Source organism: Vigna unguiculata, chromosome 6, assembly GCF_004118075.2.
Source record: "Vigna unguiculata cultivar IT97K-499-35 chromosome 6, ASM411807v1, whole genome shotgun sequence".
NCBI classification, from domain to species: domain Eukaryota; kingdom Viridiplantae; phylum Streptophyta; class Magnoliopsida; order Fabales; family Fabaceae; genus Vigna; species Vigna unguiculata.
The window spans coordinates 3,344,932-3,489,110 of NC_040284.1; the positions used below are offsets into that span (position 1 = coordinate 3,344,932).

General features: G+C 35.6%; 5 protein-coding genes, 1 long non-coding RNA gene and 2 pseudogenes across 9 annotated transcripts; 1 reads left to right on the plus strand and 7 right to left on the minus strand.

The window, feature by feature from the left end:
• Positions 1-9,477: 9,477 nt before the first annotated feature.
• Positions 9,478-20,835, minus strand: LOC114188740 (long chain acyl-CoA synthetase 8-like). Of its 4 annotated transcripts, none has more exons than XM_028077374.1 (12): positions 20,747-20,835; positions 19,616-20,417; positions 19,442-19,522; positions 18,465-18,734; positions 18,053-18,184; positions 17,795-17,968; positions 16,789-17,018; positions 16,289-16,406; positions 15,940-16,071; positions 15,692-15,826; positions 15,392-15,598; positions 9,478-9,833 (listed from the first exon to the last, which is right to left on the minus strand). In XM_028077374.1, the coding sequence occupies exons 2-12, from the start codon at positions 20,060-20,062 to the stop codon at positions 9,660-9,662; spliced, it is 2,100 nt and encodes a 699-aa protein (XP_027933175.1). In that variant the 5' UTR covers positions 20,063-20,417; positions 20,747-20,835; the 3' UTR covers positions 9,478-9,659. The 4 variants fall into 4 exon arrangements, with proteins under 4 accessions (XP_027933175.1, XP_027933176.1, XP_027933174.1 ...); XM_028077375.1 differs by lacking the exon at positions 20,747-20,835 and adding an exon at positions 20,669-20,683; XM_028077373.1 differs by lacking the exon at positions 20,747-20,835 and adding an exon at positions 20,517-20,648.
• A 10,632-nt stretch (positions 20,836-31,467) lies between these two features.
• LOC114187271 lies at positions 31,468-32,694 on the minus strand. Its single transcript, XM_028075472.1, has 2 exons — positions 32,059-32,694; positions 31,468-31,960 (listed from the first exon to the last, which is right to left on the minus strand). The coding sequence occupies exons 1-2, from the start codon at positions 32,248-32,250 to the stop codon at positions 31,550-31,552; spliced, it is 603 nt and encodes a 200-aa protein (XP_027931273.1). The 5' UTR covers positions 32,251-32,694; the 3' UTR covers positions 31,468-31,549.
• A 398-nt stretch (positions 32,695-33,092) lies between these two features.
• LOC114187270 (heterogeneous nuclear ribonucleoprotein A3) lies at positions 33,093-37,001 on the minus strand. Its single transcript, XM_028075471.1, has 6 exons — positions 36,793-37,001; positions 36,676-36,716; positions 36,381-36,544; positions 36,197-36,296; positions 35,322-35,491; positions 33,093-35,056 (listed from the first exon to the last, which is right to left on the minus strand). The coding sequence occupies exons 1-6, from the start codon at positions 36,843-36,845 to the stop codon at positions 34,520-34,522; spliced, it is 1,065 nt and encodes a 354-aa protein (XP_027931272.1). The 5' UTR covers positions 36,846-37,001; the 3' UTR covers positions 33,093-34,519.
• Positions 37,002-46,932: 9,931 nt separating this feature from the next.
• On the minus strand, positions 46,933-50,947 carry LOC114188664 (eukaryotic translation initiation factor 2 subunit 3-like). The gene is made up of 9 exons (XM_028077243.1): positions 50,701-50,947; positions 50,341-50,509; positions 50,007-50,068; positions 48,984-49,096; positions 48,801-48,903; positions 48,465-48,692; positions 48,155-48,373; positions 47,664-47,924; positions 46,933-47,526 (listed from the first exon to the last, which is right to left on the minus strand). Exons 2-9 carry the CDS (start codon positions 50,444-50,446, stop codon positions 47,218-47,220), a joined length of 1,401 nt encoding a protein of 466 aa, XP_027933044.1. The 5' UTR covers positions 50,447-50,509; positions 50,701-50,947; the 3' UTR covers positions 46,933-47,217.
• A 1,816-nt stretch (positions 50,948-52,763) lies between these two features.
• On the plus strand, positions 52,764-53,512 carry LOC114186973. The gene is made up of 2 exons (XM_028075062.1): positions 52,764-53,138; positions 53,217-53,512. The coding sequence occupies exons 1-2, from the start codon at positions 52,803-52,805 to the stop codon at positions 53,457-53,459; spliced, it is 579 nt and encodes a 192-aa protein (XP_027930863.1). The 5' UTR covers positions 52,764-52,802; the 3' UTR covers positions 53,460-53,512.
• Positions 53,513-55,081: 1,569 nt separating this feature from the next.
• LOC114188300 lies at positions 55,082-61,742 on the minus strand (annotated as a pseudogene).
• Positions 61,743-61,747: 5 nt separating this feature from the next.
• Positions 61,748-62,211, minus strand: LOC114187294. Its single transcript, XR_003605221.1, has 4 exons — positions 62,178-62,211; positions 62,023-62,091; positions 61,872-61,940; positions 61,748-61,790 (listed from the first exon to the last, which is right to left on the minus strand). It is a non-coding gene; the product is annotated as an uncharacterized LOC114187294 (long non-coding RNA).
• Positions 62,212-105,093: 42,882 nt separating this feature from the next.
• Positions 105,094-107,831, minus strand: LOC114186769 (annotated as a pseudogene).
• Between the last annotated feature and the right edge of the window lie 36,348 nt (positions 107,832-144,179).

Below are 144,179 nucleotides of genomic sequence, written 5' to 3' on the forward strand. Positions count from 1 at the left end.
TGTCTTCACAAGTCCTCACGTATTTTATTAACTCCCAATTGATTCTTTTATTAAATGGCATAGTAACAAAAATAGTAATCTGCGCAAGAACTATCCGCTTCGAACAACCAAGGTACGTATGAATTTGTATAAACTACTCCATAGTAATTTCTTTGTTTTTTTTTTCTTTCAAAGTTTTAATCAAATTATACATTGTGTTGTGAATCAAAATGATATAATATGTTTGGATCCTTATTAATCTGTGCATTGATGACTAAGATATCAATACCTTTTATGTTCAACGATTTATTAGTGACTAAATGTCATGATAAAGTGAGGCTTTCGATAATTTGTAAGATGGCTTTACATTAGTTGGCTCTAATTTTGATAATAAGTCCCTATGTTCATGAAATTGGGGGCTTTAGATTAGTTGACTCTAGTTTTGATAATAAACCCCTATGTCCATAAAATTGGCATTATTGTGAATTACGAAGTGAGTTTAAGTGTAATTATTCCTTACAAAATTAGTATGTAAGGTGAAAATTACCTCTATTTATATTTTGTAAGATGAAAATTGCCTCTATTTATATTTTTAATAGAAGTTTTGTAAAAGTTGTATTTTAAATTGAAATTTCTGAAGCAATATCTAAATACATGTGGCAACATGTCTTTACCTGCTTTTAATTGGATCTGTAAAGTTTAGTGGCTTGCTTCTTCTAAATTACTAATGAAAGAGTAGTTTCCTTTTATGATAATTTAGGTTTGTATTGCCTGCTTGGTTGTAGATTCCTAAAAATTTGGATTGTTAGTTTTGTGGACTTGATGTTGTATATGAAGCTTTGCTTGTAGGTTTCTAAGTAATGAATTTAACAATAATAAGAGTTTCTAAATACTCTTATAAACCTCGTATAATGTAGTCCCTCTTTGGATTAAGAAGTCAATTAAGTTCAAATTTTATACTTAACCATATCTCTGCAAGGATTTTACATTTTCTTTATCAGTAATCTCAGATTTAATACTCAACCATATCTCTAATATCCATGCTAACATATTTGTTAGAAAATGGATTAATGAGCATTATCTCTAAACTTCAAGTGAATGAGGATTGTTCTTCTCCCCACCAGATTCTTAAATTACTTTGAATTCTATTGTTGTGCAACCCTCGGATTGAAATGGTAACTGAAAAGGAATAGAGTGAGTTTACATGTTTGACAAAATTTTTTTTGCTTATCTAGAATTTTCGTGTGTTTTTTTCTTTCCAAATTGAATTGGTTACCTTGTCATGCTTTGTTATAAATTATGAGTAATTTTCTTCACTTGTTTGTTCTCTTATTCTGAAAATGGAATTAAGCCAAACTTATTAAATCAGGAAAAATAGTTCCAGGTTAGGAAAAACAGTTCCAAGTTATTATCGTTTGCATAGCAAGCCCATTCCTTGCATCCCAGTGGCCTGGCTAGGTCTGTTTTTCTACTTCAAACACTACAAAAGCCATGTAACTTATATGATTTGATGGATGCACAGGAAGAGTTGTATCATGAGCATTAATATGACCTGCTTAACTGAAATGGTTTAATTGTACAGTTAGATTACGGTGAAGATCTTCACTTATCATCTACTCCCACTAAAATCATTGAACTTGGAATTCAAAAGTCTCCTTTGGTGTTAGCAATTTCAACAAAGTTGATTTTTACTATTTTATCACCTAATGAAATATATTCTACCCCTGGTTAGACTTCAAAGCAGAGGATTTTGTTTCACTTAGATATTCTTTCTCAATCATTTAATTTTTTTCTTGTATTGTTGTCTTGTTGTAGGTAGCATTCATTAGAAATTACAGTAAGTACTTTGGTATGACAATTGATGTTGATGTTGTGGTCTGACTAATGATCTCATTCATGGACACTCCCCAACTCTTTCATGGCCTTCCCAAATTGCATCATCATGATTAAAAATGAAAAAGCATGATTATCATGATTGATCAACATCAAGCACCACATTAGAGGGATGCTATTTAATTTTTCTTTATGTTTATTTTTCTGATTTAAAACAAATAACATCGTAATGACTTGTTAATTTTAACTTTTACGCTTTATCATTTTCATTGTTTGATATTAAAACTGTAAACTTCGTTCTTTGTTCCTTTTATAAAAGTTATATGCACAAATTATAAATACCAAAAATCTAAAATCGTTGTCTTTTATAATTTTTCTTTTATTTCAGGATTTATGTATTATTGAAAAATACGAAACAAACAAATAGGAAATATTGGAGTTTTTGTTGAAAACCCCATACAGTAGCGGGGCTTTTGGAAAACCATAGGCAGTAGCGGGGGTTTTGGAAACCCCAAGCAAATTGCGCTTTTCCAAGGGTTGTTAAAAATTCTCGATAATATGTTAGCCACGCTAGTTCTTCCAAGAAAATTGTAAACCCAGGTAAACCCATTAGTGGGGGTTAAAACCCCTGAAAATGACAAATATAATCCCTACTAAAAACAATTATTTTTGTAATAACATACATAATTAGATACATTTTTTTTCAATGATAAATATTAAGATTATAAAATAACATTTAGATACAAATTTGTTTATGCTAATTAATTCAACAATTAAATTTCATGCTATTGTTAATAATATTAAGTATTCAAAATATCACCTACATAGTTGATTTTAACTTATATAATATAATATCTAAAAATATGTAAATATTTGTTATTATTATATATATATATATATATATATATATATATATATATATATATATATATGATAAGTAAAATAAAATATTGAATTTATTAAATACATATTCTATAAAATACTAAAAATACGTGTAGTTAAGTTAATTGAGTTCAATACCAACTAAAATGTTTAAATGCCTTTTGTTTAAAGAAAAAAAAAAGACAAATGGAAATGGACATTGATAGAATTAAGTTAATTATAGTTACGAGGAATGATCCAAACAATACCCATGCAGAATTACTAAATTCATAGGTATGTTGAATGGCTGAATATGAACAAAATTATCTGGTATACATGAAAATTTGTCATTGATGTTTAAGTACGAAAGCTTAAATTTATTATAGATTCCTTAGATGATCTCATGGTGTAATGACAACACTTTCCATTTCCGGATTTTCATATTCAAATTCAAATTGTGTTTACATGCAAAATGATTCTTAATCATCTCATATTTCTTTGTATATTGGATGGTATACCCAGAAGTGAAGAAATCTGATATCTTGCCACGTTCTTCTACATATGTCAAGCACACACATGTTATTATCTCATATGAAATCTCACATACTAAACAAAGCATGAAATCATATTAATAATAATAGGGATATTAATAGGAATGATGATAAAAAAATAATAAAAACCCATAAATTTTTTCTTGTCAATCAATTTATTATAACTATCTTTATTTTTTCAAGAAAAGGGTAAGCACATGCTTGGCTTTTACATGATAATCATGCACAATTTATGTAACAAATGGATGGAAGAGAGGTTGACTCAATAAATACATAAATATAGGTTGAGGACTTGCAAAATGAAGTTAAATATATGCTGAAACATGATCCTTTGTTGTTAGCAATTCAAATATTATTTAGCAAAAACATGACAGTTGACATAAGAGAACTATTTCTGAAGATGATTTGTTAATTCAGATGTATTCTAGTACAAAATGTGCCTGCAGGATATTATAAGTGATATATCTAAGTCACAAAATCTATCTTTTGTTCCAAAGTTGGTTTCTTGGACATTTTGTTCCACCCGATATCAGGTCGCTGACGAACCACCCATTAATTTCTAGTCCCACGCACGAGATGAATATACCTTGGTGTGAGGGGGTGTGTTGGAAGTCCCACATAGACTAGGGGTGTGTTGGAAGTCTCATATAGACTAGAGATAAGGCCAATTCACAATAAATAAGTGGGTGCAATCCTCACCTTACAAGCCAGTTTTGTAGGGTTGAGTTAGGCTTCAAACCCACTTCTAACAATGACCAAAAAGACTAACTTTTTTACACGTGTCAGTATAATAAGCAGGGTAATATTGTAACTGAAAGTGTATAAAATCACCAAAAACCCAAATATTTGCACACATGTCAATAATAGAAGTATAGGCAATAGTGTATTTTACCTAATGGTAATTTTTCTTAGTAATATAGTAAATTTTAAACTAATTGTAACTCTAAATTAAAAATATTTAATAAAAATGTGAATTTTAATAAGAATATTGGTATAACATTTATATCAAAATTAGATTTGGTCTCAAATTGGAGAGGAATAAAATTGCTCAATTTAAAAAAAATTGGGACCAAATTGAACAAAGATAATGAATATCAAGACCAAATTGAATATAAAAATTGACTCTAACACGTGGACATTTTTTAAATAGAATTTAAAAAAAACCATAAAATGAAATGTGTTAGTTATTGTTTACAATCTGTTAATTATTTCAACGGTGTTAGCAAAAATGACTAAATTAAAAAAAAATGCTGAATATTATGATCAAATTGAACACAAAAAGAATATTATGACCAAATTGAAAGAAAAAAAATGAATAAATATTAAGACCAAATAAAAAAATTAGCACTTATTCTTTATAATTTTGATTTGGATTTTATATTGATTTGGCAAATAAAGCCGATGAAGGGCATGAGAGATTGAATGTCAAAAGGAAATGGACAAACAAGAGATTGAAAGTCATGGCATTTGGTGTGTAAACTCACCTATTAGCAGTTTTTGGTGTGTTAAATGGCCCACTTTATATTATTGGTTATTTGAAAACTCATGAGAATAAATTTAAATTATGCAGTAAAATGTATAACGTAATTTCATAACCATATTATAACAAAAAAATGATGTTATAAAAAATGGGATAAAGGTAAAATCATAGCATTGACGATTAAAAGAGAAAGAGTTGTTTAAGTTTGGGATTGTTCTGCTTGAAAAGAGAAAATCGTTCCCAAAGATATCACTTGAGTTCACATCAAAGATATAAATTAGGTTTAAATACTAATTTGGTCCTAATATTCATTTAGTTTTTTTTCAGTTTGGTCCTAATTTTTTTTTATCAATTGGGTTCTAATATTCATCAATTTTGTTCAATTTGTTTATAATATTTGTCATTTTTTTTCAATTTGGTCCTTTTTCTAACACTGTTAAAATAATTAACAGATTGTGAACTGTAACTGACATGTGTCATTTCGTGATTTTTTATTTTTTTAATTCTTTTAATTTTATTTTGTTTTAAAAATTGTTCATGTGTCAAGCCAATATCATGCCTCCTCTATACGAACATGACTCTAAATGGTACTCATATATGATGGGAATGCAAGCTTAAAAGTAAGTGTAGAGTTGTATTTGGTAGATAGCTTAGATCTAGGAAAGGTTAAGGGGGAAATTGTGTTATGTAAACATGGAAATATTTCAAGGTGGAGATTAGTCCTTAACTTTTAAATTAGGGGTAAATATGTTTTTATCACTTAACTTTCAATGAAAATTGGAATTAGAAATGCAAGAATTTGGTCATTATGAAGATTATTTGACATTTCAAATGCATTTCTAAGCCAACATTGAAGCATAAATATGCCAAATGGTGTAAACAACTCAAATGCTACCATGAAACACGTTTGAAACATCAAATAAACTTAACAAAAGTTAGTTAAAATGACTAAATTCATGTGTTTTTAAAGCTAGAGACTAAATTGGGCCAAAGTTTCGAAGAGACTAATTCTAATTTCACTCAAAGGTATGTGATAAAAGACATATTTAACCCTTTAAATTATTAAACATATCAATAATTAAGTCAAAACTAAAATTTCCAGTTATATTTTTTTTTCAATGTAAATAATTATATTGTGTACCAAAAATTTATCTTCCATTTTATTTCGGAATCTTGTTTGACAAAAAAATATATTTCTGTTCAAGTAAAAGAACTTCCTATTCTTGTTAAATTTTTATGGTTTATTAAGTACTCAATAAATTTATATTTTTCAATTGAGTCTATGTTGTTAAATGTTTTTGTTAACTATTAATTGAATGATGATATGGTTGTTAAGTGATTGTCGTAGTTCTTATCTTTTCATATCACATTCCTGAGTCACTAGTCCAGAAGCATGATATAACAACAGGATATAACATCCTTTACACAAAAATCGATGTAGTTGATTGCATGGTAAAGTTATCAAATCAGGTAACCCGACCCGACCTAACCCGGCCCACCACAAGTTGGTCACTTAGTGAACCAACCCAACCCGACTCACTTATTAGTGGGCCAAAAAAAATCAAACCCGACTTTTTTATTTTAAATTTAACTCGATTACATCGGTTATTCAAGGGAACCGATGTAGTATCACTTTTAATCCCCAAGGTGTGATAGGTTTCCCCATTTTCTTCTTCATTTTCGCACTTCATTCCTCTTCTTCGCTTTCTTCTTCCTTCATTTGCACCTTAAACATTCAAAGTCGTTGTGGGTCCTTCATTTGAAACCGTTGGTGGTCCTCCATTCGAAGCCCTCACAAAGCTCACTTACCTCGTCATTGTTAAGGACTGGGTGTTTCTCATTTCACCACGCTGCCACACCACTACAACAACGCCAAGGAGGTGGTTTCACATTGTGCATTGCTCCAAGGGGGTGATTTCAAAAAAGGGATCCATCTCGTTGTCGTCATTTGCAATTCCATCCCATTTTTGTTGTTGTTGTCCTCCTCTAAGTTAATGGGTGGTCCATTTAGGGTTCCTCTACCTGTATTGGTGGTCTCCTCAATTGTTTCGCAAAAACCCTCTTTTCCGCTACTGCCACTTGTCGTTGCTTGGGCCCCATCCATTGGCTGTTATCGCCCTCGCTTGGGTTGTTGGAGGCTCCATTAAGTGTTGTTCTACCTCTATTGTGCATTACCCATTATATGTTGAACATGTTGGTGGAGTCTGAGGGATTTCGACCCTCAACTATGTTTTTAGAAGTTGTTATTTTAAGTATCATTGTTATAGTTGGGCCTTAACTTCATGTTTAAGATTCAATGTAAAGATTGAATTGTACTTTTATCTTTAATTATTTTAAAATTAAAGAAAGCATATAGAAAATCATTATGCTAAACTTGAACTGTCCATTTGGGACAGTTTTGGGAGATTGAATGCATCCATAAATGAGTTCTTATATTGTGTAATAATGGATCGAAGTTGGGTGACATGTATGAAAATCATGTTGAAGAGTTTCTACAATTTGCTCAATGAAATGCAAGAATTGTGAATGGAAAATATTAATGTTCCTTTGTTAATTGTTTGAATGGGAGACGACAACCAATTTAGTTAAGAGAATATCTTCTTTGTGATGATTTCTTAAAGAGTTATTCAACGTGGACCTAGTATGGTGAAGTTGTAAACCTCTCAACCATATCTCAATCTCAAGAGTTGAATGTATATTGTGAATAAAAGAATTTACATCGCCCCTTATTTCCATGCATAAGTTGAACTCACTCACTTTAGTTATTATCTATCTAGATCCAAATCACTAACTAAAATCCTTATTTAATAGGTCTCATTGGCAATTGATTCTTGTTTGTCCCATAGACCATATTGTCGTGTGGTTTTGTTCATTGCATAAGGAGCCAAGCAAAGAATTGAAAACTTTAATACAAAGTTATGTGTTAACTACAAAAGTAATGGGTTTTATCATGATTATGTTGTAAATGACTAGTTTTATCGTGATTATGTTGTAAATTACTAATAACTTCTATTTTTAGTGCTATTAATGTCAATGATGTCTTAGATGGTAAATCCACGACATATTCATCCCATTTTGATTGGATTTATCCTATGGTACGTAGTTTGCATTGAATCCATATATTAGCAACTAATTTATCTTAGTTTTTCATATATTAATTTGATAAATTTCATATATTAGTGCAATAAGCAATGTAGAAGCTTTGAGTGTGGATACTACATTATGTATTGAATGTGGACCATAGTTTGTGCTAACATTATTGATTCACGGATCGATGTAAGAGTTTCTTTAACTATCGATGTTTAACTTTGCTTCCTATGCTATATTATAACATAATTAATATGTATTTTCCATATTACAGGTTTTTTAGGGTGTCAAACCATTGGGAACAAACAAACTTGAAGAAATTCACATGGTATGGATAAGATATTTTTTAGGCGTAAAAAATAGTTTTAATAACCATTAGGAATGTTTTATTTGGGTGTTTAAGTATTTTGGCCATAACCTTTAGCATAATAGTTTTGATATGCTTTAGTAATTTATTGTACCTTAGGACAATTATTGATGTTTAAGTATTATTAGAAAACATAAAGTAATTGAATTGTCTACAACCTTTAGCATAATAGTCTTGTGCAGGTTATGGTCACAATTGATTTAATATACACTACTTTGTTTTTTAAACAACAATAAATATTACATCGACTAAGGTCACACATAAGGTAATATCTCCTTTCTCTATTTGATGATTCTCTTTATTAAAGTGGTTTTCAGTAAACTGGGGTTATATATGTGATATTACATCGGTTCTAGCTACAGATGTAATAGGTCTCACACTTATTACATCGCCTCATACAACATCGGTGTAAAAATCGATGTAATATGCCCAAAAAAGTTGATGTAATATTCATTTTCTATACTAGTAAGTTTTCATTATATGTTATTTTATTATTTTAAAATTTTATAAAACTATAAATATAAAATTACAAGTTATTATAAAATCATAAAATTATAAAATTATAAATTATAAAATAATAAAAATAACATGTAAAAACAAATCTAAGAAAATTATCTAACGAGATATAATCGTTCGACTACTTAAGAGTCACGTCATATACTTAACACAAAAATTTAACGGTAGAAAGTCAATTAAAATGAAAATTTATTAAATGTTCAATAAATCATAAAATTTATCAAGGACTCATCGAAAATTCTCATATTAAGTGCCACTTAATACATAAGCCATTAGACTATATACATGTTTTAAACTTTTAATATGATGTAAAATACCTTTCTCAAAAAAAGTATTTCACATATGACAACTGAAATTCTGTATACGACTTCAATATAACGTTCAATCGTTTTCCATTTGTCGCTTCTCCTTCAGCTGTTCCATCTCCATTTCGTTTGCTACATTGCCACCACAAGAGACATCGTTTGTGGCTGGTGTTGCTCATAGCCATTGCTGGAACAATTTTTTTTATTTTTCGAATGGGTATTCTGAAATATACCCAGACTGGGAATTTCAGATTAGGAGGGACATGTTAAGGTTGGAAGTCTTTCGGGAATAAAATATTTACGAAATGTGTTCGTATTATTAACAAAAAAGAAGTTCGAGAACTAGCTCACCTTTATGTGTTATGATATCATAACTACTTGGTTGGTAAAAAACAAAAATATCTATCACTATTTAAGGTTAATGTAAACATAATAAGAAATATTTCGTGGAAACAAAAACATTAGGTATCAGTATAACTTATTTATAGAGTGAAATTATTGCTCATATAATTACTTTCCATTACTGCACTTTGGATGACTGTATCATGCATGTCTTTGCTGTGCCATATGAAATATATATTACAATTTACAAACAATACACACACTAACACACTACTTTCAGATTTAGAAAGAAAAAACAAATTACATAACTTACACTGCACAATATGTTGACAAAAAAATTAAAGACTTGATGCATACAACTTCTGAAGATCATCTTTGAATTTGGCTTTCAGCTGTTCTCTCTTTATCTTGAGAGCATTAGTGACTAATCCAGATTCAGGTGTCCATGGATCCGGAAGCAACTTGATCTTTGCAGGAATTTCAGATTTCACCAGCTTTTTAGCTTTTGCAACCTGACATGAATAAAGGTTTAGCCATTAATCATCAATACACAATGCTTATTAACTTATAATTTCCTACTTATTGTTGCATCATAAATAAAACTATATTGTTTGGAAGATCGAAATATAATTTCTGCAGAGTTTATCCGTCAAGCTTCAGATCAACGGAAATAATGTCCAGTCAAAACAATGATAGGTGTTAAAGCTTTAGCAATGTAGGAGACTAAATCAAAGTAAACGTAGAAAAGTTTGTAATGGAACAGAGAAAATGAAGAAGAAAAGTTTTTCATATTACCGTAAGAGAATCCTAAATAAAAAGTGCTTACATAGACACATAAGACGCAACCTATTTTCATTAAATGAGCAACAGATGATGAAGAACTAGATGATAAATGGAAGCTTCATCATACTTCTCAAGTTAGAAGAAAATAATTTCTTTTTTTTCTTATTATATCTCAATATATATATATATATATATATTTGTTGGATAATTTTGGAAAAATGAATAGCCTATTCTGGGAACAAATCATTGAGATTGCAGGATTATTATGCTAGTAATAAAAACCAGATATAACAAATATATTAGAACTACTAGGAATAATATCTAAAACTTCCTAGTAATAAAAACCGTATATAACAAATATACATAATTAAAACTAATAGGAATAATATCTAAAACTTCCTAAAATATATTTTGACACTCACTCTCAAGTTTGTGTTATCCGTTCCTAGTTTGGATATAATTCTCTCAAAGCTATTGTTGTTCAATCCATTATTGAGTATGTCTACAAGTTATCCTTTTGTAGACACACATGGAGTGCAAATCATGTCATTGTCAAGTTTTTCTTGGATAAAATGTCTATCCTTTTCGATATGTTTAGTTCTATCATGTGCTGGGTTGTGAGCTATGTTGATTGTTGATTTATTTTCATAATATAACCTCATAGGTTCATCCTACTTCCAACTGTCATAACAGTTCACATATTCATCGAGTCATTGCTCAAATTTGCTTCAACACTAGACGTAGCTACCACACTTTGTTATTTACTAATCCAAGTTACTATGTTTCAATCTAGGAAGGTGGAATATCCGGTACTTGGCCTCTATCCACAACTGAACCTTCATAATAAGCACCAATATATGCCTCAAGCCTATCATTCTTGTTTCTTTTGAACAAAATTTCTCTTTTTGGTGTCCCTTTCAAATACTGGACAATTATGAGAGAACCTTATAAACGTGCTCCCTTTGGTTGGTGCATAAATTGATTGACGAGGCTCACAACAAAGCAATATCTAGCCTAGTGTGAGATAGAGAAATAAGTCTTCCCACAAGTCTACGGCACATTTCTATATCTATAACAACATCATCCTCTGCACTTCTCAACGTTGTATTTCGATCAACATGAGTGCTTGTTGGTTTGCATGTTATTTTACATGTTTCTTGTAGCAAGTCATTAATATATTTTTGTTGAGATATGAAAATCCCTTTCTTGGAATGAGCTACTTCAATCCCCAGAAAAAGTTTTAGTTTTCGTAAAGTCTTGATTTCAAATTCTTTGACAAGGCATTGACTCAACCTTTGTTATTTTTTTCTTTTTGTCATTTCCAATAACAACGATATCATCCTTATAGACCAACAATACTTTACTCCTCCTGAATTAGAATGTTTGATAAATAAAGTGTGGTCCCCTTGACTCTGTTTGTATTTAAGGCTCATCATGACTTTGGTAAATCTACCAAACCATGTTCCAGGTGACTATTTCAACCTGTATACTGTCTTTTTTAGCTTGCAAACTATGTTCTAGGAGACATTAAATCCAACAAAAAATGGTAACTATATGGGTTTACAAGATGAAGAAACACAAATTTTATCGAGATGTTATCACTGGCTAAACTTTCCAGCCTTTAAGAATAGTAATGGTTTAAGCTCCATCCCTTACACTACCAAATTTTTCCAACCCTTTCATACTTGAAATTGATGCCTTGAGAATTGAAATAGGAGTTGTTCTAAGTCAAAGTCATCATCACATTGTCTTTTTCTCCAAAAAGTTAAATTCCATATTACAAAAACAATCTGCATACTTTTGGGAATTTTACACAATAACAAAAGCAGTAGCAAAATTCAAACATTAATTGTTTGGTCATAGGTTTGTGATAGAAACAATCAACATCGTGACAAAAAAATTGCAATTAGCATATAGCTCACAACTCGGTATAACATGATAGAGCTAAACATATTGAAGTGGGCAAACATTTTATCAAAGAAAAGTTTGATAGTAGCATGATTTGCATTCCATGTGTATACTCAAGGACAACTTGCAAACATACTCGCCAAGGGGTTGAACAAGATTAACTTTGAGATAATTATATCTAAGCTCATAATGGGAAGCACTTATTCACCAGCTTGAGGGAGAGTGTCAAGATGTTTTAGATTTTATTCCTATTGGTTTTAAGGGGAGTCTCCATATTGGCTATATCTTGGTTTTATTACTAGCATATTAATCCCGCAATCTCTGGGTTTTGTTTGCTAGAATAGGTTGTGTTTGTTTCCAGAATTATCCAATCAATATATATTTCGGATGTATTTAATGAGACAGAATAGCAGAGTAATTGTTTTCTTCTAAACTGGAGAGAAAGTAATTTTTGGAGATATCACATCGATTAGAAATATGATTAAATTATATTGTATATAAACGGATACAAATCTTACTAATAAATCGGTTTTATAGAAGACTTTGTTGAAACCAAACAAACCCTTTTTGCGTAAAGTGTTTTGATGATAACAAAACATCATCAAACCAGAAAAGACACTGGTTAGTTGAGATCAAGGCATCCCTAGACTATGTCAAATATTAGACGAAACATTGGTTAGACATTGTCTAATGATACACCATATATAAACCGTAATTATACATTTGATTGTCCAATGTGTATTCACGAGTATCAAGCAAGTTTTCTCAAAAGCATAATCAGCAGAGATAAGATGAAATATAAAGATTGAATGACACAAGTCTAGAAGAAAAGAGTTGACGTCTCAAGTCAAAGGACTTGACCAGACAAGTCAAAACAAAGTGAACTTCACTGGACAAGTCAAAGTTGATGATACAAGTCACGTTGACCAGACCAGACGAGTGAAGTCATCACACAAGTAACCTGACGACTTACCCTCATTAGATGCACCTAATACAATTTGATCATTATGCCTAAGTTATTTCTTTCGTATAATTATTAGTTGAATATTTAGTTTAAATTGAAAGAAATATTTTATTTGATTACTGAAAAATCAAATTATTTAAAAGAACTACAACGTTTAAAAATTATCTCTTGATAATTATATTTTGAAGATAGAATATTTTTAAATCAAACTTTCATTATATATATATATATAAACATTTTGAGACTTATGATTGAATTGATCTTAATTGCAATTAGTAGTTATTATAATCCTAATGAGATATTCCATAATTATGCTACACAAAGTTTCCATAAGTATGCAGATATTGAACGTTAGAAAAGATCAAATTAAAAAGACTCCAAATCAAGCTGGTGCTGAAGGAAAAAGGAGAAGAAAACAATAAAAGAATTTCATCCAAAGATATTTGAAGACTTGAAGAATTACATTGAATAATATACCAAGTCATTCCATATAAAGAACAATCAAGGAGAAGACTGATGAAGCTATTCAAATTCAAATCCTTAACGACTATCACTTCAACATCTATATAAAGGATGCAAAGTTGAATGAAGAAAGAGTGTGAACAACATACACAACTGATAAACCTATGAGAGTCATATCTATGAAATAGTGAATTGTGAGAATTGGGTTGAGAGCTTAAACATTACAATATTCTTCAAAAAGTGAAATTTTATCCTGTGCGCTTTGACTGTACTCTCTTATTTTGAGAGTTTTTCTTGTTATTTTGATTGAGAATTCTTAATCTCAAGGCGAAATTAAGAAGGTAATACTTGAAGAGGTTGAAACTAGTTGTAATCTGGAGAGGTTGGAACTCATTGTAACTTAAAGAGGCTGATACTTGTGTACCTAGAAAGGTTGATACTCATCATAACTTGGAGAGAGTGATACTTGTTCTAATCAAGGGTTTTGATCAATGCAATAACTTAAGTGATTTGTTTAAGAGATTGGACATAGCCCTTGTGTTGCGAGTCAACCAGTATAAAATTTGTGTGCTTTTCTATCCTTTATATCTATATTTTATTAATTTATATCTACGCATAAATATTTAAATTGTCTACATACTCTATTCATCCCCCTTTCTAGAGTCACCCTACACCAACAAACTTAAAGTCCACTTCTTAAGATAGTATCAAGCCTATCCTAGTGAAGTTTGTTGGCCCTATTGGACCATTATCACAAATATCTATCATGCTCGAAATGTCTAGTCCTTAGAATGGGAGTGTTGGAGATCTCATATCAATTAGAGATATTACGGTCGAATTATGTTTAAAGTTCACTTTTTAAGAATAATGAACTTGGAGATCATTTTGTTTTGGAGTTTTTTTTTTTTGTGTGTGCTTTTTCTTTCTAACTCTTTGTCTTCTCTCAACTCTTATTTTTCTCTCACAGACAGATTTCATGTATTATTGGAAGATAATACTCTAGAATCACAAAAATGAACTCACAAAAAAATGAACACCAAGAGTTGTTTATATAGGCACATAAGGCCACACCCTCATCATACTTTTTCAGAAAAAAGATAATCATTAGAAAAAATTATTTTCTCTCAACAGGTAGTGTGTTGGTGAAAGAAAAACACAGAACAAAGCGTAAACTTTGTCTTTTCAGACGTTGTCAGAGGCAACCTATGTTCATTAAATGACCAACAGGTGACAAAGAAGTAGATGCAGTGCCTAATGAGGAAAAAGCCTTCAGAAAAAAAGCTCCACATATGAAAGCTTCATCCGACTGAAGAAATATTATCAAATTTTAGCAATAGGTATGATGTAGGTAGAACTAGGAATAAAACTATTCGAAGAACTACAAAACTATAGGAATTCCTATGAATGAATAGAATCCGTAGGATGTATTGAATTGAGGAAGAATTACAATATCATTATTCAAAATTGACGTGCCTGCACTCTATTTAGAGTTAGCTTATTTATAGAAATATAGAAATACAATGCCATAAATAAAAATGCTAATGGAATAATAAAAATTAATTTTGATTATCAATCAGAGTTAAATTGATTGGCTGTGATGCAGCTTCCTTATTAATATGCAATTTTCTTATTAATCTTTCTGTATCAAGGTAAAAGAACAGAAACCCCAAGGGGAATTTCCTAACATAAATGTGAGGCGATATAGATACTATAGGAAACAAGGATCAACCTCCAGACCATTTAATTGAGGCTTTCATACCATGTCAAAGACCAACTTTATGCATATCTTTTGTTTTCAGGTGGAGGTCGATGAATGATTTACTATCTTAACACTGCAACCCGTGGAAGTATATACTATGATAAAATCTCCAATTTTCATTCTGGTAATTGCAATCTATCAGTTATATCTTGGTTATGCGCTAGCAAGCAAGGAAACATGCACAATTAGCTAACCTTAGAAATAGATTGTAGGACCTCGGTGACAGTTTCATGTTTGTTACACATATCAGGAAAATCTTTGTACTCAATACCAGCTTGTTGGGCCCACTTCTCCAGGGAATGATTACAAGCAACAACTAGAGCCACACAGTAGCTGTAAAAGGGGTCTGCATCAACCATTATATTATCCACATAATCACATGATGATAGTGCTGCCTCAACCTGCAATTAAGAAAAATAATGAAAGAGCAGTTAATGTACAAGTTGAAAAATTTACTTAGAATTTTGTGAACGGCATGGAATAACTTGAGTAACCTTTCCAAGAGAGACATATTCTCCATGCTGAAGTTTGACAATATCCTTCTTCCTATCTATGATCTCAAGACACCCATCAGGATGGCATTGTCCAATATCACCAGTATAAAACCAACGCATACCATGCTCATCAACCTGTGCTAAGTTAAAAAAATTATCCATGTGGCATACATCAGAAAAGGTAGGTTTTGGAACATTTGAATGAAAATTAAAAAGGAAATAATTATAACTGAATGTTTGAAAATTACCTTGAACACTTCATCAGTTTTTTCTTGATTCTTAAAATAACCAGCGGTTACACTGAATCCCCCAACTACAATCTCTCCACGCGGCATTGGTTTGTCTGATGTCAAATACCCTCCCTCTTCCCAAGAAACAAGCTATACAACAACATTAAAGAAGTCAAGTTTCTCCCGTTTTAAGCCTCATAAGTGATACTTACTAACTGCAACTTACATTGTGCGCAAAGTTTAATTATGCACAAATATGAGATTGTAATAATTAACGACTGTTAAATAAATCAATGCAATTTCTGTGATTATGCAGGGTTTAGAAAAAACACCACGCTGATTCTTCGTTGATGGAATATCAGCGTACCTTAATGTAGGAACAAGGAAGAGGTGGTCCAACACGCCCCACCTTGTGGTCGTACCATTCTGAGAATGTAGCTCCTGCAAATGTTTCAGTCAGGCCATATGCTTGCCCAATAGTAGCCCTGTTGACAAGAAAATATGAAAGGACAGAATGTCGTTAGAATTTAATAGAGAAAAGGAGAACAAAATTTCTGAGAAAAGTATGATTTTATTAATTGTTTTTGAATGTTACATTACGCCAGAAAACTTATATCTATTCTTAGATAAAAAATATTCCTAAGTGTTGAGTCTTGAACCAAGCTCAATAATGCTCCGCAATCTATATAGCCTATCTTATCAGTTAGATAGGGCTTTTGCTATTGTTTTTGTATCTTACACTTACTATCAGATAGAAAATCACATTAAAATCAACCAATGCAAAGAAGATAGCTTTCCCCACCACCTAAATCCATGAAAAGTTAGTTCTAATAATATGCAGTATAAAGATAGGACAGTAATTATTACCCCATGCAGATATTGATAAAGTTTTGTGAGTCTTTAGATAAAGGGGCTCCCCCACAAAGCATGTAACGGAGTTGTCCTCCAAGTGCAGCACGGATTTTCTTAAAGACAATGGTTTCCCATACCAACTTCTCCAATCCCCAAGCTCCAAGCCAGCTTCCTTTTACAGCTGTCACTCGGCGCTGATATGCAAAATGAAAAAGATTCTTCACAAGCCCCCCTCTATCCTCAACCTAAGTAAATTATAGGGAAGAGCACGGAAGAGAATAACTATTTAGTTGCCAGTATAAAACATTCAACAGCAAGGGAAAGTGATAGAAAAACAGTTTGTTTTTACAATTTGTAAAGAAAAAAGTATTCATCCAAGTAATCCCCCACTAGCTAAATTGTCTCCCTTTAATTCTTTCAAGAAATAACCCTTTCATCCTATAACATTATTGAACTAAAAGAGTCAATGTTTAGGAGAAACCATTATAAAATTGTTCACTATAAATTAATGTATTGAGAACTTTGTTCTATAGAGTCAATAGCATCATATGATCCATGTAGCAGGGCTTATCAAGTGGGATAAAGCTGTATGTTATTCCCTCTACCTTGTTCAGATCTCTTACAAAAACAACCAAAATTGTCCTAAAGTCATATCAAAACGACAATGAAATCCAAGATATTGTCAAACCTAATACATGATACATCCGTTAATTTAGCCTCAGTTCTCATGTGTTTGTTGTCAAATTTCATTTGTTGTTAAACCATCTATTCATATGGTTGGCTACCAAAATCAATACGCAGCCTACAATAGATGTCTGTGCTCTTCTTCTTTGCTGATGTAAAAGGATAAACTAGAGTAGCTAAGGCATCAGACCATAAACCATTCATGAGCTGAGATTGAGTTTAGTAGTTAACGAATTGGTGAAGTACTATATCACTTTTAGAGTTGGCTACCAAGCATACCTGTTTCTTTCCAATTTACTATATATATAAAAAGTTAATTTGGTAGTTTGATTCACACCTTCTTTACAACTCCATCACGAATACGATCAATAATATCAGGTACAGCTGCCAAAAGGGTGGGCTTCAACACATTGGCATCTCCCCTGGTTCCTTTCTTGATTTTACTGGATGAGTCGGTCAAAGTCAGAATAGAGCTGTAACCGATGGCACAACCTGCAGTTAGCATAACAGACTGGACAACCATAGCAAGTTAGAGTCTTAAGAGATAATATCATCAACTACTTTTACAGTTGGAAGAAGACTAAGAGGAAATTACCTCTGCTGCCATCTCAAAAACATGAGCAAGGGGCAAGTATGCCATGTACACATCCTTACTTCCTAAATTTGGAATCACTGTCATAACAGCTGTTGTTGTGGCTACCATATTCCCATGAGTAATCATAACATCCTGTCAAATCAGAGGAAACCACGGAACGGATGATTTTCCTTATATTTATTCACTATCTTAATATGGTTCCTGTGGATATTTTATAACCCAAAGTCATTGATGACAGTAAAGTCATACCAATAACAAAGTGTACTCATGTTTCTGAACTACAATTGTTGGGACTGTAAAGAGTATGAATCTGAACAAAGCACTATGCAAACATGCATCAATCAAGAACATGAATAAGGGTCTGTACACACAGAAAGGGACACCTGTTACAAAACTTGAATAAGAAACAAACCTTTGGCAGACCTGTACTGCCACTTGTGTACATGATAACCGCTATGGCATTCTTGGAAGGCAAGTTTGGTTCAACAGGATTTTCTTTACCAAGTTTCTCAACTTCACTAAAAGAAGCAATTGTCCAGTTGCTCAAACTTCCTGAGAAAGAATCTTCATCACTGTTATCATCTTCAAAGTAAATGACATTTTGGATAGAGACTAGTCTTGATCTGATTGCATCCAACTTCTTCAACAACTTGGACTCGCATATCAGAGTTGACACTTCAGTCTGTCCACATTCCAAAGCAAAAAGTGAGAAAATGTCTACAACTTTCAGTATCATAATCATTCACCATTTTGGATTTGCCTCCTCATCAAATCCAACTATTTTCATCTCATTATACAGTCTCTAAGATGCTCATTATACAGTCTCTAAGATGCTCCTTATACCAGCTACAGTAATGACTTAACAGTAAGTGTGCTCCTTCTTTAATCTCCCACCAATGATATGTTAATTCTTCTATATTTTTTTTCGTGATTTTAGTCTTCATATTTTGGTCAAATCCTCAATTTTCTATAGATATTTTTTTATTTCAATTATTTTTAACGTTACGAATATGTTAGATCTAGAGTTCAATTAGGCCATAATAAAAGAAATAAAATGTATGCAAAATTAAAGATTAGATCAAAATCGCATGTTTTCTAAAAGAAGGAGATTAAAACCATAGAAAATAAAATCGCGAATTAGAAATAAACAGAAGATCAAAACTGTATTAATTTCAAGTGGTTAGCCTGAATTTAGGTTTATTTGACTTTTCTCATGAGTTTGGTTTAGTCCCCTTTGATTGACGTATGTTTTTTTTTTGGCACAAGACATATGATTGATGAACTATATAAGATGTCAACTTTGTTGGAATCTCTTTGTTTCAGTGATACCTTTGATACTAATCTTTGATTAAAAAAGTTTGTAATTTTTAGAATATAATAACTTCTTACCTCGTTTAGCGAATGGACCAAGGCATCTTCACCAAGTGTAGCATAAATAGTAACAACTGTTACATTCTGCCTGAAGCAACCCTGAAGTTTAGCAAGATTTTCATTAAAATGTGTGAATGCGGAACAGTTAAACCAAAAGAAAATGGAATGATTGAAAGAAATGAAGGAATTTACCTGAAGGGCAATCAGCCACTCAGCCCTTGTGTCAGAGAAAATGGCAACACGGCTATCTACACTGTGCCCTAACTTCATAATTCCAGAAGCAAAATTGCACACACAAGCAAACACCTCTCCATAGGTTTTCCATTCATAGTCTCCCAAGTGAACCTTCTCAAACCTTCTGCCATCACTGGATGGAACAAACTCCTTTTGCAGTAATTTTCTTGTCCCAAGAAATGGATTGTTGTGGTGTTTTCCACAGGATTGCTCAAACAGATGAGCCATGGTTGGTGCCCCTTTCCAAGGAACTTCAACCAACTCTTTTTTTCGAGCATTGCGCACTGCATAACCTTCCTCACCACCAACTTCCACAGCCACACCTCCATGGTCGTTCCTCATAACCATGCCACTCATATTGTTCAGGCATTTTAACCATGAGGAACTACTATTTTGATCAACCATTTTCCTGTGATGGCAAGATATTCCTGAAAGTTTGTTCAAATGGAGAAATGGAGCACAGCACAACTTGATTTTCTGGTTCAAATGGTGAAAGAAAGCACTGAACACAACTTTTCTTCAATGATATCACAATTAAACAACACAATACACGATCAGTCGGATAATGTAATCAAGATAAAATACAAGAATCTCAATAAACCAAGCAATTGAATGTGATTATGCAATGTATTTCAACTAAAAACAAAAGGGGTTGATTTCAATTGGGAATTGGAAAGTACTCCCTTTCAAAAGTTGATAATACCAACCGCCACGATCAATGAATTTATAAATGTTATTGAGACCGAGTAAACCCTTTGACCTGAACATTCAAAGCATGAACTTGAGGTGAGAAATAAAAAACATTCATCAAAACCCGCAAGAAAAGAAAAACTCAAGAAAATAAACTAGTCAACCATACAGAAAATCAACTATTCAACCATTCGAAATTCCAGAAGTCAACTTTTCAATCATACAAAACTTCATAGAAATTAACTATTCAACCATTCAAAATTCCAGAAAATAAACTATTCAATCACACAAAACTCAGATAAATGAAGTACTCCACCGTACAAAACAAATAAAGAATCCTGTATTAGTCAAATTTGGAATCAAAATTCATGATTTTGGAAGAATTGGTTAGTTGCGTACCCAAAAAGTCAAGGTGTCTTTTAATTCTATTTGTAACATCGAAATCAACTTTTAGTTTTAATTCAACACATACTAAGAAAACTTAAAAGTTAAGTTACAATATTTTTTCTTAACTCGAGTTCAACTCAAAGTAAATTCTTACCTGGAATTTAAACAACATTTAAGACAAACGATTTTATTTTAAAAATTAATTTAGATTTATTTAGGAATTTCAAACTATATTTGTTGGAGAGAATGGTTGCACCGATAAATTAACTAATTTGAGAATTGAGAATAAGATTAACTTCAATTGTTATAATGTAATTTTACCTGTGAGTAGTTCAAAGTTTTTCATAATAGATTTAATTCCTCGTGTTTAATTTTGTTTAGACGAGAGTATGTTTTATACTTTCTTTTTACATGTTTGTGTAGTTTCATAATTTTGTATCATGTTTTTTTCTTTTATATTTTTATTGATGTAATGACATATGATAAGAGAATTTTAACTTAAATGTCAAACTCATAATAATATATAAAAATGAATTTTATATAAAAAATTGTTCTTGCAGATCGAGATACACCAAGGAGATAGGTGTTCACCTTCTAGAATCAACTTGTCTTTCTAATTCTTTTGGTTGAGATGTCTTCACTGCTCTTTCTTCAACAAGTTGAGATCTTCTAGGTCTGGATGGTTGGGGTGTCTCTGATGACACTTTAACTATCAAGTCAGTCAGAGATATGCACAAGGTAATAAATAATTAATGAATGATTAATCATACATCCATACATCATGAATAAGGATGTCAACATGTCAAGTAAGGTATGGTAGTAGTTCCTTTGTATTATACTTAAATATTTGTTTTTTATCCGTATTCATATTTGCCTAGATATTCGTTATGTAGGTATCTGTATATTTTTTTAATATCTACATATATCCACATATATCCAGGGTATCCACGGGTATTTACAAAAGAAAAAATTATTATTTAATAACTTATTTTAACCATAAATTCAAATAAAAATATAATGAATAATATTTATAGATTTCAAACAAAGTGCAAATAAACCATTTAAATAGTGTTGAATGACAGTTTACAAAAAAATGAAATTTCTTTTAAACCAATTGATAAAAAATAACACATTCAAAATCGGTGTTAATGTTTTAATCATGTTTTTTCTTTTTTATTTAAATTAGAGTGTAGCGGGTACGGGTATCAACGGGTACATATATTATGATACATGTACTCGTCCCATTAACATGCAAGTATAAAAAATACTCGTACTCGTTATCCGCAAATATTCATTTACAATATTCATTTCCTACCCGTTACAGGTTTTATCTGCGGACCCTTACTTGAATTGGTCTTCTATACTATTTCCATGGACCCTTACATGAATTACGTAGGCTGCCTAAGTCATACCTAATATAGGTTAGGTTAGGGTATTATGATCTCTAGTATTTACCTTAATCCTTGATTAAGCAACTATGATCTTGTGTACCATGTTCATCTATTCCATGCAAATCGGACCTAGATGATGTTGTTACATGCTGACGACATCAATTAGGTTCCTTTTGTTACACTAGCCTCAAAGTTTGAGGTCTGGTAATCTGGAAAGTCTACTTAGAAAGAAAATTTTGGTTTTTTTGCTTCCTAGGTATTCTCTTGATGGTGTATCGGTATAGTATCCCCCTAGGCTTGAGGTCTCTTAATCTAAAAGTCTATTTTTTGGAAAGAAAATTTCAGTTTCTTTGCTTGTTAGGTATTATCTAGGTGCTTGGAGGACAAGGCTTTAGAGAGCCTCTTGTCCACTTGGTGTATGCAAAGAGAGTGTGACTTTGCCACATGGCATTAGATCCCTTCCTCCTTTGTATCACACGGCCCACCTTTGTGCTTCTTCTCCAAGCTACATCTCCATTTCATTTCATGATACATTTTCATTTCATTTGGCCAGCCATGATTCCTATAAATGAGGCCATTCTATTATTGTATTTGGTTACTTTGGATTGGTAATAGACTAAGTGTTGAGAGTACTCCACCTATTGCTTCTAGAGTCACTTTGCTAGACTATTTTCTACCAAGAACTCCTTCCCTAGATCAGGTAGGTTGGGAATGTCGTTAGTGGAGTCATCCGGTAGTGGTGATGTTAATGGTTAGGGTACTTCATCTATAGAGAGGGTCAAGGACAACTTAACTCTTCATTAGGGGTACAATTCGGTAAATCCTTTGGTTAGATAGTATTTCTCCAAGTATAGGTGGTTGTCCATAGTTTGTACCTTTGGAGAGAGTGTTGCTTTTCTCGAAGGTGACGTCAACGACAAATTCATAGCAATTGATAGGGTTAGCACCATAGATAATGTTTGTCATGACCGAGAAGGTTATCATTCTAATTTTTTTTTGCATATATTTTACCCTCGTGACTGATTTGCATGTCCGACTTCCTTTCGATGAGTTAACAATTGGAGTGTTGAGGGTTTTGAATGTAACCTAAACACAACTTCATCCCAACACTTGAACACCCCATCCAAGCATTTCGAGTTATACATCGTATGCTTCAGCTAAAGTCATCACCCAATGTGTTCTTGCATTTCTACAATATAAGCGATCTCGTCTACCGGTTGTCATTGGTGGACGATACAATTACTTATAAAATAAATAAAAAATTATTACAATAAAACTATAATATATATATATATATATATGTGTGTGTGTGTGTGTGTGTGTGTGTGTGTGACACCCCAATTAAATAATTACTTTAATTAAATGACATGTCACACAGATAATATAAGAGATGGGTCCTGGAGTATAACCACGACTTCTTACAATATCCAAAAAAAACTTAGAGGGATCCAAGGCACACCAAGATGCCAAGACTAAACAAAATACAAGAACTTGACAGTAGTTATTAGGGTACTAAAGGACAAAAAATAGTACATGGGCCATAACCCTATCAGAAAGACCAAAATAGTAAAATCCAGTCCAGGTGGGCTACGCAGCGGAATCATCACCTCCTTGTTGACCATGGGTGTTCCTCGCATCTGTTCACATCAATAAATTGATGATCATCGCAAAAAGATAAAACCACAGATAACGAACATACAACAAACAACAGAAGGGTAAGCTAGAGTAGAAATTGTTTATCATGCAATCACATGTTATTACACAATCCAAGCAGTATATATCAACCAATCATGTTATGACTTCTCAAACAACACACTAATCTTGGACTCGACTCATCCGGATTACATATAATCTAGTCGAATTCAACGGATGTTTGCACTTGTGGTGGATTATCCTGCTCACCCCCGAGGTGCTCACCCCCGAGCTAAGTGTTACAAGTGTTACAATGTTTCAATCCCCCACGCGCAAGGTTAGCCCTTAATGAGTTTCAGGCCTCTTGCTACTCTCACCACAATAGTCAGTCATGTGAGACTAACTGATTCCTTAGAGCGTCAGGATGCAACCTTACCTTGAATCCTTACCAAATTATATAGATGGGCACCACCATGAGCTTCCACTAACAGGGGTCATGGAATTATGTCTCAACCATTGAAGCACGACCCTGAAATCTCACCTAGAGATTTTGAGGATTTACGCACTGACCACAGACCAATCATAATCAAACAATAAAGGGATACTCATCATACATATAAATTTCATGCCAACCTCTGTAACCAATCCTCATTCATCTCACATGTGAAATTCATACCAACTCCTTCTTGCCAATTCACGAATATAGAATTTCACCTCATACCAATACCATGCCATTTTAATATCAACCATTTCATTGAAATCACATGCCGAGATTTATCCAAGTTCATCATTCACAACTCATACACCCTCTTATTTGTGCATATTCATTCATCTCATGCTTTAACATAGCAATCCAACTTAACATCACATTATGCAAACAATTTTGAGATTTTAGAAATAAAACTACAGCTTGTGTAAAGCTCAGAAAATTTTTGTATTTATATTCAAATTAAATATGATTGAATCAAGAATCAAATGAAACAAGAACCAACTTCATTGAATAACTATAAAGAAAGTTGTACACCAAACAAGCAACAAAGGTCAATGTTGTCAACAACCAAACTACAGTGATCTTGCGCAGCACAACTGGTGACATCTCTCTTGTTGAGAGGGTGTTAAAGGTCAGGTTTGGATACCCACTGACAACAACTTGCCTTGCAAAGTGGGGGGACACTTGGGGCGAGGGGTTGGGGTGTATTGGGCTGCAGACCTAACATGCTCTCAGTTGGAGGGATGTTATAAATGCTCTCACTACAGAGCTCTGCTTCAAGATCGACCCGTTCAAAGTCAAAAACTATGTGTTAAGGATCAGTTGTTAACATATCAGCTCGATCCAACGGTTAACGAAGTAGTAACTTTCATTTTACAAAAAGTGTGTAGTGTTGTCAACAACCAAACTACAGTGACCTTGCGATAAAAACTGCTCTCACTACAGAGCTCCGATTAAAGATCTGACTGGTCAAAGTCAAGAATTTTGTGTTAAGAATCAACTGTTAAAATTTCAGCTCGATCCAACGGTAAACGCAGTAGGAATCTTCATTTTACGAAAAGTGTGCAATGCAAAGAGTAGCGCCACATCAATCAAACAAACTCACACACCATACATTTCTATTCGACCAACAACCTCATTCAAGCATCACAGCCATACAAACAGACAAAAAATCGGCAAAATAACTTTAAATACATAAACCTTAGCTTCCCTTACCTGGAAAAAGCTAGCAGAAAATCCCGACACCCAAGCAAGTGAGTACTACCGACCATGGAGCAGATTCACGATCTATAAAACAGTGAATCCTAGTTAGAATCATGATGACAGAGCTGGGAATGAAAAAGGTACGGATGTAGAATCAACTTACATGGATTGAATAACGCAAAGAAAGGTAAGACTCAAACCCTAGCAGAGCTTTTGTGGCACTGATTTTGGCAAGTGAGTGCAGAATGAGGGACCTTGGCACCTATGGGCCAGCCTTTAGGCCCAACTGATTAGGGGCAGCCCTTAAAAATAAGAGCAGAAAATAATTGAACCTTACAATAAATAAATATATATATATATATTAGTTATTTTTATGATTTTTTAATTTAATAATATTTTTATGCTTTTTAAATTAAATTGACTTATTGTAATAAAAAAGTTTGCCTAAAATGAAATTATAAATTATTTATATTTATTTTTATAAAAAATTATGATTTAATTTTTTAATTACCCATAATCTATATTTATATTATAACTATTAATAAAGGTGATGACATGTAAGTAAATGATCTGTACTCTGTTTTCAGTGTATATATTGATTTTATCCTTATATATATTAATTATTTTATTTTGAATTTTATAACTATTTCTTATAATTATTTTTTAGGAATATATTTTCTAGTAAATTTAATATCATTTTTCATTTTAATAATAAATAGAAGAGCCATTTTTTATTATCTGTTAAAAGTGGATATACATGTATATACTTTCTTTTAGTAAACATTTATTAAACAATGAAATATATCTTTTAAAATGAATATAAAAATTAATAGTTTGTATAATTTTTTATTGTAAATTTTAAAAGTAGTTAGTAAAAGGATAATATGCCAAAATAATTATTTTAATTTATAAAATAATCAAAGTTAGAAATGTAATTATTTTAGTTTAAAATAATAATTACTTATAGATGAAATTGAAAAAAAATGTAAAAAAAAAATGAATATACAGGTATAGATAAATGAAATTTTCTCTTGTTTAATTAATTAAAAGGAGATATGTTATTGAGAGTGTGTATGGAGCGGAAAAGAGGGAATGGCGTTGGATGGGGAAGGAGGAAATGTATTTTTAAAGGTATTTACATTTAGTCAAACATCTAATAATTTCTAATAAAACCTTCAAAAAAATATTTTTAAAAATAACTACAAAATATTAAATATATGGTTAAATTGTTCCATTGGTCCCAAATTTCGTATGAAAATTTGAATTTGGTCCCTCATTTGAAAAAAGTGTTAAATAGGTCCCTAATTTTGGAAAGTTGTCTCAATGAAGCCCCTTCCGTTAAAAATGCAGAAACGGCGTTAAGAGCACAGTGACGTGGAAATGGTAGACGGAACTGAACAGTGAGGTGGCATATTGAATGTGGTACACGTGGAAATATGAAATGGTTTAATAATTACTGTTATTAATAAATAATTTATTAAATGATGTAAGAAAATATTTTTGGGATTAAGCTGTAATTAAGCTGTGTAATAAAACTGAAAGTGAAAGGGTTGTAATAAAAGAGAAAGGGCGAAATTGGGATTCAGGGTTCGTCTAGGGTTTTTTGAAATCGGAGGAGGAGGTGTTGGAAACTTGGCTTTCGAACAGAAGCATCGCGAGGGTGTGGGATGTTTGTGCTGGAAACTTGGCTTTCGAAGAGGTGAAATCATAGTGTTCGTATTGGAATTGCGATCTCGGTGGAAGCGGTGAAGTGTCAGGTGAGTTAAACATCTCAGCTCGAAGTTCCCATTCCTGTCGACATGCACCGTTTAATTGATTGTTTATTAGGAAAGCGAAGTATGATCTGATTGTTTGTGGTTTAAATATTGGAACTTTATTAAAGTTCGGTGTATGACCCACCACCATGTTCGAATTTGTGTTCCCCTGTGGTCCCCCCCTTTGATAATTGTTTTCCCTTTTCTGTTTGGATGTTTTTTACTTTATTGTATATGTGTATGTGCTTATATAGGTGTATGTGGTTATATAGGTGTTTGTGGTTATATATTTTTGTGCATGATGGGGGACGACAAGTTTGACGTCGTTTTTCACCATGGAGGGAAATTCGTTAATGATGGTAAACTGAAATACGAGGGTGAGGTTTCTAGACTTTCGTGTGACCCTGACCGCTGGAGCTATTTTGAGGTTGTGGGTATTTTGAGGGAGATGGGGTATATGGGAGAGAATGAACTTTGGTACTGTGTGGGAGGTGGTTCTGTATTGGAGGATAGGTTGGAGATTTTGTGTGATGATCGTGGGGCCATGAATATGGTTACCTTAGCTAGGCTAAATGGTGAGGTTCATCTGTTTGTCATACATAAGATATGTGAACCAGAAATTATAGAGATGTTGGAATACTTTTCCCATGATGGAGATGGTGTTGAAGGTGGTGGGAATGACATCAATATGGTGGACATTATGAGTGAGAAGGAGACTGTAGATGGTGTGCCAGAACCTGAGAGTGTGCATGAAGGTGAGGGAGATAAAGGAGTTCAGAGTGTGCATGAAGGTGAGGGAGATAAAAGAGGTCAGAGTGTGCATGAAGGTGAGGGAGAAAAAGGAGTTCAGAGTGTGCATGAAGGTGACTTGAATAAGGGAAATGACAGTGGGAACGAAGGTCAATTGAATAAGGGACATGATGGTGGTGTTGAGTTGCATGCAGAACATGATAAGGGGGAAGATGAAGTAGTTGAAGTTAATGAAGCCGAGGGACATGATAGTGGTCACTCAGGTAAAGAAGTTGATGTTGACAAGGAAGTTGAAGCAGACTTAGAGGAGGGCGTTGAAAGTTGGAATGATTCTGGTCCTAATGATAGCAGTGACGACAACCAGGTTGGTACTGCAGGTTTAGTTGATATCAATGTTGAAGGTGATGTGGAAGATGATCATGAAGAATTGGTGGGTAACATAGAAGTTGAAGTTGGAGGTATAGGAGAAGACTTTGCTGGCCCAAGTAGGAATTGAAGGGCAACTGATACAACAGACATGGATAGTAGTGAGGGAAGTGAATACAGTGAGCAGGGACCGCAAACGTTGGACAGGGGGTTGTCAGACGATGAATGGGTATCCGAAGAATTGGGAAGTGATATTGGTGAAGCTGAGGAAGATGAAGGTGACAGTGAAGAAAGGGAGGGATATGGAAGATTTCGAACCTTTGTAATGCCAAAACGCATGAGAGAATATCAATGAGAAGTAGGTACGTATTTTAGTGAGAAGGGGGATTTTGTTGAAGCCATAAGAAGCTACGCATTGGAAAATGGTAGAAGTCTTAAAATAGTTAAAAATGACAGGAGAGAGTGCGAGTGAAGTGTCTGGGTGCTAAGGAAAAATGCCCATGGCTTGCTTACTGTGGTTATATGCAAGCAGTTAACTCTTGGCAGTTGAGGAAAATAGTTGATACCCATACCTGCAGTAGAGAATTTAACCTTCGTTTGATCAATGCTAAATGGTTAAGTAAAAAAGTTGAGAAAACAGTTAGACAGAATCCAAGGACAAAGGGAGTTGAGATTCGAGATGAAGTGAGTAGAAAGTGGAACATTGGTATTTCCAGAGGTATGGCTTACAGGGCAAGGGCATTAGCAACAGAAAGTGTTGAGGGATCCTTTAAAGACCAATATAAGAGGTTGTACGACTACGCCCATGAGCTGCTCAAAACAAATCCTGGATCAACTGTTAAACTGAAGGTCAAGGAAAATGAAGGTGAACCCATTTTTGAGAGGTTTTATACATGTTTCAAGGCATGTAAGGACAGCTTCATGTCTTGCAGGCCTATTATAGGATTAGATGGTTGTTTTTTGAAGGGGAAATACAGAGGAGAGTTGTTAACAGCTATAGGTAGAGATGGGAATGACCAGATCCTACCCATTGCCTATGTTGTCGTTGAGGTGGAGAATAAGGAGGCATGGACTTGGTTTTTAGACCTATTGATTGAAGATCTAGGTGGTAAACAACTATGTGGAGGGTGCACATTCATATCAGACCAACAAAAGGTACAAACATTCATATCAGACCAACTCCTTTCAATTCAGTTTCGTATTAGAACATTAACTTTTGTGATTTCAGTTTCAATATAACCATCTTTTGTGAATGCAGGGTCTGTTACCTGCTATTCAAGATCTACTTCCTGGTGTAGATCAAAGATTTTGCGTGAGGCATTTGTATGCCAATTTCAGGAAGAGATTTCCTGGTAAGAACCTCAAACGACTAATGTGGAGCGCTGCATCTGCCACACATCCAGAGGCTTGGGAGCAGGAAATGAGGAAAATTAAAGAACTGAATGTTGAGGCATTCAAATACTTGATTGCAATTCCGCCAAGGTCTGAACTCACTTTTTAACACATCTTAATTCATTATTATGTAATCACACTAATGTATTGTGTATTGTTTAATAGATATTGGTCACGTTCTCGATTCACTCCTGGTGCCCAATGTGATACAATAGTGAACAATATGTCAGAGGCTTTTAATAGTGTCTTGGTCAGTACAAGGACTAAGTCAATAATCAAGATGCTTGAAGAAATCAGACTTTACCTGATGAATAGATGGGCAGCCAACAGAGAAAAGTGTCAAAGATATAGACGTGCAATCTGTCCTAAGATTTATAGCAGGTTTGAAAGTGAATCAAAGATGACAAAAAATTGGATCCCTAAGTAAGTTTGTGTTTGGTTGTCTGCTTGTAATACTTTACATGTACATGCATGTTTTCTAATGTATTTTTCTTCCACTTACACAGCTGGTCAGCAGAAAAAATCTTTGAGGTCAGGCATGTCTCACAAATTAGGGACAAGTTTGTGGTTAACATAGACGAGGCATCATGCACATGTCGAAAATGGAGCATAAGTGGGATTCCGTGCTGCCATTCTCTTTCTGCAATGAAGTTCTTGGGGATTAATGGAGAAGAATTCATCTCTACTTGGTTTAGGAAGAGCACCTACGAGGAAACCTATTCCTCAATCATATTCCCCATCAATGGTCAGAATCTATGGGATATAACACCATATCCTGATTTGTTGCCACCTGAGAAGAGAATTATGCCAGGAAGACCAAAGAAGAAGAGAAGATTACAAGATTGGGAGCTTAGGAAAGATGAAACGCAGATAACAAATGCTGGATTAAGAAAAAGATGTGGATTTTGTAGGCAACTTGGTCACAACAAAAGTAAGTGCTCCCAATATAAGGCACATTTGAAGACAATATCTGAAGCATCCAATCAACCAAACCCACCAACAACAGTGCCTTCTACTGAATCAGCTCAACAACACAACCCCCCACCACCAGTGGCTTCTGCTCAATCATCCCAACAACAGAACCCCCCACCACCAGTGGCTTCTGCTCAATCATCCCAACAACAAAACCCACCATCAGTGGTTGCTGCTCAATCATCTCAACAACCAAACCCACCATCAGTGGCTGCTACTCAATCATCTCAACAACCAAACCCACCATCAGTGGCTGCTACTCAATCATCTCAACAACCAAACCCACCATCAGTGGCTGCTACTCAATCATCTCAACAACCAAACCCACAACCACTGCCTTCTGCTCAATCATCTCAACAACACCCACCCTCATCTGCCCAACCAAACAGACCATCACAAGCACCACGTCATACAGCACCCATTAGGCCCAAGCTGAATGCAAGGAGGGGACGCATATGGAAACCATGACATGGATCAAGATTTGATGTAGTTTTTTTTTTTGAACTCCTATTTTGAACCATATTTGTAAACACTTAAAAGCAGCTGCTGTTTTTGTTGTGTGGATCATCAAATCCATTTATGGACCATTATTTTGGTGCTGTAACAGGTTTACATGGTGGACCATATTTATTTTGTGATGTTGAATGTTTGAGTGCTGGAGCACTACATGTTTATCAATATAACCAGGGGTCATTATTTGTTTATCAAGATTAAGTGCTCAAGCTTATTTCTCTTTTCCTTATTTTGTTACTTATAAATTTATAAAAGAGGTGCGAATAATGAAACTACAGGTTCGAAAACTTTTCATTCATAATAAAACATTACAATAACAACACAAACCACGTACATGAACTAAAAAAAAGACTCATGCTTTTGTAACCAACACATACACTACAATGATATTCAATACACACAAAACTCCAACTACCACTGTCAACACTGTTAGCCTATTTTCAATTGACTTCATACATTTCTCCATTTCTTCTGCCACCACAGACCTCACTGCAGCAGTGTTTTCAATTGACTTCATACATTTCTCCATTTCTTCTGCCACCACAGACCTCACTGCAGCAGCCTTTTCTGCATTCTTTTTCCCACCACAACCCATTTCTTCAACGTTCTTGATACTCAGCTTCCCATCACAACCCATTTCTTCAATTTTCAGCTTCCCACCACCCATTCCTTCAATTTTCTGACTGCTCCAACCCTTTTCCTCGATCTCATTATCAGTAAACCATTTGAAATAATTGCAGTCACCACATTGATCACTTCCACTCTGTTCCAAATTCACAAAATAATGTTACCTTCAATAAAAAAACGTTAAATCCTCAGCTTCTTCAAACCAAAGTTTCCATGTAACTCACCTAAACTCACCTTATACTTAGGGCAGCCCCAAAATTTTTTGCCCTTGTTCTTCAATGTTCTTGCAGTTCTCAATGCTGCTTTCTCTCCACAATAGCACATCACTGACACGCCCAAATCTGTAGACCCACTTCCACCACAAAACGACGCACTTAGGTTTTGATTTTCGCCACCATTGCAGGATGAACACTGTCCACACGACATTTTCCCCACACGCAGACGCAGCAAGATGAACACAGGGGTTTATGAATGATTAATTGCAGTTATATATAGCAATTCTGAACTGTTTTTCAATAAATTTAAATATAAATGACACGTTTCAGTCTACCATTTCCACGTCACTGTGCTCTTAACATTGTTTCTGCATTTTTAACGGAAGAAACTTCATTGAGACAACTTTCCAAAATTAGAGACCTATTTAACACTTTTTTCAAATGAGAGACCAAATTCAAATTTTCATACGAAATTTGGGACCAATGGAACAATTTAACCTAAATATATCTATTCTACTTCTATTTTTATTTTTTAGAATTATTTTAAAATTTCTCGTATATAATCAAAATCATGTACATAACAAATATAAAATATTTTTAACAAATTTGTTTAAAGAATAATCATTATATATTAACCGGTTTATAGTATAATAACGACTTTATATAAAATTAAAAAAAATTGTTTAATGTTTTCTTAACAATTATTTACCAAATTTATATTTGAAAAAACCTTTCAACTACAATAAATTCTTTAAATTAATAAACTATTATATCTCTTTTAATACTATTTTAAATATTTATTTTTCGCTTATTAATATTTAATAATACTACTGCGTTAAAGAGAGTACAATACATATTTTAAAAAACTAAAATCCTTAATATCATTGAAGTATTTATCTGTATTGCCGTAGTCTGAAGCATTACAAATTCACTAATTTTACCAACTTATTTACAAAAATAATATTTTGCTTTGAATTTTAAAGGGTTAGTATTTAAAAATATATTAGTTCTTGTTAGACTGCTTACCAACTTATTAAAATCTATGAAAAGATATAATAAGAACAGCAGAAACAGTTTGTCAATTTTGATTTACAAGAAATTTAATTACAAGAGAATTATTTAATAGGGGGGGAACGAGCTTCTAAACAAAAAACCAGGAAGGGTGGCAGCCACTCCAACAGCTTCTGAAAACACCATTTTCGGCCACAACACATTTTAATAATCAATGAATGAACAAATTTAGTGTATCAGTGATCTCTGACTACAAGAGGAAAGGGTGTATCAATGTTCGTACTGGCCCCGTATTCCAGGTTGAAACGGTGTATGTATGTATGTATGTTAAAGGGTTGAAGAGGGCTATGAAAAACCACCAAATCTGGAATAGTAGTTAGTACCATCATCCATAATATATCCAAACAAACAAGCTGTAAGCACCTAAAACTACTTCTCATCAAATCAGGCACCCCTAGACTATGTCCAACACAAACAAATGCAGACAATATTCCCTACGGACTCGAATATAAACAAAAATTAATTTCAACAACCTCAACCCTTATCTTTAACCCTAAGCACCACCATCAACATATACAATTGAGGATAATTTAGAATAAAATACTTGCGTATATTATGAAAACGACAATATTAAATGACTTGCTATTCTTGACAAGTTTGAAACTAGTTAATTAATTTTCCTCATATTTAAGTGCAGAGGTAGTAATAGAATCATAGGATATAAAATGTCTAATTGGCAACGTCATATAGTTTCTGAATTTAACTCCCCTCTGTACATGGAGAAAATACTACTACTTTCCGATGCTAAACGCTAAAAATATCTTAAGGGTCTTAGAGAAAGAGTTCATATTAGTAATCTGCCTCTCTATGATCCAATTTACGAATGCTAGCTAAGACGGAATGCTGTCAAAAGAGCCCCTTAAGAAGAGTGACATGAGAACCCTGTCAAGACTAATTAAGATCTATCTCGTGGATATGATCTAACTAGGCAAGTAACTAAATCACAACTGTAGCAACTAGTTTTACCTGAAAAGGTTGAGTCAGCATCTTTAACATTGGCTAGCCAAACACAACTTAAGGAAAGATGGAGAACAAGTACTCTTTTAAACAAATTTCTAGTAAGTATGACCTACAATAATACACAATCACACAACTCCACCACGATTCTAACTAAATATTATATCCAGAATTGTGACAGACTAACTTGCAAACATCAGAATATCACAAAAGCACAATGTGCCTATCTAAAATCGTATAGGCTGATAACTGATGGGGAATCTCTAGATCGATGATGCTCAGGAAGCTCTAGACTGATGTTGTTTCTACCTTCGGTTGTCTAAGCATTAGATAAAACAGACATGCTAGTGGCTCGTCTGACTTCTAGAAAGTGGTCACCTGCAGTAAGTGCTTTGTGTCTAGAAAATGCTTAAACCTGCATGCAAATTCTACTGCAAAGCTTAGTAATCAAACTATCTTGTGTATGGATGGTAACGACTACTGCCACCATAGCTTCCCCTACTGGGATACACTCCACCACCTCCAGCCCCACCATAACCAGCAGCCGGGCCTGATTCATAGCCCCCACCAGTTCCTGGACCACCGTAGCTTCCATAGCCCCCAACACCTCGTCCATATGCAGCTAACCCACTGCTGCCATAACCAGCACCAAGACCACCCATGTATGATCCATAGCGACTAGAGTAGCCAAAGGATGATTCTCCTCGAAAGCCAGCATAGCCACCAGCACCACTTCCACCATAGCCCCCAAAACTACCACCAAAGTCATCTCCAGCCCCATACCCACCATAATCACCAAGCCTACCCCCAAATCCTCCACCAAGTGACCTATAAGAACCAGGACCATACCCACTTCCACCAAAACTTCCATAAGAATCACCAAATCCACTGAATCCATCATTGTAAGAACGTGCCCTAGAGTCACTAGCAAACGGAGCAAGAGAAGCTGGGTTCGAGGATTTCTTTGGTTCAGCCTTCTTGATCTCAACCTACAACAAAGAAGTGAGTCAACCTAGGTTTATTTATAAGTATAATTTTATTTTGCCTGGGTTGCACGGACAAATAATAAACCTGAAGCAACCTCACTGTCTAAGACCAGCAATAGCAATAATTTAGTAACGAAAGCATGAATTCACATAATAAATCATCTAGAAGCAAAACCCGTTCAGAACAAATCTTTTGCCATTGAAACAGACCACCTACCTCATCTTTTTCAAACACGTGAAATATCCTAAAGAACCAAACACAGCTCACCTGAGTACCAGCCATATCAATCATGTTCCCATCTGCCAAAATATTATCCACAACCTTTTCACTATCAAATACTATAAAGCCAAACCCCCTTGATCGCTTTGTGGTGTGGTCCCGTATAATCTCATGCTCTACCACCTTCCCATACTTGGAGAAGAAGTTCTTGAACTCATCTGCAATGCACAAAACAAATATAAATCAAACCACACAATAAGTTCCACAGAATCAATAAGTATACACCGGTTTATCCAAGTTAAATTCTACACAAGACAGATCACCGATCCCAAGAACGCAAAATTCTCACCCTAGTCCCCTAAAAACACAAAACCTAATCAAATCATTCACGCTCATTGTTTTTTCAGACACCAGAGTGTCATGTGCTTAAATTCTAAACATATATAATATGGCCAACAATTGTTGCATTCAGTGCTTAATTTCTAGTGTTGCCAAAAAACATTAGTGATGCTAAGATTTTTGTCACGAGCTGAATTCCGTATGGTCAAAATTAAGGTTGATCTCTATTTTTATATTTTTTACAAAAAAGGAAATGGTAACAAATAATACAGTAAAATGACTATAATTATTATGTTACTAACATTTCCACAATACTATACAAGATTAAGCGCATGTGTGTTTTACCCCAATCCCTCTTTCCAAGGCACGTGCAAACTCTACTCTCACATATCACTGCCGTTAACAGAACGGAACGAGAACTCAAACCAAGCATAGCATGTGTAACCTTTCGTGAACAATTCTATGATGAGCATTTGTGATCAAAATTAGGGTTTCCCCGCACTGTTTTTATCTAAAACAACATAAACATGGATAATGGATAAACAAAGTCATAATTATTAGTATTATGTAAACGAGAATTGGACCTTCGGATACTGATGTTGGAATACCGCCGACGAAGATCTTCTTGGTTTTGAAGTCATTAGCCTGCGACGACCCCTTGGGAATGGTCCTCTTGATCTCGACCTGGGAGGAGCAAAACGCAAAGAAAGAATCAAAACGGTGGATTTCTGCCCATAACGCGGGAAAAGAGTGAAGAAAAAAGTGTACCTGCTTCCCGTTGATGATGTGGTTCTCCTGAATGACTTGGTCAACGACGGAGGGGTCAGCGTAGGTGATGAACCCGAAGCCCCTGGGTCGACCCGTTTGACGGTCCTTCATGATAACGGAGTCCGTTATCTCGCCATACTTTTCGAAGTAATTCACAAACGTTTCTGACAAATTTAGCAAATCGAATCAGTGAACATGACCGAAACGAATCAAAGAAAATTAACAAAAGTCGATGGAAATTAAGAAATCGAATATAAGAAAATCAACAAATCAAGAAAGTGTGTGGTTTTATGACCTAGGGTGGTGTCTCTGGCTAACCCTCCGATGAAGATTTTCCTGCAGAAAAAGGGGAAAGTGAGAATAGAGGCGTGAATGTGACGGATAACAAGAAAGAGCGGTTAAAGGAGCAAACCCGGGACTGGCGCCGTCGCCAGACTGAGGGTTGTCGGATTTTCTGGAAGCCATTGTTGCAGATCGAGATCTGCAAGGTGCGGAGAGCTATGGAGAGAGAATAGAGCCGAAGACAAAGACAGAAAGAGCACTAACTAGGTTTTCGGTGAACACCTTTGTGTGAGTTGTCGTCGTGTTTGGGCTGGGCTTCAGTTTCTTTCAAACATTCGGCCGGGAATTTCTTTTTCCACTCCCATGGTTTTCGTCTTCACCGCGATGAATATTATTTTTTTTTTAATGCAATTGAGGAAACTATACCAAAACTTAAGAATTAAAATATTCGGTCCTATTTTTGTTCGAAAATTTTAATTAGGTTTTTGTATTTTGATTGATTTCATTTCGATTTTCACTTTTTTAAAATAATGTAATGATTAGTTTTTTTCGTTAGTATTATACTAATCACGTTAAATGTATGTCACATGTAATATTGTGATTTTTATTTTTTAATTATTTAAAAAAAATATTCATCCATTATCACCAATCTCTTCACCTATTGCAACATACATATTTCTACCAAAATTATATAATAACTTTTTTTAATATTGGTTGAGATATATCGAACAATTTTAGGAGCATTGTCAAAAATAACGTTAGCAATTGTAATAATTTATAAGCTAAATAAGTTTCCTCTATTCAATGAGTGAAGACTTTTATCATCACATTTAAAAGTACATGCTTGAAATGTGAGTCGTAGAGCTACATCATTGGAAGCTTTTAGGCATAAGCGATTATTTGCAATAATTTCAACACTTTACCTATTGAATACCTTCTCAATATGTTGAGACTAAACCATTAAATCATCACAAAACTTTTTAATGTCTTTTATGTAGTGAATTAGGCCTAACTCCTTCATGACATAAAAATGCACAATTCTTTCCATTATTGATTTTTTTTCTTTCCAATTCCTAAATCCTCCTTTATCAAAAGAATTTATTCCATCATTTTGATCACCATGCTTATTATTGAACAAGTATCAAGGTAAACAAAATGTAGCATCCTTGTGGAGTGAATATTCTAACCAACTAGGAAACTTTTTAAACCAAAAAGGTTGAAAGTGTCGACCATGATTTCCAATATTAGAAGGTGGAAACATTATATTAGTAGGTTGATATGGTCCAACTTTTATATAAGTTCTACGAATTTGGTCAAATTGGTCAACATGATATTGCCAAATAGAAATATATTTTCCTAGATCTTTCTCTAGTGAAAAGATATCAATTTAATTTTCTTCTACTCTAGGAACTTTAGATTGAGGTTGTTTAGTGTTTACTATTTATATGGTTAATGGAAAAGTTGGGGAGTTACTAGCTTAAGGAGCTCCAATAGCTTTTCTTTTAAAATACGTATCAATTGTAGATGATTTTTCCCATAAAGATGAATATGTCTTCACCCTATATATCATTGAAAAAAATTGAAAGAATAAGCAAAGCATTCATCAATTGAAGGTTAAGGTAAGGTGGGAATATTAATAAGACAATAATGGAATATTTTACTTGTAGGTTGTAGTATATTAACTAAGAAAAGTTGTCAAAGTATTTGTGTTGTGTGTGAGCTCTTTTAGCTTTGTCTTTGTGAAAGTTGTTGTTGGAAAATTGAGAAAGATGAAAGGTTACAACTTGCAAATCACAAGGAAGTGTGAGTATTTGTGTTGTTTGCCTTTAGTTTTGTCTTTGCGAAAGTTGTTGGAGAATTGCAAAAGCTGAACAGGAAGATGAAAGGTTGCAACTTGCAAATCACATGGAAGTGTGAGAGACTCAATGACTTCTTGACAAAGGAATTCTATTTGGCTTCTCAAGACTTTTGTTCTAATATATATAATATAAATATATACATATATTCAATTTATATTTTTTTAAAGAAAGAGGGCAAGGCCCACGCCTCCCTGGTATATCTGTCTTTGCTCATCTCCATCATCATACTCAACAACTATGCAACTTTTGTCTCTTTTTCATCCCCATCGGACAATAGTTATACATATACTCGTACTTATACCTACTTTCTTACTATTTCAATATCAATTAATTATTTTTTATAAAAACCAAAAGATAAAAGATGATACTATCAAATATTCAATATCAAAGAAACATGTTCAATGTAAATTATTTAGAAATAAATTGAATAAAAGTGAAAGAACTATATAAAATATTACACAATTACACATAAATAAAATTTGATAGCAACCAAAACATCTATTAATTTTGAAATTTTTAATGAAATAAAGTTTATAAAATTAAAAGGTATTTTTTAAAATTATAAAAAAAACAAATATTTAAGTTTAAAAATATTTCAAATGTCTACTTACTTTCTTTCTCTAAATTATAATAAAATGTCTTTTTCTATATGTTAATAAAATGAAATCACACATAGATAAAAGATTAAACTAATAATAATTTAGATTTAGAAATAGATATTTCATTTTTTGAATTTCATAACAATGACATTAAATTATTATATTATAGTAAATAAAAGCTCTTCATATAATTGTGATGGTAAGTGATTAGTGTAGATCTATGTAGGGTATATTCAATCTTGTAAGAACATTTTAGTGCCACCATAAGGTTTATATATATTATTTTAAGAAAGAATGTATGGTGTCTTTAAAGAGCAAGATGATTGGAGCTAAGGAGACCAGCCAAGTTTCACAAGAGATGGTTATGTTACTAGAGATGTAGCGAGAGTTTGCTTAATACAAGAAAAGAATCGTCGAGGAGATGGATGTGTTGAGGCAAAAGAATGCCAAGTTAAAAAGAAAGGTGGAAGGAGGTGAGCAAGTAAAACTGAGAGAGGTTCTAGAAAACATTGCCTCAATGCAGAAAACTCCATCCCATCCTCATACTTCCCCTAACACAGAAAAGGAAAGTGGTTATGACACCACTCCAAAGACTAGAGGCGTAACCAATGCATCATTTGTGGTGGGGGGAAGTCACAAGCATCCCTTCATGGATGGCATTATGGAGACTCCACTTCCTACTAACTAGAAGTCCCTTATGCTGGACCGATATGATGGAAGTACATACATGGATGAGCACATTGATGTTTGTGTTACTCAAGTCATTTTGTACACCATTGAGGATGTAATCATGTGAATCATGCTTTGGAACATAGTTTGTGACAAGTCAATCTCACCACCTCACTTCCTTGGCGCTTGTCAACATAAGGCAAGAGAAGGGAGAGTCTTTACGTGCTTTTATGGAGCGGTTTGGGAAGGTCACACTTAATATCAAGAACTTTAATCATGAGGTAACTCTACACGACATGGTCACGACACTAAGCCCAAGACCTTTTCCAAATGATTTGTGTATGACTCCAGCTGCTAACTTGGACAAGTTGGCGCAACATGCTGCGAAGTTCATGTAGGTGGAGGAGCAGAGGGAGTTTAGAAAAAAGATGCAGGTTGAGACCATGTTAGCCGAAAAGAAGTTATTAGACATGTTGCACACAAAAAGTGGATTAAGAGAGAGGGAGCCAAAGCCTACCCATTTTGTGTGTTACACTCCTTTTAACGCTCTCAGATCTCGTGTTTTGAAATTGGTGTTGCAAGCAGATCTCTTGCCACCCCTAAGAAAGCCAGAAACTCCTCAAAATTCTGATATGAGGAAGCAATGTTGATATCATTGCAATTATGGGCATACTATTAATAGGTGTGCAATTCTTAAAGATAAGTATAGTCTCAATTAAATTAAAAAACCCTTAAACTCATATGATCAATGCAAAAATCATTACCTTCTACTTTATTCAGAATCAAAAGACAAAGAAAACAAAAACCACAACAATAATGAATAGATTAAATAAATTATTTTAATCTAACTTCAAAATCCATAATAAAATTACAGCAGAATCAACCTTAAAGGCTTTAACACTCCATGGAATGTAGAAATAACATAAAAATAGAGAATAATAGAAGGCAAGACATGATTAGGTCCCCAAAGGTTTCCTAAGCCCTCATTTTCTTTTTCCCCTCAGTCACTATATTTTCAAGGGTTATTGTTAATTTGGGTTATGTTAATAAAATCTACACAAATAATCTTTTCAAATATTTTAGTTTATAGAGATTTTAAAAACTACCAAAACTTTTTAAAAGATTTGGCAAATAATATTTTATGTTAATAATTTATGATATAAATAAATAAATTATTTTAAATATTAAGTAAATTATTAAGAAATAAATTTTTTCCTCTCTTATAACAAAATCACACACTCCAAATTTTCAAAGAAACCCAAAGATATCAATATTTTGCATTTTAGCGTTTCTTGTTTGGTCTCTTTTACCAAACTTTGAATTTTTCACCCTTTGACTGTCCAATGCGGAGTTGACATGTGACAATTTCCTTGTTCTTTCAAATCAGGCATATTCTTCCTCTATAAAGGTGCTGTGTTTGCATGGGTAATTTGCGGTGGTGGAATTCGTGGTAAGTGTTGCATAATTGCGTTGGCTATTGGTGGCTTCGCGATGTTGGCATATTTGTGGAGCTTGGATTAATGCCATGGTTCGCGTTCTGGTTCGTTGTTGGTGGTTTTGTTCTCTTTTCCAACAAACTGATGTGAATGGTGGTGGTGAAGTTTTAACGATAATTTTTCGTGATGCATGTGTGATTTTCATTGCTAGCATTGCTAGGCGTGGTGGTGGTTTCGATGAAGGTGTGCAATTGCCTTAATTTTGGCTGGTGAGAGAGGAAGAAAATGATAGACACGAGGCATCTTGTAGTTGGTGCAAATGTGTGTGTTAGGATTTTGCCAAGTAGTGTTATCCTCCTCTAAGTTAGCACTAGCTTAACCTATAAAACAAACAACGAGGTCAAATGTTAACAAGTCAACACAAAACTAAACCCCATTAAAGAGAAAGACGAATATGCTTCCCTTCTAAACATATTTATTATTTCTAAGCATGTGCCTCCATCCTTGGTAGGGGTTAGAGGCTCATCAATCTCCCTTTCTTTGAGAGAATTTGACCACAAATTCTTGAAGTTCTTCTTGGTTTAGTTTAACTTCATTTGAGGAAGTATTTTATCCTTCCTCCCATGGGTTTTTTCCCAACCTTTACTCTTGAAGTCTTTCCTAGCTTTGGAAAATTTATCATCATTTTCTTTGTGATTAGGCTTATGTTTCTCTTTCTTGGTTTGGAGAGAGAAGGGAGAATGAAAATGGCAATGGTCAACTTGCTTTGGGATTTTCTTTTTATGGATAATTAAGACTTTGTGGGAAGCTTGCAACTTTTTCTTTCTTTTCTTATTTTTCTTTTTCTCTTATCTTTTTCATTTTATTTTGATCCTCATTAACCATTTGAGATGACAGAGGTATTAAAGTGGCTTTTTTTTCCCATGAGAGTGAAAAATGTATTTGTTGGTATGACTATCCATCATGTAAGGTGTGTTTATCAAATTGTCGTGGCCTACCTAACAAAATATGTGTGGCATCCATGAGAACAACATCACATAAAACCTCGTCCTTGTAACTTTCTATGGAGAAGTTAATTATGACTTATTTATTGCCATTTATTTCTCCAGCCTTACTTATCCAAGTATGCTTATAAGGCTTTGCATGAGCAATGGTTTCTAAGCCAAACTTTTCCATCACCCTTTTGCTAGCCACATTTGCGCTACTTCCTCCATAAATAATTAAAGAGCAAACCATTTTGTTAATGAGACATCTAGTATGGAAAATGTTTCCTCTTTAGGTTGGCTCAAGTCCTTTTGAACTTGGCCTAGCATGTGTATCAACACTCAATTTCGTTTGGATGATTAAAATTGTTTCCAAAATAGCCCAAAAAATAATAATAAAGTGTTAAATAAAAAGGATAAAAATAAATTTTCTTTAAAAATAATAAAATTGATTAAAAAAATATTTCTTTAATTTATTTTTTTAAAAGTTAAGTAAAATAAGGATTTTGTATTTTAGATTAAAAAAATATTATTAATTATTTTTTCATTTTTCATAATTAAATTAAAAGGTAAAAAATAAAAAAAATTATTTTAAGAATGGGGGGAACGATTTTTCCCGGATCCAAATGTTATTTTAACTCCTTCATCTTACTCATAATTGGCATTCATATGACAAGATTCAGTCTTTCTCTCACAGCATTCAGAGAGAGCATCTTCACTAGTCCATCTTCTTCATCCTTTCCATCTACTTGTAAACGCTCACCTTCTCCATTATTAATCTCGTCGGCGAGCCATTAGAGGAACCCAAAGCCTACAACGTCAGTTGTCTATTTGCCACCAATCACTGTGAAACCAGTGTACTCCACGAAACCCTCCTGCGACATGAGTTGTCACATTTTCTTTGTTTCAGTCCCTAATCCTCCGTCACTAGCACTAACGAGGTTCCCCATTTCTTCATGCTTAGATTTATAACTTAATTCTTTCTTGTTTTGATTTTTGGGTTTTGTTGTATGAACATAAGATGATTTTGGGGCTTGCTCTATTCTTGTTATTTGTTGGTGCTATGTTTGGGGATTGAAATTTGATTAGAGATAATGATACTGAATTGTTGAGGGATAATTGTAATTACAATATTAAGTTCTGAATGTTGAAATTATTGGGATATTTGTTGGCTATTTGGGAGTGGAAATAACTGGACTCGTTGCTTGAATCGTGTTTGGATTTTAATTGATATTATCATGGTTGTTGAATTGAAGGGTGATGTTTATTACAATTTAGAGTTTTAAATTTTGATTGCTTGTGAAATGATGATGAGTCAGGTTTTTGTAATTAATTTCATGTTGATGTTTCATACCTGGTTTTGAGTTACGACTATGGTTTGAAATGTATTGGGGAGGCTTTACTTTTGTAGTGTATGTTGTCCATGGTTATCTTGGTTTCGAATGAAATTCATGCTTGCTTTGGGCTTCAAATGTATGTAGTGTTTGCAATAAGTTGAACTTGAGGGTGTTTCTAGTTTGGTTAAGATTTTCCACAGAGAATGGATGTTAATCTTGAAAAATTATTTGAATGTGGTTTCGTGAAATTTTTATCAATAAGGGTGTACATTTTGGCTGGGTCTTTTAGTTTAGTCTATGGGTTTGATTTTGATTGGAATGTGAACATGGTATTATGTTTGTGTCTTTTTTTTTATAATGTTGATTGAATCATTGATTAAAGTATTGAGTTATAGATTTCACATGTTCTTAAAAATATAATGCCACGTCCACCAATTCAAGCATAATGTAGGATAAGGGACCCACGTTTCTTTTAATCATTTTGAATGTGTCAGTAAGATATTCTTAAATGAATTTTGGAATCATGCATACGTGGTTGGTATTTATACTTTCTCTTTTGTTTATCCACATTCTTTTTATTATATTAGTGCATGTGATAGTATGGGTCGAAGTCTTGCTACTATTGAGGAATTACTTGGGCAATTTGAGGACATCTTTCAGGAACCTACCACACTATCGCCTAAGAGGAAAGGCCATGATCAAAATTCCTTTGGTTGTATGGGCCAATCCTATTAATGAGGGGGTATAGAAGGTTTGTGAGAGGTTGTGGTGGTATTGCACGATCTTTAACTAATATGTTGAAGAAGAATAATTTCCACCGAGGAAGCAAAAGTTACATTCCAAACCCTCAAAAGTAGTTTAATGCAATCACTAGTACTAACACTACCTGATTTCTCTAAAGTCTTTGTGGTTGAAATAGATGTTTCAGGTTCAGACATTGATGTAGTGTTGATGCAAGATCACTATCCTATTGCTTTTATTAGCAAGGCTCTCAATATACATCAAAAAGAGTTGTTAGCGGTAGTATTTGCAATCCAAAAATGGAGACATTATCTGTCGAACACTCACTTTATCATCATAATAGACCACAAAAGCCTATAATATACTCTCATTCAATGATTGACTACAACCTTCCAACAAAAATGGTTGGTCAAATTGATGGAGTTTGATTTTACAATTGAGTTCAAGCAAGGAAAGGAAAATTTACTAGTCAATGCTTTATCCAAGCACCAAGTAGTAGACTGTCAAGCAATCATAACTCCAACAATGAAAGCACCATGTTAAATAAAATCATTAATTCTTGACAGGCTGAAATGGACATAAAAAAGTTCATCCAAAACGTGCAAACAAATGTTTCATTGCATAAACATTATACTTGGCGAACTCAGGAGGAAGGGGCAACTGGTTGTGGGAAAAGATGTGACTTTCAGGGTTGATTTGTTGCAAAGGATACATATTGGTCATACTGGCGGGCAACTGGTTGTGGGAAAAAATGTGACTCTTAGGACTGATTTGTTGCAATGGATACATTTTGGTCATACTGGCGACCATTCGGGTCGGAAAGCTACACTAAAGAGGTTGAAATCAGTTGTCTATTAGAAAGGCATGACCAAGAACGTATAATTTTTGTAATGAAATGTGAGGTATGCCAAAAATGTAAATATGACATATCCGCCTATCTAGGGTTGCTATAGTCCTTACCAATTCCAGAAAGGATAGGGCAACATACCACCATGGATTTTATTAAGGGATTGCCAAATTCCAAGAGCAAAGAGGTTATCTATATGGTCGTCATTTATTGAGCGGTGGCTTAAGCTACAGTTGGCACAAAGGTCTAAAAGTCATGATGTCTTTCATGTACCACAAATTAAAAGACATATTGGTAAGGCAATAGTAGCAAGTTCTCTTCTTACCGATTCAAATAGTGCTGTGGAGGCAAAGAACCAAAGAGAATCTTAAGATAGAACAACTGTCAAGCGAGACAACAAAGTTGTCACCAAGGTGCTAGTCAAGTGGAAACATCAATTATTAGAAGATGTCACGTGGGAGTTCTCCTATGATTTGAAGAAAAAATATCCAAGTTTTAATCGTTGAGAATAAGAATTTTTTGAAAGTCAAGGAATTGATACAAAAAGATTAATAAGAAAACTACATATTACTAAGAAAGTTGCATCACAACCTATCAATTTAATTCTGATTGATAATCAAAAATAATTTTAATTATTCCATTAGCATTTTTATTTATGGCATTATATTTCTATATTTCTATAAATAAACCAACTCTAAAGAGTGTAGGAGCATGTCAATTTTAAATAATGATATTGTAATTTTTTCTCAATTTAATACATCTCACGAATTCTATTCATTCATATTGGAATTCCTATAGTTTTGTAGTTCTTTGAATAGTTTTATTCCTAATTCTACCTACATCATTGAGATGATCGCTGATGCAGAAGTAAATCAATGAGCCATGGTTTGGAATCTCAAGTTTGCTGAAGGAGTGGAAAAACTTTCACTGTGAGTATGATAGTTTCCTTCTTTTTGAACTCACTGTTGGTTTTCTTTGATATCAGGGCTGTCAGATGGAGTGACAACTGGACCTTTCCAGGAATTTAAAGAATCATTCTTGTTCTTAGTTTGTTTTCCAAGCATATGACATATTCAAAACTAAACACATAAAAAAGGGAATGACATATCCCATAGGACCCAACTAATATTTTATTTGCTTGTAAAAATAGGCACCATAATGATCACACCGCAATAAATAATGTGACAAGGGAGAGCGTATAGATAAAGAAATTAAGTCAAAAATTGGATTACCTAAACTCTCTGAAGGTACAACCAGTACATGTGTTCGGGCCAAACAAGAGCAGTCTTCGGAATTTCCTTTGATGCCTTAACGACAATAATGACCTTTTGAGCTCCATCAGAACATATTACTGCTTCCCTCGCCTCTGTTGTTCTCGACTCATCCGTTCCAGCAATCCCATAGAAATTGTTTAGGTCAACAGATGTCACTCAATAACCTTCAAACTCAGATGTACGTTCATTATAAACAAGGGGATGGAACACGAGCATGTTTAAGATCACAAGTTTTCTCTTAAGTGGTCGAGCTCTACTAGAATATCATAAACCACAATGCAACATGCCTCCAAGCAGTGACAGAACAATCTGTCAGGATTCTTTTAACCACAACTCAAACCTTCAGTGCTACAGTACGGCATCAAACCGTTTTCTCAACATTTTACCGACATAGAATCAAATCATTTGGGTTAACCCGTACCATATCATTTAGTTTACCCATATCAAATCATTTGCGTTTACGTTCCCACACTCATTGTGCAGGTTGTCTCAAACAAACTAGCTTTTAAAATAAGATTGGGAAACTCGTTGTGAACTCATTGACAAGTCTATAAAGGTTTTCTTTTTAACCCAACACGATGTCACTAATCGACAGGACCCACAACTCATTGAACTTCAATAATAGTTACATGGGCAAAATATAACAATAACGATGAGAAAGAGAAAACAAAAAATAGACAACAATCAAAACGTTTTTCTCGCCACCTCACAAAAATGGTTCGCAACAATTGTCTCCCTTCAGAATATCTAAATTGTTTTAGGGTTTTTATGGCTGCTGCAGGTGTTTCCTGTGGTGTGTCTTGCCTGCGTTCAACTGAGATGGGGGGCAGGAGGGACGTCAAGGGTGATTCCTGCTTGGATTTGGCCCCATCCAATAAGACGCCAATGCTTCTCAACACGTCGACTAAGTGCTATCTTCTCACCCTTGCTAGTACACACAGGGGATGTAAGTTGCAACTTTGCCAAGTCATTCTTCACAGCAATTACTCTAGCCCCCGTTGACATTGATCCTATGTTCAACATTAGCATCTCTCCTTTCGTCAGCTTCGATACCTTCCCCTGTCTCTCAGACCCTTTTGTTCGGACGCCAAGAAGCCGTCTAAGAAGGAAAAAGTTTACCTGCAAGACCAATACAGAATAAGGTTCAGCAAGAAATAAAGCTGCTAAAAAGATCTTTATCATAACTCATCTTATTAATTGTAAAACTCAACTCATTAATGGCAGCAAGCACAAATGAACAATTAAGAATAACTTACCTCAAGTTCAACAAAAACCTCAGGTAGGGATCCAACCTCTCCTAGAACTTGACCTACCAACCTATCAGCTCGTGTCAGTGTGGGATCCATCGTTGTCCCAACACCAATCAGGCCCCCAGGTACAGCAAATTGAAGCTCATTTTGTTCAGCATACAATGAAACTATTCTTGAATATATTGGTGTGCATCGGATATTTCCACTCTCATCTTTAACAACAATCCCAGGTCGAACTTCAATGAATTGATTCACCTTCAAAACACCCTGTAAAGAAAATTTGTCAGGCGAGTCTGTCCTTGGTCTTTTAAACCACGCCACACATACCAGACAGTGTTAATTTCATTTGTTGACTTCGCTTTAGAAATAAAAGTAGCATGTATTAAACATTATATAAGTTATGCATTCCAGACATCATCAGTGATTTTAATACCTTCAAGTCATGACAACAACGCAAAATCAAGCATGACTTATAGGAAATTGATCAAAAGACTTACCCTCAAAATGCTTCCACCAGCTACACCTCCTTTTATTTCATCAACCTCAAAACCAGGTTTATTGACATCAAATGACCGGATCACGATCATATTAGGTGGAGAAACAAAGTTCCTCTCAGGGATTGGGATCTTCTTCACAATATACTCACACACAACATCAATATTATACTTTAATTGTGCTGAAATGGGTACTACTGGTGCACCATCAGCAACAGTTCCCTGTAAGTCACAAAAGAAATAGAACAATTATCATGTAGGTTATTGAAAAGGAATCCACTTGTGTAAAAGAAATCTCTTTAAAGAAACTTACCTGTATAAACTTTGAAATTGCTTCATGCTGATTGATTGCCACATTTTCCTGAATCAAGTCAACCTTGTTCTGAAGGATTATTATATGCTGTAGACGCATAATTTCCACAGCAGCTAAGTGCTCAGAGGTTTGTGGTTGTGGGCAGCTTTCATTAGCAGCTATCAGTAGTAAAGCTCCATCCATGATTGCTGCTCCATTAAGCATAGTAGCCATGAGAATATCATGTCCCTACAAAAATTGGTAAAGTAAAAACAAATATCTCACTTGTGAAAACAAACCATGCATTATACATGATAAAAAGCGGCCCTAAATAATAATGCAAATCCAGGACTTTACCGGACAATCCACAAATGAAACATGTCTCAGCAATTTCATCTTGCTGTTTTCAAACCCTGGCACATCACACATAGGACTATCTTCTTTCCCACTTCCATAAGCCCTGTAAGAAAAAATTGATCAGCTCCAAAAAGTAAAAAATAACCTGATATGATAATGACAAATGTAAAAATAAACACCCACTTGTAGCACATAGGCCTTGAACACCGTTCATCTTCACACTTGTATATTTTTGCATTTGCATAGCCAAGCTTGATTGTAATGTTACGCTCCAACTCATTTTTGAAACGCACAGTCTGCATAACATACGTGGAAACAATAGGTCCACAGTTTAAATATCCAAAGATAAAGGAAATGTGTGTTAAGAATAAAATATGACATGTTAATGTGTAATCCTGCCTTTTAAAACAGAAAATGAACAAAAATGTAACAAACAAATTGATCTAGATGCTGTCAAACAACCCCATTCTCTACATAGAGATAACCACTTCCTAGAGCAAGGCTTCCACAAACAGAAAAGATAACCCAAGTCAGGCTTCCATATACAAAATATAATTTATCATCGCCAAACTAAAATGTACATATGGAAACAAACCCACCAGCCCTGTTTTACAAGCTGCATGTACCCACATATTTAGGTTAACTAAATATATAAATCATCAGCAATAACCAGAATTAAGGTGATGAGCAAATAACTGTTCTGTCCATTCGAAAAAAAATACATCAATAATCTATGTTTAAATGGGTTCCTGATAAAAAACCATTCCTGAACATCATGTTCAATGGATTATGTACATCCATTGTCCATTATATAGTTACACACTACAATCCTCAACTCTACTACCCAACAAAAGTGTATTAGTAAAACCTAGGTCCCACATCAATTAGAGATAGTGTCAAAATATGGTACAAAAGTGGGGACAATCTTCACTTTATAAATTGATTTTGTAGGATTGATTTAAATTTAAATCACTTTGTTAGGTGACATCAGAGTCTATCCTAAATCGATTAAAAGGGTCACTCACCATGTTATACACGAACCAAGCCCAATAATCCTAGACATGAAGTAGTGTATTGAGAAAAACTCAAGTCTCTCATTGACTATATATATGGGGGCAATCCTCACCATATAAACAGGTTTTATACTGTTCTGATAAACCAAAATCACTTTTTAAGAAAGAGAAACATTCCAAGACAAAAGAATACCTGGACACCTGAAATTGCTTTCACAACTGTTGACTTGCCATGTGCCACATGACCAATAGTGCCTATCATGATGCAATTCAATATATCAACCGTCACAGATGGAAAAGATGCTTACAGAATTGAAGTTGTAAAAGTTTACTTTTCATGTGGCATCAGTGTAAAGATTTCTATACTGCCAACCAATTAGAAATCACCGTGTATGACTTTCAAAATATTTTTTAAGAAAGTAAACAGTTCTAACATACATCGCAATTGGATGGTAAAACTTTTTACACCATCAGTGCATTTTAATTACATTCTAAGTGCTAAATCACAAAATGTGAGAAAATATTACCAATATTAATAGTAGCTTGCCGAGATATGACTTCTGGTGAAAGTGGATGCAACTTTGTGACATCCAACTTACTCAGGTCTTGTTCCATCAAACCCTTCCGCGACATTTTGAAAGCTTCCAATGGGATCTTAAGTTGTGAAACTAATTTATGACTTGACAACAAAACTATCTGCAAGCATAATCGTACACAACAACAAAAAACCAGCATCAGAAGCTACAATTTTTTTTTTCTCAAAGTATGTATATAATATGTTTGACAACAGAATATAGTTGGCGAGTCCAGAGGGCGTTTCTTTTTAACCCAAAACGACGCCATTGATCGTCATTTCTTGTGCGGAAATAAAAAAAAAAAAAACTCACCGCGATTAGGTTCGTTCTTCTCCTTCGCCTCGCGGATTAGGGTTCGCCGTTCTGGTCTCTATTCGCTGCTCCGTGCCGTTCTATTCTCCGGTCACGCCAAACTCCTCGTCGTTTAGCCGCGTGTTGGTGCGTCGTTCTCTCTGGTCGCGGTTCTCACTGCTCGCAGTTCTCTCCAATCGCGGATGCAGTTCTCTCCGCTGGCCGTTCTGATCTCTTCGCGTGGTGTTCTGCTCTTTGGGTTAGAAAGCATTTTTGAACTTTTTATTTTGAATAATTTTTTTCCCACAAATTAATTGAATAACTAAATTCTTCTTACCTCAATAAAATTTGGTATTTGCAATTAAGATATATAAAAATAATGGTTAAAATATTTTTTTTTTCCAATTTTCGTCGAGTCTCGTAAAATAAGTTCTAATTTTGGTTTTGTGTTCAAATAGATTCCTATTTTTATTAATTTTGTTCAATTGAGTTCTTTTTTCCTAACAACTAGTAGGAGACCCGTGCATACGCACGGGTCGTGTTTTTTTGCATTGAAACTTTGATTATGTTGAAAAATATAATTTAATATTTTTATGTATAAATAAATAATTATTGAAAGAAAATATTTTGAAGATTTGAATACTTAATTTAATAATATGTAGCGATTACATGAATTTAAGGATATGTTATTGATATAGTTAGGTGAAATGAAGTATTATTATTTATTTATTATAATTGATAATAAATTAGTTGTAAGGTAGATTTAAGTATATTTGTAATATGTAATTTAATTTGTTGTAATATATATTGTTATTTAATGTTATTGGATATAGATGATTTATTTCGATTTAAAAGTTTTGAAATGGTTGATTTGTTAGTGTGAGTATATGAAATGATTATACTTATTAAGTAAATATAATATATTATAATTACGAAGAATTAATTAATTTGATGTAGTATATTTAAATTTCTTAATTTTGTTTATGTTTGTAACGTTAATGATTTAAAAGTTTATTATTTGTTGGTAAATTTAAATTTAAAATCATAACTATTAAATTTGGAATATAAGGAGATTAAGATTTTAATTGATAAAAAAACCTATTAGTAGATTTTTGAGACTGAATCAGAGACGTTATTTTTTTTGGTTGAAATTATTAATATCATTAAATTAGAAATAAGATATTTAAGGGAATACGAAGAGTTGGCGGCAAAAGGAATAATGGATAGTCTTGTCAACGTGCTCAGACTGATATTGTGCAAGATTTTTTCTAAACGTCAGAAGGTTTGGATGTGCAACAAAACGTTTCCTTTATTTTAGTTAAAAGGAGATATCGTGGCTGTAGCTTTTTTTGTTCATAAACGAAGAAGAAAAACAGTACTCCTCAGCAATCACAGAACCGTCCAACTATCAATGTCTGCCTCCAAAGATTTCAGCTTCACCAATTTCTACCAAAACTCTGTCATGGTGATGGAACCCTTAGAGGTTAGTTCGTTTGCATGTTCTGTTTTTTAATGTTTTGTATGTTTGACGTATACAGTTGGTTTTTGGACGAAAGTTTATATTTTTCTTCCATCCTTTGGTTCAAGCATGTCCATAAAGTTTTATACAGTTGTTATTTTGAAGGAAGTTTGTGTTTTTATGCATTACAGGAATTTTTGGAGTTTGAAGAAGGATTTTATGAACAATGGGGCAAATCTCTACTGCCGGGGACAAATTTTTTCAGTGATCCGAGAGGAAACGTGATCAACATAGAGTTTGAACCCAGTTTTCTTCTTTAGAGACAGTTCCGTGCGGTAGAGCAGCTGATGGGTTTTTATGATCTAAACGATGTTTATTACGTCGTTAGCCTTTACTGTGGAGATCGCTACTTTCGTATGAGATTGTTCGATCTGGACTGGACTGAAGTGGTGTATCCTGGTAGAAGGAACAATGGTCTAGCACGTGACCCTCTGTCCTCAGTCAGATTTTTCCAAGCCTTTAGAGTGCAGTTCATTCCAAACACGGTATGTAAGTTTAATAATTTTTTTTAATTTTTACTTAACATTTGTTGTTATTTTTACTAATATAGGGTTTCTGTTGGTTGTTGTGGTAGCTGTTGATAATCTTGCCCGAGTACTTCCAAATGTTTTGTCAGGATAAAATTTCGTTTAACCATCTGGTGAAGTTATATGATCCTTTGGGCAAAAAATTTGAAATTTTTGTGGATACAGATGAGGGTGGAAGGATGGTGTTATTTGGATTTTGTCAGTATGTTGCATACTACGAGTTCGTTTCTCCTTGTTTCCTACATTTAAATTATGTAGGAAACAATGTCTTTGTTCACAGGATCTTCTCGGTGGAAGGAGTTGAAATTGATTATAGTAGAGATTTGCAGGCTGGTGGTAGCAACCAACTTGAAGTTGGTTCTGTTGATTGTGAGAAAATATTAAGTTCTTATGATGTTCATTCATCTTCTTTGGTATGGCTGATAGTTGTAGTTATTACTTAATAATTTTGGTTTATATTTATCTTCCTGACAATATTTCTTTGAATGTAGTATCTGGATTCAAAATTTGTGAAAGAAGGCTTGGTGAAAGGGAGAAAAAACTATGTTCTGACGAATGGCCATGCACAATTCTGGAACTGCAAGATTCGATGGACAGGCAGGAGTTCATTTGAATGTTATCTGACTTGTGGTTGGAAGAAATACTGTCAAGAGAATGGGTTGGTTGCGGGAGATCGTGTTAGATTTATGGTGCAGACTGACCAAAGCAACGTCATCCAAATTCTGAAGATTTAGCATGTATATGTATTTGTAGTTATTTTGGTCTGTAAAACGAATGTATGGCACGTATGAACAATGTGTATTTAGTTTTCTTTATTTGAACAGAACTAATATTTTGTATGCCAACATTGATATTTTTGGTATGTTGGCATTAATGTTTGTGTAATATTTTGTATCTGAATATTAACCTTTTATGGTATGTTGTCATCTTTGTTTATAAAGACCAGTATATATAATATTCAATGAAGTATGTATTGTAATTATATGTGGTATTTAGGATTCGTGAATGTTGAATAATTTAATTTTAGTACTTTATATTATTTTTAAGTAGATTATTAGAGAAAAGAAAGATTTGAATAATTTTAAAAAATATATTGGGAAATTAAAATTGTGAACTTGTACATTATTTGAATATCAAATAACTTAGAATAAATTAAAATAATATATTGGTATATTTTGCATTATATGAAACGTAGAGCAGAAAATATTAAAACTTAAGCAACTATTTTGAATAGCAATTGTTAAATAAAATTGGAAATTTATAAGTATTATTATATTTTGCACTATACGAAACGTAGAGGAAGAAAAATTTAAAGTTAATGAATTCTTAATAGCTATTGGTAAATAAAATTGGAAATTTATAAGTATTATTACGTAAAAATCAATCCTAATTCATTGGATATAAGTATTGTGATTGAGAAAATAATTTACTATAGAAAATGAAATTAATGAAATAATGTGTAGTATCAAAATTAATAATTCAATTTGAAGAACTAAGATTTATAATAATGCTAAATATCTAAATAAACTATAATAAGTTAAAGATGTTAACATTTGTTAGTATTATTATCCTTAACTGAATTGAAAAAGTAATTCCTCGAGTTCATGATTTCATGTACTCAATATCTGTAGGATAGTCATAATTATAATAGTTATTTGATATATGAAAATGGATCACGATTTCTAGAGCTTATAACAATAATTATGTCAACTATGTGGGAGGTGCGGTAAAGAATGATGGTTGTTTGCTTAGTAAATAGTCATTATTAATTGGGCTACTTATAGGTTTTAGAGTGTTGGTTTACCTGAATAAATTAATAATGTGACAGTTATGTTATGAAGGTCCATGGCATAATTATGGTGGTGTGATTAGTAAGTATATTGAGTATCAATTGGGCTGAACATAGGTTCGAGAATTTTTTTTTCATAAATAATTATTATACGACGTTAGATAGGCACTATTTGATGTGATTGTGGTAGGCGTGCGAAATAATTATGTTGGTGTGAATAATAAGTAATAATAGTCGTTTGTTGAATATGTGCATTTATTATATGTTGTTTGGTTTGTTTGGTGTATGGTAGATTAGAATTTTAATGCATCTGCCAAAATAAGCACATATTCAAGGAATACAAATGGTAAAAAGAAGATATAATAAACCAACGTAAATAATGACAGAAGGAACCAATTTACTTACATCTCCATCTTTTCCTTCAATGCATTCAAACAAAAACTTAAAACAGGACAACAATTCAACATAAGAATGCAGCACAATCAACGATTGATATCTTCAAAAGTAGCCTCTGACAGGAATTTTAGACAAAATACAGGAACACAGGTATGTTACCATACAATACAGTCATACATTGTTAAAAACTTCTTTGAAAACTACATTTGTCGTAGTAGTCAAAGGTTTGTTTTCATTGTCATGGATTAAAATCTTTAATCCGGATTTGCTTTTAACTCTAGAAGCTGCAACATATAATTGACCATGACTAAAAACTGGTGTTGGCAAATACAACCCAACACAATCTAAAGATTGTCCTTGAGATTTGTTAATGGTCATAGCATAAGACAACATGATCGGGAATTGTCTTCTAATCAGCTTGAATGGCCAAGGGGACTGGGATGGTGACATGGACATACGTGGAATGTAGATCTCAGTTCCTTTTGATTTTCCAGTAATAATCTTTGCACTGATTACATGATTTGCAAGTTTAGTCACTATTAATCGGCTACCTTACACAAACCTTGAGATTGATCCAAATTTCTTAAGAGCATAATTGGAGCACCAACCTTTAGCTTGATACTATGATTTGGTAGTCCAGATGTTCTTAAAGAATTTAGAAATTCAGGTGTAATACCATCGTATGCTTCAGCTTCTGCTGGCTCAGAGGTATCTATGCAGTCGGAGCTTAGATATTCTTTAATTTCTCCTGAAACACATGAATCAGATCAAGTTCACAAATCTTAGTGATGATTTAGTAAATTCTTAATTATGTATAATGACTGACCTGGAATTGGTTCCAAAACAGATTGATTAATTTGATCAACAGTTTCAATTCGACTGGCTAGAATAGCTCTTGATATGAGGAACCCTTCATCTTTGTACTTTTGCATTAATCCTGGATATGTGCTATTGACAATGGCTTGGATAGGATCATTATATTCTGATATTAGTAATTCTGATGGGATTTCTATGTCAACTAATCCATCGTTTGGTTCATTCAATGCACCATTGCCAATTTTTATTATCCAGGAAGAAAACTCTTCAATTTCAGCTATAGTAGACTGTTGTAACCCATTTTGCAACAGCCGCATGTTCTTTGTCAAATTCATAATCTGGCAATGATCCCAAAGATAGGATGAGTTGATAGTAGCATGAACAATATCAGACCTGCTTCCACGTGGAATAACAGGCAGTATTTGTCTAAAATCTCCTCCAAAAACAACTACTTTGCCACAAAAAATTGAATCAGTTTTGTTCTTTTCCCTCATGATGTCTTTTAAAGTACGATCCAATGCTTCAAAACAATACTTGTGAGTCATTGGTGCTTCATCCCAAATTATTAGGTTTGCCAATTTCATCAACTCTGATAGTTCACTACCTTTTGTAATGTTGCAAACAGAGTGCTCTAATGTAGGAACAGGAATCTTGAATTTAGAATGAGCTGTCCTACCTCCAGGCAATAACAATGAAGCTATGCCACTTGATGCAACTGTCAACACTATTTTTCCTTCAGATCGAAGAGCAGAAGATAATGTAGTCCACATAAAAGTTTTCCCGGTTCCACCATAACCGTATAAAAAGAACATCCCCCCTTCATCATGATGAACAACATCTATAATCTGTTGAAAAATATGTCTTTGCTCTTCTACAATTGGTTAGAATTTATTAAGTTATATTTGAATGTCTTCATGAATAATGCATGGAGAAAAGAACACAAACCTGTCATACGGTTAAAGTTAGATTCAAATACATGTAGCTCATCATCCTTGTTGTAATCAAGTTCTGCATATACCAATCTATTTCCACAATAATCTACCACAAAATGATTGGGATAAGGCATAGATGGCCATTCCTTTAATGTTCTCCTGTTATTCTGCAAGAGCTTCTCAATTTCAATCAAAGTCAAATTTTGAAGAGTTTCAATATTGAGAATGAGTTCTGCAACACAAAAATTGAGTTAACATACTTGGAACATGAAACAATCATTTCATATGCTTTAATTCATTGTACTTTGATTTCTAGCAACCATCCGTTCGTTGTATTCCATCAGATAACCATTCCCATGTTTTACTCCACAGCTCTTCAGGTTTTAAGACACTATTTGACATAAGGATGGCTACAAATAATTTCCTTAAGAAATGTCCAGATCCTCAATCTTTAACTTCCTTAATAGCATCTACATATTCGGTATCTTCTGCTAAAAATCCATAAGCTTCACACGCTTCTCTAAATGTAGAATATATTATGTTGTCAACAGTTCGAAGATCTACATATGATTGTGGACCTTTTACTATTGTTAGCATCCTCCTTAAATAGAAAAGTTCACCACTTGCTGGGGGAACCCAGATAAGTCTGCCAATGGTGTTGCCCTTTTGTCTTGGTTTCCAACATCTTTGATTCTTGTTATAAACATACTTAGATACAAATTGAGGATATGTCAAATCCCTTGCATCAGAATATTTTGTGTTGCAGTCCATCCAGGTTGTAAACATTGACTCCTTAACTGTTGGTTTTGCAATGATTTCATCAATATCATCATCATCCTTGAAGTACACTGATTGCTCACCAGGCAAATGAAAAAATAGACGTTCAACAGCTGGATTTCTTCCATGAATAGGAAATGAAAATATTCTCCAACAGGCTTCACATGGGGAAATATATCTACAATCGATATACTGTTTGATTTCATCTGTCACAACTTGAGGTACATTCTCATCATTGCCATTGGAAACTATAGCAGCTGTAATTCTATCATATCCTTTATTGATGTACTTAAATAAGTACTTGATAGAATTGGAACGATTACACCATTCAACATTAACATGAGCTTGATATTTGACCAATATTGTAGGATTGTAAGGGACAACAAAACGATTATCTAGTTCTATGTCATTCTTGACAACAGTGATACCGTTGCTTCTTCGACGATAATGAGGAAAACCATCTTCTGCAATTGTGGTAGTATTTTGGTATTTCTTTGGATAAAATCTCGAACATGAACCATTCTTCATGCATGGAGATGATCTATTAGATAATCCACATGGTCCGTGCATCATATGTTCTTTGACACAGGCATACAATTGTGGCTCCTTTTTGGCACATGGTATTTCAGCTGAAATGACCTTATCTATATCCAAGGCTGTTGGATATTTGCTAGAAGGATGTAAGAATATTAGCAAATGAGCATGTGGTAAACCTCGTTTCTGAAATTCAATACTATACATGTCTGTTAAACACAAATTAACAATTACGTTGTTAGAAGGGTATAATAGTGCAAAATTTGGCCTTCAATCATCAAAATATTAGAACTTACATGCTATTACTCTGTCCAATATATGCTTTTTGGTTAAATCTAATAGCAAATGATCAAATTTGATTCTAAACACTCTTGCAATAATATCTGGCCGGTCTGAAGGACTTAACTTTGAACTCTTTAATATTCTAGATATCTCTGGCCATTTCGGGTTGCAAGTAAAAGTTAGAAAAAGATCTGGGAATCCTACATGACCACATATTGCCATTCCATCAAAATATAATTGATCCATAAATCTTCTGCCACCAACAAAGCTTGATGGAAGCACAAATCATTTTCCTTTTTCAGAGGCATCAGTTTGGCTTTCATTACTTGGTTGACAAAGGTTATTATACTTATCAACCCTCAATTTTGATTGATGGTTTCTGATGAATGATAATCTTTCTGACTCAATCATTGTGTATCCATCAACAACAAATTGTTGGAACAATCTTCTAGATCTAAGTATAGTCATTGCCTCACAATCTCGAGTCTGAATTCTATAACAAAACCATTCCCTGATTGTTAACCGATTACGTTTTGATGCCAAAGAATCGCGATGAGTAATATCATGCCTATAACCATCTTCACCATATGGAAACAACAAAGGATATTGAAATCCCAAATAACTGGTGTGCAATTCATTTATTCTTTGTAGCTTACTTGTCCTGCTTTCCATAATAATATCTCTAGGAAAAGCGCTATCAACATCGCCAACGATTAATGCAGCTACTTCTGACACCATTGGCATGTTGTATATTCGTCCATCTTTTTGCCTATCTGCGATAAGCCTCAGCTTTAGATCATGAAATGGTTGTTCTGCATATCGATCCCTAGCCATTCTGAAAGATTTGCAATGTACATTGTACTTATCAAGCATCTGAGTTAGTGTTCTGACTATTTCAGCATCAATATCATTATGGTTCCTACAATGTCATTGAATTTCAAATCAAAATGATAGCCTCATTATATTCAGAATTCAGAAAGCATAATAATAGTTAACCTCAAAGATTGAATTCTATTGTGTATCTCGTTATCAGTATCATATATGTAGAGCTGAGCAAACTTTGGTTGTTTTCCAAGTGGTGGCAGAAGACTACCAATTCGATGACATGACTGGCCATGAACTCTTAAATTTGGTGGTCCACGTCCATTGTTATATTTATTGTCAATTTTTGCTCCAGGAGATGTGAATGCAAACATCATGTTGTATGTTCTAATGTGTTGTTGATAACTTCGACTTTGTTTAGAATCAGATTGAAACAGAAGTTGTTGAAGCTCATCAGGGGGGTCTTTTAACATTGGCAATTGAACTTTGCCATTACCACAACAAAGTTGAAATTTGGGATTAACACTGGCATGACTTTTGTCAATACGTTCTTCATACCACATATGACCTTGGCAATGCTGACAAACATAGATTGGATCCCCTATATCTGCATACAACTTGCAAAGGAATAAATTAGTGAGTTTATATTAGCATAGATCATTGAAAAAATATATGACAATAAATGTTTTTAGAAGACTTATCTTTCTTTGTTATTGATGAATTCGTAGCTCATTTCATACTCTGCATGACTTTCTGCAAAATAAGTATTCATGTAATTTATGTAATATAATTGTAATCAAACTGATATAATTAATTTTTTTGACCAAGGATATGAATATTCATTTCCTTATTATAACTTAATTTTACCTTCTACATGGGAATTAGATGAATCTGAATTACCTTCGCTTAATTGTAGTTCATCAATGACTTCTAACTGCACAGATTCAGTTCCCATGCTGGAATCATTGGTTGTTGTGACCATATTAACAGTGGCTTCAAATCTATGGAGAAGATTTTGTTGCTTTCTTCTGCTTCCACCAATATCTCTTTGCTCATTCACCAAAGTAGGATGTGGACCTTTCATTTGTAATTCCGTATGACACCTTTCTTCATTCACAAAAAAACTTGTTACATCAGCTAATGGTGTACAATTTCGTCTTTTTGTTTCAGGGTGTTTCTGTTGTATGCACGTAGCATTCATCCTCTTGTGTTGGATTATTTGTTTCCTTTTTAATCTTGCACTTGTACTGGACTTGGTATTTTCATTATCCATCCTAATAGATAAAACTGTACATGAAAATAATTAACATAGCAATACAACATTTAAAAAAATATCTGTAAATGTTATGGAGACATTTTGTAATACGTATTGAAGATTTAAGACGAACTTCCTAGAAAACAATTGTAGATGAAATTAAAAAATCATCCAGCAGCCAAATAATACTCTTCATTGGTCAAATATAAAAGTTGTCTGGTTGAAGTCATCAGTAGCCTCACAAATCTGGTGTTCTACCATATTTTTGTATCTGCATAACAAAATTCTTCCTCAGATTCACATCATTGAAATATTTGGTGTACATGTTAATGGATGGAACAATCCATCCATTTTTACCGCCAAAAATAAAACGTGTATAAAGTAATAGTAGTACATCAGATATAATTAGGGTTATTAAATGGAGGTCATTTCAACTTAACATGTCTTATCTATCACATATACTGCATTTTCAATTCACCTAATTTAACATTAGGTGGAATAGCACAATCAAATATTAGGTTGAACAATTTTTCGTTCAGGGAAACCCATCAAAATCTTCTCCGTAATAGTAAATTGACTACTTCTCTGCAAATTTTAATGTTCAACAGTAGTATTAGATTTAAATGCTTGTCCTCTCAATCAATATAATGTCCTTTCAAGAAATCCAAAATCATCCCATCCAAACCAAAAAGTGCTTTAAATTCTAACTATTACAGTTTTTGCTCGTGCGTTGTATTATTATTTTCATGGATAACTTCTTTATTCAAACAATTTAATGAATTATAACAAAAAATGTATTATTATAGTTCTAATTAGCAATTCTATTTTGGGGCGCTTTGGATATAAATATTGTGATAGTATGATTATTATGTTGCATAATAATGACAATTAATGGTAGTATTAATTAATATTCAAACACCGTAGTAGTCATTATCCTTAATTTTTCTCTTAAATCATTACTAAATAATACTGAAAAACATATAGCAGTAATTTCATAAATTAACAATATAGTTAGTTGAAAAAAAAAAGATGTAAAATATAATAATAACAATAACGTTATATTACCATTTTATGATATTGTGTTCTACAATTTTGCACCACCAAAACTATTAAAGATGATTCACAAAATCCATAAGTACAATTCATCAAAACACAACCGGGATTGAGTCTACTATAGAAATTACAATATGGTTGACAAAGATAAAAACGTTCGCAAAAATATTTTAACAGACTTTTCTTGGGCACATTAATACATTTATAATTTCTCCTTTTTGATACTCTTCGTTGGCTTTGTAGTCTTTGTAGCTGATAACTGAGCTAGAGGAATATCTTCCAGAAAATCAAACTCCATGATACTTGATGGAATGTCTGGAACATCATCAATAGGAGCAGAAACATTTTTAGAGGGCGTCATACAGAAAACTATATCAGGTTCATCATCAGCGGTGGAAGAAAGGCACATCTGCAATGATGAACATAATCATGTTACACATTCAAGGAATCAGTTATATTATTATGCTAACTGAATTAAAATAATCCTTACCAATGAACTATCCGTATCAGCTGTTAAGTCACATGCAGCATTACCAATACATTCAGCAAGTTCAATTGCCTGCCAACATATATATAATTCATGTCAAACATTGTAAAACAATTTACCTCACAACCAAAATGACCATATTTAAAATACTTACTAAAGAAGTCCCGCTAGAAGTTGGTACATCAAGAAGACTGGCATTGCTACATTTACCAATAACCATTGGCTGCATAATTCATTTGCAATTACAATTTAAAAACAAAAACTATCATTGTTGTCATAACAAACAAAATCAAATTCAACTATACTTACTGAGGAATTGGAAGTATCAGGAACTATATCAGATGAACAACTAACAATACATTCACCAACAAAGCTTGCCTGTAAAGTGGTATAAAGAAATCAATTACTAATACGACTATGATTGATAATTCAGCTTATGAATACAAAATATTGCAATACTACCTCCTCCTGTTCCAGTAGTGCTTTAACGTGATCAATAATTTCCACGTCAGTAGAAACTCTCATAACTGAGGCAGGTCGGTTCTTTCCTTGTAGCTTAACCTTAAAAGCACAAATACATCCTAAAATAACATCTAGATCCTCTGGAAAACACTTTGGATCGTCTTCACCATGCTAATGTAAATCAAGTAGAAGAAAATAAATTATTAGTAACTTGTTTACAAAAATGATTCTTGTAAAATTAGTTAAGTTATAAAACATACTGCATTTCTTTTACCTTGATCATTTTCTTTCTCAAATCAGCAGCAGAAACACCAATTAAATTCATGCAATCTTGGTCCCAAAGCATGAAATTGGCCACCTTTTTCCCATCAGTCACTTGAATTTCCAGCTTGTATCTACAAAAATTTATATTACAAATAACACTATGACATAAGGCATAACATATAAATTAAAAATATACTAACCGGATTCTTGGAGAATCATTAAAAGCATCACAACTAAGACACTTAAAGGAACCAACTTCGTGAGTTCTTTTCGCACAAAAGTTACACACCAGATAATTCCATCCATCATTTCCCAAGTTAAATTTAAGTGTACGTGCAATAGTAACACAGAAAATCTCCTATATGAATACAAAAAAGGTCAATAATATGATCAACAAAAACAAAATAGATTTAAAAGAAAATTACAAACATAACAACTACCTCTAATACAGTCATAATCTCTGAAACACTTTTAACAACGGTTTTATACATAAACCTATCAACATGATTAATCTGTGAAGAGCCACTATATTGACTCCCCTCCTCAAAAGTTTCACTGCCACAGGTTCTACACACAACACATTTGTTAGTGTTTATGAAAAATAAAATAATGAAAAATACATGCCTAACATATAAACATACTCTGCGAATTGCTTCTTAAAATTGATCAGCTCAGGTATGTCATCGCCTATGATCAGTTTCGAACCATTCCAAGAATTAGACAGTGAAACTGGCCATGGACCTATACAAACAAATTAAATTAGATTAAATAATAATGATAATCTGAATATAGTACTGACGTTATTCATACCTGAAGCAGGCTTTATCTTAGCTTGAGTAAGAATAATAGCAACATTAGATGTTTAACTACATGTCCTCCAATAGCTCAATAATTTCTCACAATACGAATCCCACAATGTGCAACAGATTATAGCACCACTGCATTAATGAGATAACAACAATAACACAAAAAATAGTTATCAAATAATTATAAAACTATTGCAAATATAAAACACCAAATATAATGAAACAAACCTCAAATCTTTGAGGTCAAACACAACATTTTTGGAATGGCCTTTCTCCTCTACATTGTCCAGCATACCAATGACATCTAACATGCAAAAAAATTAATAGATTAACAAAAAACAAAATATAGGACACATACATAACGATACAATAATAAACTTACCAACCAACAAATCAGAACAATACTTTCCATCAATGATATCCTTTATACTTTTGAACTTCCAAAGCTTTCTAGGTATGCTTGCAATGGGTTGTGCTCGTATAGACGTTGCTCCTATAAACAACAGCTTAAATGGATGCTCACAAACTCTATATTGAGCTCTGTTCTTCAAGAGTTTAAAGTTATGCATTATGTAACTTTCACCCTCTTTTAGCTTCTCTTCCCAAACACCCATATCTTCCTTCTTAATCATTGCAACAATAACATCACCCTGAAAAACAAATTAAAACATATATGGTTAAATATAGTTGTCATCGAATAAAGTAAAATTTACAATAGGCTAAAATATGGTACTTTACATTACCTTTTGATCCATCAGAACCATTTCCATACTTCGTTTGGATTCCCAGGACTCAACATACCACAAATCTACGATTCTAACAGCAAGTTTCAACGTCTCCCTTTTCCATCAATATCCTTGATCATATCAAATTTTTTTGCCATCTAATATGTCACAATAAGTTAGGTCTTAAGTTTCAACGGACCACACAACGAACTCAAATAAAGAAAAGAAAAATTAAGTAAACAAAATATTAAGGTAAGAATCATCTTCAAAAATAACAAAACAAAATAGTGTTCAATATGTTCTAATCATATACAACTGAAAAAATTAACAAAAAGAAGTCCTGAAAATAACAAAAAATATTTGTTTTCAACAAAAACATCACAACATCTTAAAAAAACATTAACAAATAATATCTCAAACAAAACGAAACTTCTATAACGTATTTCAAAAGATAATACAGCATAATAACCAAGTACAAAAAAAAACTTCTATAAAAGTGTTTTAAAACATAATACACAACAATGACGGAGTAAAAAAACAAACGATGAAGAAGAAAGATGCATCAAGAAGAAAAAACAGTAAATAAAATAAATATTTAACTTTTAAGAAAATAAAATAAAATATCAACAGCAAAGATCAACACATAAAATGTAGTTCAGAAGTTAAACAATATTAACTTACGGAACTAACAAAGAAAAGAAGAAGAAGATGAAGAAATACAGAAGAAGGACGAAGAGAAAAGAAGGAAACCTGGAGAAGAACAACGCAGGTAACTTGCCTTGCAGAGGAAGAATTTTCAAATGTAACCAAATTTTGTTACGCGACTAAGAAAGGAAGGAAGAAGAAAATGAAGAAATACAGAAGAAGGAGGAAGAGAAAAGAAAAGAAGGAAAGCTGGAGAACGACGGAGGTAACTTGTGAGATCCAAGAAATTCATAAAAATTAATAATTAATAGAGTATAAGAAATGAGGGGTTGAGACTACCATAAGAGAGTTCTTTGATAAATCCTAGACAAGAAACAACGTGAACCTAAGTGGTTTAGAGCACTTAATTAGGTTGAAGGGACTTGGGTTCAAGTTCCGAGCATGCCAGTAGATTTATTTAAGGTTTTGTTTTACTTTGCTACTATATTGTGAATGTGAAAACATGATTTAAGTTCATACGAATGAGTAAATCGACAAGGAACATGAATTAGTTTGGTGGTTGTGCATGAACTTGGTAGTTGGGAGGTCATGGGTTCGAACCTTGGGTTAAAGGAAAGGGACTTTATCTATATTTTTGTTTTTGCCAGGTGATGGAAAATCTGAAAAACTATAGGAATTCCATGAGAAAACAGAGGGGTGTTAGTTTAGGTGCACTAAACAAGAATAATGGTTATAAAACTTAAAAAAAAAATAAATTTAATTCGTTTTTCTTTTAATTTATTAAATTGGGCTGAGTTGGGGAGGGGGAAAGGAGTGTGTGAGAAGGCCAAGAGTGAGAGTGAGTGATAGCAAAGGAAAACAGAGAAGAGATTGGGAAATTTCGTGCTCTAGAGGGAGTGAGTGAGGGTTGAAGGAATTGAAGAAGATACATATAGAGGGGGTCTTGGACAACAAGCACAATTCATTAAATTTCAATTGGAGCAAGGATCAGAGGTAAGGGGAGCTGTTCATGTCTGTTATTCGTATTTTTACTATTCTGGAATGATTTTGTGGCTTGACAGTTGCATTTTATCATTTTCGCGTTGAATTTCGTAAATTCTGGAAAAATTACCAGAACCGCCTGGCGGCTAAGAGTGCTCCGCCAGGCGACACAACATTTCATAGTGTTATCTGGGTTCTGTGATGAACTGCCTGGCGGCCATGGTGGACCCGCCAGGCGGCGCGCATTGGAACTGCATATTTTGGCCTGTTTTGATGCTTCTGTGATATGGTCGAACTGTGGTAATTATATAATGCTGATGATGCTTTCATTGACGTGTTTGAATGTTGATTTAACGGGTGTATGAAAATCCGACTAGTGTGTATTGGGTGTATGAATACTATGGTGTATGTTGACTTCAATTTGGATTGTAGAGGGGGTAGTAATGCGTTATTGAAAATCCCAATTAGAGTGCGTAAAATGATCTTTGTGTGTTACGTAAACCAATGCATGTGGCTAAATCTGCGATGAGAAATTGAATTGGAAATTTAGGGGTAATAGGTTTTTCTGCAGATGCGGGAAATCTGGGACTTTCAGGGTTCTGATGTGCTGCCCGACGGTAACCTATGTGCCGCCAGGCGGTATTAAGTGGCCAGTGGTGATTGGCGTGCTCAGTGGGTTAGGGTGTGCAGTAGAGAATCACAGATTTTAGTGTGGCTGTTGGGGGGGGGGGGTGATTTTGAATATAAAAATGGGGGTACTTGTGGTGTGGTGTAAGAGTCACCTAGTGGGATGGGTTAATGCATGAACTAAATTATGCGGACTCAAGATAATCGAATAAATATATTGGCAAAACTGTTTTGGTACCATCGTATGCATGTTCAGAATGCTAGTATGCAGTTGTATTTTTTTATGAAATGTATGATATATTGATATTGGCTAAAGTGTCATATTAAGTGGAAATAGAGTATGTGAATTATTTGGGTGGGAATATTGCTATAAACTATCTGTTGGGAATGTATGATATAAGAGTAGTATCCTTTTAAAGAAAAGAAGTAATGTTGATAGTGGTACTCGGGTCATAGTACCGCATGTGCAAGTTGGGGACTGATTTGTGTACGTTAACTTCCAATGATCATGATTGAGTGCTTACTTGGATTGAATGCTTGTGAGTTGGATGAGTTGATGATTTGTAGTATTGTAAACATTGGTAGCTAGTGATCTGGATGTGAGATTTAATAGTTGAATGTGCATGAAACTCTGTGCAAGTGTATAAACTAGTAGGGGAGTGTCCTTACTGGTGTGGCGCCCGGTGGTGGGAGAAGCCCCGCCAGGCGGTAAGTCACGCAACAGAGATGATGGTGAGGACAGGCGCCCGGCGGTAGAAAGACACCGCTAGGCGGCCTGGAGCGGGTTTCGCCTAGCGGTCTCGGGAGAGGCGCCAGGCGGGAGTGCAGTGGCAGGGGTCCTTTGCAGATGGATTCGTATGGACGTTTTCTTTCCTTTTCTCAGAAGCCTGGTTAGGGATATGCTGGATTAGTTACGAGCAGGGAGGTTCGTAACGGAGATTGAGATGCGTGATTGATGCGGGCGGGGAGGTCCGTATCTGTTGTACTCTTGTGTGGGGATACGAGCGGGGAGGTTCGTATGTTCCGTGCTCACACTTGAGGCTACTATGAGCGGGGAGGTTCATAGTAGGTGTTCACGCATGTTGGACTACGAGCGGGCAGGTTCGTAGAGTTGGACTACGGGCGGGGAGGTCCGTAGAGTTGGACCACGAGCGGGCAAGCTCGTGGGAGCATGATAATCCCTAAGGACCAAGGTGGTGCATGGATCTTTCTCATATAGGTTATGAGATTGGGGTATAAGGTTATAAAAAGGTCAGTAAACTAAAATTGACTAAGTTAGATTGGATGAGGGTCAATTCTTATTATCTTATTATCTGTATATTTTTCCTTTCTCAGCTCACCCTTGCTTGTTTGTGTGTTTGTGTTTGGCGATGATCACGTGACTTGTTACGTGGGAGCAGATGTGACTTCAGGTGATCATGCTGATGCTTAGCAACTGAGCGGGGCTACTGATGGGGGATTCACTTTATGCTATGCTTTCCTACCTTTTGTAATAGACATTATGATGTTTTATCCATTATGAACTTGTAATAAAGATGAGACAATACGAATGGATTATAGCGAGACAAGTTTGAAATTTCCCGCGCTTGGGAATTTATTTAAAAGACTGATTTTCTTGAAGTATATTTTATGAAAAATGAATTTTTTTCTAGTAATATCCATCTGGGGTGTTACATAACTTGCCTTGCAGAAGAAGAATTTTCAAATGTCACAACCCATCACATCATTTAACTCTCTGCACCGCCAAAAATAATACAACACCAAAATGAATAAAATACCCCTAATCTAAAACACGTGTCAATGAACGGGAGTGTCTAATTTAGTAATTTCACTATCCTAACATTTTCTTAGATATATAGTAGATGTTTAAATCACGACCATGAACCGTGACTGTCACATGTTACTTCGTGATTTTTTTGAATTTTATTTTTTTCTAATTTTATTTTTGATTTTTTTTTTGAATTTATTTTTATTTTTTTAAATGTCCATGTGTTCAACCTAGTAGCATATCACGTGTAAAGTCAATGTTCTATATTCAATTTGGTTCCTATATTTGTTATCTTTGTTCAATTTAGTACCAAATTTTGTTAACATAAACCAATTTGGTTCCTCTCCAAATTGAAACCAAATTTAATTTTTGTTTCTGCAGAGAACAAACAAGATAAGTTAGGCATAAGCGTCACCTTACCCATGTAGTCCGCTATCTCCTCAGTTGGCCTCTTTCCGGTTGGTACATGTCGGTTTGGACCTAGGAGGGCAGTGGCGGATCTTGACCAAAAACGTAGGAGGGGCCAAAATAATATAATTTTGAGATCATTAGATTCAATTATTAGTATAATGCTTCAAAAAATAATTTCTTTAACTGAACATTTTTTATCATTAGTATAATGCTTTAAAATATGTGAAGTTGAATATATCTTGTTTTAGTCAATAATTAATTTTTTTTTTCATCACTCTTAAACGATTAATTTATTCTTTCATTCTTTATCAATATACCTTTCTTGTAAATAATACCAAAAAATAATTGATCATAATCTAATAAAAAATTAAGACACATAATTATTAAAAATATATATATATATATATATATATATATATATATATATATATATATTCATTATTATTAATACATAATACACTATTATTTTTTTCTATATTCATAAAAAAAAAGAATATACAAAAAGCTCATGAAAGTAAAAAAAATAACGTTTTCATTATCAAGTAAGACAAGAGACGGGAAAAAAAAGGATAAATGAGAAATATAATGAGTTTATCTCTAACTTTTTTTCTTTAAAACAAAAAGAAGACATATGAGAGTGAGAGATTATTACAATTTGTGAAAAACTAAAAAGACAATGAAAAGGAAAATAAAAATTATGTTAATAAATATTTGGTTTAATTACTCTTTTTATTCATGTTTTCGTTTAAAAATGTTAAGTTGGTCCTCCAATTCTTTTTAGTCTCAATTTGGTCTCGATTTTTGAGAAACATATGTAATTCGGTCTTTTACAATAAGTTTCGTTAAATTTCTCAAAACAGATCAATGATCTTTTTATTAAAATTGAGATTCTTAATAAGAATGATTTGCTTTGTTGATGTAATTAACCTAATCCTAGTGTCAATTTTTAAATAAAAATAGGAACCAAAAGAAAATTTAAACCTACATATTTTTTATTTTTTATTATATTTAATTTTATATTTTATTATATATTTAAAAATTTTAATTATGTTTAAATAAAAGAATTAAAAAATTTAATTTTTATTAATTTTAAATATATATTATCTTCAATTTAAAAATTTTAATAAATTTTAAATATATTTTTATATTATTGATATCGCTGTCGTTAGGCGATCAAATTACCACTACTTTAGCAACTTCAGTATTGCCAGTTTGTAGTGAAGAAAATAGTTAGGGTTAAGATAACCCTGAGTCGTCTCACAACGAATACGGAATTGATCTCAAATATTTGATTCTCAAAAATGCAATTTAAAACTAGCAACTATAAAAATAGGGAGGTTTTGATATGCAAAGAAAATGACACGGAAGATTGTAAACACAGTAATAGTAAATAGGTCAATTCCACTGCTTTTTCTAAATAAGATTCTTCATTGGTTATCTAGAGATTATTGTTAAATTAATTATTGTTGTTGATTTACAAATAAATCAATGTAAAGACTCAATTCATTTGTTGGCATCCTCACTTTTAATCAAAGTACAGTCTCAATTAAAAGTGAGAATTATTAGATTGTCCATAGTAAATTCAATCAAAGTACAGTCTCAATTAATTTTACTATGCCTAATCATGTCTATTCCTTTGTTTCTTTACCAAATAGAAAACTTAATTAATCAAAGTAAAGTCTTGACTAATTTTAGTTAAAGTAATTACCTCTAATCAAATTAAAGTCTCAATTATTGGCAAAAACTTATTTAATCAAATGAAAGTTTCTAAACAAAATCAAAGTAAAGTCTCAATTTAATTTAAAAACCTTTTAACTCATATGATTAGCATGCATGTAGATTTAAAATCATTATTTTCTATTCGATTAAGAAGCAAAGGACATAGATAAACAAAAACCACAACAATAATCAAAATAACAAAACATTTAAATTCATCTAACCTCAGAATCCATTTAAGAAATTACAGTGGAATCAACCCTTAAAGCTTAGCCCTCCATGGCTTTGATGGAATACATGATGATATGAAAGAAAGAAAATAAAAGAAATAATGAGAGATGTGGTGGAGACGGTATCTGCCAAAACCAGAGAGTTCTAAGTGTCTAAGCTGTCAGCTGTAAATTGTCGGTCGTCCCCGTTTCTGCTCCCTTAAGTCTCTTTATATAGGCTTCAACTGGACTTTGGGCTTTATCTATCAGTTGCTAAAATCTTTTATTTTTATTTAATTAATTAGCAACTTAATTCATGTCCAATTTCCAATTCTGCCCCTCTCATTTAAGCATTTTTACAAAATTGACCAGAGTTTGACCAGTTTGACCAGAGTTGACCAGAGTTGACCAGTTTTGACCATTTCAGTGTCCATTGAGAGGATGACACGTGGCAGCTCCTTCTCTCTCCCAAATTAGGGTTTCCGCTTGCTCCTTTGGCTGCAGAGAAGTGCAAGGTTTGTGTGGAAGCTGCTGCGACGGCGTGGTGGCTTCTCCGGTGGGCGCGGTGGTTGCAGGTGCAGTGGTGGCACTGGTTCGCGCGAAGATGGTGCTGCAGAACAGGTGGTGAAGAGGCGTTGCTGTTCGTGGTGGCCGTGCGCGGAGGAGATGAAAATGGCGTCGCAATGTGGAAGATGGTGGCGGAACAGTGGCGTTCTGCGCGAGGCTCGATGGAGATGGTGGTGGCGTGATGGATGCTCGCGTTCGCTGCTGCCATGGAGAAGAAGGTGCGTTGCTCCGGTGGTGTTGCGGAGGCGCGCTGGTTTCCATCGCTGCTCGCGGAGGCGTGGTGGTCTTGCGGTGGCAGTTTCGATGGCTGCGGTGACTGCGGAAATGGTGGCCGGCGGGAAGGAGATGAATGTGCGGTGGAGATGGCGGTGGCGGCGGTTGCCATGGTGGTAGAAGGAGAGAAGAAAATTAGGGTTAGGGTTTTGGGAGATGAAGATGATGACGTGGCAGAATCTGATTGGTTAATTTGGTGAGGTGGGGATTATGACACGTGGCGGCTTATGGTTGGCTAATTTTAAAAGGTGGGGATTGCCACATGGCATGATCTGGTTGAATGGAGTTTAAGTGGTAGGAGGGGTGCAACTTAGTGAAAACTGGGGGTGCAGAACAGGTTTTTGTGGTCCACTTGAGGGAGGAGTGTGCAAATAAAATCTGGGGGTGCATTTAGCTCCTGATTTATTCTTTTTCAGAATTTCTTGATTTTGGACTTATTTTGTAACTTTGAATATTTTAAAATCACACTATTAATTGACCGAAAATAAATTCCAGCTGCATCAACAAACGTTAGAATATCCAATAATATTTTATGCAACTAAAATCAATTTTTACGCCACTTTTACCAAACTTACTCAATAAATCCAATAATCACAAATCCTAATTAAATCAATCTTTAAGCACAGAAAATTCAATTAAATCCCCAAATTTAAATATTAAATGAGGACAAAAATTTGAACTCATCAATTATATTATATTATATTATATATATATATATATATATATATATATATATAAAATCAAAATTTTGGGGGGGCCGGGGCCCCTCCCTGCCCCCACAGAGCTCCGCCTCTGTAGGAGGGGTTACCTGCAGAAGGGACTCTGAAGCTCAAGTGAGTCAAAACTCTCAAAAGGTCAAATTAGTGATTAATGAATGCGTACCTTTAATTACTGGGGTCCACGTGTATCTATAGAGCATTAATTATGTCTGGTTATGCTATGGGCCGAGCCCTGGCTTGGGCTATAGTTTGGGCTGTAAGTGGGCCTGGGCCCTAGCCTAGGCCCTTAGGACCTATTGAACACGGGGGGCTTCAATTTTACTAAGTATATTTGAGTAGTCGGCCTAGGCCGACTACTTTCCTCGACGATTTATGATATCGGTTTAGTCTGGTAAGGCTTAGACCAACTCGGCCTAGGCTGACTACTTGACCGCCTTGGCATATATGTATCGTTTACTTACTTGGTCGAGTTTGGCTAGGTGTGGTACACCAGTCTCCCAGCCTTGGCCGATATGAGTTGTCGATAAATGGTGATTATGTGTTGGTGTGCTCACGGGATCGGCTAGGTGTGGTACAATTTTTATATTAAAATTCACATTTTTTATTATATATTTTTATATAATATATTAAAATTCACATCATTATAACTTTGATATAAAAATTAAATTTGGTCATATCTTCAGACAAAATTGGTCAATTTTAAACAAAATTGAGACTAAATTGAACAAAAATAATAAATATAGGGACCAAATTGAATATAGAACATTAACTTTAACACGTGACACGCTACTAGGTTGACACATGGACGTTTAAAAGAAACAAAATAAAATAAAAAAATTCAAAAAAACCACGAAGTGACACGTGGCAGTCAATGTTCATGGCTGTTAATGATTTAAACGAGGTTAGCAAAAAAGGATCCAATTGAACAAAATTAAAGAAAATTAGGACCTGTTTGAACACAAAACCAAAATTAAGACTTATTTGACAAAATTTGACGAAAATTGAAACCAAAAAGGTATTTTAACCTAAAAAAAATTATATAAAGCACAGTTATTAAAACAAATTTGGAAATGACGTACTGTATTAACTTATAGGAAACACGACACAAAATGTCTTTATTATTAAAATTATAATACTTAATATTTATAATTTGATATAATATTTATGATGTCATTTATGTTAAATTTAAATGTATAAATATAGTATTTGATATTATAATTATGGGTTAAATATGTTTTTATCCCTCAAGTTTCAATGAATTTTGGAATTAATCCCTCTTTGAAACTTGATACCAATTTAGTCTTTCATCTTTAGAAATGTGTGGATTTAGTCCTTATTACCAAATGTTATTAAGTTTATCTGACGTTTCAAGCGCATTTCATGATAGTATTTGAATTGTTTACACCGTTTGACACACTTTTGCTTCAATATTAACTTAAACATCATCATAAAATACATTTAAAATGTCAAATAAACTTAACAAAATCTGGTAAAAAGGACTAAATCCACACATTTCTAAAGATGAAGGATTAAATTGGTATCAAGTTTCGAGAAGGGACTAATTCCAAAATTCACTGAAACTTGAGGGACCAAAAACATATTTAACCCTATAATTATTATTTGAAAAAACTATATTATATATGTTGTGCATCAAGTGTCCAATTAAGTTCAAACTGATTTACGAATCTCAATTGACGAAGAATAAATAAAAAACTAGAAACAAATAAAGTTTACTTCTGTATTATGAAGAGTTCATATTTTTTACTGGATTTTTTTGGTATTATTCTTTACTAAATAAAACAAACACACTCATGTTGGTATATTAAAATTCTTTTTAATATATTTTAAAATATCAAAATTAGTGTTTATTCATACATCTTGGGTTAAATATGTTTTTTGTCCCTCAACTTTAAGTTAAAAATTTGAATTAGTCATTCTTCGAAACTTTGGCTCAATTTAATCCTCCAAGTTTATAAATATTTGAATTTAGTCCTTTTAACAAAATTTTGTTAAGTTTATTTAACGTTTTAAACACGTTTTATGATAACATTTGAGTTGTTTACACTGTTTGACACATTTATGCTTCAATGTTTGTTAAGAAACTATCTTGAAACGCGTTTGAAACGTCAAATAAACTTAAAAAAAATTTGATTAAAAAGCCTAAATACAACTATTTGTAAAGTTAGAGGACTAAATTGGTCCAAAATTTCAAGGAAGGACTAATTCCAATTTTAACTAAAAGTTAAAAACCAAGAACATATTTAACCCATACATTTTTAAAGCACAACGTATGGGTAATACCAGAAGACTAGTAAAGAATCAAAACTTGTACTGTGCAAGATAATCATTAAGTTGTAATATAATATAAAGAAAGTGATGTTTTTCTTTTATGAGTAAGGAATATATTTATATATACAAAATAGACTAAGGGTGTCTCAACCCTTGTACATAGTTGTTGTTCCTAACACAGATATAACAATTATATTCAACAAAATTACATTTCCTTTTCCTTGTTACAAAAAACACTAGCTACATATAATACAATGTATCCCTACTTTTCCCAGCTATAATTGTCCCAGTTTTATGAATGAGAGTTGTGCATTCCATGAAAGTGCAGTGCAACCCTTAACAATGTAGTCCTTGTAGAGATCATTTTAATCTAAAATCAGTTTCATGAATTTTAGTAAGATCCAGAGTTACTACATTATGATTTCAATTAAAATAGTGGAGTGTTGTACGCTCAAAGCTCCACCCTATTGTTGGCAATAGCAGAAGACAAGCTTAAAGTTAAAACAAGATTTTGATGATGACAAAGAATTTCAAAGAAAATTGGAAGACAATATGAAGACAAGTGCTTTTGTGTTTCAAGTTATCTTGTAAATATGTTAAAATAACTTAGATAGACTTAGAATCAACAACATACTCTTAAACCTTCTGGACTCTCTTATTTTTGTAAAATTCATTGTGATAATCGATTATCACTTAGGATAATCGATTATCTTAAGCTGTGCTAAAATTTTCAAAGGGTTAAGTATGTTTTTCTTCCTTGAACTTTGACCCAAAATTGGAATTCGTCCCTGTTCAAAACTTCGATACATTTTGGTCCCTAAACTTTAAGAATGAATGAATATAATATTTTTCACTTAATTACGTTAACTTTTTTTGAGGTGTCAAACACATTTCTTAGTAGATATTGAACCGGGAGTGTGTCAAATGGTGTAAACAACTCCAATACTAACATGAAACGTGTTCAACACGTTAAAAAAGTTAACGTAATTAGGTTAAACGGACTATATTCATTCATTTTTAAAGTTTAGGGACTAAAATGTATCGAAGTTTTAGATAGGGACGAATTTCAATTTTGAATCAAAATTCAAGGACTAAAAACATATTTAACCCATTTTTAAAAACCCATTGGAATAATGGATTATCTCCTTGGATAATCGATTATCTGTTCAAACTTTTGTTTTATAAAACACATTGGAATAATTGATTATCATAAGTGATAATCGATTATCCTTGACAGTTTTAAACTTGGCTTTTCTGCATCTTGACTTAGGTTTCAAATGGCTTTAAATAGAACTAATTTTTTCATTTGTAAAACTACCTTTTTGAGAGCCAAAGTTCTACTGTTGTGTTTGTAAATAGTTCTTTGAGTGTTCTTGAAAGAGCTTTGAAAAGTCTAGTGTGAGTGGAGCGATAATTTTCCTAAGAGGGGTTTCTGGGAGATTGGGTGCTGTTGTTGTTGCTAGAAAATTGGTCAATTTCTTTGTGTGATTCAGAGAAAGTTTACTTTCATCTCTTGTGTCTTTAAGAGAGGTGTTTTCTTTTCCTTATTCTCTTTAATCTGATTGTACTATGATCTTTATAGTGATTAAGTTAATCTCTTTGTTTAAAGAGATTAACAATTGGACCTTGGATCTTTTGATTTGAACCAGTATAAATATTTGTTTTGAATCTTCTTCCCTATCTCTTTAAGTTATTTGTTGTTGCATTTAAAGGAACTAAGGTTTAATTTAAACGATAAAATTTGGAAAAATTTTAAAAGTATTAATTTTATTAATAAACCAATTCACCCCCTCTTGCTTTTGTCCATTAACAAATTATTCCACTGCTTAATTACAACAATTGGCATCAAAGCTTGCTTTGATAGTTTTTCAAAAAATTTCAAAAATGGTTGGACAAAATCAAACTTTTGTTCAGGGTGCGTCTATCAATAGACCTCCTCTTTTTACTGGTGAAAATGACCCCTTTTGGAAAGTGAAGATGCAAATTTCTTTTGAATCTGTTGATATGGGTATTTGGGATGCTGTGATAAATGGTCTACTTGTTCTTGTTAATGTTGTTGATGATGTGCAAGAACCAAAGCCCTTTTTGCAATGGACCGTGGATGAAAATAGACGGGCTTAATATGATGTTAAAGCTAGAAACATAATTTCATCTGCTTTGACCCTTGATGAATTTTATAGATTTCTATTTGCACCAATGCACGTGAGATGTGGGAAATTTTGCACGTGATGATCTTTATGATGCATTTCAACAATTGCTTGTTAAATCTAGTAAATTAGATACTACTCACAAGAAATTAAAAAATAATTTTAAAGAGTTACAAAATAAATTTGAAACATCTATTGAAGAAGAAAATATTTAAAAAAATAAAATTTGAATTTTAGAAAACAATGAAACTAAAATTGATGAATGTGCTTCTTGTAAAAGTTATATGCTTGATATAAATATTTTAGAAAAATAACTTGAAGATGCGTTAGAAAATAAAAATTCTAAAAAACCTACTTTTAAGAAAAAAATCCAAATAGAAACAAGTATGCTCTTAATTATAATAATAAAAATAATTATAAAAGAACTCACAGAGTATGGGTAGAAAAAGGAACTGCTTACTCTATAAATGCATGTGTTGCTACTTGTTTTTATTATAAGAAAAAGGGTCATACTTCAAATAAGTGCAATATCAAGCATTTTGGTGTTCCAAATAGGAAATATGCTTGGGTGCCTGTTGTTAAGTAAATATTTTATTTCTCTCACCCTAAGGACCCAACCAAGTTGTTGGGGACCTAAAGAAATTGCTTCCCTATTTTGCAAATGAGTTCTAAATCTAGGAAATCAATGTGGTATCTTGATAGTGGTTGTTCAAGGCACATGATTTGAGATAAAAGGAAGTTTAATAACTTTAAAAGAAAGGAACAAGGATTTGTTACTAATGAGTGCATATTTTTGCCCTCATTTAATGTTTAATTATGGGTATTTAATTGAATTTGTCTACTTAAAGATTGATTTAATTAGGATTTCCTATAATTGGATTTATAGAGCATGAGATACAAAAACATGTTAAAAATAGCTTTTTAGTTGTATAAATATTCTTTGGATATTTTGAGGTGTGTTAGTGCAGTTGCAACTAAGTTGAGCTCATGGAGGTGTGGAAATAAATTGCTTAAAGTAGTGGCGGATCATCATGGATGCAGGGAGGGGCCTTGGCGCCCCCAAAAATTTTGAAATTCTTTTTACAATAGATATTTTGATTTTTTTTATTATAAATATTAGGTATTTTGATTTTATTTTGTTATAAATATTAAATTAAATATTTTATTTCTTTTATAAACATAATAATTAATACTAATAAATAATAAAATATAAAATCAAATATAATACAAAATAAAGATTAAAAAGATTTATCAAGATAGTTTCTATGATTTGTTTTCATTATAGATTGTGTTTTTCATAAATTGTTTTCATATTTCATTCTCATTTGTTTTCTTTTGTTTCTGAAAAGAAAAAGATCTATTATTTTTTCTCTTATTTCTCCTTTATTCTCTTCCATCCTCGAGGAAGACAAGAAGAAGGTAGTTCTTTCGTCTCACTTGATAGTGAAATATTAATTAAATAATTTATTTAATGAGCCTCTTTTATATGTCTATGTCTTGAATTTCTTACAAATTGTTCTCATCTTCCATTCTTACCTATTTTCTTTTCTTTCGGAAGAGAAAAAGATAAATTATTTTTGCTTTCATCTCTCAACTGTTCTCTTCCATTCGAAGAAATAAAGAAGAATGTAATTCTCTTTTGCCTCACTTGATAGTGAAATATTAGTTTAATAATTTATTTAATGAGTCTCTTTTATATTAATTTTTTATTTTATCAACATAGAAGAAAAAATGATTGTACTATGTGTTTTTTATAATTGAATTTTAAGTGTGGTTTGATTATCATCGAATTTTCTTTTGGTATTTATGTCTCTCAATTTTTTATTAGATTATGATAAATCATTTTTTAGTATTATTTTTTTTAAAGAAGTATATTGATGAAGAATAAAGGAATAGATTATTTAAATAGGTATATTGATAAATCATTTTTGGTATTTATGTCTTTCAATTTTCTTCGTATAATTCATTTTTTATTGTGTTAGTGACAATAATGAAATGTATAAATTTTGAATGTATTATTTGGGCATCCCCAACAATGTTGGTCAAGATCTGCCACTGGCTTAAAGTTTCATGACACCTTAAAGATAAATCCAAGAATAAGAAATTATCAAAATCACAAAAATCCAAGCCAAGTATTCCATGAAGACGACAAGAAAAGCTTGAAAAAGTGAAGAAGTTTGGCTAAGCCAAGAAGAGAACAACAAAAAATTGGACCTTGCGATTTTCTTTATCTTTATGATAGAAGATAATTTGGGAAAAATATATCTTAGACATTTTATTTGATATTTTTAAATAATTATCTTATTTAATTATATCATAAAATATTAAAAGATATTAACTACCAAATCTTTTTAAATATGACAAGATCTTCTTGAATCTTTTTAGATCCACAACAAACAAATATATCTTGAAGATATTGGATTATTTAGAAGATAATTTGAGGAGGTTGCAAATGGTTGATTTGGAAAATTAATACAAATATTAATTGGTGATAATTTATCATATATCTTTAATTTATTTATTTAATTATATTAGATATTCATATTATCAACCAACTATATTTTTCAAATAGTCTATATCTCTCCAAAATATTTTTAAATATTTATCTGTGGTGTTACCTTCAAGATAAGAGACGTGTTATTTGTGGAAGGATTAAAGCACAATCTTCTCAGTATAAGTCAACTATGTGATAAAGGACTCAAAGTCATCTTTGAGAGTGACTACTACACCATTCATCAAAAGGACTCTAAGGAAGTCGCCTTAAAAGGGATGAGACAATAATATTTACTTGATAGATCTTGGTAATACATCATCCAGTAATATAACTAGTTTAGTTGCTAAAGAAGAAAATCCATGGTTGTTGTAAGACCCGTAGAATTTAATTAATTAAATAAATAATTAATTAATAAATATGGGAGGAGAAATAATTATGACATTTAATTATGGTTGGTGTGATGTGGAAAAGTGCTAGCTTATATGGTTGAGAGCACTTTGATTGTGTGAGAGGACTTGGGTTCGAGTCCTATGTATGCCTTTTGTGTTGTTATTCGTTGTTATTTTTAATATGTGATAATCATGTGGTGAAATAGTATGACAGTGGAATTATGATTGTTTGCATGAAATATAAATTGGCATGATGGCTTGATATTGATTTGGGGAATTGCAGGGTTATGAGTTCAAGTCTTGGAGAACTTACATTAAGCTTTATTTTTGGTGTTTTGGATTTGGGTTGAATATGAAAGGGTTGGAAAGAAACCCTAGTGGTATGGCAGCTGAGAGGTGGCTGGAAAGCATTGGCATAATAAACTCCATTCAATAAGTAATTTTCGTTTTAAAGCATTGGCATAGTTTTTAGGGCACCTTTAAAAGGCTATAGTGAGGTAGAGAGAAGGGTATGGCAATCTGGAAATTTGACTTACAGAGAGAGCACGAAAATTCTGGAATTTGGTGAGGTTTGGGAGAGATAGAGAGGCTGAAAAGAGAGGAACCAATGAGGGCTAGTGTGCGAAGGGAACTATCCAAAGTTTCAAGGGTTAAAGCTTAAAAGGAGAACCAGGTTAGGGGAGTTTACCGCGTTTATATTGTTGCTTGGTGTGAATAGTGTGAAAATAATATTTCAGTTATGCATGCACTGTGTTCGTTCTGAGTTTCTGTTGAGTTCTGGAAATTTTCCAGAAACCGCCTGGCGGGCTATACATAGCCGCCAGGCGGCTCATCCATTTCTGTGTATTTTGCTGTGTTTCTAGGTGCAGCGCCTGGCGGTGAATCCCTGTACCGCCAGGCGACTCATAGATTGGGCTATTCTGGGTGTTTTTGGATGAACCGCCTGGCAGGATTGGTTGTGATCGCTAGGCGGCGCGGGTTGAATACTCGTTTTAAGTTTGTCCTGAGTGTTTGGCGTGAATTGTTCGGAGGGAAATCAAGGGGTGGGTTTTATGAGTTGATCTGGTGTAGAAATGTTTTGATTTCGAGTGTAATTGACATGGAAATTCAATGGAACAGTGACCAAGTGGTTAGGGTTGAACAATTGGAGTTTGATGTCGTGAGAATAGTCAGTGATTGGAATGCTTTGGATAATTTTAATGGATGTGGGTGTAGGCTGCGAGGAACATAATACATAAGGGAGATTGCGCGAGAAATGATGGATATTAATTTGGAATGAAAAGCAGGGGAGAGTTGGGACTGTGCAGGTGTGGGAATTCTGGAAATTTTACCCGAAGTCTGATGCACCGCATGGTGGCACGGGACTAGCCGCCAGGCGCCAGTACAGTGATGTGGATACTAGTGGTTATTCTGGTCTAGGAGTGTGTTTTAGGATAATTGGTGTTTGGTCCCTTAGTAAATCAAATTCTAGTGTATCTGTGAGGGGATAGAGTATAGAGATTCCACTACGGTAATGATATTTTCCCTCTTACTTTATAAACGAACTTGGGGTGTATAAATTGGTTGAGAGAATGGTAATTAGAAGCTTGGGAAGTATGTTAGATCACGAGATATTCTAGTATTGTCAGAACCTTAATAACATGCGTGTCAGTATGGATTTTGGGTAAACATGAATGACACCCAACCATGGGTGAGTTCCTTGGCGTATAATTATTTTATGGGGAGTTGTTGTAGAGAGGGAAAGTGGTAAATGTTCATATAAGTAAACAGTACCATACACTGAGCTAGGAGTATAATGGATTGTGGATGGGTGCGAGTGCAAGATGCAAAGAGAATTTGACCAAAACCAGTACTGCATAAGTACTGATATGGCGCCTGGCGACAGAGTTAGGTCCGCCAGGCGGTAGAGAGGCAACAGTGGGGTTCTGGTGCAGGAGGCGCCTGGCGGTAGGGGGGTTCCGCCAGGCGATGGCGACGAAAAATCGTGGTCTTTGGAACAGCATTCGCCTGGCGGTGGGAACGGTCCCGCCAGGCGGTAGTGGCAGACTTTAAGATTCATGAGGCGCTTGGCGCCTGGCGGTACGTGTCCCCCGCCAGGCGAGTTGTATTGCTGCAGCTTTGAGTTTCGATTATGAATTTGTGATCTATAGTGCGTCTAGTGATGCTTTAAGGGTGAGATTGCTGGTGTTCCTTGAGTTGTGGCTCGGAACGCATCCCATGAGTTGTGGCTCGGGATGGGGGTTAAGCACGTGGTATTCCTTGCGCTGTGGCTCGGAATAACATCTCTTGAGTTGTGGCTCGGGATGGCGGATGAACACGAGGAACCCTTGAGTTGTGGCTCGGGTTGGCGAGTGTTGCCGGTGTGAGTGTGCTGGTTGTGGACAGTACGGATGGGTCCAGATAGATTGCCCTCCTCAGTTGTTGGCTGATGAGTTTGGTAGTCTTGGGACGATACAGACTATGTTTGTATATGAGAACTCTACCTGGCGTTGTGGTGTATGATCCGTAGCATGTTTTCCCGCACGTGCTCTATCGGTTGTGGCCGATAGGTATGACAGCAAGTCACTTTGAAGTAATCCTTAGACGTTGTAGAACACGACTAATCTAATTCGGGGTCTGATGGTAGGAATTAAAGAATGAGGTAATGTGAGATGTTTAGGTCGTGTACAATCTCATGTGTTTATATGCTTATATTTCTGGAACTTTATATATGTGATTTAATTGTTAAGCTCACCCTATCTGCGTATGTGTGGCGATGATCGTGTACGCGGTACACGGGAGCAAATGTTGTTGATGCAGGTGGAGCCGGTGAGGCTTAGTATCGGAGCGAGGGGAAAGCTTGGGAGTTTTATATATTTTGTATTATGTCGAATTGAACTATTTTGTAAACTCCTTGGAGAGATTTTATTGTGCGGTTTCAGTTTTATTAACTATGGATTTTGCTTTTATCCTTGGAGGTTAATAAACTTTAAATTTTCCCGCGTTTTGGGAAAATGAGGTATTATTAAATGCGCGTTGTTTTAATTTATTTCTTTTATTTAATTATAAATCCGTAATATCCTGACGGGATGTTACAGTTGTGGCATAAACGAGCTGCTGATATTCATATGCAGCATCTAAACAAGTTAATCTCTAAGAAGTTAGTAACTGGTTTGCCAAAAAGAAAGTTTGAAACAGATAAATTATGTGTTGCATGTCAAAAAGGAAAACAAGTAAAATCATCATTTCATTCAAAAAATGTTATTTCTACTTCAAAGCCATTAGAACTTTTGCATATGGATTTGTTTGGTCCTTCTAGGCTAAAAAGCTTTGGGAGGGGGGGAATTATTATGCTTTTGTTATTGTTGATGATTACCCAAGATTTACTTGGACTTTCTTTCTCACATTAGAAAGTGAAGCTTTTAAAGCCTTTAAAAAAATTTGCAAAAATGATTCAAAATGAGAAAGATTTGAAAATTAAAGTTGTGAGAAGTGGTCATGGAGAGGAATTTCAAAATGAATTGTTGGAAAAGTTTTGTGAAGAAAATGACATTATGCATAATGTAAAACCCTAGAAATTATATTAATAATAATTAATAAATTACAAATAATGATGGGTTAGAAGTACTCCTAAGAGAATTTCTTAGTAAGCCATATACTAACTCAAGTGGTTAAGAGTACTTAGTCATGTTGAAAGGACTTGGGTTTGAATCTTGTGTGTGTCATTAATGTAATAATTTAATTGTGTGTTATTTTACAAATATATTGTGAATGCAGAAGCACGACCTAACATGGTATGTATGTATGAATTGACATGAATCATATGATAGCTTGGTGGTTGTGCATATGCTTGATGGGTGGAAGGACGTTAGTTCAAACCTTGGGTAGCATGAGTAGATTTTTTTTTTTGTGTTTTAATATTTTTGCTTGGTGGTGAAATAACCTAGAAACTTTAGAAATTCTTTGGGAAAACATAGGGGTGGAAGGGAGGCAGTTGTGGTGCTGTATAAACACCAATTAATGGCCACTAACCATTTATTTTTCCTTAATTTCGTCTTATTAATTTGTTTTATTTATTTTTGGGTTGAAAATTGTGAGAGGGAAGAGAGTGGGTGAGAAAGCAAAGAGTCCTAGAATGCGAGAGCAAGGAAAGGCATAGAGAACTAAAAAAACTAGGGCATAGGGAGCGAAAGTGAGTGTTGGAAGGGAGTTTGGAGTGGAGTCTTTGGGGAGTGGAGAAAGCTGTCTTTATGTGTTTTCCTTATCAATTAATTTGTTTTGGATGATACAACGATTTAGGTGCTTGAACTCTATTCCGTTATGCGTTGTTTTCGCGAATTATAGGTTTTTGTCCAGAAATCGCCTTGTGGCTATGAAGGCCCGCTAGGCGGCGTAACATATTTTGTGCATGTTTTTCTAGGTTCAGTGATGAGCCGCCTGGCTGCCATGAAGGAACTCCAGGCAACGTGACTTGGAACAATGCGTTTTAGCTTGCTTTTGGTGTTTCGTGATGTGCTTGGATGTTACTACAAGAAATTCATTGATTACCGACAGATATGTTCTGACGGATAACTATCCGTCGGTAAAGTTTACTTTCCGACGGATGTACCGACGATATTGATGATTTATTTACCGACGGCGTGTTCATATTTACCGACGGAGAAGATCCTTCGGTAAATTCTCGGCCAAATGAAAATAAGATTTCACTTTCCCCTCCACCATTTTCAGTTTAACCCCTTCCCCCAAAATTTCCAAAACCCAGTGCCTTTTTGCAAATCGCCGTAACCACCGCGTGTGCCACTCCACCGTGATTCTTCCGTTCATGCCCTGACGCGCGTTCTCTAGCACAATCTGCCGCTACCTCATCTGCTTTGTCCATTCTCCGGCGCGAGCCTCCTATAGCGTAGTGTGTGTGGGTCTTGGACGACGACGCGTTCTTCGGCAACGTCAATGTAGTGGTAAGTGTCAACTACCATGATGTTTGTTTGAATTTTTTATCCCACAACTTCTTCTCACTATCGTTGATTCTGAAATTGGTAAGGGGAGATGATGTCCGGTTGAGTTTAGTAGTGGCGGGCAGGCGTGAAATTCATTGATATTGTGGGTTGTTTGCAAGAGACGTGAGACACTAGGTTTGATCAATTTTCCCTTTCTGATTTCACTGCATTTCCGAATTGATTGCTTTGTTGGATCCGAATTTGATTGGTTGGTTTTGTTTTGGATTCCATTAAGTTATTAAGTTGATTGATTCATTGTGTGAATGTGTTCATGTCTCATACAAGCATGTCTCGATTGGTTGTGTTTCCCAATTCAGTGGTCATTGCTAGGTGTGTGCCATTTTTCCATTTCATTGTCTCGATCCCTTATTGAGTGATGTGTTCTGTTTTTTGTTTAATTGAGTTGGTTGATTAGGGATTTGGTGTAGTTTTGAACCAATTCATTGATCAAATTGTGCATCAAGTTTAATTATGTTCTTATTTCTAAAACTTTGAAATTGGGCATCCTTAACAGCCACAGGGATGGGTGATAAACTGTGAAATTGGGCATCCTTTACAGCCACAACCACAACCATTGAATCAATCTCAACTTTCATACAAAAAAGCCACAAATTTAATTTTTTATAAGTTAAGTCTTATGAGAATAGTTTAGAATCATTTTTCAGCTCCCATATAATAATCTCATTCTAAAAATATGAACTACATAGGGTATGATTAACAAAAATATGAATTGCATTAAAGGTAGTGAATAGAGTTTCAAAGCTGCCAAGAATTTGAATAGTATGAGCCTATATCAATTAGGTTATGAGACCTCAATCCTAAAAAGGGAGAGAGAAACCCCCTGAGAAAGAAACTTAAATTGGAATTGTTTTGAAATCTGAAAAAATAGTGTGTTTTCACTTAGTTCATATTGTCTTAGCTCATTTTGACCATTTCTAGTTCATTTTTTTGGGTTTTTACTAGGCAAATTCGAATTAGGTTGTTAATTCCGAGTTCTCATCTATTCTCAACCTTTCTTTTGATAATTGGAAGTTGTCCAAGTAGTTCTATAAAAGTTATGTGCAGTAGTTTATTTAATTTCTAATTTTTTGGAGTTTTAGCATAGTTTAGTGGTAGTTTTAGGTCTTAGGTAGCCAGATTTTGAGTTGTAGTAAGTTTTAGCAGTGTGAGTTGTTTTCTATTCATATTTTGCCATTAGAAACATGTTAGGATAAGATTAAACTTCCACAGGTTAGCTTAGTACATGTATACACAAAAGGGTCAATTTTGTAGACTAGTCTTGGTTTTAGGTAGTGATTTTTGGTAAATCATTTAGGAGATAGTTTGTGACTTAGGATTAAGTTTTCTTAAGTCATTTTAACCTTGTCTAGGTAGTTTAGTGGTAGTTCTACCCGTGCTTTAGCATAAACTTAGTTTTAACCTATCTTTAGGGTGTTTTTAGAGGTTTTAGGTAGTGAAATTTTGAGTTTTAGGTAGGATTTCAGTTTTGAGTTGTTCCTTAGGATCCTTGAGTCGTTTTAACTTTGTTGAGTAGGTCCTTGGTGCTGTTTTGACCAATTTTATTGTACTGCTTGTTTCATGCATATGTTTTATGTGGAATTGTTAAAGTTTGGGTCTCCAAACATCAATTTTCGTGCAGCATGTTATTGCAGACTTTTACATTACTTTTCATCATTCATATACCAATTACAATGTGTTTGTTCCATTGCTTCATATTTCCTTTGCTGAATTGGGATGTCTTAGCTCATTTTGACCATTTCTAGTTCATTTTTTGGGTTTTTAGTAGGCAAATTCGAATTAGGTTTTTAATTCTAAGTTCTCATCTATTCTCAACCTTTCTTTTGATAATTGGAAGTTGTCCAAGCAGTTCTATAAAAGTTATGTGTAGTAGTTTATTTAATTTCTAATTTTTTGGAGTTTTAGCATAGTTTAGTGTTAGTTTTAGGTCTTAGGTAGCTAGATTTTGAGCTGTAGTAAGTTTTAGCAGTGTGAGCTGTTTTCTATTCATATTTTTCCATTAGAAACATGTTAGGATAGTTAGATTAAACTTCCATAGGTTAGCTTAGTACATGCATACACAAAAGGGTCAATTTTGTAGACTAGTCTTGGTTTTAGGTAGTGATTTTTGGTAAATCATTTAGGAGATAGTTTGTGACTTAGGATTAAGTTTTCTTAAGTCATTTTAACCTTGTCTAGGTAGTTTAGTGGTAGTTCTACCCGTGCTTTAGCATAAACTTAGTTTTAGCCTATCTTTAAGGTGTTTTTAGAGGTTTTAAGTAGTGAAATTTTGAGTTTTAGGTAGGATTTCAGTTTTGAGTTGTTCCTTAGGATCCGTGAGTCATTTTAACTTTGTTGAGTAGGTCCTTGGTCTTGTTTATACCAGTTTCGCATAATAGATTTCAGATTAGAGGAAAAAGGCGAAAAGTCAATTCTTGGTCAACTTTTCAACTTTTCATCCAAGTTACTGCATTCTTTCTTTGTTTTTGTTAGTTTTTTTGTCCTTGGTTTACTTTTTCTGCATAAAAATAGGCCACACAACTTAGTCACACTAATTGAATGAAAAAATAATGAAGTTAGGTATTTAACTAGACTAGAGATTCATAAACTAGCCATACAAGTTAGTCTCCACCTCAGTTTTCGTTTTCCTTGATATTGCTCACTTTTAGCTTAGTTTTAATCTTTCATATACTAAATACATTGTTTTTGCATTATTCCTCAACATTTCCTTTGTTGATTGTATAGTCTTAAGCTCATTTTGACCAATTTCTAGTTGATTTTTGTGTTTTCTGTAGGCAGATTTGAATTTCCCTCCAAATTGTATAACAGATTCAATCAACCATTGCTTATGCTTCTTTATTTCAGATTGTTTTGATATATTCATTTGCATGAAGGCTAATATTTATTTATGCACTATGATAGGGGAGGAAAGGGTGAGGGTGGATCTGGAGGTAAATTACAGTAGCAAGGAAGGATTTCCCTAAAAGGTTGCCTAGTACCTTTTGTGAGGTATAATTTCTTTCCACCTAATGTGATTATTGCTAAGTATTATCATGCTGCTAATTTAAGTAGTCAATGAACTGTATTAATGTAGTTAATGAAAGGTTAAAATACCTTTTTGGTCCCAATTTTCGTCAATTTTGTTCAATTGGGTCCTTTTATGCTAACACCGTTTAAATCATTAACGGCCATGAACAGTGACTGCCACGTGTCACTTCATGGTTTTTTTGAATTTTTTTGAATTTTTTTTGAATTTTTTTTAATTTTTTTTAAATGTACACTTGTCAACCCAAGAGCGTGCCACGTGTCACGTCGTGGTTTTTTTGCATTTTTTATTTTATTTTTTTTGAATTTTTTTGAATTTTTTTTAAATGTCCACGTGTCAACCCAGTAGTGCACCACATACCAAAGTCAATATTCTTTATTCAATTTGGTCCCTATATTTGTTATTTTTGTTCAATTAAGTCCTAATTTTTATTAACATTAACCAATTTGGTCCATATTGAATATGTGACCAAATTTAATTTTTATATCAAAGTTATTATGATGTGAATTTTAATATATTATATAAAAATATTTAATAAAAAATGTGAATTTTAATATAAAATTTAAATTTGGTTTTAATTTGGAGAGGGACCAAATTGGTTAATGTTAACAAAAATTGGGACCTAATTGAACAAAAATAACAAATATAGGGACCAAATTGAATTTAGAACATTGACTTTGACACGTGGCACGTTACTGGGTTGACACGTGAACATTTTAAAAAAATTTAAAAAAATTTTAAAAAAATTTAAAAAAAAATTCAAAAAAAATTCAAAAAAAACCACGAAGTGACATGTGGCACGCTCTTGGGTTGACACGTGTACATTTTAAAAAAAATTTAAAAAATTTAAAAAATTTTTAAAAAAAATTCAAAAAAAATTCAAAAAAACCACGAAGTGACACGTGGCAGTCACTATTCATGACCGTTAATGATTTAAACGGTGTTAGCAAAAAAGGACCCAATTGAACAAAATTGACGAAAATTGGGACCTATTTGAACACAAAACCAAAATTAGGACTTATTTGAAAAAACTTGGCGAAAATTGGGACCAAAAAGGTATTTTAACCTTAATGAAAATGTAAAGTAAGAAAATTTTAGCTAAAATGGTCTGCATAGTCATAGGACTTGCATTCCAATTAGGACATTGTAGTTGTGTTAGTATTTGGATATCTTACTTAATTAGTAAGATATATCCCGACAATGTCATGATCTTAAGCCATACATGGGGACATGCATGTCTCCACTTTATTTCAATTCTCCCCATTGCATTCTAATTTAAACCATTTATTGTGATATAGAACATGGGCGAACCTGCTTTGAATCGTGCATGGATGTATGATCGTTGTTATAGTGGTAGAAGGGGATTGAAGGAGTCTTTTGTCTTAGGCGTTGAAGAGTTTGTTCGAGTAGCAAGACAATCTAGATATTTTGAACTTGAAGGTGGGATTAGATGCCCATGCATTAAGTGTGACTGTACAAGGATTTTGACATATGAGATTGTAAAAGTTCACCTTTATAAAAAAGGGTTCATACCAAATTACTGGATTTGGACATTACATGGTGAAGATATGCCAGTTGATTTAATTGAAGGTGATAATTTTGTCCCTAGAGATGGTGTACATACTGCTGAAATGGAGCAATTGTGTGACATGGAAGAGATGGTCAATAACGCTTTGTGTCAATTTCAATCAAACCAATAACCCAACGACACTAACTTAGAAGAGCGTCCTAATGAATCGACACAAAGGTTTTATAATTTGTTGGCGGAGGCAAATCAACCTTTATTTGAAGGGGCAAAAGACTCTAAATTGTTAGTATGTGTTAGACTTCTATCTTATAAGTCTAATTGGAATATTCCCAACCAATGCTTAGAGGCTTTCACCAAACTTTTGTTAGATCTCACACCACCAAATATGAGCTTGCCAAAGAGTTATTATGATGCTAAGAGGTTAGTATCAAAGTTGGGATTAGAGGCTAAGAAGATTGATTGTTGTGTGAGTGGTTGTATGCTCTTTTATGACAATGATAGTGGAAAAAAAGATGCAGCATTGCTTGAATGTAAATTTTGTCACAAACCAAGATATCATCCACTTCATCACGGATCAAGGCGCAAAAAACCAATTCTAGTTAAGTCAATGTTCTATTTGCCTATAATCCCAAGATTACAAAGAATGTTTGCTTCTATGCAAACCGCACCACATATGACTTGGCATCATGAAAACCAAAGCCAAGGAATGTTACGCCACCCATCTGATGGTGAAGCCTGGAAGCACTTTGATCGTAAACATCCTACCTTTGCGTCTGATCCACGCAATGTGCGACTTGGTCTATGTTCAGATGGATTTAACCCTTACATTCAGGCTGCATCTTCACTATATTCTTGTTGACCCGTGATTGTTACTTCATACAATCTTCCTCCAGAAATGTGCATGTCAAAACCTTATATGTTTTTGAGTTGTCTTATACCAGGGCCATCCAATCCAAAGGCCTCTATTGATGTTTACTTGGAGCCTTTAATTGATGATTTGAAGAAGTTGTGGGTTGGTATCTTGACCTATGATGTTTCAAGGAAACAAAATTTTATGATGAGGGCATGTTTGATGTGGACTATTAATGACTTCCCTGCTTATGGGATGTTATCTGGTTGGGGCACACATGGTAGATTAGCTTGTCCGCATTGCATGGAGCACAATAAGTCATTCACCTTAAATTATGGTCGCAAAAGTTGTTGGTTTGACTCACATCGTAGGTTCTTACCTAATGACCATCACTTTAGGAGAAATATTAAAGTCTTTTGAAAAGGGCAAGTTGAAACAGATGGGCCACCTCCTAGGTTGACACCATTACAAGTTTGAAGAAGAGTGAAACATTTTCCAAAAGTCACTGAAAACAGTGTAACACGGATAAATGGATATGGAGAGTGGCATAATTGGACAAAAAGAAGCATTTTTTGGGATCTTCCATATTGGAAAGATAATTTGTTAAGGCATAATCTTGATGTAATGCATATTGAAAAAAATTTCTTTGAGAACATATTCAATACTGTTATGAATGTGACGGGAAAGACAAAGGACAATGAGAAGGCAAGAAGGGATTTAGGATTGTATTGCAAGCGAAAAGACTTGGAGTTAAAGGTTCAAGGTAATGGGAAAATATTAAAGCCTAAAGCGAATTACACCTTAACTCCAGATGAAGCTAAATCAATTTGTCGGTGGATAAAGGAACTTAAGATGCCAAATGGTTATAGTTCCAACTTGGCTAGGTGTGCTGATGTTGAAAAGGGAAGAATCCATGGAATGAAAAGTCATGATTGCCATGTATTCATGGAGTCATTACTTCCTATTGCATTTAGTGCTTTGCCCATTCATGTTTTAAATCCTCTTACTGAAATTAGCCATTTTTTCAAAGATTTGTGCTCTGCAACATTAAAAGAGGAATGCCTAAGAAGAATGGAGGAAAATATTCCAATTATTCTCTGCAAATTAGAGAGAATATTCCCTCCTGGATTATTTGATTCCATGGAACATCTTCCTATTCATCTCCCCCACGAAGCATTGTTGGGTGGACCAGTGCAATACAGATGGATGTATCAATTTGAAAGGTACTAAAGGACCTCCCTATTCATATTTATAATTAATTTTCGACCAATTTTTTTCATCATGATGTATTTTTTTATTTGTATAGATTAATGGGTGATTCAAAACGATCAATAAAAAATAAAGCAAGAGTTGAAGGTTCTATTTGTGCATCTTATTTACACCGTGAGATAACATACTTTTGTTCTCATTACTTCAACAACTTCATGTTGTCACCACGCAATTGGAGGAATGAAGTTGAATGTCAAAGAGATGTGTCAACATGGTATGTTTTTCAGCAAAAAGGTCGACATGCAGGGAGAGAATCAATTCATTGGTTAACTAATGCAGAGTTCAAATCTGCTCATGTTCATGTGTTAATCAATTGCACTGAAGTCAAACCATATCTTGAGTAAGTTATATCCTCCTTTGTGAACAACTCATTCCTCATGTGTTAATCAATCGATTCATGTGTTAACTGATAGCATTGGAATTTATTTTCACCAGCTCATTCCTTATGTGCTTGCAAATACCTGAGAGTAGTGCTTCTGCTCGTATTCATTCAGAGTTTCCTGAATGGTTCCAATATCAAGTATGTATTGTACCATTAATTATGAAACAAATGGATTTTAATGTATCATAATTCTACATCTATCTTTCTATATTTGTAGGTTTATAACGAGCCATTAAGTGTTAGAAACCAAGACCTAAGGGATTTGTCAAATTGGCCAATGAAATGTGTCAAAGAATGGCACACGTACTTCGTGAATGGGTACAAGTTCCATACTAACGCATGAAGCAAAGGGAAAAAGACTATAAATAGTGGTGTTCATGTGAAGGGCCTTACCGAAGGAGGTGAAGATGATTTTTATGGGATCATTCATAGAATATATGAACTAGAGTACAATACTTCTAATAAATCGAAGAAAGTTGTACTTTTTTTGTGTGAATGGTTTGATCCCTCAAGGAAAGGTACAAGAGTGGATCCTAAATATAACATTGTGGACATTCACATGACTTCAAGGTACCAACCATTTGATCCATTTATTTTGGCATACAATGTTAGACAAGTATATTATGTAGAATATCCACCGTCTCGAAAAGACAACCGTGGTTGGTGTGTTGCAATTAAAACAAAGCCGAGAGGTCGCATTGAATCAAATGAGGTGGAAGACGATGTCCCTTACCAAGTTGATGAAATGTCACATGTCAACGAAGTAATTGAAGTAGAACGTGTATCTGGATTTCATCACATAAAAGGTCATGATGAAGAGTTGGAACAAGAGGAGGAGGAAGATGAGGAAGAAGAAGAAGAAGAAGAAGAAGAAGAAGAAGAAGAAGAGGAAGATCTAGATGAAGAAGAAGAAGATGAAACTGAAAAAGAAGTGGATGAAGAGGAGGACGACGATGAGGATTTAATATACTTATAATGTTTTATATGTTTAAATTGTGTTATAGAGGAGAGTTCAGTGGGCACCAGAGCATGAAATTGCCATTAAGAGAAATTTCAACAGCAGAGCTTCTCATTGTCTATCTGAGATGTTTAGAGATGCTAGAATGGCTAGAGAAAGGCCAGAATGGATTCCTAATGATGTGTGGACAAGGCTGCTAGAACATTGGAATTCTCCAAGTTATCGGAGCAAATGTATTGCAGCTAAGAAGAATAGGGCTTCTGAAACAGGTGGAACCCTACACACAAGTGGATCCATTCCCACTTACGAGCATGCCCTTCGTATGGTAAACACATTAACTGTTTGTATTTGTCACATTTGAACTACATTTTTAAAGTTTAAAATCAAATCAAATCTAACTCTATAACATTTTGTTGCAGGCACGTGAGTTGGGACGCCATGTGTTTCTTGATGAAGTCTTTCAGCAGACACATATCCGGAAGGGTACTGGCGAGTATGTGGATGAGAGGTCTAGGAAGAAAAATGTAAGTCTCTTTTACTGTTCAGTATTATTTACTCTTAAATGTATCCCACCACAGAATAATAAGTGTTCATTGTTTACTTACAGGAAGAATTTCAGACTAGGCTTTCTCAAGTCAGATCTGAGGTTTCCTCATGTGCTGATGGAACACAAGAGCAATCCTCTGTTGATCCTACACAGGATGATTCTATCAGGACTAGGTGCTGGATTGAGACAGTAGGAGGGAAAAAGAAAGGAAGACTTTATGGGGCTGATCAACTTGTTTCAAAATATGTTGGTCCAAATGAAAGTCTGAACCAACTACCACCTTCTTCCTCTTCTAATATTGAGGACCTCACTAATATTAGGCAACAACTTTCATGCAGCCTGGAGGAAAATGAGCAATTGAGGTTTGAGTTTCGATCCTTTCAATCCCTAGTTCTGCAATATCTCCCTCCTGATGCTCAGGCTTGTCTTCAGCAGCCACAGCCACAACCACAGCCACAACAACCAAACCCTACTCAACAAAAATCTGAAATCCTTCCACCTCATCCTCAGCAACAAAATAATCAGGAGGACGATAATGTAAATGAAGAATCTTCTCCTGATTATGAAGATTATTAGTTTTTCTTGTTCTTAAGACAAACTTTCTTCAGCATGTACTTAATAAACCTGTCTATTATTATTCCTTCTTGGTACTGATTGTGCTTATTTAAACATTCCTGTGCTACAGACCAATTTTCTCTGTTTTATAAACAATTTAGTGTGTCATCTGATATATATATATATAGTTATATTGTGATGGAGTTTGATAATCATATAATATTTGATAAAATGGAATGCTGGAATGTTGGACTGTTGGATTTATCTGTGTTGGAATTTTCTATATGCAGGTATTGTGGAATATCTAAAAAATAAATAAACCCAGACACATTTTTAAGTCTTACCGACGGATTACCGACGACCTTATCCGTCAATAAATCCATTCGTGAAGTCCACGCCATTACCGACGGATAAGGCCGTCAGTAATTTTCGACGGATGTTTCCCTCGGTAATTACCAACGGATATATCTGTCGGTAACAGTGTGGACTTCACGAATGGATTTACCGATGGATAGGGCCGTCGGTAATTTTCGACGGCATAATTCGTCAGTAATAATCGGCAGTTTTAGCGACGGATGTTTCCGTCGGTAATTACCAGCGGACTTGAACAATCCGTTGGTAAATGATTACCGACGCGCGGTTTACCGACAGATTTGTTGTTGTCGGAAGTCCATCGGTAAAATGTTTTTACCGACAGATTATGCACATTTCCGATGGATTCTGACAGTCGGTAATTAGCGTTTTTCTGGTAGTGGTTCTACAGATAATGAAGTCTTTTTTATTATGTGTTTGGGTATAATTGACTGAGAGTAATTGCTTTTATGATAATTTGGTGAATTAGGGGAAATTGTATGCATATAATGGTTTAATGGGGTTTTGGGGATAAATTCGATTTATGATCTATCGAACTTGGAAATTGATTATTTTGAAAGATTGGTGGGATTAATTGAATTAGGATGCATATTGGATATGTGATTGCTTGTGGGTTAATTGCAACTGGAATGTAGACTTGCGTTTAGGGAGATTAAGGTTTTCCAACAGGTACAAGGAAATATGGAAATTCCATAATCCTAATGTACCGCCTGGCGGTACCTATGAGCCGCCAAGCGATGAAGGGTGGCCAACACTCTGATTTGGGTTGGCTTAGTGGAAAAATGATATTGGGGGTCATTGATGATGGTTCTGACTCTAGAATTTGCATGGTTGTGCGATGTATAGGTGTTCAATTAGAGGTATTGATGCATGAGTTAGAGTTATGTAATTAATATGGAACTTGTATTGGTTGAGTCATTGAAGGGAAAAGAGTAGAATGAACACTGTTGATATTAATAAACTGATTGTATGTCTTAAAAGTCTAGAAGTGGAAAATTGTGAGTCTAAGTCCCACGTTGGCTAGAAATGAGAAAGTTGAGTAGTATATAAGGATAAAGACCCATAAACCTATTGTCTTAAGGTTTTGGGTTGAGAGTGGTCTCAATACCTTATGTGGTAGGGCTTAGGTCTCATTGGTGTTGTGTCTCCCCAGTGAAAACCCCCTCTGTAAACCTAACAAAACACCATCTATGTTGATAACATGTAAGGACCCAACTACAAAGTGGGTACCTAGATGTATTCTACTTATTTTTGTAGGGTTTATTAAAAGCCTAATGATTAATGTGATATTCCTTTTGGGCCATATAAGTAAAGATAAGTTTGAATCATTCACTATTTCAATAATGATGTGTGTAAAACAACTTTTGACACTTTTTGATGATGTTTCTTAGGACATAAAAATTAATCTTTTACTACCAAAAGTGGTTCTACAAATACAAATTGTATTGTTGCATCTATGTTGCTATTCTTCAACATTTTAATGAATTAGGCATACTTGATTTTGTATTTACAACATAAAATCTGCATCAGATTTTACCATTCTGCATAAAATAGTCGACTTACTAATGAACTAGCACCTAAATACTGCATCAGATTTTGTCAACACTGCATCAGACTTTGCCATTCTGGATTAAATAGTCGAAGTTCTAATCAACTATCCTGCATCAGATGCATAAGATTTTCCCACTCTGCATAAAATAATTGAATTTCTAATTAACTAGCCATGCATTTTTCTATGCTTCTATGTCAAAATTTGAACCTATTCGACTAGATTAAGAACCTAGTTAACTATGTGTGCAACAAACTTGGTTTGGTAGATTTTTTATAACTTTCAAAGTAAGTTTAAAAGCCATAAAGAACACTACCAAATCCCTAAATAAGATCAGAACCCCCAATCCCCATTCCCTAATTGTTTTCAAAATTTCCAATCTCTTTAAAACCCTAGTCTTGAGAAGTTGTAGTAAGTTACCTATATCCCTTTTCATTGTGCCATTTGAATTGTGTTGTTTTTATTCATCCTTCCCGCAACCTTCATATGCTTCTGAGGAAGAAGAAGAGAAATTTGTTGCTGCCATTGTTGATGATGAGGAAAGATCTCCACAAGTTGAAATGTCCGATTAATGGGTTGCAATCTGACTATCTTTCTCCTTTTGCTTTCATTTTTGGCTTAATTTGGTTTTAATTTATACAATGCCTAATCTAATTTGATAGCTGATGTATGGTATATCTTTTTGCTTATCTGTTGTATGTGTTGCACATTTATTTTATGCTCTTTTTGCGCTACTGTATGTGTTGTTTGCTACTTCTTTGTATGATCCACATTTGTGAAATGTGTACTGAATATTGCTTCTTTTATTCCCTTATTTTGCTAATGAACAAAAAGGGGGAGAAGTGTGTATGTGTAGGGCTGGGCAAAAATAACTTAATTGTATTGTACTTAAGTTAATTGTACTATTTTAAACTAAAAATAACTGAACTATTATTAGTAAAATTAAACTATACTACTTTTAAGATAAAGTTTAAAATACTGTACTGGAAACAGTTAACTGTTTATACCAGTACAGTTAACTGTAGGTTTCATTTCTCTTGGAATCTCATTCAATTCGTTGCCTTGAATCACATTGGGTCCACAAGCAGAGTGACACACATTGATTTGATCACCATCGAGACTCAACCACCACCACCGAGACAGATCTTGCCTTACCGCCGTCGAAGGTCGCCGTTGAAGGTTGTGTCGCCGCCGTCGAAGGTTGTGTCGTCCTTCCTGAGGTATCTCTTGTTGATGTTCATCTCTTCCTGGCTTTAGGTTTTCATTTCACTTCTCTTTTTACTCCAATTCGATTTTTCCCTTCAACCATTCTGTATAATTTTGACCCATCAATAAACAAATTCGATTTTTGTGTGTACACACAGAATTGTGAAGCATCAAAAGTTGTGAAAAATTGAGCTTGATTTGAAAGTTTAATGTTAGGGTGATGGTGATTAAAGGGATTGATTACAAGCAATTCCACTTTATGTATACGTGAATGGAAAAGGGATAAGAATGTCTTTTTGTTGTCTTATACACCTACCCAGAGACAAGAATGTTTGATTGCTAGTATGATGATGTTTAATGATGCAGGGGTTTGAGTGGGACTTTGGTGTGTTTTCTGGTCTTGAAGGCATTGAGAAACCAAACCCAAAAATTTATGAGATTGCACTTGAGAGGTCTGGAAACATTGCACCTGAACAAACTTTGCATATTTTACTATAATAAGTGAGGTAAGATAAAGTAGGGTAGGTGAGATATTTTTATCCTGTTTTGTCACTGCAATTATAGGCTTGTTATTTATTTGGTGTTGTTGGTTTAGTTCCTTAATCATGGTTTTGCTTTTGTTCAAGTTTTGGTGTGATTCTTTGTGTCTGTTCTGGAGATGTTTTGTTCAGTTATGATTTGGTTGATTGTGCACGGTGTACTTTGTTTTGTTCAGTTATGAAAATCACAATACACTACACTACTCTACTGTTCTACCGCTAGCCTTGTGGGGTTGGGGTATGGGCCCTCTATTTTGTATTCATGTGCTGTTATAATTTCTAATTACTATTTAGTGATTGGATTTCATGTTTTAGGGAAATAATGATTGTTTTTTCTATTTATAGATTACTTTGAAGAAAACCTTGGGTTGTTGGTTAAGGGCTTGCATTCATAATGATAGTTTTCTGCTAATTGGACTATGAGAGCGGCCACAACCTTCCATTGTCTGGCCATCCATAAATTACAGGACAAATGCTCTTTGGCAGTAAAGTGACATGTCAAAAGAAATAACGGTTAAAATCAGAGGAACATGATCATAAGGGTGATCACATTTTTAAGTTTTGAAGAAGGGCAAACAGCAAGAATGATTTTGCCTGAAAAAAATAAATGAAGTGCAGAAATGGAAGAAAAAAACAAGAAACCTGGTTCAATGTGGTTTATCAGTATCCAAAGGGTTCGCTGGTTTGTTTTGGTATGATTAGGAGTTTATAGCCTTTTTCCATCGGGTAGGACCATTTTTAGAGTACTATAGTTACCACTCTAACTATGTATGTCCAAGTAAAAGGTAAAACCCTCTCGATAAATAATCTGTTAAAGGATGAATTTGTGTTGAATTTTTCAAAAGATTATACGTTGAAATTTGTGTTTCTGGTTTTATTCATAGAAATAAATAGATGAGTCCATGTTAAAATCTGTGTACATTTTAGGAGAAATTGACACATTTTGGTATGACATGATCATGTGCAAATTATCCATTCCCAGTTCTGTGCTTGCTTTTTCTTCTTTTCACTTAAGTGCTGTTAAAGTAAGGTATGCATTATTTAATCAGAAGAGTTCCACCATTGGTTTCAAACACCACATATATAGATACTTGCCTTTTTAAGGCACATAAAAATGCACCAAAGACCATTCAGTTTTCATTTCACACGAGTTTGGCACCAAACACTTAAACAAGAACACCCCAAATATGCATGCAGTGTGCCTCAATCTAATATGTTTTCAAGTTACTAATTGGAATTATAAGGAAGCTATGATACAACACTTTTGCAACATTAAGAATTTCACTATAGATTTGTTTGCTTGCTTCTTCTGTATATTTTTAGCTTCAAATGTGGTGAAGTCACTGTTTGCTTTGTTCATCATACCTTAAATTTTGATCTGCAGGTCTGTAGTCTTTTACATTTCATTCTTCCCTCATCATACCTCAATCTAATATTTTTTTTTACTGATATAAATATGTAATCAGGTTGGAGAACAAAACAGTCAAGTTTATAAGCTGCAATCTTAGATCAGATGGATTTTACATTGCCAGAAACCGTCAAAACTCTCACACCAGCTACTTCTGGGATTGATCCTTTACCTCCTTGTATGGCTACATCATCAACTGAGCATAGTAAAGGTTGGTCAGATGTGTGGGGGCATTTTACCAAACAAGATCCTTATTCTGAGAAGAAGGCTAAGTGCAATTATTGTGGTGATTTGATTAAATATTTGGCTGGAACAAGTGGGATGAGGAATCATCTGATAAGATGCAAGGAAAATCCTAATAGAGAAGCATTCAAAAGGAAAAAATTGTCATCATCAACTACAGAAGGGGCTAGTGTTGGCCCTTCACCAACTATTCCTAAGTTTGACCAAAATGCATCTCGAATGAAGTTGGTGAAGATGTTTGTGAAGTCTGAGCTTCCTTTTCGATTTGTGGAAGATGAAGACTTCCGTGACTTTGTACGATCCTTGCAGCCACGGTTTGAGGTCCCATCCCGCACTACATTGAGGCATGAAATGTGGGAACTCTATGAAGAGGAAAAAGCAAAGTTAAAAAATTTTCTATCAAAGCAGTGTGGGAGGGTTTGCTTAACTACAGACACATGGACTTCAATCCAAAACCTAAACTACATGAGTTTAACAGCTCACTTTATTGATGAAGATTGGAAGCTTCATAAGAAAATTTTGAATTTTTCTCAAACAACAGGTCATTCAAGAGAGCTCATTGCTAAACATGTTGAGGCTTGTTTGAATAACTGGGAGTTGAAGCGAGTCCTTAGTGTCACTGTGGATAATGCTACAGCAAATGATGTTGGGGTCCAATACCTCAAAAGAAGGATGTTATCATGGAATTGTCTTGTCTTAAAGGGAGAATATGTTCATATGCGTTGTTGTGCACATATATTAAGTTTGATTGTGAAGGACGGGTTAAAAGAGATAAAAGATTCAATTTCAAAAATTCGGAGTGCAGTTAAATATGTGAAATCTTCTCCAGCTCGATTTGCTAGATTCAAGGCATGTGTTGAACAAGAGGGAATTTCTTATAAAGGTCTTATTTGCCTTGATGTTGAAACTAGATGGAATTCAACTTATCTAATGTTAGAGGCAAGCTTGAAGTACAAAGATGCCTTCGTCTTGCTAGATATGCAAGATAAGAAATTTGGTGCTGAAATGGCCAAAAGTAGTGGTGTGCCACTAGAAGAGGATTGGGAATATGCGAGGTCTGTTCTACCATTCTTAAAAATGTTTTATGACTCTACCATGCGAATTTCTGGTTCTTCTTACGCCACTAGTCATATGTATATGAAGGAAGTGTTTGGAATTGGTAAAAAGATTCGACAATATTCTGAGAGTACTGATGTGAGCATAAGATTGATGGCAATGAGGATGAAGGGTAAGTATGACAAATATTGGGGAAATCCCAATGGAATTAATATCTTATTATTGATTGCTGTTGTGCTTGACCCTAGGAGTAAGTTGGATTTTGTTAATTACTTCATTGACTATATATTTGAATCTAGCATGGCCAGTGGATTGAAATCAAAATTATTGTCATCTTTGAAAACACTTTATGATCAAATCAAGGGGTTGAGAAGGGTTCTCAAAGTAGCCAACAAGAATCTCAACTAGATGATGAAGATGATGATCCTCATGGCATGAGCTTCTACCTAAGAGCTACAGGACGCAGATTTGATTATATATCAGAGCTTGATAAATATTTGAGAGAGGATCCTGAACCTTATACAAAGTCAGTTGAGCTTGATGTTTTACATTGGTGGAAGGTCAACTCAACTAGATTTCCTATCCTTGGAAACATGGCTCGAGAGGTGTTAGTCATTCCCATCTCTACCGTAGCATCAGAGTGTGCATTCAGTACAGGAGGAAGGGTGGTTAATCCTTATCGTAGTTGCCTAACGCCTAAAATAGTGGAAGTACTTGTTTGCACATAAGATTGGTTAAGAGGAACACCTTTCTCTATACTTTTTAACGAGGATCCTAAAGAGCTTGATGAATTTGAGCAAGGTGAGTTTATATGAAAACTTTATATACTTTTTAGTTGATATTTTTAAATTTATTTTAAGTTTTCAAAAATGATGAAATATTTTTTTTTGTAGATATAACTTCTCAAGACGAAGTGGGACCTTCAAGTGCAATTAATTTAGATGATTGAAGATGCATTAAGATGTATTAACATTTTGATGTTGTTTATCGGAGAACTTACTGGAAAACCTATGTCCTATGTATTAAGATGTATAAATATTTTGATTTTGGTGTATTGAAGTATGATGCATATTTCAAGTATTATTTCCTAAGCACTTTCAAATTATAAACTTTATATTATTATTGCGTATTACAATCATATGTAATTAGTGCAATTCGGTTCAAAATAGTGTAATTCAGTTCAAAAATAGTGCAATTCAGTTCAAAATTAATTCAATTCGGTTCAAAAATAGTACAATTCGGTTCAAAAATAGTGAAGTTTATTCAAAATCAGTGTAATTCGATTTAAAAACGGTTCAAAAATAGTACAATTCGGTTCAAAAATAGTGAAGTTTATTCAAAATCAGTGCAATTTGGTTCAAAAACGGTTCAAAAATAGTACAATTCGGTTCAAAAATAGTGAAGTTTATTCAAAATCAGTGCAATTCGGTTCAAAAATGGTTCAAAAATAGTGTAGTTCAGTTAAAAAATAGTGCAGTTCAGTTCTGACGTAGTGCAGTTCAGTTCTGACGTAGTGCAGTTCATAAAACAGTTCAGTTTATAACAATTCAGTTCAGTTCGTATTATAGTGCAATGCAGTTCAGTGCAGTGCAGTTCAGTGCAATTTATTTTTAAGAAAAACAGTTCAGTTCATCCGAAGTGTTTTTCAGTTCAGTGCAGTTCATGCGAACTGTTTTTTAGTTTAGTGCAGTTTTTGGCAATTCAGTGCAGTTTGGTTTATTTTGCCCAGCCCTATGTATGTGTGTGTGCTGCTAAGGTGTTGCTCCTTTGATAAAAATCTACTAAAAAGATATGGTGAACACAATTTTCTTAGTATCATTCATCTTGATTTAAACAACCCATCTTTTGGATTTACTGCATGCTTGTTCTCTAATAAGGAAGAACCATGACTTTGATATATTAAACATAACTTGTTTGAAGTAAAATGTGCATTTTCATATTTTTCTGCATAAAATAATCAATTAGATAATCAACTAAAATCTTGTTTTCTCTACATTGTTGTGCTTATGTTTTTGGTCTATGATATTCATTTATGCCAAAATCCAAATCAATTAATCTTATGTAAAATTGGTTACATGATGCTCTGACAAACCATCTCTCACTAACATTCTTTGCATCACAATATTCGAAAATCTATGATGAGAAAGTGACTATAAGTGTTGGGTGTCTGTTCCTACGAGGGGAAACCATACATCTAAATTTTAGGATCAAAATTGTTGTTTTGTGGTTGATTGTACTTTGAACTAATATGATAGAATATGTTGTATTTGGTTTGCCTATTTTAAGTCCATGATGTTATTTTCTTAGTACTTGATTGAACAATGTTGCTTGAACCTTGATATTCCAATTTCTCCTATCTACATTTGCTCTATTTTACTTTGATACCATATTATATAATGACATGCATTTCGTAGTTATGACATTCTATGCTTTTAATGGCCTCTTCATCACACAAGAGGTCTCAAGTTAGGGGGAGCAAAGGTAGCCCATGTTTTTGAATACTTTTCTAATGTTTTTGACTATATATTGAATTGTGATTGACTATTTTCTGCATTCTTTTCTCTTCATTTTTATCCCTGTTTTAATCATGTCCAAAGGCGGAGAAAGGTTTTATTGTTGTATGTAGGTTTAGCCATCATACATAGATTAGTTCTGGAACATGAACTTGGGTTCTATCATAATCTAGTTGATGAGGACACCATAGGCCCAAATCTAGGCCCACATGCTCCTAATGATTCAAGCCCAATCAAAGGCCTAATAACAAAAGGCATGCTTAAAAGGATCCAAATGGGCTTGCCCCAGAGGATCAAATTCATCATGGGCTTTACGTTGTTCTCATGGGCTAAAGAAGATATCAAAATATGAGAGCACACATGATTGGAACATTAGAATAGCTTTTATTTTGGGCCACATGTTAAGCCATGTTATAGAATAAAAATACTAAAGTACTTTGTTGTTTAGTTTCAAATTGGGCTAATGCAAGCCCAATTAAAAACCATTTGGTTAAGAATGTGCTTGGAGGGCAAGGCTTGGTGCGCCTTTGTTTACTTGGTGCATGCAAGGAGAGTGTGATTGCCACATGGTATTAGATCCCTTCCTTTTTTGTATTACACAACCCACCTTTGTGCTTTTTCTCCAAGCTACATCTCTATTTCATTGCATGCTACATTTCTCATTTCGTTTGGCCGACCATGATTCCTATAAATGGGGCCATTTTACTCTTGTATTTGGTTACTTTGGATTGGTAATAAACTTAGTGTTGAGAGTACTCTGTTAGAATTAATTGATGAATTAATTCTATTAGTGACTCATTTGAAATATTATGATGGGCCCAATTGTGATTTAATAAAATATAAAGACTTATTGGTTATTATTATGGGAAGTGATAATAAAATAAAGATAAAGATAAAGATAAAATAAAAACCAACTTGATGGACATTGGTTTATAAAAGGAATTGGGGTTCTATATCTGGCCATAAGGTTCTTTTCACAGTAGCCCATCAAGAACGTGTGAGAAGAGAAAGAAAGACAAAGAGATAGATTGGGAAACGGTGTTTGAAGAGCACACAAGATTACAAATTTGAAGAACGCATATTCATAGGATCTCCCATGGATCAAGGTTAGTGCTCTATTATGTTTTATCGAGTGAGAATCATAATTCTTAAAGATCCTTAATTAGTTTTACATGTGGTATCAGAGCAAGGTTGTAGGATTTATGATTCTCCTATTATGTGATGTTTCTCCTTTTATGATGTTTGTTTCCAATTTGTATGAACCCTAATTAAAGTTTGAAGGATTATTGAATATGAATGAACAATACATGCATCAATTGAATCCATGCGTGAAATCTGAATCAATGAACAGTGGCATGCGTGATTGTATCTAATTGGCATTGAATGAAAAGTTAAAAAAAAATGAATGAAAAAAAATAAAAACCATTCCTGTGCACTTAATTTGTTAGTGTGTGAACGTGTGCTGCCACTGTGTGAACGTGTACAAGTTGGTTTTTTTACGTGGATTGCAAACCGCTGATTGCAAGCATTTATGAGGTGTACGGTTGTGAATAACTTTTAATTTAAAAGTTATTTTCACTTTTACGTATTGAGTTTTGAAATCCTATTAAGTTAATTGGATTTGAGAGTAATATTTTTATTGGTTTACGTCACCAATAAAATTAATATTAATTATTTTATTTATATGAATAATTAATAATTTTATTTTAATTTGCAATAATATTTATGTTTGTTATTGTTAAATTAAAATTATTGAGGATGCTATATAAAGTTTATAGCAATTAAATGTGTATTTATTTATTTGAAATTAAGTATGATAAATTTTGTTAGTCACCAAAGTGGCCAAAATTTTAAAGTTTATATGATTTCAAATTATTAATGTTTTTATTTTAATTACCCATAGTATGGATGCTAAATTATGAATAATTAAATTTATGGGTTAATTAAAATTCATTAATTATAAGGCATTTAAGGATCACCCAAAGGTTGATTAATTGTTCTCATAATTAATGAACATGATTGCAGATAATTTTGTATGCGTCACTAGTTTTATTTATATACCCAAAGGTAGTAGGTGATTCTAGTTGATGCATATTTTAATTATCAATAACGTTATAATATGATTAGCATCATTATGTTTATGTTTGTATATTATTGGATCTCCCAAAGGAGAACATTAGTATGCATAGAATGATTGTTTCTATCTGAATCTGTTTTTACCACTACAGGAAAAATGACTTTAGGCAATGGACAAAAAACCGTGGTCTCAAGTAAAAAAACCGTGGCCTGAAGATTAGACAACGAATTGACTACGGATTTGCAGTCGTTGCATAGGTGGTCGTGGCCTATACTATAGGCAACGGTTTTTTTCCGTTTAGGCCAGGAATTTCGAAAACCGTTGCTTATTTTGCAACAATTAAAAAACGTTGCCTAAATTGTTCCAATAGACAGCAATTTTTCGTCCAATATAATGCAACGATTTTTTTCGTGTTGCTTATTTCTATAGGCCACATTTATGAAAGTGTGGAACAAAAAAGATTTATTTAAACAAGACTTATAAAAATTGATTGATATAAAATTATTTAAAATATAATTTTAATTTTATCTATACATTTAGACAATACTATTTTAAACGAAATATTAATAATTTTATTTGAACAATATTAATTAAAATATATTTATTCTATTAAAATAGTAGAAAAAAAAAGATTAAATAAGACACTTCTAACATATAATATGGAATTGAAAATTTTCATATATTGCAAAATTATATTGTAATATTGTGTACAATTCCATAAGTTAAAATGTTTACAACTAATTAAAAAGTATTAAAAGCCAGCCCAGAACATGCTAAACTCCAAGTGAACATCAATTAGTGGCAGAATTCAGCAGCATTACAATCCAGTGACGAGCGGATAAAGGATCACAGTCACACATTGCTTCCAATTCTGATTTAAGCAGTTTTTCCTCAACATAAAATGCATTGTTATGAATATTATTGTCTCCTGGTTCTTCAACTTTGACATTCATCTCAACAACCTGGGCAGAGAGGGTAGATATAAGCTTATACTTAATGAAATATAGCTATAGGATGGAAGAGAAAAAACATAAATATCAATAAGGAACTGTAGAATAAACTACAGTCATAAAATCAGGAGTTCAACATGAAAAATCAACAGATAAAAGAACAAAAACCTCATAAGCCACGGTAGCAATGTTAAAAGTTTTTTATTTTTTAAACGAAGGGAAGTTGGTGCAAATGAAAAACAATGTTAAAGATTTAGATCAGTAGTTTGCTATGAAAAGGACCTAATGAAAATAGAAATTACTGAGCACAACACCGTTCATATGTGGTATTCTTTTGATACATGAATAGTTCTACACAACTCATTGTCCTGCTATAGAAATCGAAGACACCTGATTTATGACATTCTATTTGATATTTTTACTATTACAAGTTAAGATTTGGACCAGGTGGGGTAAGAGAAAAGTGTGTTTTGCACTAAAGACCTTTCCTACTTAAAATGAAATTGCATGATAACCTGATTAAATGCTTCGCCAGGTTTGCAATCTACTGCCATGTCCATACGGGCAACAAAAAAATGTTGGTGGACACGCGCATAAAGTCCAAGTGCAATAGTTGTGCCATATTTTCGTATTTCACCTGGTTGAAATTCTCTATTATACACAAACTTACTACCTGAGATACTTGTATGTATTAAAGGAAAGTAACTATATATCAGTAGACCTCAAATATCATAGATGGTTCCACCAATATCATTCAACAGACTGACAAGTATATGCAAGATAGAAATCTAACTTGCCTGATAAAAGGGCCAGAAAAATCCATACTCATAGTTAGCCAAGGTGCATATAAAAGACACTACCAGCCTTCTAGACCTTCGAACTTCAGCCAGACCTATTCACCAATCTTGATGCTTCCATAAAATACCATGATCTTCCTCATGCAAGCAAACACAGTTCTCGATAGTTTCAACACCTCCATAGAAGTTAGTGAAGTGTGCATCAAAGTATTTGATATAGCCTAAACAATCACAACCCTGAAATGATGATACTATGCACAACCAGTTTAATTTCATCTACATTGAGAAAGGAAGATAAAATGAAGAAAAAAATTAATTGGAATATAAGCAAATGTCCTGACCTTCTTGAGAGAATGAGCATTTTTACCCAGGCCATCTTCCCCAGCACCAAAAGCATTTTTCCTATAGTGAGGATCATTAGGATCTCCATACGGGACCACCATCTCAACAAAGCTCAATCTGTGGGCCACTGGTGTTCATCCTCGACTTCAATCAATATAGGCTACTGAATGAATAACTAAACCTTCCCTATGAGTGAATCCAATACGAAAATTCCACTGCAAAAATGGTCCATCAGTTTTAACAATTCTCAACATGTATGATAATGTGGTTTTGGAAAATATGCTTCAGAGATAGACAACCACCTTCTGCCATTCAATGAAGTGTCCATTAACACGAAAACTTGGACCTTCTGGCTGAATAATCTGTAAGGGTTTCACATCACTTCGGTCAACTCCTTCCCGGGTTTCACCAGAAGTATAATTTCTTAGTGGATCAGCAAGTGGAAGGGGAACAAGTTTACGGTCTTCAAATTCAAGAATAACCATATTTTGAATGTCAACAAGTACATGAATTCCCTCAACTAGATGGGCATAGCAATTCTCCATGGGGCAGTCGCTTTCAGTTCTACAAAATATTAGAGGTTTAGCAAGTCTTCGGCTAGGAGCATCAGCTTCGCTGTGGTATCCAGCACACCTAAAAGTGTCAACAGCACAAGAATTAGACAGAATAAGACATAGCTTAAATGAATTATCGTATTAGTCTATAAAATCATCATAAAGCAGTCACTAACCAGGGATCCACCATCACGAGATCCATATCCTCAATGCCTCTCTTCTTCATTGCTTCACGAAATGGCGGAAAGTCCTTCACAATAGCTTCACACTCAACATACTCCATAACATCCTATGGGACAGACAGAACAACACAAACAATTTTGATTTGAAAATAATTGAAAGTAACAACTCGAATCTCAATGTAACAGAGAACGAAGGTGAGACGTACCAGAGAACGCGGAATGCTGAGACGATGACTGCGCGACGACGAAGGTGAACCGATCACGGCGCGAAGACGAGGGTGAATCGATGATAGCGCGACGACGCCGAGAACTGAAGACTGCGCGACGACGACGAGGGTGAATCGCTAACGACCATGGGCACTGATGACGGCGCGACGTCCACGGGCACCGATGACGGCACGACGATGACAGCGAGATGGTGTGCCGTTGACGATGGCCGGTGTGAAGGGTTTTACAATCGGAGGTGATGGAGTCTAGAAGATGGAACCCTACGAAAATAGGTTTTAATTTGGACCGAGGGGTAACTAAGAATTAACAAATGGAGGGAAGAATTACGTTCTTTTCATTTTCTCTAGAATTAGAGTCTTTTCATTTTCTCCTACATACTGATTTCACAGTGATATTTAGGCGATAAAACTTATATTTCTGAAATTATTATTTTTTTTTTAAATTTATTACAGACAACAATTTTATATTATAGCCCACACATTTTAAAGCCAACATGAAAATAAGTGTGGCATAAAGTATCCATATTTTGTAAAGCGTTGCCATTGTAATACTTTAAGCTATGCGTGTAAAATTATTGCCTATACTATGATTAGGCAACGCTTTTATAGTCGTGGACAAATTTAGTGTTGCCTAAAGTCATTTTTGCTGTAGTGTACGTTTAGTTTTATGACTCAAAGCACTGATGTTAGGCATGTGTTAATTGTAGTCTCTATTCCAGTATCTTTACACTCGCATGCTTCGTTTGTTCCAGTCTTTAATGGGTTGAATTTCCCTGACTGTAGTGAGCAAGTCCAATTTCACTTAGGTGTGTTGGATCTTGATTTAGCTTTTCAAGTTGAAAAGCCGGCTACTATCACGGATGCTAGTAGCAATGAAGAGAAAGCCCATTACAAAGCTTGGGTAAGATCAAACAGACTTAGCTTAATGTTTATGAGAATGAGCATAGCAAGCAACATAAAGTCAGTTCTTCCCAAAACCGATGACGCAAAAGAATTTATGAAATTTGTGGAAGAGCGCTCCCAAACTGCTGATAAGTCTCTCGCTGGGACACTAATGAGTACGTTGACCAGTATGAAGTTTGACGGTTCGCGTACTATGCATGAGCATGTGATCGAGATGACAAATATCGCAGCAAGACTTAAGTCTTTAGGAATGACAGTGGATGAAGGTTTTCTCGTGCAGTTCATTCTGAACTCATTACCGTCTGAGTATGGTCCGTTCCAGATGAACTACAACACCATGAAAGACAAGTGGAATGTGCATGAATTGCACAGTATGCTAGTTCAGGAGGAGACCCGACTGAAGAACTTAGGAAGCTACTCTATTGAATATGTGAAGAATCAAGGAGCTGTTGGAAAGAAAGTTGCTAAGAATCATGGAAAGGGTAAAGGACCACTGAAGATTGACGAGTCCTTAACCAAAATCCAGAAGAAAAATGACAAGTGTCATTTCTGCAGGAAGTCTGGACATTTCCAGAAGGACTGCATAAAGCGTAGAGCTTGGTTCGAAAAGAAAGGTGAGTATAATGCTTACGTATGTTTTGAATCAAACTTAACTGAAGTTCCCCATAATACGTGGTGGATTGATTCTAGATGTACGACTCATGTTTCTAATGTGATGCATGAATTTCTTACAACCCGAACCATACACCCAAATGAGAAGTTTGTCTTCATGGGCAATAAAGAGAAAGTTCCAGTGGAAGTGGTCAAGACTTATCGTTTAATCCTCGACACTAGATATCACTTAGACCTTATGGATACTTTTTATGTACCTAGTATCACTAGGAATTTAATTTCTTTGTGTAAGCTTGATGTTGCTGGATACACTTTTAAGTTTAGGAATGGTTGTTTCAGTTTGTTTAAGCGTACTTTTATGATTGGATCTGGTACACTTTATGATGGTTTATATAAATTGAATTTGGATAATTTATATGTTGAAACTCTTATGACTTTGCATCACAATGTTGGCACTAAACGTAGTTTAGTGGATGAACGATCTGCTTACTTGTGGCATAAACGTTTGGGACATATTTCCAAAGAAAGAATGCAAAGATTAGTAAAGAATGAAATCCTTCCGGATTTAGATTTTACTGATCTGAATGTGTGTGTGGATTGTATTAAAGGCAAACAAACTAAACACACAAAGAAAGGAGCCACGAGAAGCAATCAGCTTCTTGAAATCATACACACCGATATATGTGGTCCGTTTGATGTAAATTCTTTCAATAAAGAGAAGTACTTCATCACCTTTATTGATGATTTTTCACGTTATGGACATGTCTATCTACTGCATGAGAAATCTCAGTCAGTAAATGCCTTGGAAGTTTATATAAATGAAGTGGAAAGACAATTAGAAAAAAAAATGAAAATCATAAGGTCTGATAGAGGTGGTGAGTATTAAGGAAGATATGATGAAAGTGGACAACACCTGGTCCGTTCGCTAAGTTCCTTGAGAAACGTGGTATTTGTGCTCAATACACAATGTCAGGCACACCACAACAAAATGGTGTATCAGAAAGGCGTAATCGAACCTTATTGGATATGGTTAGGAGTATGTTAAGTAATTCATGTTTACCTGTATCATTGTGGATGTATGCTTTAAAGACTGCAATGTATTTGTTGAACAGGGTTCCTAGTAAAGCTGTTCAAAAGACTCCTTTTGAGTTTTGGACGAATAGGAAACCTAGTTTGAGACACCTGAATGTTTGGGGTTGTCAGGCAAAAGTAAGAATATACAATTCGCAATAAAAGAAACTGGATGAAATAGCAATTAGTGGATTTTTCATTGGTTATCCAGAAAAATCAAAAGGGTATATGTTTTACTGTCCTACCCATAGTACAAGAATCGTTGAAACTGGAAATGCTCGGTTCATTGAAAATAGTGAAACCAGCGGGAATGAAGCTTCACGAAATGTGGAGATTAAGGAAGTTAGAGTACAAGTTCCTATAACTAGTACTTCTTTATCAAGAGTTGTTGTTCCACATGTTGTAGAAACTCACAACAATCAAGAAGAACAACAAATTAATGATCCTGAGGTTAATAATGAACGATAATAGAACAACCACAAGAAATAATATTAAGAAGATCTCACAGATATAGAAAGTCTGCTATTTCGAATGACTATGTGGTTTATCTACAAGAGTCAGAAAATGACTTAAGTATTGATAATGATCCAATTTCTTTTTCAGAAGCCATTAATGGTGATAATTCTGATAAGTGGTTAGATGCCATGAAAGATGAGCTTAAATCAATGACACATAATGACGTTGGGACCTTGTGGAATTGGCTTAAGGATGCAAGAGAGTTGGGTGTAAATGGGTCTTTAAGACTAAGCGTGACTCTCAAGGCAATATTGAATGTTACAAGGCCCGTCTTGTTGCCAAAGGTTTTACTCAGAAGGATGGCATTGACTATAAGGAAACATTTTCGCCTGTTTCTAAGAAAGATTCTTTTAGAATTATCATGGCATTAGTAGCTCATTATGATCTTGAGTTGCATCAAATGGACGTTAAAACTACTTTTCTGAATGGGGATTTAGAAGAGGATGTCTATATGGACCAACCAGTGGGGTTCGCTGAAGAAGGAAAGGAGCACATGGTGTGTAAACTTAAGAGATCGATATAAGGACTTAAACAAGCTTCTCGGCAATGGTATCTTAAGTTCAATGATACTATTGTGTCCTTTGGATTTAAGGAAAACACAGTTGATTGGTGTATATATCTGAAGGTCAGTGGGAGTAAGTTTATATTTCTGATTCTGTATGTTGATGATATCTTGCTTGCGACTAATGATCTTGGTCTATTAATTGATACTAAGAGGTTTCTTTCTAATAACTTTGAAATGAAAGATATGGGTGAGGCATACTATGTGATAGGAATAGAAATATTCCGTGACAGATCACAAGGACTGTTAGGTTTGTCTCAGAATGCATATATTAATAAAGTTTTAGAAAGATTCAAAATGGATAAATGTTCAGCATCTCCTGTTCCAATACAGAAAGGAGACAAGTTTAGTCTCATGCAATGTTCAAAGAATGATTTGGAACGGAAACAGATGGAAAATATCCCTTATGCATCTGTTGTTGGGAGTTTGATGTATGCTCAAACCTGTACGAGGCCAGATATTAGCTTTGCAGTTGGTATGCTTGGTAGATACCAAAGTAATCCAGGTCTGGAGCATTGGAAAGCTGCAAAGAAATTTTTAAGATACCTACAAGGAACAAAGAATCACATGCTTACTTATAGAAAATCTGATCACCTTGAGGTGATAGGTTATACAGATTCAGACTTTGCCGGCTGTGTGGATACAAGAAAGTCTACAGTTGGTTATGTGTATCTTTTAGCCGGATGAGCAATTTCATGGAAAAGTGCGAAGCAGTCTGTCATTGCTGCATCCACCATGGAAGCTGAATTTATGGCATGCTTTGAGGCCACAGTTCAGGCTAATTGGTTGCGAAACTTTATTTCAGGACTTGGAGTAGTCGACAATATTTCCAAGCCGCTGAAAATTTATTGTGATAATTTCACAACAATTTTCTTTTCTAAAAACGACAAGTATTCTAAAGGTGCTAAACATATGGAGTTGAAATACTTTGTCATTAAAGAAGAAGTTCAGAAATGTAAAGTGTCAATAGAACATATTAGCACAGATCTTATGATTGCTGACCCTTTAACAAAAAGGTTACCGCCCAAATTGTATGCTGGTCATGTAAAGAATATAGGCATTATGTCTACTAGTGAATGTTAAATGCTAAATGTTAATGTTTTTAATGTTTGTGTGACACTCTGAGCTCCCTAATGTATAAATTTCTAAAATCTGTGTTTTCTTCTTTATGTTATGCATGCAAATTATGATGAAGAAAACAAATTATGTTATGTTATTGCTTTGTAAAATGAGATTATGTTTGAACCCATTATGGACTTCTTGTTTTTAAGGTCATATTAAGGAGAAAGGGATGATATAGTAGTACATGGAAGGGATCATGTCGATCAAATGATGTGTGACCGCCATGACTCTTATTATTTCTGTATCTTTAATTATGAATAATGATGGAATCAATTTATGCAAGGTCTTTTATTGCGCATTATGTTTATGTATTAAATCACATAATGTTATGACATCATATGAGTCAAGTGGGAGAATGTTAGAATTAATTGACGAATTAATTCTATTAGTGACTCATTTGAAATATTATGATGGGCCCAATTATGATTTAATAAAATATAAAGACTTATTGGTTATTATTATGGGAAGTGATAATAAAATAAAGATAAAGATAAAGATAAAATAAAAACCAACTTGATGGACGTTGGTTTATAAAAGGAATTGGGGTTCTGTCTCTGGCCATAAGGTTCTTTTCATAGTAACCCATCAAGAACGTGTGAGAAGAGAAAGAAAGGCAAAGAGATAGATTGGGAAACAGTGTTTGAAGAGCACACAAGATTACAAATTTGAAGAACGCATATTCATAGGATCTCCTATGGATCAAGGTTAGTGCTCTATTATGTTTTATCGAGTGAGAATCATAACTCTTAAAGATCCTTAATTAGTTTTACATACTCCACCTATTGCCTCTAGAGTCACTTTGCTAGACTAGTTTCTACCAAGAACTCCTCTAGCCTCCTTCTTTAGAATAGATTTCTCTTCTAGGTTTCCTCTCCATTTCACCTTCATTACTTCAAGTGTAAGACCCGTAGAATTTAATTAATTAAATAAATAATTAATTAATAAATACGGGAGGGGTAATAATTATGACATTAAATTATGGTTGGTATGACGTGGAAAAGTGCTAGCTCATATGGTTGAGAGCACTTGGATTGTGTGAGAGGACTTGGGTTCGAGTGCTATGCATGATACTTTTTGTGTATTATTATTATTTCAATCTGTGAAAGCATGTTCTGTTATGAGATGATGCTTGAATTGTGATGGTTAGCATGAAACATGATTGGTTGAAATGGTTATGCACTTGAGTGGTAACAAAGGGGTCATGGGTTCAAACCTTGGAAATGCTAAATGGAAATTATGCTTGTTTTTATTTTGCTAATGGTGACTTTAGAGGGAAATGGGAAAGGTTGACAGAGGCCATGGGAAGCAGTACGGCCAAGGGGGGGGCTGCATTCCCATTCATGATGAGAGATAGAGAGTTATTAAAAGGTAAATGAAATTAAATTCGTTTTAATATTTTAAGTAACCTAAAGTACTAGTTTAAAAGGAAAAAGTTGGAGTTTAGGCAAGGTTTTGGAAGGCTGAACTTAGACTTAGAAAAACAGAGGCAAGAGTGAGTGAGAGGGGCTGACGTGGGGGAGTTGAAGGCAGAATTGAGGGAAACCAAGGTTGGCCATTGGTGATCAAGGGAGAACTTCATCAATTGTGCAAATTTAAGCTAAGGAACCAGGTTAGGGGAGCTGGTCTCTGATTTTATTTATTCGTAATTATAATTGCATGATTAGCATGATAATTGGATGTGTGATTCTGTTAAATTCTGCATTTTTTTCTGGTTTCTGGGAATTTTCCAGAAACCGCCTGGCGGACTACACATAGCCGTCAGGCGACTCATGTTATATTAGAGGGTTTCTGGGTTACCTCGAGGGACCGCCTGACGGTGATGCCTTATACCGCCAGGCGACGCAAACTGATAATGATTTCTGGGTTTTTCCTGATGAACTGCCTGGCGGGGATGAATACCCGCCAGGCGACACGAGTGGAATGGGCTCGGTTTTGGTGTTCTCTGTGTTCTGGAATGATTCTGATCGGGAGAAAATGTAGTTGCAACAAAGGAACGAGGAATTGAGTCATTATATTGTAAGGATCCATAGGGCAGAATGCCAATATGATAAAAGGGCTATGAAATCCTTGTTTGGTCGAACGCGGTGATATCCTGTGGTATGATGGAACGCGGAGTGTTATGAACTGTCGTAGGAACTGATGATTTATAGGACTAGATTTCGGTTGCTCTGAACGTGGTTGGAACCTGAATGGAGAATGAAGAGAATCATCAAAGTAGGGTAATTGGCAGGGGCGTGGGTTCTGGAAAAGAACCTGGAATTGGCAGATGGGGTGTACCGCCTGGCGGCACGAACCTTGCCGCCAGGCGCTAACGCGGAAGTTTCCTCACCGTGTTGATGAGAAGAATGCTGAGGGGTTGGAGAATTGGTCTGGGAAGAATTAGTTCATTAAGAGGAAATTGGGGTCGAGAAACTAGGAGGTCATGCGTTGTTTTATTATGTTGCGGTCAAGCATGTTTGACTAGGTCACATGAATAATCGAGTACGAGAGTTGTTCATAACCAGAAGAAAGCTTAAGTCGGGATAAATCAGATGATTTGATTATTGATAGGTGAGTGGATTGGGATAGTGAGTATAAGGATTTAAATTGTTAGGGGCATGGGAGGAAGCGTTGGATTAATATACTCGCAAGCCTTGAAGAAAGAACCGTGAGCAAGTTACTAATAGTACATGGTTAGGGCTTAGAGTACTGAACAGAATACTTAAATTGGCATTAGTCACTCTGTTAAGTCTAAGGTTTCAGGCACGACTCATAATTACGTGTTAGAGTAGGGATTGTTGGGATTGAGGACATAGATGGTTGGAGTACATTATTACTGACTGGACTATTGAAACACAATATGGTAAGGTAATATGGTAAGTTTTACATTTAGTGTCTGAAACTCATTGGTATTGAGATAAATCTGAGATAGAGAACCTAAACCAGTAGAGGTCAGCTGTACTGATACAGCGCCTGGCGACGGGAATGGGTAGCGCCAGGCGATGGTAAGGACTCAGTGGGGTTCTGGATTGATTGGCGCCTGGCGGTGGGATGGGCTCCGCCAGGCGGCGGCGATACGAACAGTGGCTCCTGGACCAGAGTCCGCCTGGCGGTGTAGACTGTTCCGCCAGGCGGTGGTTGCAGACTTTGTGAGTTTGAGGCGCTTGGCGCCTGGCGGTACGTGTCCCCCGCCAGGCGGTACGTGTCCCCCGCCAGGCGGTCTGGAAGCTGTGGCGCCTAGCGGTACGTGTCCCCCGCTAGGCGATTTAGCTGCTGTGAGTCCTAGTTGATGGACTTCGTAGGGTGTTCTACAAGGTTTCTGGTAGTGCTTCAGAGGTGAGGTTGCTGGAGTTCCTTGAGTTGTGGCTCGGAACGTATCCCTTGAGTTGTGGCTCGGGATAGGGGTTAAGCACGTGGTATTCCTTGAGTTGTGGCTCGGAATAGCATCTCTTGAGTTGTGGCTCGGGATGGCGGATGAACACGAGAAACCTTTGAGTTGTGGCTCGGGTTGGCGAGTGTGGCCGGTATGAGTGTGCTGGTTGTGGCCAGTACGGATGGGTCCAGATAGATTGCCCTCCTCAGTTGTTGGCTGACGAGTTTGGTAGTCTTGGGACGATACGGGCTTTGTTCGTATATGGGAACTCTACCTGGCGTTGCGGTGTATGATCCGTAGCATGTATTCCCGCACGTGCTCTATCGGTTGTGGCCGATAGGTATGGCAACAAGTCACTTTGAAGTAATTAGCAGACGAAGTAGAACACGAATAAACTTATTGGAGATCGAACTGAGGGAATAAAAATATAGGGCAATGTGGAAAGTTAATTTAAGTGGTGTTATGTGTATGTATACTGATTTATATATATGTTTATGGTTTTGTATTTATGTGTGTTTTATCTGCTAAGCTCACCCTATCTGCGTGTGTGTGGCGATGATTGTGTACGCGGTACACGGGAGCAAATGTTGGTGATGCAGGTGGCTCTGGTGCAGCTTAGTCGCGGAGAGGGGATTGACTTGGGGAACTTTTACTTGTATTACTTTGTTTTGGAAACATTTGTAAACCCGGATGGGTGACTTAACAACATTGTGGTTTTAATTCTGTAATCGATGTTCTAAACTTTATCCGCTCAATTAATAAAGCTTTAAATTTTCCCGCGTTTTGGGAAAATGAGGTATTATCAAATGCGCTGTTATATTTATTTGTTTTATTTATTTATAAATCAGTAATATCCTGACGAGATGTTACATTTGGTATCAGAGCAATGGTTTTCAAAATGATTTTTGGGGTCTATGGGGAGTGAGCATACCGTGTTACGTTTGCGTGACTAATTGTCTGTGTTATTAGTTTATTTCTGAATATGAAATCCTAATATGGGTTGTGTGTGTGAACCAGCTATAATATGTGGCGTGCACGAGCTATGGCTAACAGGAGGAGGAGGAACCCCGCCGGAGCTGATGACATAGCTCAGGCGATCCATCGTATGGTGGACGCGATGCAGCCCATAGCGGCGCCACCCAGAGCTGTAGTGGCACCTACCCGGCCAGTAGCTATGGAGGATTTCATGAAACACCGGCCGACCAAGTTCTCTGGCAAGGCCACTCCTGACGAGGCAGATGCCTGGATGCGGGAATGTGAGAAGATCTGTAGGGTGCTGAGATGCACAGATGAGCAGAGACTGTTGTTTGTCACGTTTCTTCTGGTGGCAGACGCAGAGTATTGGTGGCAGGGGATGCAGCAGTTGATGCAGACCCGTAGGGAGCAGGTGACGTGGACTGCCTTCAGGACGAGGTTCCTGGAGAAGTACTTTCCCAACAGTGCGAGGCACGAACGGGAGGCAGAGTTCCTTACTCTTCAGTAGGGGACCATGACGGTGGCGGCCTACATAGAGAGGTTCGAATATCTGGCGCGTTTCTACACTCCAGTAGTCACCGAGGAGTGGAGGTGTAGGAGGTTCGAGGGCGGATTAAAACATGAGATACGCCGCTTCATTGTGCCACTTCGGATTAGAGAGTTTCCAGTTTTGGTCGAGCAGGCCAAAACTGTGGAGCAGTTGGAGACTAGGTCGAGTAGTGGGGGGAAACAGCAGAGGACTACCCCAGATGTCAGACCTCAGAGGAAACCTTATAGCAGACCGCCGACTACCTGGAGAAGATTACGGTGTTATAACTGTGGCGGGGAACACTTGAGGAGGGATTGTATTAAACCTGCCAGCAGTACAGGTGGAGGCAGTAGTGCTGGTAGGTGCTACGCATGCCAGCAGACAGGGCACTTTGCACGTCAGTGTCCTAACAGAAGACAAGCTGGTGGTGCGCCAGCTACGAGGCCAGTAGGAGACCGACCTAGAGCACCGGGGCGTGTGTTCGCTTTGACGACCACCGAGGCGAAACAGTCGGGTAATCTTTTGCAGTTTCTATGTTTGTTGTGTGACCACGAGGTAGTGGTGTTGTTCGACTCAGGAGCCACTCATTCGTTTGTGTCTAATGAATGTGTGAGGAGGCTCGGGCTCACGATGCGAGAGCTGGGGTGCGAGCTTTTAGTGGCGACGCCAGCGTCTGGAGAGGTATCCACCACTTCTATGTGCGTGGGGTGTCCTATGGAGGTGGCGGGCCGTAGGTTCAGGTTGAACCTCATTTGTTTGCCGATGGAGGGTCTAGACGTGATTCTGGGCATGGATTGGTTGTCGAGTAATCATGTCGTCATTGACTGCGGGCAGCGTCAGATAGTGTTTCCTGAGACGGTGGGGCTAGAACTTATCTCGTCTAATCAGGCGGTGAGGGAGATTGAGGCTGGAGCTACATGTTACATGATTGTGACTCAGGCAGAGAAGACGAGCACGGCCGAGAAGATCAGCAGGATTCCGGTAGTAGATGAATATGCAGATATATTTCCGGATGAGATTCCAGAACTACCGCCTAGCAGGGATGTAGATTTCTCCATTGATCTCATCCCTGGCGCTGGGCCAGTTTCTATGGCACCGTACAGAATGGCGCCTGCTGAGTTAGCTGAGTTAAAGAAACAGATTGAGGATCTGCTTGAGAAGAAGTTCATCTGACCGAGTGCATCACCGTGGGGAGCACCAGTTCTGTTAGTGAAAAAGAAAGATGGTAGCTCCCGATTGTGTGTTGATTATCGGCAGCTGAATAAGCTAACGATAAAGAATAAGTACCCGTTGCCGAGGATTGATGATCTGTTGGATCAGTTGAGGGGAGCTGCGGTGTTCTCAAAAATAGACCTGAGATCGGGGTATCATCAGATCCTTGTCAGGCCGGAGGATGTCCAGAAGACAGTTTTTCGATCACGGTATGGTCACTACGAGTATGTAGTGATGCCATTTGGGGTGACCAATGCGCCGGCTATATTCATGGATTACATGAATAGGATTTTCAGGCCATATCTGGATCAGTTTGTAGTAGTGTTTATCGATGACATTTTGATCTACTCCGAGAGCAGGGAAGAACACGCAGAACATCTGAGAATAGTATTGGGGATTCTCAGAGAGCACCAGTTGTATGGGAAGTTGTCAAAATGTGAATTCTGGTTGGAAGAGGTACAATTCTTGGGTCATGTGATCTCAGCCCAAGGAATAGCCGTTGATTCGGCGAAGATAGAGACTGTGGTGAAGTGGGAGAGGCCCCAAACAGTTTCAGAGGTGCGTAGTTTTCTGGGTTTGGCAGGGTATTATCGACGGTTTGTGGAGGGTTTCTCCAAGATGGTGAGTCCTTTTACACAGCTTACGAGAAAGGACCAGCCTTTCTCGTGGACAGACGAGTGCGAAGCTTGCTTCGAGGATATGAAGAGAAGACTGACCATCGCACCGATATTGGCAATCCATGACACGACTAAAACATTTGAGGTGTACTGTGATGCCTCGTATCAGGGGTTGGGCTGTGTGCTGATGCAGGATAAACGGCCTGTAGCTTATGCATCGAGACAGTTGAAGGTGCATGAGAAGAATTACCCGACACACGACTTGGAGTTAGCGGCAGTCGTGTTTGCCCTCAAGACATGGAGACACTACCTGTATGGAGCGCAGTTCCAGGTATTCAGCGATCATAAAAGCTTGAAATACTTGTTTGATCAGAAAGAGCTGAATATGAGACAGAGGCGTTGGATGGAGTACTTAAAGGACTACGACTTTGAGCTATTGTACCACCCTGGTAAAGCTAATGTCGTAGCGGATGCCTTGAGTAGGAAGAGAATTCATGTATCAGCTATGATGATTAGGGAGTTGGAGCTGATAGAACAGTTGAGGGACATGAATCTGGGGTTGGATATGGGGCCTGGACAGATACGATGCAGCATGTTGAGGATCACGAATGAGTTCCTAGATGAGCTCCGGGTGGAACAGGGGAAGGATCAGGAACTGCAGATGATAATTGGTGAGTTGGTTACTGAGAAGAGGAAGGATTTCCGAATGGGCAGAGACGGGATCCTACGGTTCAGGGAGAGAGTGTGTGTTCCAGACAGCAGGGTTCTGAGGAAGATGCTCCTATATGAGGGGCATAAGAGTCGTCTTAGCATACATCCGGGTATGACTAAGATGTACAAAGATTTGAAAGCCTCTTTCTGGTGGACGGGTATGAAGACGGATGTGGCTGATTACGTCGCTTCTTGCTTGGTATGTCAGAAAGCGAAGATAGAACACCAGCGACCGGGTGGTATGTTAGAACCTCTGGATATTCCACAGTGGAAATGAGACAACATTTCCATGGATTTCATCACTCACCTGCCGAGATCAGTGAGAGGACACGACTCAATCTGGGTGATAGTAGACAGGTTGACGAAGTGTGCTCATTTTCTGCCGATTAACCAGAAGATGAATATGGATGGGCTGGCGGATTTGTATGTGCGAGAGATTGTTAGATTACATGGAGTGCCAGCGAGTATTGTGTTAGATAGAGACCCAAGGTTCACATCGAGGTTCTGGCAGTCGTCGCAGAATGCTTTGGGTACTCAGCTCAGGATGAGCTCCGCCTATCATCCTCAGACAGATGGATAGTCTGAGCGGACTATACAGTCGTTGGAGGACCTGTTGAGGACCTGTGTTTTAGACCATCTGGGTACATGGAGTGATGTGTTGCCATTGGTAGAATTCACGTATAATAACAGTTACCATACCAGTATTGGGATGGCTCCCTACGAGGCCTTGTATGGTAGGAGATGTAGGACGCCATTGTGTTGGCAACAGGATGGCGAGGCAGTGGTTCTTGGGCCAGAGTTCTTACAGCAGACCACCAAGAAGGTGAGGGTGATTCAGGATCGGATGTGCGCGACTCAGAGCAGGCAGAAGTCGTACGCGGACAAGAGGAGGAGGCCGCTTGAGTTTGAGGCAGGGGACCACGTATTTCTCAGAGTTACCCCTACTGCAGGTATTGGCAGGGCACTTAAATCGAGGAAGCTGACACCTCGATTCATCGGACCATATCAGATCATGAGGAGGATTGGTCCTGTAGCGTACGAGATGGCATTGCCACCACACTTGGGAAACTTGCATAATGTTTTCCATGTGTCACAGTTGAGAAAATATATAGCCGATCCTACACATATTCTGGAGGATGACGATGTGCAGATACGGGAGGACTTAACTATTGGAGCCGGACCAGTGAGAATCTTAGATCCTCAAACGAAACAGCTCAGAGGGAAGGAAATCAAAACCGTGAAAGTCATATGGGATGAGGCAACTCAAGAAATGACATGGGAGATGGACGATGTCATGAGGCGGTCCTATCCTCATCTCTTCACTGGTAAGTTCTCTTTTTCGAGGACGAAAAATTTAAAAAGGGGGGAGTATTGTAAGACCCGTAGAATTTAATTAATTAAATAAATAATTAATTAATAAATACGGGAGGGGTAATAATTATGACATTAAATTATGGTTGGTATGACGTGGAAAAGTGCTAGCTCATATGGTTGAGAGCACTTGGATTGTGTGAGAGGACTTGGGTTTGAGTGCTATGCATGATACTTTTTGTGTATTATTATTATTTCAATCTGTGAAAGCATGTTCTGTTATGAGATGATGCTTGAATTGTGATGGTTAGCATGAAACATGATTGGTTGAAATGGTTATGCACTTGAGTGGTAACAAAGGGGTCATGGGTTCAAACCTTGGAAATGCTAAATGGAAATTATGCTTGTTTTTATTTTGCTAATGGTGACTTTAGAGGGAAATGGGAAAGGTTGACAGAGGCCATGGGAAGCAGTACGGCCAAGGGGGGGCTGCATTCCCATTCATGATGAGAGATAGAGAGTTATTAAAAGGTAAATGAAATTAAATTCGTTTTAATATTTTAAGTAACCTAAAGTACTAGTTTAAAAGGAAAAAGTTGGAGTTTAGGCAAGGTTTTGGAAGGCTGAACTTAGACTTAGAAAAACAGAGGCAAGAGTGAGTGAGAGGGGCTGACGTGGGGGAGTTGAAGGCAGAATTGAGGGAAACCAAGGTTGGCCATTGGTGATCAAGGGAGAACTTCATCAATTGTGCAAATTTAAGCTAAGGAACCAGGTTAGGGGAGCTGGTCTCTGATTTTATTTATTCGTAATTATAATTGCATGATTAGCATGATAATTGGATGTGTGATTCTGTTAAATTCTGCATTTTTTTCTGGTTTCTGGGAATTTTCCAGAAACCGCCTGGCGGACTACACATAGCCGTCAGGCGACTCATGTTATATTAGAGGGTTTCTGGGTTACCTCGAGGGACCGCCTGACGGTGATGCCTTATACCGCCAGGCGACGCAAACTGATAATGATTTCTGGGTTTTTCCTGATGAACTGCCTGGCGGGGATGAATACCCGCCAGGCGACACGAGTGGAATGGGCTCGGTTTTGGTGTTCTCTGTGTTCTGGAATGATTCTGATCGGGAGAAAATGTAGTTGCAACAAAGGAACGAGGAATTGAGTCATTATATCGTAAGGATCCATAGGGCAGAATGCCAATATGATAAAAGGGCTATGAAATCCTTGTTTGGTCGAACGCGGTGATATCCTGTGGTATGATGGAACGCGGAGTGTTATGAACTGTCGTAGGAACTGATGATTTATAGGACTAGATTTCGGTTGCTCTGAACGTGGTTGGAACCTGAATGGAGAATGAAGAGAATCATCAAAGTAGGGTAATTGGCAGGGGCGTGGGTTCTGGAAAAGAACCTGGAATTGGCAGATGGGGTGTACCGCCTGGCGGCACGAACCTTGCCGCCAGGCGCTAACGCGGAAGTTTCCTCACCGTGTTGATGAGAAGAATGCTGAGGGGTTGGAGAATTGGTCTGGGAAGAATTAGTTCATTAAGAGGAAATTGGGGTCGAGAAACTAGGAGGTCATGCGTTGTTTTATTATGTTGCGGTCAAGCATGTTTGACTAGGTCACATGAATAATCGAGTACGAGAGTTGTTCATAACCAGAAGAAAGCTTAAGTCGGGATAAATCAGATGATTTGATTATTGATAGGTGAGTGGATTGGGATAGTGAGTATAAGGATTTAAATTGTTAGGGGCATGGAGGAAGCGTTGGATTAATATACTCGCAAGCCTTGAAGAAAGAACCGTGAGCAAGTTACTAATAGTACATGGTTAGGGCTTAGAGTACTGAACAGAATACTTAAATTGGCATTAGTCACTCTGTTAAGTCTAAGGTTTCAGGCACGACTCATAATTACGTGTTAGAGTAGGGATTGTTGGGATTGAGGACATAGATGGTTGGAGTACATTATTACTGACTGGACTATTGAAACACAATATGGTAAGGTAATATGGTAAGTTTTACATTTAGTGTTTGAAACTCATTGGTATTGAGATAAATCTGAGATAGAGAACCTAAACCAGTAGAGGTCAGCTGTACTGATACAGCGCCTGGCGACGGGAATGGGTAGCGCCAGGCGATGGTAAGGACTCAGTGGGGTTCTGGATTGATTGGCGCCTGGCGGTGGGATGGGCTCCGCCAGGCGGCGGCGATACGAACAGTGGCTCCTGGACCAACGTCCGCCTGGCGGTGTAGACTGTTCCGCCAGGCGGTGGTTGCAGACTTTGTGAGTTTGAGGCGCTTGGCGCCTGGCGGTACGTGTCCCCCGCTAGGCGATTTAGCTGCTGTGAGTCCTAGTTGATGGACTTCGTAGGGTGTTCTACAAGGTTTCTGGTAGTGCTTCAGAGGTGAGGTTGCTGGAGTTCCTTGAGTTGTGGCTCGGAACGTATCCCTTGAGTTGTGGCTCGGGATAGGGGTTAAGCACGTGGTATTCCTTGAGTTGTGGCTCGGAATAGCATCTCTTGAGTTGTGGCTCGGGATGGCGGATGAACACGAGAAACCTTTGAGTTGTGGCTCGGGTTGGCGAGTGTGGCCGGTATGAGTGTGCTGGTTGTGGCCAGTACGGATGGGTCCAGATAGATTGCCCTCCTCAGTTGTTGGCTGACGAGTTTGGTAGTCTTGGGACGATACGGGCTTTGTTCGTATATGGGAACTCTACCTGGCGTTGCGGTGTATGATCCGTAGCATGTATTCCCGCACGTGCTCTATCGGTTGTGGCCGATAGGTATGGCAACAAGTCACTTTGAAGTAATTAGCAGACGAAGTAGAACACGAATAAACTTATTGGAGATCGAACTGAGGGAATAAAAATATAGGGCAATGTGGAAAGTTAATTTAAGTGGTGTTATGTGTATGTATACTGATTTATATATATGTTTATGGTTTTGTATTTATGTGTGTTTTATCTGCTAAGCTCACCCTATCTGCGTGTGTGTGGCGATGATTGTGTACGCGGTACACGGGAGCAAATGTTGGTGATGCAGGTGGCTCTGGTGCAGCTTAGTCGCGGAGAGGGGATTGACTTGGGGAACTTTTACTTGTATTACTTTGTTTTGGAAACATTTGTAAACCCGGATGGGTGACTTAACAACATTGTGGTTTTAATTATGTAATCGATGTTCTAAACTTTATCCGCTCAATTAATAAAGCTTTAAATTTTCCCGCGTTTTGGGAAAATGAGGTATTATCAAATGCGCTGTTATATTTATTTGTTTTATTTATTTATAAATCAGTAATATCCTGACGGGATGTTACATCAAGAACCTCCAAGCTTTAATCCAACCCTCCATTTCAACTCCATTTTCGCTGCATCCATGGACCTTCTCCTCTCCATTATGGTGCTACAAGGTCCATCACTAGTCGACTAGGCAAATAATCTAGTCAACTAGGTACTTCCAGAACAACAACTGATTCAATATAATCAGATCACTACATGCTGTTGTAACATTTTTCAACCAAAAGAAATAAGAAAGTGGGCTGAATATTTTCTTGGAGCAGTCTTTGAAGATCTTTTTGAAGTTTATCAAGATACATCAAGATTGGTCTCTACTACATGGATCTTGGCTTGGCAAGTTGAAAGAAACTCAAAATTGGACAAAGGTGTATTCAATCTGATTTCTACGTTGCATTTTTGTATTCCATTATAGTTTGAAATTCATTGTATTGCTGATTTTGTTTGAAACAAGTGTGTGGTATAACCTTACTGATTGTGTTTGAAGCAAGTGTGTGGTATAGCCTTGCTTGTATGGTTTTCTTGTCTTAGAGGTAAGATTTGCTAAGTGTCTTTGTAAATCTTGTAAATCTTTGAGATATAGTGAAAGAATCTCTCTAGCTGTGGTTTGCTAGGGGAAACTGGATGTAGATTCTAAGGAATCAAACAAGTATAAATGTCTTGTGTGTGTTTTATCTCTTCTCCTCTTTATTTTTGACATGGTATAAATAATCCAAACTTTAAACATCCAATCACATTGTTTCAATTGCTTTAACAAGCCAAGGTTTTTCAAAATAGTTTCGAAATTGCTAAAATTGGGTAAAGATTGTCAAAACCAATTCACCTCCTCTCTTGGTTGTGAGATATTGGTGTATCAAAACTAACATAAAGTTATACCTATTGATGAGGATATGAGTACAAATGATCTTTTTCAAGAGCAAAGTTATGAAAACAATACAATGGAGGAACCAAGTGCAGTTGAAGAGCCAACGATATTGGAAGAAGCATTTGAAGCATCTACTATTGCAATTGACTTGGTTAATGATAAAGTAGCAAAGTCAACTACTTTAGGTGCAAATATTTGCTCACAAGATGAGATTATGAGGATTACTAATGATCCTTTTAACCACCTTTATGCACTTGATGATGCTAAAATTGAATTAAAGTCACACGCTCCCCACATCAAGTTTGTTGATGTGAATGATGAAAATAGATTTTTAGTGGTGATTTTTGTTGACTTGGTTGTGGAAAAAGAAGAAAGGTTGCTACAATAGGAAAAGAGGTTAGATTCAAATTCTTTTGAAAACTTTATTAATAGAAAAATAAAAATGCATGCATATTTGTTTTTTATTTTTGATTTTAATAAAAAATATAAAACATTTTTCAAAAATGTTTTTATTTTATTTTTAGTCATTAAAATAAAAATAAAAATTTAAAAAATTAAAAAATTGTACAAGCTGATTTGTACTTTTTCAAAATTAAAGAAAATAAATGTTGACATATGGCCAAATTGAGCCAGAAGTCACAAAATTTTCTGTCTTCTCCCCAAAATAAGTCCATCAAGGACAATTTTTGAAATAAGTGTGGGGGAAACAAATTGTAGGTAGGATTTTTCTTTTTTTCTATTTTTCTATTTTTTTTGTTTTCATTTTAAAAAAAAGAAGAAAAATTGTGATTTCTTTTTGTGAAAATTTTGAAAGTATTAACTTTTTACTAAGTGAAACTTTTAAACAATATATCTCATAAGAAATCCATCAAAAATATTTCCCTGCTTTCAATAAAACATATTATTATTGGATTTTGGGATTTGATTTAGAAACTGGGATGATCATAATTTTAGAAAAATTAAAGTTATGTTGATATGAGTGGATTGTTTCTGGGATTTACTAATTGAGTTGATTTGAGAATTTCTTGATTAAATCTTTTGTGAAAGATTTTTTACCTTGTGAGTGTAGAGCCTTAAAGTAAAGGATGGACCACCATGTTCCATTCCTATTTTTCTTGAGTGACTTGCTCATGTTTTGTTTGTACTCAAATATTTAGCTTGATTCTTTTGTTGTGCAACTTAGGTGAATATGTCTGATTTGATATGATTGAGACATTTCTTGGTTTTTAGCTACTTGGCCAAATAAACACACATTAATATTAATCCATTAGTAGCCCCTTTGAGCTTTAAACCTCTTTTTCTTGTTTTAAGCCCATTGTATTGTAAATCCTTAAAAAGAAAAAGACCATGTTTTTCCTTACCCTAGGAAGAAAGAAAGGTGCTAGTGGATTATTTTAGGATTGGTTGAGGAATAAAGTGTGTGGGTGAGTACCTCACCCACCAAATAATGAAAATTGCATAAAGGAAGAAAAAAAAATGAAGAAAGAGTTTTGAAAAAGAAAGAGATGTATAAAATTAATTGCTTCCTAAAAAAGAGCAACAAAGGATAAAAGACAAAAAAAAATTGTTTTTGAAATCATGCTCCTTTATTCTTTCTAGATTTATTTCTAAAACCCAAGAATCCTTTTTAAGTTTTCCTACCTCTACCTTGGCCTCATTATAACTTGTAAAAAGTCCTCATGAGCTTTGAATGCATATTTTCTAAAACTTTGTGAATATTAGAGTCTTGTTCAGTATTAAGAGTGTTTACTCCATGAGTATTTTGAGTGAAAATACAAGCCAAAACACTTGAGCGAATTTTGGTGAGAAAATATACATTTAACTTGAGTGCTCTCTTCCATAATTGATTCTCTTGTGAATTTAAAATATTAACTCATGTGTGAAAAATAGAATCTTTCCGTTTGTATATACATGATAATTTGATTTATAGAAGAATGATTTATTTCTAGTTGTGTTCTTTCTTTTAATCTAGTGTTGATGTGAAGTAAAAGACTACAAAAGGATAAGTGTGAGGGTGTGATGAGTTCATATTTTTACCCTCATTTAATGTTTATTTTTGGGTATTTAAGTGAATTTTAATGCTGAAAAGAGTGATTTAATTGACAGTTATGATTATTAGACTATTTGAGCTTGTGTGATAAAAGTGTCTTAAAAAATTATTTTTAGTTGCCTAAATTATTTTGGATATTTTGACGTTTGTTCATGCAGCTGAAATTAAGATTAATCACTCATTTAAGGTGAAAAATATAAATTGATTGAAGTTACAAAACAACTTTAAATAAGGCTAAAATAAGCAAGTTCTGGAAAAAATCACTTTTGCACCCCTTAAATTACATATACACTTCCCTCTTTCCACATGGGCCACACAAAACTTACTTCTATACCCTGCCTTTGTCTATTTTCATCCTTTTTTCCACCTAAAAACTCCACCACTCAACCAGATCATGCCATGTGGATATCCTCCACTAATTGAGCTGACCAACCAGAACATGACACGTGTCTAAATCCAAACACTCATAAACCATCAAATTAGAGCTTGCCACATCATCATCTCATTCCCATCTCACAAACATAAACTATAAGACCCGAGAAATTTAAATAATTATTTAATATATGCGGGTAGTAGGAGTCTTTAAGGCATTTAATGTTGATTGCTATAATGTGGAAAATTACTAGCTCAAGTGGTTGAGAGTATTGGATTGTGTGAAAGGACTTGGGTTTGAGTCCTATGTATGCCATTTATGTGCTATTTAATTTATTATTATTTTAAATATGTGCTTGATCATGTCGAGTGATAATATAATCATAGAATTATATTAATCATCACGAAACATGAATTGGTTAAATGGTTGTGTATTGAGTTGGCATTGGCATGGTCATGGGTTTAAGCCTTGGTAGAACCATATATAGTTTCCTTTTTGCCAAAATTTCTTGTGGCATGAAGGTGAAGGGGCATAGAAACCCTAGCTATCCAAAGAGCAGCCAAGAGTGACTGAAAAACAACTCATAATGGAATTTGAATGGCAATTACATTCATTTTAATGCCATTTTCGTTTTTGGCCATTAACCACAATTAAGGACCATAATAAAAAGGCAAACTAAACCAATTGGAAGGGTTTTTGAGACTGGAAAATTAGAGTGTTGTAAGGAACACGAATTCAAAGGAAACAAAGTGATTAGAGAGTAAGCAAAGGAGCTGAATTGGATTGGAGCCAAGGGAGGAAATTGGTGATCAAGGAAGAACTCTAGAATAATTTTTTTTAAAGTGAGGAATCCAGGTTAGGGGAGCTGGAACTGTACCTTTAATTGCATACTGTTTAATTTCATGAACTGTATGATTAAATTGATGCATGTACAATGCCCTACTGTGTATAATTCGTGTTTCTGAAATTTTCCAGAAACCGCCTGGCGGACGATGAACTGCCGCCAGGCGACTCATCCAATTTTTACTTGTTTTCTGGGTTCCAGAGAGGAACCGCCTGGCGGTGAGCGTTGTGCCGCCAGGCGACGCGTGACAGACCAACCCAGATTCTGGGTTTTTGCTTGAACTGCTTGGCGGTGATGAAAACCCGCTAGGCAACGCAGACCAATTTTGGTTCAGTTTTGGTGTTTTGAGTGTTCTGATTGGATTTTAAATGGAAGGGAAGGGATCCTTAACTTTTAATTGAATACTTGACTAAAGAAAGTTTGGAAGTTCACTGTTAATTAGAGTTAATTTGAGAGAACTGTTAAGAACACCCTTATAGGGTTCATGAATTGGGGATTTCGAAAACGACACTCATCTAAATGGAAAAATGTGAATGAATTCGGGTATGGAAAGTGTTAGAGATGAATTATAATCCTAAAAGATGGAATCGGATCTTATAGAGTTAGAAATTGATGGAAATCAGAGTTGTTGTGAATGGGGTAAGCTTCGCAGGTGCAGGAACCGCCTGGCGGCACCCATTTGGCCGCCAGGCGCCATACTAGTGAAGCGTGGTGCTTTAATTCACGAAAAACGCTGTTTTTCGTACTTTTCGTGGAACAGGAACCGCCCAGCGCTAGTTGCATGCCGCCAGGCGCCACCGATTTTTCTAGTCTGCGCAATTTTCGTAAAACCGCATTTCCCGCTTTGTTAACCGTCCGATTTAGGTGAAATTTTGGAAGTTGTTTCATAACATGTTGTTCTTCACTTTGAACGGTGGAGATTTGAATTGGATGCCTGAAGAGGGAGATATACGTCACTCATGATTGGTTATTGAATTCCCTAATAGTATGATTACTAATGGATGATTAAGTGTGATCAAGTGCTGGTATGGCCTTGATTGGTGAATGTATACATATAAATATATTGATGCATGATTGATGAGTATGTTTTTGGTAGTGCTTGCTGAGACATGTTGAATATATGAACCTATATATGTTAACTCGAATGTAAGATGTTATAAGTGTGGGAATAAGGCTACTATTGATGATATCACTATGACCGAGTGTTGCATGATCATGACGCGTTTTGGGAAAGTATGGGAACATGATAATCATACTTTAAATATAACGGAATTGCAAGGGCATGCAGAATAAATATATAACTTTCATTTTGTCTTTTGTGGGGTATGTGAATTGTAAGCATGCAAAGGGTTGGGAAAATGAGAAGGGGAAAATAAAGTGTGTGTTGGAATTGATTTAAGAGGTAAGTATATATGAATTATAAAAGAGAGGAATGTGTGCTTATACTTGAAAGATGTATATGTGTTGTGATGTTGTAATTTGGAATATATGAATGTGTATGTTGATTTCGGGATGTTTGAGAATTAAATGGTTGAATTCTAGGAAATGAATTAGAGTACCTAAAACCAGTACTGTCACATTACTGGTGTAGCGCCTAGCGGTGTAGACTGAACCGCTAGGCGATAGTATGAAACAGGAATGTTTTATAAGTTGTGGCGCCGGACGGTGATGTGGAACCGCCAGGCGGTCTGTACTGCCATTTCGCTTAGCGGCGCTTAGGCTACGCTAGGCGATGGTGTAGTGGCAGGGTGCATTGTGATATGTTTTGCATGGTTTGTTGTGTGGGTCCTGGTCTGGGATATGCTTGATGTTGTCATGAACGGGTAGGTTCATGACTGGTGATGAACACGTGATGATATGAGCGGGGAGGTTCATATCCTATTACTCTCGTGTGGGGATACGAGCGAGGTAGGTTTGTATGTTCCGTGCTCACACTTGAGAGATGCTACGTGCGGGGAGGTACGTAGCTGGTGGATCACGTGTGTTGGACTACGAGCGGGGAGGTTCGTAGAGTTGGACCATGAGCGGGCAGGTTCGTGGAAGCATTGGAATCCCTAAGACCAGCTTGAGTATTTACCTTGTGTAGGGTAGTGTGCTTTGCTTGTTTTTGTTATCATGCTGTGATGTGAAACTTGGATCAGGGGATGCTGTGCCATGAGCGGGTAGGTTCATGGATGGTGGTGAACACGTGATGATATGAGCAGGGAGGTTCATATCATGCTACTCTCGTGTAGGGATACGAGCGAGGTAGGTTCGTATGTTCCGTGCTCACACTTGAGAGATGCTGCGTGCAGAGAGGTACGTAGCTGGTGGACCACGTGTGTTGGACTACGAGCGGGGGGGGGGTATGTAGAGCAGGACTACGAGCAGGGAGGTTCGTAGAGGCAGGACCACGAGCAGGTAGGTTCATGTGAGCATCATAAACCCTGAATCCGAGACTAACTATTTTGTGTGTTGTGAAGGTTGAAAAGCCTTGGGGATTAAGGTCTTGGCCAAGAATTAATTAGAATAAAATAGATGGGTGTATCTTGATTTTTCTTATTAACTTATATGTTATCTCTTTATGAGCTCACCCTATCTGCTTGTGGTTGGCGATGATCGTGTAATGCGTTACACGGGAGTAGATGATGTTGCAGGTGGTACTGATGAGGCATAACATCGGAGAGAGGGATAACTGGGAAAAGCTTTTACTAGAATTTTATCATTATTGTTTTTATGAACCTTGTAAATAGTGTTTACTGATTTGTGAATTTGGATATTGTATTGAAGTTTCATAAATTATGGATTTTTTTGGATAACTTCCGATTAATAAATTTTTTAAAATTTCCCGCGTTTTGGGAAGCGAAGTATAATAAATGAGGTTTTCATCATATTTCTTAATTTTTATTACTTAAATTAGTAATATCCGACTGGGATGTTACATAAGCCCTAGGTCTTTCTCCTATCCCACCAACACCTTTGACCCCGACCACCTGCACTTTTGAGTCACCTTGACATTATAACAGAATCAAGCGCGACGCGAGACGCACTATGAACGTGTTCCTCCTCGCGGCGTCAACCACCGTGAGTCACCACTGACCATGCTCACCAGTGCAACCTCGCGAAAAAGAGAAGCTTCGTTTCTACACTTACGAATCTGTAGTAATGCCATCAACCATCTCCTTCGCTGCATCGTTGTCTCCACCGCACCAGCCATGGTAGCACTAGCATCCATTGACGAACGCACCACCATTGCAGAAACTGCAGCAACGCTTGAAGCCATGGCTTTCTCCCTGCACTTTCATTCTATCAACCTCCGCCCAGCCAAAGGAGAAGAAACGCGAGTCCCTCGTACTTGTAGCAAAATACCATTGAAGCCCATGTGAAACCACCGTGGACCTCGCCTGAATCATCAACCATGGCAGCTTCACGCACCACACTCATCAACGTGAGAAACCACCATTCTCAAACCTGCAAAAAACGTGAACACAATGTGCCATCTCAATGGTAGCAACGAACCATATTTGCACATGCAATAGTGAGCCAGACAACCACCATGGAACCCTTGACCACGCATAAAATCCACGCTAGAAACGCTCTTAAGAGAGAATCACAAGCAACAACTTTTGGATTGGCCACCACAGATTAGGCATGGAAGCGCGACCACCATTGCAACATGAAACCCTAATGGAGGAAAGAGAAGGCTGATATGAGAGAAGGAGCTAGGATGCCACGTGTCAGACCTTCGTTGCAAAATCTTGGTCAAATGGTCAATAAAAGTCGGGTCAAATAAGTCAATTTTTGGAGATTTTGGTTAAAGATGTTTAAATAGTCAAACAAGAGGGCCAAAATTGGAAATTGGACAGAAATTAAGTTGTTGAATAATTAATTAAAGATTTTTGGTTAATTATCTTTGATATATCTCAAATTATCAATAGATGAAATCTTCAAAATATTTTAGAAATTGATAAAATCTGTTAATTTTTTGAGAAATATTATATAAAGAGATAAAAGATTTCAACAATAGAATAGATAAAGTCCAAGTCCAATCAAGGTCTATATAAAGAGACTAAGGGGGAAGCATAAATGAGAAGCTTAGGACTTCAGAGTTTAGGAACCCTTAGGGGGGGCTAATTTTGTTTCCTTTCTCTCTATGTTCTTTTTTTATTTTTATTTTACTTTTACATTCCATTGAGTGCTAAACTTTTCGGGTTGGTACCATTGTAATTTCATTATGGATTCTGAGGTTAGAATGAAATAATTTCCCTATTCTTTTTGTTATTGTTGTGGTTTTCATTCATCTATGTCTTTTGTCTTTGAATCACGTAAAAAGTAATGATTTTTACATGCTAGCTAATTAGCAAAGTGTTTAAATCTATATGCATGCTAATCACATGAGTTGAATGGTTTTTAAATTTAATCGAGAATTTACTTTTATTTTATTTAGAAATTTTCATGTGATTAAATGAGTTTTTATCAATAATTGAGACTTTACTTTGATTAAAGGTATTTACTCTAACTAAAATTAATCGAGACTTTACTTTGATTAATTAGGCTTTTTATTTGGTGAGGAGATAAAAGAATATACATGATTAGGCATAGTAAAATTTGATTGAGACTGTACTTTGGTTGAATTTATTGTGGATAATCTAAAAGTTCTCACTTTTAATTGAGACTGTACTTTGGTTAAAAGTGAGAACGCCAACAAATTAATTGAGACTTTACATTGATTATGTTCCTGCGGAAATAATAACAGAATATTAGGGAGCACAAATTATATCTTACCCCAATCACTAACTTCTCACACTAGCTACTCCTTGGTTTAGATGCGTCTTCATTGAATGTTGGCGGATTGGACCCTTAGGGGGTTACTTGTGGAAAGGACTGCGACGATCAAGTCAGCAAAGGCTCTTAAAAGTCAAATCACAGATTAATGAATTAATGAAAGCGTACCTTTAATTCATTGGGGTCCACATGTATTTATAGAGCTCATTAACTATGTTTTACCTTTTTGTGGGTTGGGTTTCTCTTTATTGCGTTGGGCCAATGTTCAGGCTTTGAATGGGCCTGGGCCAGGCCCAAGTTCCAAGTTTGTGATCTGATACCAGAAGCCCAACTGTTATTTCCTATGTTTGGAGTTGGCAGCTTTTACTCATACGTTATTTTTGAAGTAGGCGGTGTTAGCCGTTGTGTATGTGTCATCATTTTGCCTAGCTAGCTAACTATTCCTTTTTATGATAGGACTATTCATTGGTGGTTTGGACTAGGTAGTTAGCCATATCGGTTCTGATCTCCTAGGTATAGTACATCAGTCCCCCAACCTTTGGCAGGTTATGTCATGTCGAAGGTTATAAGTTGGCAGTTTGGACTGGGTAGTTAACTATACTGGTACTGACCGCCTATGTATAGTACATTAGTCCCCCAACCTTTGGCTGGATAGGTCATGTCGAAGGTTTCCGTGTTGTTTTGGTGGGTTTTTTTTTTTCTTTTTTTGCAAGAAAAATTGCTCCTTTCTTGATATTCCTTGTGGTATAATAGTCCCCTAGTCTTGAGAAGTGAGAACATCGCTAAGACTCTATCAGAAGTGATGGGAGTAGTTGAAGGGATATATGTTGTCAGGGGTCTCATCAAAAGGGTTTGCGCAGTTACCCTTTTTTTGTGATGTTTCGTATTCGTAACATTTAGGCGGGAACAAATTTATTGGGAGCATAAATGTTCTTATAAATAGTGGTTGAGAATAAGATTTGTTTATTTTGCTTCATTTGCTCAGATATGAGAAAAGTGCCTTAGTTGCATTTGTGTCTGTCTGATATATTCCCTATTTCTACCGCCATCTTTATTTTACACAAGGTATGTCTAGTGATAGTGATAACATGTCTACATTTGATTCGAGTAGTGGGAGTGCAAGGTCAGGGGATAAGGGTAGTGGCCATTTGGCCGGTGAGGGGGGTTACTCTTAAAACTAGAGAGGATCCGGCGGAGGAGGTAGCTGAGAATAACTTGCCGACAAAAGGTGAATATGAATGGGTGGCTGCTAACGTGCGAACCCAATATTCTCTCTTCAGGTGGTCTCGAATACTGAACGCATGGTTGAATTGCGTACCTGTCCTCGAGAGGGGTACTTGACCAAACATAGTGTCCTTAGAAAGAGTAAGTGTCGTTGAGTGCGTTTGTCACGCCAAGAGGGGCCCAAGGAAGGATTCTTTTATATGTACATGTGTCATTTCTCCCAGCTGCATATGCGGGTTCCATTCAATGACTTCACGATGGGGGTACTTCGCCTACTGAACATCGCCCCTACCTAGTTGCATCCTAATAGCTGGGGTTATCTTCAAGCATTTTGAGTTTTATATCAGTCTCTATATATCCAGCCTTCACCGTAGTGTTTTTTGTATTTTTACGATACTCAGCCTTAGGTCCAATCACCTGGCTGTCATTAATAAGCCGCCTTGGTATAAGCAAGTTAAACGCCATTTCACCATCTTTCAAGCATTTCAAGGACGGGTTTTTCAAAGGGGTCGTGAAGGAGCCAGGCTGTTCACTTTTTTACAACGAAGATGGAAGTACAAAATTTCCATTTAGTTGGACTGACAACCTATGGCGGTATAAGGATATGAAGAGGGAGGAGTTATCAGTGGTTGATAGAGAAGTGATGGAAGTTTTGATGAGATTTAGCGATAAGATGCCCACTAAGGGTCTAGTTAGGGTTTATTTATCCATGCACCCACTTGTTAATTTAAAAGGTATCACTTTGTATTTTCATCGTCATATTTTATGCAAGAGAGATAACCGTTACTGTTTATGTTGTAGGTTGAGCAAATTAAGGCTTCTGGGGCAAAGAGACTCGAGGCTTGCCTTATCAAGTTGTCGGAGACTACCATACGCTGAGACATTAAAATCTCTTTGGCTGAATCCTTGGTCTCTTCCATAGACAATATGGAGCCTAATTCAATGATAAAAGCCATGCTGAAATTCTACAGTAAGACCCTGATTTAGGGTCGCAGGGTAGGCACTTTCCTACAGAGGGAAATAAAGGAAGGTGGAAAAGCCAAGGTGGAGGAGCTTCAGGAAGAGTTGAAGGTGTAGGCCGTTAAGCATGCTGAAGAGAAAATAGCTTGGGAAAAAGAGTGGGAAGAGTGGCTGGTCGAGAGGAAACATCTGGGTACATGGAAGGTTAGGTGTTTGGATTCTGAGAAAAAGTTTAACGAATTTTTTTTTGATATGGAGACAGACTATGATGAGTTGAAATAAAAGAATGCTGGACTTGAGAGCGAGCTTGAAGATCTGAAGGGCCATATCATTCAAGAGCACATAAACGACTTCCATAAGGGTTTACGATAAGCGGCCTTCTTTTGCAAGGAAGTGGACGTGTCAGAACCTAAATATGATGTCAATAAGGATGTAGTGGACGACCGCCTGGTGAATGAATTGGACTCGAGTCCAGAAGAGGAGGTTGAAAAGGTGGCCGCTACTGATGATATGAATCTTGTAGGTGATAGGGCCGAGGTGGTGGAAGTGGATGCTGATCCTGCTGCTTAGAATCGTGTTTATAATTTGGTTGTCATTCAGTACAAGTTTGTAATAATTTGCACATTAATTTCTCTTTGAACAACACTTTATTCTTTCGTGGTATTGTAATTCGATGGTTGTTTTGTTACGCCTATCATGTTGCGTGATGCCATTCGTTCTAGTTATATTTTGATTATATATGTGCCGCCTGTAACATCCCATTAGGATATTACGAATTTATAAATAAAAATAAAAGAAGTAAATAAATAACAATGCAATTAATAATACCTCATTTTTCCAAAATGCGGGAAAATTTAAAATTTATTAAATGAGCAAATAATGTTCATAACAATTCGTTATAAAAACCAAAATAACAATGTTATGAAATCACCCATCAGGGTTTACAACTGATTCCAAAAGCAAATAAAAGAAAACATAAGAATTCCCCAAGTTTATCCCCTCTCCGCTACTAAGCTTCACCTGAGCCACCTGCATCAACAACATCTGCTCCCGTGTACCGCGTACACGATCATCACCAAACACACGCAGATAGGGTGAGCTTAACAGATAAAACATATATGATGTTACAAATATATATCTACATACACACATATCACTATCTGACCCCCAATTAGATTATTCGTGTTCTACATCGTCTAATGATTACTTCAAGGTGACTTGCTGCCATACCTATCGACCACAACCAATAGAGCACGTGCGGAAAACAACGCTACGGATCATACATCGTAACGCCAGGTAGAGTTCCCATATACGAACATAGTCCGTGTCGTCCCAAGACTACCAAACTCGTCAGCCAGCAACTGAGGAGGGCAATCTATCCAGACCCATCCGTACTGGCCAAAACCAGCACACTCACACCGGCAACACTCGCCAACTTGAGCCAAAACTCAAGGGATACGTTTCGAGCCACAACTCAAGGAACCCAGCAAACCCACCTTTAAAGCACCGCTAGACGCCTTGTAGATCACAAATAACAACCAAAATTCAAAGCTGCAGTAATACAAATCGCCTGGCGGGGGACACGTGCCGCCAGGCGCTGCCAGCTTCCAGACCGCTTGGCGGGTGTCACGTACCGCCAGGCGCACAACGCCTCAAAACATGCAGACTTAGCAGCCACTGCCTGGCAAGTTAGCCCCCACTGCCAAGCGCCAACGCTTTAGACCCCACTACTGTTCTCACGACCGCTAGGCGGAATACCTCTCACCGCCAGGCGCCCCCCGCTATGCAGATCCCCTGTACTACTGCTATCGCCTGGCGGGTTGAACCCCGCCGCCAGGCGCCATATGAGAACCCCGTCAGGTACAAATTTCTCTACACCCCACTCCACTATTAGTCTTCATACATGCATTTGTACTACCCGCAATACTCATTTTTGTTGAATATGACAACACCAAGATTGGTTTATACCAGTATGAATCCTTTTATCCTATCTTACTAGTGAGTTACTCTAATTAAGATTAATTAGCAATTCACCAAACAGCCAAATACCACACACATACCTTTTTATCTCATGACTTGACCGTAGTATGATTAATTCTTCCATTAAACTCACAGGCATGTACCCCTATTTTGACACCCAACCTGACCAAAGGGGTACCCAACCAACTGCAGGTGTATCACAGCCATAAAACTTATCTGACAGATTTCTTTTCACTACCCACCCTATAATTCACCTCATCTCGTTAATCATACTTAAGTCTCCACTCTCCTAAGTATCCAATTCATCTCGTATCCACATTTCTCCACGTCCAAGACTATTACACAAACTGTACAAACTACAACACATACAGCCCGAACCATTCCAACTTAACTTCAACATGCCACTGGTGTAACGCTGCCGCCTGGCGGTAACTTGTCTTCCGCCCGGCGGTGTATCAGACCTGGGAAACAACCTGGTTTCTTTCACTCCCGCCAACACTCCCGTTCACTCCCTATCGCCTCTCCCAATACAATCTCTCCTGTTTTGGCATAATAAATCCAATAATACAGCCCTCTAAATTCAATACTACTGCACCCAGCAAGGATCACCACAATTACACCCCAATTGTACCTCACTTTACTACCCATGACATTTAATCATTGTTTCATTCTCTTATACCTACAAATGCGTAAAATGCACACCATACATTATCAAAATCATCCATTAATAACTACGAATAGCTTTCCCACCGATCAGAAACAGCCTAGATCACAAAAAATGTTGATCCGAGCCAAAACTCGCTTGTGTCGCCTGGCGGTTCACTAGCCTCCACCAGGCACTTCATCCCAACCCAGAAAAAATGAAGATCTCCCATGTGTCGCCTGGCGGCCAGGTATGCGCCGCCAGGCGGTTTCTTCTCCAGGAACCCAAAATAGTACAAAAAATATAGGCTGCCTGGCGGCTTTGAAGACCCGCCAGGCGATTTTTGGAAAATTTCCAGAAACGTGAAAATCCACAACTTTTAACCCAACAGAGACATTCAAATAAGCATGCGATCATACACATTTTCATACACACACACATATATATATATATATATATATATGTATATACATATATACATATATATGTATATATATACATATATACATATATACATATATATGTATATATGTATATACATATATATGTATATATATACATATATATACATATATATGTATATATGTATATATATACATATATATGTATATATGTATATACATACATACATATATATGTATATATGTATATGTATATACATATATACATATATGTATACATATATATACATATATACATATATATGTATGTATGTATATACATACATACATATATATGTATGTATGTATATATATACATATATATGTATGTATATACATACATACATACATATATATGTATATACATATATACATATATATGTATGTATGTATATACATACATACATATATATGTATATATATACATACATACATATATATGTATATATGTATATATACATATATATATATATATATATATATATATATATATATATATATATATATATATATATATAAGCGAGTAAAACTCTCCTAACCTGATTTCCTTTGCTACACTCGAAATTCTCAAGCTCCTCCTTTGGTCACCAATGGCCACTCTTGATTCTCCTTAACCTAACCTCAAAATTCACTCACGCTAGTCCCCTCACACTCACTTTTCGTCTCTGTTTTCTAGGTCTATGTTCAGCCTTGCAAAACCTTGCCTAAACCCTCACTTTTGCCTTTTAAACTAGTGCTTTAGGCTAACCCAACAATCAAAAACGAAAATGCACCTTATTATCTTTTAATGGCCATTCATTTCTCATTATGAATTGTGGTTACAGCCACCCTTGGCTGTTGATTCCATTTAGGTTTCCTTTACCCCTTCCAATTCCATCCAAAGTTAACATTAGCAAAAGAAAAATAAAGTTTAATTTAAGGTTCCCAAGACTTGAACCCATAACCATGCAATTGCTAAATTACTATCAAACCACCATGCCAATTCATATTTCATGCTAACAATCATCATCCAATTCACCTATTATTTTACAGCATGATTATCATATATTTAAAATAATAACGAATAATAACCCAAAAATGGCATACATAAGACTCGAACCTAAGTCCTTTCACACAATCAAAGTACTCTCAACCACTTGAGCTAATACTTATCCACGTCATACTCATCATAATTTAATGTTATCATTTATTTTCCCACCCGCATTTATTAATTAATTATTTATTTAATTAATTAAATTCTACGGGTCTTACACCGCCTACGACTTGTGATTGTGCATTTCGTTAATTACGATTGTGTAGTATGGTCGACCCAGACCGCTTATTTTGGTAAGTGGTGAGGAACTTAAGGAATTTTCATTGAGGAGAGCGAGTGTTTGACCCAGGCCGCTTACTTTGGTAAGTGGTGGGGAACTTAATAATTTTTCATTGAGGAGAGTGAGTGTTCGACCCAAGTCCCTTACATTGGTAAGTGGTGGGGAACTTAAGAAATTTTCATTGAGGAGAGCGAGTGTTTGACCGAGGCCGCTTATTTTGGTAAGTGGTGGGGAACTTAAGAAATTTTCATTGAGGAAGCGAGTGTTCGGCCCATGCCGCTTATTTTGGTTAGTGGTGGGGAACTTAAGAAATTTTCATTGAGGAGAGCGAGTGTTCGACCCAGGTCGCTTACTTTGGTAAGTGGTGGGGAACTTAAGAAATTTTCATTGACAAATGAATTTGTAAAGAATCCTTATTTTTATTCATAACTTTGGGGTGCCTCGTTAAAAACTCCTCGGCCAAAACCCTCCTTAGGGAAAAAATGTCGGATGAGGAAAAAGAGTACACCTTGGGTTACAAGTTGTTTGTGATGATTACGTTGGCGACTTTAACTAAAGTAAAACTTTAAGTGAGACACATTCCACGTGTTCGGTATCTAATCCCCTGATAATTGTTCCAACTTGTAAGCGCCTCCTCCTGTATCTTCAGGATCCTGAAAGGTCCTTCCCAATTGGCTGAAAATTTTCCATCTTTCTTCTTGGCGGTGCTGGCCATTCTCCATACCAGATCCTCTTTAGTGAACGTCCTTGGGTGAAGCTTTGAATTGTATTTTCTTGTTGCTCTTTGTTTGGCCGCCATGTTCCTGATTTGTACTTTATCTCAGAGTTATGCTAGTAACTCGAGGCTAGCACATAGGTTGTGTTGGTTCGTTTTTTTGTCATATGTTTGCCTTCTCAAGGATGGTTCTCCGATCTCGACTGGTAACATACCATCAGTTTCGTAAACTAGGCTGAAAGAGGACTTGTTGGTGGCTAATTGAGGTGTGCATTTGTAGGTCCACAAGACTTCTAGTAATTCTTCTAGCCATTTCCCCTTTGCCCGTCTAATCTTTTTCGAAGTTGTATTAGGATGACCTTGTTGGCGGCTTCTGCATGTCAATTCGTTTGCGAATGTTCCACTGAACTTGTTATGTGTCTGATTCCTAGAACAATGAAGAATTTTGTGAGCTCTTTATCTATAAATTGTCGTCCATTATCTATTATGATGGTATGTGGCACCCCGTATCTGCATACTATATCTTTCCTGATGAACTGTTGGACCTATTATGCTGTGATGGTGGCAAGTGAATTGGCTTTGAGCCATTTTGTGAAATAATTGATTCCTATGATGAGGAACTTAACTTGCCCCTTACTAGGAGTAACGATCCTAAGATGTCTATTCCCCACTTTGAGAATGGTCACTAGGATAGTATGGAATATAGCTGCTCATGTTTTTGATGAATAAGATTGCCATGTTTCTGGCATGGTATACACTTTTTGACGAAGTCGTGGCATCGGACACCATAGTTGGCCAATAGTAACCAGCTCTTAGGATTCTAGTTGTCATCGACCGTGACCCTTAATGATATCCACATATTTCTTCGTGAATTTCCTTTATGACATACTAAGCTTGTTGTCTGGTAACACACTTGAGTAATGGTTGTCCATACCCTCATTTGTATAGGTCGCTCAGTGTGAATCGTATTGCTTTTGTTCGCCATCCTTTGTCGGCATTATCAGGTAAGTTTCCAGTTTTTAAGTAGTGCACATATGGTGACATCCAATTGTGAGTTGCTTCGAGTGCCAAACACGTGTTTGCTGTGGAGGGTGTCGCCAACGTTTGCTGTAGTAGGGACTTATACTTTCCTTTATGCTTTGTACTTGCTAGCTTAGACAAGGCATCGGCTCAGGCATTTTGTCCTCTTATTATATGCTCTATTTTGACATTTTCAAATTCGGACTTTATGTAGAGTCTTTAATTTGGAATTCGTCGTTTAAGTGGCCCACAGTCAGCTTGGAATCTGTCTTGCATGTGAGGATGCGTACTCCGACTTCCTTTGCTAGGGATAGGCCAACTAATATGGCTTCGTATTGGGCTTGGTTATTGGAGGTTTTGAAGGCAAAGTGCAATGATTTTTCGATGAGTATCTGGTTGGGGCCTTCTAGGACAATGTCGATGCTTGTTCCTCTTTGATTAGAAGATCTGTCAACATACAAAGTCCATTGTTCTTCGTGCGACGCGTGTTGTAGGTCATTGACGAAGTCTAGAAGGTATTGAGCTTTGATAGGTCCGTGTGGTTCATAACGAATATTAAATTCGAATAGTTCCACCGCCTATGAAGACATTCGTCTTGCTAAATCTGGTTTCTAGAGGATTCTTTGGATAAAATAGTGTCTTGTTGCGTTTACTAAAGATAGGACCAACTTTTCTATCATCTGGTATCTGGTTTCGGGGTCTTGCAGTGATCGAATAACAAAGTATACTGGGTATTGGGTGCCCGCAGATTCTTGGGTGATGGCGGCGCTAACCGTTCCTTCTACGACCGTGATGTAAACGATTAGTGGGAGGATGATGTTTTATTTTTGTAGGATTGGGGGGATGCTAAAATTGTTTTAAGGTCTTGAAAAATATGCTCACATTGGTCGTTCCATGCAAACTTTGTTGATTTTTTGAGGAGGTTGATGATGGGTCTGGTTTTGTCGGCTAGCGTTGGGAGAAATCTTGATATGGCGGTAAGGCAACCTACTAATCACTGCACCTCCTTGATGTTTGTTGGGCTTCGCATGTCGATGATAGGTTTGCATTTTTCAGGGTTTGCTTCAATTCCGCGCTGCGTGAGCATGAACCCTAAGAACTTTCCACTATTGACGCCAAATACACATTTTTCAAGGTTTAACCAAAGGTTGTATTTTTGAAGGGTTGTGAACACCTCGACCAAGTCCTTTGAGTGTTGTAGATGCCTGGGAGATTTGACAACCATGTCGTCTACGTATACTTCGGCACACTTTCCCAATAGGTGGCTGAATACTTTATCCATTAGCCTTTAGTAAGTGGCACCTGCGTTTTTTAGGCCGAAAGGCATGACTTTGTTAATTTAGTTGAAGTCTTCAGTGACGAAGGCGATTTTAATCATGTCAGCTGGGGCCATGGTTATCTGGTTGTATCTGGAGTAGGCGTCGAGGAAGCTTAGTACACGGTTACCAGCCACACCGTCTAATAACATGTCGATACTAGGTAGGGGATATGCGTCCTTTTAACATGCTTTGTTAAGGTCAGTATAGTCAATGCACATCCTCCATTTGTCGTTGGATTTTTTGACGAGGATGACGTTGGCTAATCAGGTGGTGTAATGGGCCTCAACAATGAATCCGACCTCAAGAAGTTTTACTACTTCTTCTTTAGTTGCAAGTCTTCGTTCGTCTCCTAACTTCCTTTTCTTCTAGGAGACGTACCTGGTTTCTTTGTATATTGAGAGTTTGTTAACAACTATTTGAGGGTCGACGCCGGGTAAGTTTGTCGCTGACTAGGTGAATAAATCTGTATTGTCTTTGAGGGTTATCTTGATCAGGGCTTGGTCACTATGGCTTAAACCTGCACCAAGTTTAAGGCTTTTACATGGTGAGATGGTCATAGGTTGGGTATCTTCTACTGGTTCGATGCGGGAATCAAAGCACATTCTGGGGTCTAGATCCTCGTCGGCTAGAGTCAGGCCAGCACCAGGATGTCTCTTAATGTTGTTTGTAACCATAGTGGGTTCTTTGGGTCGCAAGCTGACAATATAGCATTCATGTGCGAGCCTTTGATCGCCGTGAATTGTGATGATGTCCTCGGATGAGGATGGAAATTTCATGGCGAGGTGGGGTGTGGATACTATGGCTCCTAGTGTGTTTAGCGAGGGTCGTCCTAAAAGGACGTTGTATGATGTGTGGGCGTGGACGACAAGAAAACGAATGACAATTGTTTTGGTTTTGTAACCTTCGCGGAAAAGGGTATGGAGATCGATATACCTACGCGTACACACACTTTCTCCATAAATCTGTAAATGGGCTCATCATAAAGGACCATAGCCTCACGAGTAATTGTAACTTTTGATAGGTTGCCCAGTACAAAATGTCGACTGAGCTGCCTTGGTCGACCAACACTTTTTTTACCGCAAAGTTTTCTATTTCTAAGGTGATTTCCATAGGGTCATCGTGTTCTTGATCCATGCCTTGGAAGTCAACGTTAGTGAGGTAATTGGTGGCATTTGACGGCTTCTATGAGAGCGGGAGACGGAGTTGACAAATTGTACTCTCTTGAGGTGTTTCTTTCTGGTAGAGGAAGTTGACCCCCGCTTGCGAATATGCTTGATATGGTATTAATAATGCCGCGTGGGCGGGGGGGGGGATCCGTGGGGGTGATATTTGTGCGTGCTTGGGCGGTGTCTTTGTGGTCATCATATTGTTGGTGGGTGCCGGTAGGTCTGGTATTGG

Bases quoted from the DNA above. Each gene is read 5' to 3' on its own strand.
- LOC114187271 (XM_028075472.1), bottom strand. From the start codon at position 32,250: ATGTCGTGTGGACAGTGTTCATCCTGCAATGGTGGCGAAAATCAAAAC. The intron at 31,961-32,058 runs GTGAGTTTAGGT...AATTTGGAACAG, and splicing joins GGGGCTGCCCTAAGTATAAG to AGTGGAAGTGATCAATGTGG.
- LOC114186973 (XM_028075062.1), top strand. From the start codon at position 52,803: ATGTTTTGTCAGGATAAAATTTCGTTTAACCATCTGGTGAAGTTATAT. The intron at 53,139-53,216 runs GTATGGCTGATA...CTTTGAATGTAG, and splicing joins ATGTTCATTCATCTTCTTTG to TATCTGGATTCAAAATTTGT.
- LOC114188740 (XM_028077374.1), bottom strand. From the start codon at position 20,062: ATGGTTGATCAAAATAGTAGTTCCTCATGGTTAAAATGCCTGAACAAT. The intron at 17,969-18,052 runs GTAATTTCCTCT...ATGGTTGTCCAG, and splicing joins TTTTTGAGATGGCAGCAGAG to TCTGTTATGCTAACTGCAGG. The intron at 15,599-15,691 runs GTTACTCAAGTT...TCTTAATTGCAG, and splicing joins AATATGTCTCTCTTGGAAAG to GTTGAGGCAGCACTATCATC.
- LOC114187270 (XM_028075471.1), bottom strand. From the start codon at position 36,845: ATGGCTTCCAGAAAATCCGACAACCCTCAGTCTGGCGACGGCGCCAGT. The intron at 36,545-36,675 runs GTCATAAAACCA...TAAATTTGTCAG, and splicing joins AGCCAGAGACACCACCCTAG to AAACGTTTGTGAATTACTTC. The intron at 36,297-36,380 runs GTACACTTTTTT...TGCTCCTCCCAG, and splicing joins ACATCATCAACGGGAAGCAG to GTCGAGATCAAGAGGACCAT.
- LOC114188664 (XM_028077243.1), bottom strand. From the start codon at position 50,446: ATGTCGCGGAAGGGTTTGATGGAACAAGACCTGAGTAAGTTGGATGTC. The intron at 50,069-50,340 runs GTAATATTTTCT...GCATCATGATAG, and splicing joins GCAAGCTACTATTAATATTG to GCACTATTGGTCATGTGGCA. The intron at 48,374-48,464 runs GTAAGTTTCTTT...TGTGACTTACAG, and splicing joins CAATTTCAAAGTTTATACAG to GGAACTGTTGCTGATGGTGC.